General features: G+C 45.5%; 4 protein-coding genes and 1 long non-coding RNA gene across 5 annotated transcripts in view; 2 read left to right on the top strand and 3 right to left on the bottom strand.

Moving 5' to 3' along the window:
* Positions 1–3,151, top strand: part of ATMIN (ATM interactor) — a gene marked incomplete at its 5' end in the record, with an annotated part of 14,603 nt that extends 11,452 nt beyond the window's left edge. Inside the window, one exon of the mRNA XM_080828121.1 lies at positions 1–3,151. This exon is cut by the window's left edge and continues 558 nt beyond it. Coding sequence (XP_080684247.1) covers positions 1–1,255 — 1,255 coding nt within the window. The 3' untranslated portion in view covers positions 1,256–3,151.
* A 6,868-nt stretch (positions 3,152–10,019) lies between these two features.
* On the bottom strand, positions 10,020–15,660 carry LOC308357944 (uncharacterized protein C16orf46). The gene is made up of 2 exons (XM_080827839.1): positions 15,448–15,660; positions 10,020–11,470 (listed from the first exon to the last, which is right to left on the bottom strand). The coding sequence occupies exons 1-2, from the start codon at positions 15,655–15,657 to the stop codon at positions 10,466–10,468; spliced, it is 1,215 nt and encodes a 404-aa protein (XP_080683965.1). The 5' UTR covers positions 15,658–15,660; the 3' UTR covers positions 10,020–10,465.
* Positions 15,661–28,072: 12,412 nt separating this feature from the next.
* GCSH (glycine cleavage system protein H) lies at positions 28,073–41,053 on the bottom strand. The gene is made up of 5 exons (XM_080827838.1): positions 40,795–41,053; positions 36,760–36,839; positions 35,554–35,617; positions 30,383–30,514; positions 28,073–28,731 (listed from the first exon to the last, which is right to left on the bottom strand). The coding sequence occupies exons 1-5, from the start codon at positions 40,940–40,942 to the stop codon at positions 28,634–28,636; spliced, it is 522 nt and encodes a 173-aa protein (XP_080683964.1). The 5' UTR covers positions 40,943–41,053; the 3' UTR covers positions 28,073–28,633.
* A 3,567-nt stretch (positions 41,054–44,620) lies between these two features.
* LOC308357906 (polycystin-1-like protein 2) lies at positions 44,621–135,121 on the bottom strand (the record flags this gene model as incomplete). The annotated part of the gene is made up of 43 exons (XM_080827785.1): positions 44,621–44,907; positions 46,117–46,248; positions 46,785–46,886; positions 48,385–48,595; positions 52,134–52,294; positions 54,977–55,104; positions 56,677–56,810; positions 58,241–58,568; positions 59,489–59,674; positions 61,149–61,286; positions 64,235–64,331; positions 65,753–65,957; positions 66,389–66,617; positions 69,952–70,168; positions 70,900–71,117; positions 71,764–71,963; positions 74,241–74,387; positions 76,274–76,452; positions 78,822–78,923; positions 80,948–81,178; positions 84,647–84,840; positions 85,426–85,648; positions 88,306–88,437; positions 89,089–89,215; positions 90,234–90,358; positions 91,929–92,111; positions 93,871–94,002; positions 96,740–96,934; positions 98,169–98,314; positions 98,842–99,018; positions 100,438–100,579; positions 101,236–101,353; positions 103,538–103,745; positions 105,737–105,854; positions 107,503–107,552; positions 110,277–110,354; positions 112,519–112,923; positions 114,738–114,958; positions 123,482–123,629; positions 126,270–126,380; positions 129,691–129,870; positions 132,197–132,361; positions 134,821–135,121. 43 exons carry the CDS (start codon positions 135,119–135,121, stop codon positions 44,797–44,799), a joined length of 7,335 nt encoding a protein of 2,444 aa, XP_080683911.1. The 3' UTR covers positions 44,621–44,796.
* LOC308357943 lies at positions 104,006–105,586 on the top strand. The gene is made up of 3 exons (XR_013968267.1): positions 104,006–104,054; positions 104,510–104,559; positions 105,522–105,586. It is a non-coding gene; the product is annotated as an uncharacterized lncRNA (long non-coding RNA).
* Positions 135,122–143,393: the final 8,272 nt, after the last annotated feature.

Below are 143,393 nucleotides of genomic sequence, written 5' to 3'. Positions count from 1 at the left end.
CAGTATTTCTTCAACCAACGTACAGACAGACCTGTCTTACGCCACGCAGCACTTCGTACCTTCCACACCGTGGGCTGGGCCTGATTCCTCTGTATCTTCTTGTTCTCAAACAGATTTGACGTTTGGTTCTCAAGTCTCCCTTCCCATTAGTGTTCATACGCAGACGTTTTTGCCCAGTTCCAAGGTGACCTCGTCCATTGCTGCTCAGACTGATACGTTTATGGATGCCTGTTACCAGTCGGGTGGGATCTCCAGAGAAACCCAGACGAGTGGGATGCAAAGTCTGACAGATGACCGAGTACCGATGGACCAAGCTGTTATGGGTGGGGACATTTTTGAGAGCGTCCATTCGTCCTACGGTGTTTCTACAGACAGTATTATAAGCAGCAGCTTAGTAGCAGAGACCGTCGCTCATGATTTGTTACCTCAGACCCACCCTAAGACTTTAAATCAAGATCTTGAGAAATCAGCACCAATTATAACCTTCAGTGCACAGCACAGCATGCTTCCTTCACAGAACATGACAGATAATCAGACCCAAACTATAGATTTATTAAGCGATTTAGAAAACATCTTGTCAAGTAACCTCCCCGGTCAGACACTGGACAATCGTGGTCTTTTGTCTGACACAAGTACCGGACCTGACCCCCAGCTCCCATCTGGCCCGACCCAGAATCCCGCAATTGATTTTGATATTGAAGAGTTCTTGTCTGCCTCAAATATCCAGACTCAAACTGAAGAGAGTGAGCTTAACACCATGACCACCGAGCCTGTCTTGGAATCGCTGGACATAGAGACCCAGACGGACTTCTTCCTTGCAGACACATCTGCTCAGTCCTATAGTTGTAGGGGAAATTCTAACTTCTTGGGCCTTGAAATGTTTGACACGCAGACACAGACAGACTTAAACTTCTTTTTAGACAGTAGCCCCCACCTGCCTCTGGGAAGTATTCTGAAACACTCCAGCTTTTCCATGAGTACTGATTCATCTGACACAGAGACCCAGACTGAAGGAATCTCCGCTGCTAAAAACGTACCCGCTGTAGAGAGCAAAGTTCAGTTGAACAGTACGGAGACACAGACCATGAATTCTGGCTTTGAAACCCTGGGGAGCTTGTTCTTCACCAGCAACGAAACTCAGACAGCAATGGATGACTTTCTTCTGGCCGATTTGGCCTGGAACACAATGGAATCTCAGTTCAGCTCTGTAGAAACCCAGACGTGTGCAGAACTACACAGGGTCTCTGACTTCTAAAAGTGAAGTCCGAGCGTGCGACGGCATTGACGATTTCCTTCTGCGTTTGGAAAATGGAGAGCGGGACAACAGTGTTAACGCTATTGAATGTAGTTACTGATGCATTTACTTCAGTTCTTGGAGGGTCTTTGCCTTTTGTACTTGTAAACATGAAATTTGTGTATAAATGTGAGTGTATGATAAAGTGTAAGATGTTGGTCTAAATAATATTGTTTTTGTGTTGCCTACATTTGCCCTGTCACGGTTAGTCTTCCCATCTTCAAAACACAAGTGTATTTCACGCCTTTCAAACCCATCTAGCATTAGCTGAAGCCAAGCTTACCAGGTACTAGGGTACAGACTTTTCAGACCTTCAAAACATTTCAGTGGAAATGTGTCTTGCTTAACTTAAATTGCTCCTAAAATATTTGACAGTGCTTGTTAGAAATTCCTGTTTCCTGATAGTGAATCTAAAGAAATCAGATGCCACACATCAGATGTAGGCGCCAGCGCTCAGATGGCGTGGGACTCATGCTGCCTACGGCTTCATCTGCTTTGACATCTCGCTTTTTTCTGACTTGAAGACAAAGGAGAACTACAGCTGTCTTTAGCTTCTGAGACCACCTCCATGTAGTCAATGCCATTCTTCCTTTACATGAACTATTACTGAGACCAACCCACATGTACGTACTTCCTCACAAGACTTGTTGCTGTACAATTACTGCTTCGAGAAGTAGCGGCAAGCACTTAGTGTAAATAGCGATCCTTCTAGTCCAAGTCACCGTATGTCATCCCAGCCGTGGAAACGCATACTGGAGTGTGCCCTGGGAACATCCCTCCTGCTCTCCCCAGTAGGCGAGGGTGGCACTCCACAGCTGCTTCTCAAAATGTACCCATAGGCTGGATCTGAGTTTTGTCTCTCTAAATGTTTAAAAAAAATAAGGGAAAGAGAAAAAGGACATTCCCCCTGCTAAATTTCAGTGTAAGGTGATAGGGCAAGAGTGCAATCAACAGTTACTCTAAAGTGAATCTTCTCATCCACTTCTCATCTTTTTCTTAAATAAGGAAAGACATTGGGCTAGCAAGGATGTTATCTGTGCCTTGAGGATAGCAAGTATAGAACAGATCCACCTAAAATATGGTATTCTGCATTTTGTTACTTTGTTTAGATGGCCAATACCAGTCTTCAAAGAAAAGGAGGTGAAGACCAGTTATTTCAGTAATCGAGAACATCCGTGTTTTTAGATGGGAGCATGGTCATACATGCTTTGGAGATTAACCGTATTTAGGATTGTTGTCCAACTTTCAGCCAAGGAAAAAAAATCAGTGCAGCCTGTATGTTTTTGAAGTTTGTTAAGAAAAAGTTCCTTCTGTGGCACATGCTGCTGAAGGCTAAATCCTCAAAATAAAACTTAAGGAGTGGACTAATAACCCCAAGTAAATAGATGATGTTACTACTAATTCCTGTCCCATAGAAGAATAGTTGGTAGTGAATAAACATATCCTGGAGAGATGAACCCAACCTGGTAGATGAGAGTTTGCTTTGGTCACAGTGGCCTATGACTATGGGTTTCAAAACAAACATAAAGCCTTAACTAGAATTTCATTGTTTTAGAATTGTCACTGCCTTAATGTTCGAACATTGATTTCAGTTCTCCCAGCAAAGGAGAAGTGCATGTTTGTTTATGGCTTTTTTGTAAATATAAATGCAGTGATCTTTGGCTTTAAAAACTTTGTTCCTGTGAAAATGTTTGTTAATTAATCCAGCCAGTAGAGTTACTTACAGAACAATTGAGCATGTCATAGTTCTTCATGTACAAAAACTGTTTTCCCTCCCCAAAACCTTAGTTACCTGAATTGTCCTAAGATTATTCGTAATAACTGAAATTCAGTGATTAAAGAGAAGTGAGAATTCTACCTTTTTTTTTCTTGTGAATTCTTTGACATACTCATAATGTGACCTGTTTTGTTGCCTTGACTTTTCACAAACCCATCATCTTCTGATAGTCACAGGATGCAATGGTTGTGCCTAGTTATTTTCATAACTGTTTTACCTGTGTTCATGAAAATATACTAATAATTTTCCTAGTAGAAGAAAATGAAAAGACATGTCGTTACTAAACTTTCTATTTTGATGTAAAGTTTTTATCTGATAAAAGTTACACACCTTACGGTTTTAAGTTTTGGAAGGATTTCAAAGGAGATTCCTCCAATTCATGCATTTACTAAGGGCGACAATTTTATAACAGGATCCCGTTTATCTTTGTAAATAATATAATTCTAGCTTACGAGCAAAAATAAGAGGGTTAGAATATGAGTAGTTCCTTAGTCAGCGTGTTTCTGATTCCTTGATATAAAGGGGAAATAAAAACAAATGTTTTGTAGACTTACCTGAAAGATGCTGAGTAAGGTTTGAAGCTTCTTTTGATCAGAAGAAAATGTATCCATGTCAATCTAGTTGTGAAGTTGTAGTATTAGTAGTGGCAATTGACAGGGTGATACTTTCAAGTAATAGTTTATGGCCTCAGTTTTAGAAGGTTTACCTTAATTCCAGTCCAAACCTCACCAAAACTTGCCATCTAATACTGACTCTAAGCATTTACTCTGCTTTATTTTAAGCAATGCTTCTCACTCGGGTCCTCGGAAGCCTCTTAAAGAGGAGGGGAAACGTATACCTTTGGGGATTTAAGGACGAAGGCTTTGAAGTCTCAAGTATTCGTTCCCATTGGAAGAGCGTTCAAGTGTCGCTTGGTAAGATTTGGTTCTGGGAAAGAGCAGGTCGGTCTTCTGGCTTCATACTCCCAACATCTAAAAGACTGTCAAAAGACATGGAGTTTCATCAAGATGTTGGCTAGTATAATGTAGTTACGGCCAAGAAGGTAGTCCAGTAAATATGCTCGCTTTGCAGTGTTTCAACCCAAAGGGTTCTCTCAGTTGTGTCAACAGTGTTGATGAGCGGACACCCTGATGTTTTAGCTTACCTATCGGGAGAGGCAAGCTAAAGATGAAGGGGATTCCTAGGTTGTCAGTGTTCCCAGACTAACATCTGTGGCCCTACATTTGATAACCTGTGTGTGTGAAAGGAGCAAATATCCAAACTAGGTGAATAAATTCAAGCATTGTCTGTAACGCTTGAACTGGAAGAATACCAATATTCATTCAACAAACTGCAGGGAAAAAAACCTCTAAATTTTGTATTGCCTTACTAATAACAAAATACACACATTTGTAACTTTGTGCTAAGTCCACAAAGTCAAAATAGTGAGGGCCGGCAAAACAGAAACATTGCCGAGGCCCTGCCACTGACTTGGATCCTGACTATCAAGAAAGTTACTATTACGGGACAGAAGGCTACAAAAAAGAAACAAAATAATTGTAAAAAGTGATACTCATTTTTAGTTTATCAGTGAAGTGGTCAACTATTTGAGAAATATTTTTTGAAAAAATATATTTCCATGGTGACTTTGATATTCTCAAAAGTATATATGTCATTTCAATGTGAACAAAGTTGTTTTGTTGTTTTGGGGGTTTTTTTGTTTGTCTGTTTTTTGTCATAAAGGCATGAGCTTCTTCGCATGGCATGTGTCAGTAAGACCTTATTCCAAGGGTGGCATCTTTTACTGCTTTTGCTTGAAGCTTTTTTACTCTCTGCTTTCTGGTGATCCATTGCTTTTTCCATCCCTTGTTTGGTTTTATGATCGCCTCTCAACATGTTTGTGTTTAGGATTGAATTTGAAAGTCATCCCCCTCTTTATCTTCTTTATCCTGTGCTGTAACGAGAAATTTAGTGACTTCAGAAAATGTAGAGCTTGTACTGTATTAAAAACGTGGCAGAAGTCAAAACACCTTAAGTAATCACAAAGGGTATTTAACCTTCCAGTGCACTGCAGTAACATCTCCCGATTTAAAGTGAGCCTTCAGGAGCACCTGGGTGGCCCAGTGGGTTTAGCCTCTGCCTTCGGCTCGGGTTATGATCTCAGGGTCCTGGGATCAAGCCCGGCATCAGGCTCTCTGCTCAGCGGGGAGCCTACTTCCCCTTCTTTCTCTGCCTACTTGTGATCTCTCTCTGTTAAATAAATAAATAAAATCTTAAAAAAGTAAATAAAGTGAGCCTTCAGAAATTAAGATTTTATGGTACACTTAAAAAAAAACAACTTACTTTAGAGAGAGAGCGCACTAGCGTGAGGAGGGGGAGGACACAGAGGGAGAGGGCGAGAAGACTGCTGGGCCCTACACGGCTTGATCTCTAGCCAAAATCAAGAGAGACATTTAACTGACTGAGTCACCCAGGCACCCCTTAAAGTACACTTTTTAGAAACCATCCAAACTTAACCCAGCCATGCTTTGGGATTAATATGGGATTATTTACGTTGCCTTATTTCAGTTCATAGGAACAATATTTGTTTTGCTAAATTTGAGAGTGCAGTGCTATTAATTGTAAGCTGCTGTTTGTCCTTTTTACCTTTTTGGTAAGATGTGTTCTATTTTAAAACCATTTAAATCACTGTTCTCTAACGAGATACGTGCCTAAGTCGTAAGTCTTCAGATTTAATGTTCTCTAGCTATCATAATAAGGATCTGACTTTCCATTTTCTTGGAATTACATGAGAGAAATCAGTCATGAGGAGTGAAACTAAGCTTTCATAGAGTCATGAACAGTGTCAGAACTGATGGTATTTATCCTGAATAAATGTTTGATTTCTGGTTTTCTTTAGAATACATGCAGCCTAAAATAAAATTGGTAAACAGTCCTATGGTATTAAAAATATGACTAGTTCATGGTATGTTTTCAAGTTAACAGTCAAAGTTTTCATAAGCAGAGAGATTGTTTCATTTTAAAAAATACACAGGGAAGAAAGCTTTCTAGTTTGAGCTAAATCGAGAACAAGGACTATTTTCATATATATGTGTGATGTATCAGTTTGCCAGTGGCAAAGGAGTGGTATATGCGCTATTAGCATATACATATATAAATCTCACGCTGGTTGAGCATAAGCAGTGAATGTTGAGAGTATTGCTTAAACAGTAGGGAATTCTGAATAATAGCATGTGTAAATACATCAGCTTATCATCATAGAATTCCCTTGAAAACCTTGCCAAAGCAATAATGCACATTCTCAAAAGACAGAATATGGGAATATTGACAACTTTTCTGGGCACTAAGTGGGCCCACTGTCATTATGAGATCGTCTCGGAGAAAAAGCTTGTGGTTGCTTCCTTTTACGGGGAACCTAGGCAGGCATCACCAGAAGACCTTGAAGAACCAAGACGACACTGAGAGCACCAGAGGGCTTTAGATTCAGAGCACCTGTGCTTTCTAGGAGGCGGCAACCCAGGCATCGCCCACTTTTCCTTTGTCCCTGTGCCAAGGCTTGTGCTCGGTAAGTAAAACTGTCAGAGAAGCTGCAAACACAGATTGAATTCCCTAGAACGTTGGTTCTCAACTGGGCTGATTTTGCCCTTGTGGCACTTGGTAATGTATGGAGGCATTCTTGATTGTCGCGACTAAGAGATGCTACTGGCAGCTAGCGGATAGAGGCCAGAGATGCTGCTAAGTATCCTACCCTGTACAAAACAGTCCCTACGAAGAATTATCCAGTCCTGTTACAAAGGAAGGAGAAAAAGATCCTTGACACTCGTGCATTTGCCCAGGATAAAGAGAATAATTAATTCCCAGAAGAGGCTTAGCACTCTTAGTGTCTTGTAAGTTTAAAGGCATTGTTGTATTGTGTGGCTGGTAGTAGAGCTTGGGGCAGAGCTGAGTCTGGACATCAGGAGCCCGGCACTGGGTCTCCTGGCACCAGCGTCCAGTAAGTTTGGCAGACTGGTAGAGTATTCCCTGGGGTACCAGCAACTGCCCTGATACACCCTTGGTCATAGCCACAGGAGCCCCTCTGTTTATTCCCCACCTTGCTTCTCAGTAGCCCCTAAACTGCAGCACCAAGGTTGCAACTGACCCAAACCCAGACACCCCAAAAATCCCTAGATGTGAGACCTTCTCCAGTCGTGCATCTTGGCCTTGGCCAGCTGGGGATTCCCAGAGAGATGGGCTGGGCTTCTGTGATCTCTCTGGGTCCTAAAGCTCTTAAACTTGGAGGCAGGAAGAGAAAGCCCATTTGATTCTGGGTTCCAATCATTTTATAGCACGGTCCTTCAAGTACAGGTAAATTTCATGAAAGGGGACCACGTCCGGAATAAAAAGAGTACAGCTAAAAATTAGGGAATGCCCCCCTGAATAGCCAGAGTCTTACGTACTTGTCCAAAATAGCCCGACCTTATTTCCGATTTGAAGTCATCCTCTTGCCCTTCAGAAGTGCCACCCCCGCATCTCTGTCAGGAAACATTCTGTCTCTCCAGGTTTCCTGCCCCTTCAGGCCCTCCCTGCCATCACCCAAACCCCAGCAGCACCCCCAGGCCTCAACCCGACCTCACCCAGAAGGTGACCTCAGGCCCTGCAGGAGCCCTGTGTCAGGTGCTGCCACAGTTCCACTTGGTGATTTTTAAAGTTTTGAGAAAAATAGGGGCTTGGAAAATTTGATTAATGAGACATCCAAAATGAATAGAATGAGAGATGAAAGATAGCTCTCCGTGCTTGGTTTAGAGAGCACTAAAGGATCCAAAACCTAACTAAGACCATTACCCTGAGGTAGGAAGAGGGCTGTTGCCATCGTTATAACATGCTTGCCGCCCTTCAGTGGCAGAATTTCCCCTGAAAGTTTTGTTGGTGACCTAGAATCCTAACGAGGACTGCATTCTATTATACACTTTTCCTTTATCTAGACTTGGAGTCTGGACATCCTGATTTAATCTGAATGGAAATCGGCAAAACCTAGAGTGATTTTATCCACAGAAAACAAGCTAAACCCAGGCTGATGGAAATAAGATCCCAGCGGGGCTTAATCAGGGTAACTGAAAAACTAACTGAAGAGATGCCCAAGGCAAAACCCTCATATCTATCTATTCATAGAGGAATCTTAGTCAATATTTTGCGAGCCAAACTAATTATTTGCTCAAAAAAAAGAATACTACACATCTTGAAATTTGGGCCCTTCCTTTGTTCAGACCAGCCCTCCTCTAAATTCTAAATCATTATGTTTACCCCAAAATCTATAGGACTTATAGCCCTTATCTCAACAAAAAAGATTTTCTTAAGAAAGAAATATTTTGGGGGTGTCTGGGTGGCTCAGTTGGTTAAGTATCTGCCTTTGGCTCAAGTCATGATCCCAGGGTCCTGAGATCGAGTGCCTCGTAGGGGTCCTTGCTCAGTGGAGGGTCTGCTTCTCCCCTTCCCTCTCCCTCTGGCTCCCTCTCCTTACTTGTGCTATCTCTCTCTCTCATTCTCTGTGAAATAACTAAATCTTAAAATAAAAAAAAAAGAAAAAAATGTTTTAACTTAGTGTTTTCAGACTGCCTCAAGATCTCGAAATGTAAGCCCCTCTGGGCTGAGTTGATGGCCTCTGTCCCTCACTCATGCTGGTCGACACGCTTCCCCCAGTCGACACTCTTGCTTGTTTTACATGTTGAGCTTAGTCATGATCCTGCTATTCGTAAGAGGGGGCACGAAGAACCACTGACTTAGGTGGGCAGGCCGCCAGAGCTGGAGCGTCCTCACACAGCGCGGGATCCAACACCTCATGGCCCAGAGATGGTGGGAAATCAGAGCTTCTTTTTTTTTCTTTTTAAGATTTTATTTATTTATTTGACAGACAGAGGTCACAAGTAGGCAGAGAGGCAGGCAGAGAGAGAGAGAGAGGAGGAAGCAGGCTCCCCACCGAGCAGAGAGCCAGGACCCCGGGATCATGACCTGAGCCGAAGGCAGAGGCTTTAACCCACTGAGCCACCCAGGCGCCTTGAAGTCAGAGTTTCTTGTGGGCAAAATCCAGATGGTTTCTTCACTCGGAGAAGAAGAGGTGGGTAGAGCCTAAAAATTGCTTCTAGACTATGAAAAAGTATCCAACCTCAGCAGGCAAAACACACCTTTTAATGACCATTGTACTATAATCATTTCTGCATTTCTGGTGTTTTGTAGATAAATCACAAAACAATAAAGAAATCTAAAACTAAGAGAAAAGGCATTACAAAGACCAACTGTGGAAAGCAGGTGTTTAGAAATACAGTCATATATTCTGTCTACCCATCATTTAGAGGACAGGAAGTCCAGAGTTCAAGTACAACCTACGTAAGCAAATGCAAACTATGTAATTACAGAGCGGCTAAATGGTTATTCATATTACAAAATGGTTTTTCAGAGCATTTCTCTACATAGCATTGTTACTTGGCACTTAAAATATAACTCATTTACAAATGTTTATATACAACTTCAGGACATAGGCATTGAGTAGGTAAAATGAGAGAAGAAGGGCAGAAGGAGAAAGTAACACCCCTATTCCACAAGGGTCTGTGTGGGGTTGTAAGTTCCCAGAAATTAGATGCAAAGTAAGGCTGGAGGAAGCTTGTGGGGTGACAGTTATAACTACACTGACTTTTCTTTTCAAATAATTATTCTTAACCTGCTTCCCAGGATGGACCTTATAGAGCTGTAGCTAAAACTTTTGCAGACCTGGAGACTAGCACGAGGCTATCACGTAAGCATATGAAACCCTGGGATGTGCAACAAGTAGTGGATATGATATATCCGTGGATATCAGCATATGACACCTCGGACACAAGGATTTAGACACAGGTTGGAGTTTTCTATTAAAGCAATGTTTCAGATCTTTGTTGCAAGAGAAAAGAAATCAACAGACAGATATTTGCCTGGTTCAAAAGATCAGGAAACAATTTGGTTGAAATAAGCGCTTACACTTAGCTTAAGGCACCAGGGTGGGGCAGAGCGAGCCCCTGCCAGTTGGCTCGGGGCTGCCAAGGGCATCACTGAGGGAGGCCCTTCAGAGTCCCCACCATGCACTTGGCTTCTAGGGGGAGTAGAGAGATAAGGTAGGTAGAGGCTGACACTGGCTTTACAGTTTGCATTTTGTAAATGGCTCAGCGACAGAAGCAGGGCACATAAATATGAGGGTTTTGAGAATAAACCAAAACCCATACCATGAAGTTCCATTTCTCCTGGTTCTACTGGAAAAAAAAAAAAAAGGCAAGGGGAGGGTAGGTGGGTGGTAAGAGTATGGAAGAAGAGAAGAAAAGAAGAAAGGATGGGATGGGGCAGGAGAGAGACAGGGAGAGGATAAATGAATTCAAACAGTGCTTATTCCCAGGGAATTCTATTGTGGCGACTCAGAGCAGTCTGTGAGTGGAGACGGGAATGACAACTCTGCTCACGGTGAGGGACGGCAAGAGAGTTCTCGGGAACACTTTGGTCTCCAACGTTCGGGGCCTGTGTTCCTGCTTGGCCTCCGTGAGACTGCACTTTTGGGAGTTGACGGGAGGTCTTGGCTCCCTGGCTTTGAATTTGGCTTTGTAGTTCTGTACTCCGTGTTTCTGCAAAAGCCGCACGGTGGCGAGATAGCGCACGTTGCTGGGGTCGGGAGGGCACACCAGGTTTTTCTCAGGCAGGAGGGACCAGTGCAGGCAGCACCGCTCCTGATCGGCCAGCAGGGATGTCGGGGCCACCCGGGGAGGAAAAGGCAGTGTGTCATTGACCTTGGGGTGATTGGCCAGCTCAATGGGTCTCTTTTCACCTTTCCCATCAACTGTTTTCAATCCATATGCACAAGCCACACACTCATCCTTTTCCACACTCAGCACCTTCTCCTCCGGCTGCAAGAAGTTCTTACTCTTCTTACCCAGAACATCCAAGCCATTTGGGAGTGAAGCCTTCAGGGGAGGCAGAACTAAAAGGGCCCTGGAAGTCAAGGAGTCTGAGATGGAGGGACCTCTACTGGGGCTTCTGGGGTCCTTGCCCCTAAGAGCCTCAGGGGTGGCCCAGTCTTCCTTGCACCACATAAACTCCTTTATTTGTAGACTCTTTTTCTCTCCCTGACCGCAGCGGGGAAAGCAGATCTTGCTAACCTCCCTGGAGGCGGCGGCGGCGGCGGCGGCGGAGCTCAGAGAGGTTCCCCGAGTCTGGGAGGGGCTGCCTTGATCCTTCTCCAGACCCACCTCAGCAGGAGCCCCTGACCCCAACTTCTCCGCCTCCGCCTGAGGCCTGGCCTCAGCACTCCCTTGGGAGAGGCTGCCACAGAGTAAGCAGCTACTGGCACCTTCTCCCACCCTCGCCTTTTTAAGCTTCTTCCTGGGCCAGATGCAGGCAGTTGGAGAAGTCCTTCCCCAGCCTTGGACCTGCAAATAAAGCAGCATGTTACTCCCGGCAGAACTGCTCAAACTCGAGCTGTCCCAGCTGTGGCCACAGCCCCATTTTGGCCACTCGAACTGAACTGGTATTTTTCTTAAAATTGACTCACCTTTTTTCTTTTTTTAATACTATTTTAGCCTCATAGTAATAGCATTTTTAACAGTATCTGTTAATCTAAAATACTAGCAATTGGATTTAATACTAAAATACTAAGCAAAAATATCTATAAATGGCCATCTCGATGTGCTGACTCTATATGTTTTCAGATGCACATTAAAATAAAGTCAGGGGGCGCCTGGGTGGCTCGGTGGGTTGGGGCCTCTGCCTTCGGCTCGGGTCGTGGTCCCGGGGTCCTGGGATCGAGCCCCGCGTCGGGCTCTCTGCTTGGCGGGGAGCCTGCTTCCCTTCCTCTCTCTCTGCCTGCCTCTCTGTCTACCTGTGATCTCTGTCTGTCAAATAAATAAATAAAAATAAAAATAAAAATCTTAAAATAAAGTCAGGATGGGGCGCCTGGGTGGCTCAGTGGGTTAAAGCCTCTGCCTTCGGCTCAGGTCATGATCCCAGGGTCCTGGAATCGAGCCCCGCATTGGGCTCTGCTCAGCGGGGAGCCTGCTTCCTCCTCTCTCTCTGCCTGCCTCTCTGCCTACTTGTGATCTCTATCTGTCAAATAAGTAAATAAAATCTTTTAAAAAATAAAAAATAAAAAATAAATGAAGTCAGGACTCTTAAAATAAAATCAGAGCTGTTTGTACTTATCTCCCTACCAAGCTCTCTCAGACCACCAGGCTCTGTTACCACACCTTAGGAGACTGCTGTGTGGGGGCGCTGGAGGGAGAGACAAGGAACAGAGGCAGGTCCTGCCGCCAGGGTACCCCCAGCACCCCTGTGCAACCTGCCCCCCCCCATCCGTCCACACCTAGAGTGCCCTGGCTGAGCTTGCCACAAATGTCACAGTTAAACAGAGTTGCCAGGTAAAAATCAGGATCACATTTGAGGCACACTTAATAGTAAACATATTAGGTACTGTTTACAGAAATTCAAATTTAACCAGGCATCCTGTGTCTTCATTTGCTAAATCTGGCAACCTTATATGTAAAAAAGAACAAAAAACAAACAAACAAAAAAACATATTTCCCGTGCTTCTACCATGTTTCAGGCAACAAGCTAAGGACCCACTGGTATTGGCATTCGTTCATTTAACCCACACCACAGCACTGTAGTTTAGGTACTCCGATGTCCAGGATACAGAGTTGGAAACTGCCCTTCAAAATGTTACTATAGTCAATGGCAAGTTCTGGCACATTCAGAAGGTCTGTGCATTCCCATGCAGGGGACAGTGAGAGGCTGTGAGGAGCACAACGTCTCCTGGGCCCAACCGTGGGGCCAGCCTCTCCAGTCATCTTGCATGAAAACATCCCTCCACCATCATTCACTTGGGACCTCTGCACCCTCTTGCTGCACGTGCCCAGCCCCCCAAATTCCGAAATGGGAAGCATCGCTTTTTCAAAAAGGCTAGTAAGTGCCTGACACTGAATCGGGCATTCCTGTCCTCCTCGTACACCCCTCTGGCCAGAATTTACAGATGAGGAAGTTGGGCGCTAGGGGACAGGAGCCCTCCCCGAGGTTAGCTGTCTGTAAGTGGTGAATCTGAAACTGATCTTTCTTATTCCAAAGTCCTAGCCCTTATCAAAGCCACAGGGATACCTCAAATATATGACAACCAAAAACAAACAAACAAACGAACAAACAAACAAATAAAAACCCCACCTATTTTCTTTTGCATAGTTAAGTCCTAATTCTTAGATGGCAATTATGCTTGGGGGCTGTGAGGTGGCTGCTCAGTGCTGCACTCTTGGGACACCTAAGGACACCTCTCCCAGCCTACTCTTCTGGCTTCTGTTCTGGAACTCTGTCCCTTCATGTGCTGTCGAGTTGGTGCTGGGTCTTCAAGAGGACCATGTTGCTTGCTTCAGACCTCGCTGCTCTTGATCCCGACTTCCCAGGTGGTTTTCCAGCTTTTGCAGAGAAGGGTCCCAGCACATTAACTGACAGATCCTCAGGCTAACCGGCCTCTCATTCGAAGGTGGCTTCGAATGAGACAAGTCCCACGCTCCCCAGCGCCCCCCCTGCACTCTATTGAGGGAAATCTAAATTCTGGAACTTTAATCTTTCTACGATGTTTACAGATGTTCTATTTAATCTGTTAAACAGGTGGACCAGAGGAGCCAGCAAATGTTCTCTACTTGTTTGACCTTGAGCTGCTGCCTAAAAATCCAGACTCCTGAGCCCCACCATGGCCTACTAAGCCCATACTCACAAGACGGACCTGGGCACGTGGATTTAAAAACAGCCCAGGTGAGCCTCTACAGAGGATCTATGTCTCCAGGGTGTTGTGGTGGTCTGGCAGGGGATCGGAGTCCAGAGATGGGGGTCAATGACCCCTGACTCTTTTGGTTCTCACAGCTGGGCTGTCACAGGTAAGCTAAATGTTGGTTGGGTTGCTCTGGGTCAAAAACGTACAGTCCTGAGGCACCCCATCCTGAGAGGCCCCTGGGCTCTGCAAACATAGGAAACTCACTAACTGCTCCCAGCAAAATGTTCTCTGTCTTCATTTAAATGCTGGCCCATGGGTCCTTGGCACCAGCTCAGGAAATATCAAAGCGCCATAAGCCCGGGCAGGAAGCTGGCTTTTGTGGGACAGGCCCCTGACACCTGGGACAAGGTGGCCTGAGAAGCCAGGGAGGACGGGTGTGCAGAGAGTGAAGAGCAAGAGGCAGCAGGCGGGAACCGGTGGCGTGGCACGATCGTCCCCAACACACTGAGCAGCAAACATATCTCAGCATGGGGCACATGTGGCCTTTCTTCCAGATAATAGAAAACTCTTTTCCAACAGTCCTTGGATAGATTCATTTCAAAGTCATTCCTTTTGATAGTAAACCGAACCTTCTAAACTTGGGAAGTTTTAAATCCTCAAATAGAACTGTCTGTAACCCTGCCTTAGCTGGCATGAGCCTGTGGGGATACCGGGTGCCGGCGGGGCAGTGCCAGAGACAGCACAAGAGGAGGGGCCTGCAGAAGACCCCTCCTTCCACTGTCAAGTGGACTTGGGGGAATTGCTCTGCCATGTCTTGGCCTCAGTTTCCGTATTTGTAAAATACACCAATTAGATCAGGGTTCCTCAAACCTCACCACCACTGACATTTAGGGCACATTATGGATTGCATGACTGTCTCCCCCCAAATTCCTATTTTGAAGCCCGAATCCCCAAAGTGATGGTATTTGGAGGTGGGGCCTTTGGAGGTTATTAGGGTTAATGAAGTCAAGAGGGCAGGGCCCTCAAAATGGGATTAGTGCCCTTATAAGAGGAGGTGGAGATAAAGGGTCTACTAGCACCACCAAGGAGGGCCACGTGAGCACAAAACAGGAAGAGGATCCCCCACCAGGACTCAACCATGCTGGCATCCCGATCTCGGATGTCCACCTTCTGGACTGTGAGAAATAAATGTCTGTTGCGTATGTCCCCAGTCTATGGTATTGTTAGAGAAACCCCGAACTAAGACAGAGCTGAGTCATTCCTTGTGGTGTCCTGGCATCATGGGCACTGTGGGATGTGGAGCAGCACCCCCAGCCTCTGTCCGGTAGATGCCGTAGCACCCCTTCCCCTCACCCCCCCATTGTGTGACATCATGGCTGCTCATAACACCTGCCTCCTAGGGCTGTTGAGAGGCTGAATGAAATGGTGTTTGGGAAGCATTTGGTCCTGCGCTTGCCAACACTAACTGGCCACAAATACCCAATCAAAGGTACTGCTATTACCATTCTGTGTATTTTACCTCTATTCCTAGGGTTTCTATGTTTCATTGCTTATACATTTTTTGGTAGTAACTAGTTTTGGCAAAAGTAAAAGGAAAGGCTGGCATCCAAACACAGATGCCTGAGGCACGTCGGTCAAGGAGATACTCACAGCTTCTTCCCACCCAGTTCCGATGACAAATTCAATGGCTTTTTCATCTTGTTCAAGCGTAATGTCACTGATACTGAGAAGACAACAAACATGATTCTTTTCACTTCTTTCATCCGGGCAAGTATAGGTTAATTCTGTTTCTTCTGGGCTGTGAATTTCATTATTTTCACTATTTTCTAATTCCGTCTCATTTTTCTGACAGGGATCCATTACTGTGATTGCGGCTGAAGGTTTTTAACATCTTCTTCCTGTAGCATGAAATGCGGGCTGAACTTAGTTTGTAATATGCATTTCTTAAAAACTGAAAAAAAAAACTGAATCTATAACTCATGCAAAATAACAACAAGGCACATTCCAGAATAGACTGGAAGAAATATTACAAAACCAGCCATTGCCAGATATTGATACTATAAAAGATACAGCTATTTGGAAAGACTAATGGATTTAATTAAAGACCAAAGTTGGGATTGAAGAAAAGAGGATAGGAAGATGTTAGCAGAGACTTTATCCCTCGTGATGGGGTAGAGCAAGGCAAGGAATATAGGTTTAAGCACCCCTGTCCTCCATTCAAAAAAAAGTCCAGACGCTTCTGTGCAAACGCCATGGGAAATGTGGTGGGCATGTGTAACCTAGCCACTTTCTCTTCTTTCCCTTCCTGGCAACTCTGGACACTGGTCGAGGCTGGGGAGCATGTGGTCACTAGGCTAGGTCAGTGTGTTCATCCTAATCCAGCCTGGATGATGGGTCCTTATGAAAATGGAGATCTGGACCCAGACATGCAGAGAGGGAGGCCATGGGAAGAGGCTCAGGGAGAAGACTGTAAGCCACAGAGAGGGCCTAGAGCAGATCCTTCCCTCACAGCCCTTGGAAGAAACCAAGCCTGCTGACACCTTGATTTCAGACTTCCAGCTTCCAGAACTGTGAAACAATCCATTTCTGCTGGTTAAACTGCCCTATGGTCTTTGGTCTGTGGTCCTATGTCAAGGCAGCCCCAGCACACTGGTACCATTCGTGGTGGTAATGGTCTCAGCAGGAATGATGATGAGTGTGATATTGTCTATCCTTCACTGATGTTTTTCCAGGTTGAAAAATGCAGCTTGGCATTTATAATCAGTCAAAGAGTTAGGAAAGTTGTCATCCTTTTTATTTTTGTTTTTTATTATAGTAGGCTCCACACCCAGCATGGAGCCTAATGCAGGGCTTGAACTCACAACCCTGAGATCAAGAGCTGAACTGAAATCAAGAGTCAGATGCTTAAACAACTGAACCATCCATGGAAAGTTATCATCCTGATCAGGAGCACAGACTTGGATGCCCAAAAGCCAGGGTTCCAATCCTATCAGTAGCTCTACGACCTCGGGCAAGTTACTTTTCCGGGTCTGTTTGCTCATCTCTAAGATGGGCATGATTTTAGTACCCTCCTACAGACAGAGGCTCCTCCTGAGCACCCCACAAGCCGCAGAGATGAATCCCAGGGCCCAGGCAGTGACCTCCAGTGGTCCGGCTCCTTGCTGATGGGCAGCCAGGGCCTTCTGGAGGATTCCTTGCCCGTAATGACACAGAGGCCACTGGGGACCACACACTTGGCTTTCTCTCACCCTAGTGAGCCCTGCCAGAAACCCACTTATTAAGTTTTCTGTTGAGGTAGAGATCAGTAACTTCTTAAAACATTATCTGTTTAATTACCATTTTGGCTTTTTCACATAGGCTTAAAGTAGCATTTTGAAGCAAATAAAGTTCCATTTACCTATGGAAGGTCAAATATCTTTGGACATCCTAATCTTTTCCAATATGACATCAGAGGAAATGAAAGAAATCTGAAAGGAAAAAAATGATATCAGAAGTGGCTAAACCCACAGAAGTGGTATTCTGTTTACCAAGAATAGCATAATTAAGGACCAGACTGCAAACCAGCCTGATCCTTTCATCTTGTGAAATTTCACTTCAGTCACTACTCAGGCCCAAGAAGCTCCTAACTCAGTCGTGTTCTCTTCTGGATTACCCATACGCTTGTACCACAAAAGCCCAAAGCCTTAATAAGTATAGAGTTAAAAAGGAAAAAAAAGTAGAGAATCAAAAGCAAAGCCATTTATCTAAATAAGAAAATAAATGTGCACTTGAGGTTAATGTAGCAAAGAAACAGATAATATTTAGGAGAGATTAAGTATAGCTAGAATGTTCAAGTCAGTAAGAAAAAAGTTCTGTGCTTGAAGCGTCTCTGCTGGCAGGGTGCTCACTACTTAGCCTGTTCTAGTGGCTCTAATTTACTGGGTCTCAAACTTGGCTGCCCCTTAGAATCATGACGCCACACACCCTACCCACAGAGATTCTGATTCTTACTGGTCTGGGCAAAGTCTGGCCATCACGACCTTCAAAACCGCCCTACGTGACTGTATAATCCAGCAGTGCTGTTAGGACGATCTTCCTTATACTGATCCCAATACCGGTTTTCCTGCCCTCTCAATATCCTCCACCCTTGTGTCCTCACTTTGCCCTAGAGAGCAAGGCTCTATGATGGGAAGCCTTCCCATCCATGCATGGACTTGAGGAGATCTAGGACACTTTGAAAAATGCTCAAGCATTTTTCTCAGGAAAAGGGCTTGCATCAGAGGTACAAAGCTGTCTGTCACTGCAAAGGGTTGAAGAGTCATTGATCTGAAGATGGCCTGTTGCCTCAGCTCCCAGCCAGCCCTATGAAAAGGATGAAAAGTTTCCGCATACGCTTATGTCTGTCAGGTTAACCATCTCCAGCAACTTCAACTATTTGTCATGTGTCATGAGAATATGTGAAATGTGAGAGGAAGACAATATAATCTCTATATCAAGACAGACAAACGGCAGAGGCCAAAGATGTGGTATTGGGGGAGCCCCTGTTTTGGAGTCAATAGAAAGAAGTTGGATCCTGTGAGGTACCAGAAGAGGTTCCAGTCACATTATACTCCAAAATGCCAAAAGAAACCCAGGTAACGATAATATTAAATAATAAAAGTGAGAGTGCCAGGCATTGTTATAAGCACTTTACTTATTTGTTATAAATACTGCATTTTGTAAGTACTTTATTCATTTAAGGGAGGATCATGGGAACAATATTGATGCCTTATGACCAAACACTAAAAATCATCTGGGAAGTCAGTAAACAGACAATTCTTAGTCAAATGGCCAGATTACTGCATACCAGATTGCTAGGTGCTCCTCGGTAACACTGGTGTTCAAACTGGATTAAGATGCTCCACTACTAAAATAGAATGTTGGCGGTCTTTTCCTAATCAGAGAAAAGAAAAGAAAAGAAAAGAAAAGAAAAGAAAAGAAAAGAAAAGAAAAGAATTGAGTTAGTGGAAAGAACAATCTTCATTTCAAATTTTTCTCCAATAACCATGCCTTCAAGTTGTATTGCCCATTCCTAACTTCCGGCTCATGTAAGAGATGACAAACAGAAGTATACACGAAGCAATCAAAGATCAACTAAATGAGTGGATATGTGATTTCTTACAAATTCTATGCATTCTTACTTTTGTGTTGAAAGGCAGAAATCTGTACGGATGTAATAGTCATATTCTCTGATGGTAAAATTATGCCTAGTTTACAGATTTGGAGTTAATCAATAGGTCATCCTAGTCTACTTCTCGACTTCTGTGGAGCTTTACAATCATATAACTGACAGCTTATTACTTTACAAGCATCTTGTTTCATTCCACCAGTAGCTCTAAAGATTAGAATGACATGTGCAACCCCGAAACTCATGATCCTCAGTTCCTGGTGTCCCCCCAAAAGTGACATCATAATCCTGAAAATAACTGAAGACAGCTATTATATCTTCAGAAGCGAATCTCAAATTCCCTCATCTTAAGAATGTATAATTACCTATAATGTATAATTATAAAGATAATTTAATTATCTTTAAAATAGAGTACCTGGAAATGAGGATAATATTTCAAATGTGGTCTGGCTAGAAATGCCTTTTTTGAAAGCTGACTCCCTTTGATCTGAAATCTACACCTATTAATTGAACAAAGATTGCTACATTTTGTTTTATTTTATTTTGAAGATTTTATTTATTTATTTGAAGACAGAGATCACAAGTAGGCAGAGAAGCAGGCAGAGAGAGAGAAGGAAGCAGGCTCCCTGCTGAGCAGAAAGCCCGATGCGGGGCTCAATCCCAGGACCCTGGGATCATAACCTGAGCCGAAGGCAGAGGTTTTAACCCTCTGAGCCACCCAGGAGCCCCAGATTGCTACATTTAAAAAAAACCAATACCCCAATCCTGATTAACACTGAGCTAGAGGTCATCTATAACGTCTACATTTTTTTCCCACACGAATTGTTGACAATCCTTGCCTTTTTCACTCCATATCCATGCTGTTAATTTTCTTTAAAAATTTTTTTTTCTTTTTGGGGTACCTGGGTGGCTCAGATGGTTAAGCATCTGCCTTCAGCTCAGGTCATGATCCCAGAGTCCTGGAATCAAGCCCCACACTGGGCTTCCTCCTCAGCGCGAAGCCTGTTTCTCCCTCTCCTACTCCCCCTGCTTGTGTTCCCTCTCTCACTATCTCTGTCAAATAAATAAATAAAATCTTTTAAAAATAGCAACAAATTTATCCCTCCCCCACTTTTTTTCACTAGATATATAGCCCTCTGGATGGATCAGATCTTTCCAAAATTTCCTCTTGTTGGTTTTGGACATCATTCCAACCTGCTTAGATACCTGTCAGTCTGACTGTGACACCCCACAGTTTGGTCATTCCTTCCCACTTTAAGACTTGCAATTTGATAGGCATACCTCCTGTAACTTCTCCTAAGTCCCTGATAAAATATTGGCAAGGAGAGGGTAAAGGATAATTCCATGTGTTTATCCCTTGTACTGGGGCGTTTACTAATTACCAACTGGCTACAAATTCACCTCAGTATAGAATTATCTGGCCTATGCATATAAATCTCATCTATAGGATTCGTGATCCATCAATTTAGGTAAACTTCATTTTTTTTTTAAAGGACTACCAAGAGTTTAGAAATTCACATTTATGTTGATGTCTATTAATTTTTAAAACATTTACTCTCTGTCTTAGGCTTGAAGAAGAGGTTCCAAATTGTTGGTTCCAAACAGTCCCAACACAACTACAGCGGTGCGTTGAGAAGGATGTTAAAACTCGGCCACTGCAGGAAAGAGTTCTGTGGTTGATTAGTGATGTCTGCTAGAGAATAAAGAGTGGTAACACACATGCTACCTATTTGCCATTGCTTATATAAAAAGTCAGATTCCAAATGCCTTATTCTAGATTCCTACACTGGGTTGACACATTCTCAGGTAATTAAGGGGTGTGTGTGTTGATGGGTCAGGAGAGGTGAAAAACCCAGGACATTTAAGTCAAAAGCAAGCTATGATCCCTTAAAACTCCTTGCCATCTCCTTGGTCTCTACACCACGCCCTACACCCTCCCCACTTCTTTCTGGAAGTTTCAGGTTTAAAGGAATCTTGAATCTATGTCAAAATTTCAGCCTGGGAAAGATAGGCTTCTCATAGTCTCAACTAGAATACCGAATGGACGGTCCTGTGGATCCTTAACAACGTGTGTTGGGTGAAGAAATCAATGAATAGAAACACGGTTAGCTATGGTGGAAGCGAAGTTTCTTAATACAGAGCTAAGCTTCAGGCATATGAAGTGGTTAAGTAAGCCTTGAAGATTGTCTTGGGCATGCTGATCACTGGTAATACAGTTTCTAAAGGAGAATGGTATGAAGCCTTCAATCTAATTTACAGTTTTGGAACACAGTTCGGCAGGGAGTTGAATCTTTGCCTCAAAGTTAAGCACATGCACCACTCAATTCGCACAGTTTGTTCACATTTTCAGGAGTATAAATCTTATCTCTCCATGTTAATTATCTTGTGCCTTATGCTTCTTACGTGCCCACAGAGCACAGCAGCTTTGATGACCCATAGAAGGAATCCCAAGGGCATGATTCGTACGACCATCCCTCCAGATCAGCCGTTTTTTGTTTGTTTGCTTGTTTGTTTGTTGTTTTACCGCAGTCCCAGTCTCCAACCCTTCTGCTCTTTCCACTCACACCCGTTCGCTCGCTAAGAGCCTATCAGATGCCTAGCTCTGGTAATAAAATAGTAAAGCAATGCCTGTCTTCTCAGCTGTCACACAGTTTACAAGCCTACACGAAAGCACAAGTCATCAAGCACACACAGTCCACCTGTTGCTCCACCTGTTGCGCTGCGCACCTGGCTCTTCCCTTGCTCAAAATAGCCCCTCCCCTTCCCCCAGGCTCCTTCCCTTCTTTCAAGATCCTTCCTCCTCGTCATCCAGCAGCTCCTGCCGTGCCACAAAAGATGCCTACCCTTCTTTCAAGAGCCGTCCTCTCCCGCAAAACGTAACCCCTTGCCCGCGAGACCTTCCCGTTCCTCCCTTGGCTCCTCCCTCACCGGGCCCCGCCCTTCCAAAAGCCCCGCCCACTGCCACACCCATTCCTCGCCGCTCCTCCCCGGGGCCCGCCCACTCTTATTCCAGCGCCCCGCCCACACTACCTCCAGCTTTTGCCTTCCCGCCTCAGAGGGCAGCCTCCTTTCCGACCCGGCGGGGCCTGTCGCTCTGCCGCCTGTGGAGTGGTCTGGGGCCTCGCCTCGGAGGCGGGGAAGCGGCCGCGGCCGCTCACACCCTTCTGTGGGCCCCACGGGATGCGAGGCCCCGGGAGCTAAGTCTCCGCCGGGAGGCGAGGGCGACAGTTGCCCTGGGTTACGGACGCGCTGGGGGCGGGGCCGGCGGGGGGTTGTCGCAGAAGTGATGCAGAGCCCGCCTGGCGTCACAAAGCCTGAGCGCGGGAGGCGACGCCGGCCGACGGCTGTGGGCACGTGCTCCCGGCAGGCTCTGCGCAGCTGCGCACCTGCCCACGGCGCCTGAAGAATCGCCGCTCCTGTGCGCGCCTGAAGACGCGTCTGAGGTAAGTGTAAGACCCAGCTTCGAGGCAGACGCCGCGGCCGGATGCCGCGCGGACCGTGGAGCTAGAGAGGGCCCTTGGACCGTCTTCCTCTCAGAGACCCGGGGCGTCACGCCCCGCACTGTTGCCGTCGAGCCGGAGGGTGCTTGGGGCGGGGGGAGGGGGGCTGCCCCGCGCGTTGTAGGGTGCTCGGCAGCGGCCGTGGCCTCCACCCTCTGGATGCCCGGCAGCCACAAAGGTGTCCAGCTTTGCCAGCTGTTCCCAAACCGCGCCTACTCTGGAGAGCGGCTGTGGGCCCAAACCTCCTAGTGGAGCCCACTGCCGGCTTGTTCGACGGGGCAGCAGTTTGAATCCGCCGACGGCACCACGGCGCGCTGCTTAGACTTGTCCTGTTGCGGTACAGCCCTGAAGGGAAGTAGCCTCAGGCCCTTAAGCCAGAGGACGAACTGGTCGAAGACAAAGCAGAGCTCCCCACTCCTCCCCTCCGTTTGTCCCCGCACTTTGGAAGGCCTCGGCAGTGCAGCTGGGAGTGGGAACCTATGGCCCAAGCCAGTTACCAGTGTTGGAGCCTGGACCCAACTCACGTCTGATTCCGAAGCCGGTCTGCTTTCTAGCTGTTGTTCTTCCCTCAGTCTGAGTATTTCTGTTGTATAAAAGCATTTTTTAAAAGATTTTATTTATTTATTTGACAGAGATCACAAGCAGACAGAGAGAGGAAGGGAAGCAGGTTCCCCGCTGAGCAGAGAGCCCGATGCGGGGCTCGATCCCAGGAGTCTGGGATCATGACCTGAGCAGAAGGCAGAGGCTTTAACCCACTGAGCCACCCAGGCGCCCCTGTATAAAACCATTTGAATGTCTTTTATAGCACTATGATTAAGAGGCGTTTGGAAAGATAGCTATGTATTACCTTTTTTTTTTTTTTTTTTTTTTTAAACAAGCCCTCCCCCGGTAAATTACCCTGGAAAGTCTACGGAAAAACTACTGTTAAAACTCTGGGATGTTAGAACAGAGTACTTTTCTGGATATGACTTTTTTGGGTGTCATTTCTTTACCTAAAATATGCACATTTGGATCTTGTATCTCACAACCTGAAAGAAATGGTATGCCTGCATACTTCTAAAAACAATTGTACAAAACTGCACTACTTCACTGCACATTTTTTTTTCAAGATTTTATTTATTTATTTGACAGGCAGAGATCAAAGCAGGCAGAGGCAGAGAGGCAGGAAGAGAGAGGAGGAAGCAGGCTCCCCGCCGAGCAGAGAGCCCGACGCGGGGCTCGATCCCAAGACCCGGAGATCGTGACCCCAGCCGAAGGCAGAGGCCTTAACCCACTGAGCCACCCACTGCACGTTTTTAAAACATAAAACGTTCATAAATTTAAGTGGTAGCAGAGTATCATAGATGTTGGCATTTAGAAGTGTCACATCCCAGGGCGCTTGGGTGGCTTAGGCAGTTAAGCGTCCCACTCTGGGGTTGGTCCTGATCTCATGGGTTGTGAGAGGGAGATCTGCACTGGGCTCTGCGCTCAGTGGGGAGTCTGGTTGGTTATTCTCTACCTCTGCCCCTTCCGCTGCTCCTGCTCTCTCTCCAATAAGTAAAATCTTAAAAATAAAATGTTACATCCCTCTTTGAAAAGTACTGAAATAAATCTAATGACAGTTTTGATACCCATCAACATGTATTTAAAAATATAAACTAATTAAAACAAATTTTCTTTTTAAATTCATAATTGTATTCAGATTCTACTGCCTGCACAGAACTTTATTCTAACATATTTATGATCAAATGGTCAAGACTTACTAAGTAGTCGTGTCAATTTGATGTGCAAAAGAAAACAGTAACTTGAAACTTCAAGACCCTAAGGCTAAAACATAAAACAGTGCCTTGTTTTTCCAGATGGAGAAATGTCCTTATTCCTACTAAGCTGACAAACAGTAGGAATGTATTACATGTGTTGATAGTTATTAATGTTGCTGGAAGTTACCACAGTGAAATGGGTGGCACTGTTCTCCCCTCCACAATTCTTGTATCTGAGGATACGTATCACATGTTGCTAGAATGAGACAGATTCGGCCCCAATTTTATTCTTTTTAAACATATATAATCTGATAACTTGTTCATATGAAGATGCATATGAAAGAGGTTTTGTTATAGCAGTCTCTCAAGTTTTTAAAAACTTTCCACACAGAAATCAGTTAAAAAAAAATTTAATGATAGTTCAGCTAGGTCCTCCTTCACTTCTGAAAACAAAATTTGAAATCACCTGACTAGCCGGCGGCTTTGTTACCGACTCACTAAAGCTATTTTCTGTTTCTGGAAAGTATACAAAAAATTTTAACCAACTATTTTACTAAATGACTCTTAAATTTGACTGTAACCATGGTTTTCATTAAGCACGTGGGAAAGTTGGAAGATGGTACCTGATTTCCTTAACAATAACTGTGCCTACACACCTTTTTTTTTTTTTAAATTAACATATAATGTATTATTAGCCCCAGGGATACAGGTCTGTGAATTGCCGGGTTTACACACTTCACAGCACTCACCACAGCACATACCCTCCCCAATGTCCATAACCCCACCATCCTCTCCATACCCGCCCCCACTGCAACCCTTGCTTTTAAATGGGCTAGTGGTAATCACTGTTGGAAGTTCAGCAGGGAAAAACCTGATAGCATGACTGAGCAGAAACATTCAGGGACAACTGTTCAGTTATTATTACAAAAAGCCATTATAGACTGAATCAAGATATGAGAAGCCCTAGTAGAATAAGATTCTAAAGTTGGCCAAGGAATGTTTCAAAAGCAGAAAGATGGAGGCAAGAGATATATGAAAACTGTATTTTCTATTAATTTTGCTGTGAACCTAAATCTGGCCTAGAAAGGGAAAATACTGATGGCGATATGTAGTGAGTAATAAAACCGTTTGCAGGGAAGAAAGAATTTAATCACCTTGTAAAGTGAGGGCCCTTTCTGAGGAAAGCATGTGTGATTGGGTCTGAAAGAAGAGTGATTGTTTCGTTTTTGCTTTTAGTTTTATTTGTCAGAGAGTGAGTGAGCGAGCACCAGTGGGGGAGCAGCAGGTAGGAGAAGCAGGCTCCCTGCAGAGCAAAGAGCCCAGTGCGGGACTCCATTCCAGGACCCTAGGATCATAACCTGAGCCAAAGGCAGATGCTTAAGCGACTGAGCCACCCAGGGATCCCGAATACCATGATTGTTAAGCAGTAACGAAGACAGCTACAGTTAGCATAATTTTAGAAAAATATTTATTTAGGGGTGCCTGGGTCCTGCTCTGCAGGGAGACTGCTGCTCCTTCTCCCTCTGCCTCTCTCCCCCACTCATGCTCTCTCTCAAATAAATAAAATCTTTTTTTTTTTAAGATTTTATTTATTTATTTGACAGAGATCACAAGTAGGCAGAGAGGAAGGCACAGAGAGTAATAAAACCATTTGCAGGGGCGCCCGGGTGGCTCGGTGGGTTAAGGCCTCTGCCTTCGGCTCGGGTCATGATCCCAGGGTCCTGGGATCGAGCCCCACATCGGGCTCTCTGCTCAGCAGGGAGACTGCTTCCTCCTCTCTCTCTGCCTGCCTCTCTGACTACTTGTGATCTCTGTCTGTCAAATAAATAAATAAAATCTTTAAAAAGAAAAATTAAAAAAAAAACCATTTGCAGGGAAGAAGAGGGGAAAGCAGGCTCCCCACTGAGCAGAGAGCCTGATGTGGGGCTCGATCCCAGGACCAAGACCATGACCTGAGCCGAAGGCAGAAGCTTAACCCACTGAGCCACCTAGGCGCCCCTCAAATAAATAAAATCTTAAAAAAAATATCTAGCGAGAACAGAGAAGCAGGGGGAGGGGCAGAGTGAGAATCTCAAGCAGATTCTCTGATGAGGGCAGAGCCCCATGCAGGCTGATGCCAGAACCCTGAGATCATGACCCCAGCTGAAACCAAGAATCAGAAGAAGCTCAACCAACTGAGCCACCCAGGTGCCCCAAGTAGTTTCTTTCTTAAAACTTAATGTGATTTACTTCTTTAAACTCTGGGAGGTGATAAAATTTTTAAGGTGATAAAAATTTGCAATACCTCTAGGGTAACCTGTCCTATTTCTTGAATTTTAATTATTAGCAAATGTTATCGAAAACCTTTTTAAACTGTTAGGACCAAAACCATTCAAAAGGAATATGAGGTCAGAAAAATTAAATTCTCTGCTGATTTACCATTTGGAAGGCCGTTCAACGCCTGTTATTTTTGACAGCACTATAGTAGAAATGAGGGTTGAAATGGTTCTGTATTCTAAATAGCAAAAGGCCAACTTGCCATACCGACTGGCTCTTTGAAAAAGCTCAGAGGGATCCTAACAAAGCAAATGTGTGTCTTTGGGAAAGGATGAGAGAATAAAAAACTGCCCATCTCTTTCAGATGATAATCACTGATGTCCTTTCACACTGGAATTACCACTTTTGCTTGCATTGATCCTCCCTCCCTACCACCCCTATTCGAACTTCAGTATTTTTATAGTAACATTAGCGAAGGAACTGATAAAGAATGGAACAGGAAATGTGAAAATCCTAACCATGGATTTTTAAGTGTCCAGCTATTTAAGTGTCTTATCCTCTCCACTACCTTTCTTTTCTGTGAAATGATGGTAGTTATGGATCTGTCCTACCTAGCTCTGGATATTGCTGTAACCATCAAAGAAGGTAATGTGTGAGAGTACTTCAAAACAAAAGAGTAAATCTATATAATTGTTACCCATTCTTTTTTATTTCCAAAGAAGAGTAAATTAATTTTTAATAATTAGAAGTTGATGAATAATTATACAAATAAGGAAAACAGTCATCCAAAATGTTTTGGATACTTTCTTGATAAGGGTGTAAAGATATAGCTCAGCAGTGACATGGCCATTAAAAGATGGCTTCTTTCTCCTGAGGAGCAGGAAAAATTTATTTACCTACCTATTTCCTCTAGGTTTTCACATTTGCAGTTTATTCACCATCAGAAGGTGGTAGTATCTGAACACATCCCTCTTCCTGCACTAACTGGGAAAAACGATGGAGGTATGTCTGCTCTTACTATGTGTATGTGTGTATTTATATATATTTATAATTATGTGTGTATATATAATATCCCCTTCAAAATATCAGTGGAGTATACTTGGCTTAGAAAATATGCTATTTAGCTACTTAAAAACACCACTAGGCACTGTAAATTTGCTTAAGCTGTGAAGAATATTCACTAAGTGCATGTATGAGCTCGTAAGTTCCACTATGTCCATTTCTGTTCCCATTACTTAAAACAGAAACCTAAATGTGGTTTATTTTCTTAAGGATGCCATGTGTTGTGCTTAGCAAACTTTTACCTTTCCTTGTTTTCCTCTTCTGTCTTCTAACTTAGCAGTATTAAAAAAACAAAACAAAACAAAACAAAAACCACCAAAGTCAGTGTATTTTTTGATTATATTAAAGATGACCAAATGGTACTTAATGCTATCAGGCAATTAGGTCTTTAAGAAAAACCAGATTTGTGACTAAAAGGAAACATTTTCTTGGAAACTTTGTTATGGCTTAAATTTCCTTTAAAAAAAAGTAACTTTCTGTAAGTTAAAATCAGCATTTGTTAAAATGAGCATTTTCATAAATACTAGCAGAGTCACTAAATGAAATATTAAGTGCAAAACAGAAAAACATGATTAACGAAGAAGTTGAATGTTTTATTATTAAACGATTTATCTTCCTGCAAAGCTGTTGCTTCACTGTATAAAAATAGCACCAGCAAGTGCAGTATACTGCAAAATTAAGGTAGTATTGTTTTTATCTGACACTAAACAACTAACAAACCTTTCTCTACTGCCAGTTATTTCCAATGGAAACATTTTTTAAGTATTTTGATCTCCATCCAGGGATAGATGTAAGGAAGTTAAACAGTATTCCCTAAGGCTTAAGGTAACAATGTCATCCTTCAATTACATGATTTTTATAACTAGTTTTTAACCACAGATAATTTCAGGATTCTGAATATCATAACTGGAACATAAAAATCATACGGTGTTGCAAAACAGAGGCATACTGTCTTTTTCTGCAGTCATTATAAAGTTAAGGGGCATTTTCTTCCATTAGCATTGTTGCAAGTAGTTTCTTTTTCTACTGTTACTACTAATAGTTGCTATTTTAAAATCCTCTGTGTACCACTAATTTAAGACAACTATGCTAGATTAAGTTGTTTCATACTAGTTTATTTAGGGGTTCCATTTTCACTCCTCAATAGATTTTATGTATTTCTCATATGCTTCTTCACTCATTAATTCATCCAGTTCTGAAGGATTACTGAGTGCTATCTTGATCAGCCAACCTGCAACCAAAAAAAAGTATCACATTCCAAATTACCTTTTTAAAGAGTAAAAGTTCATTCAAAATGTGAAATTTTTGAGCCTCATCATTGATCTAGTATTCTTTAAGTAAATCATTGTTCAAAGAGCTTCATATTTTAGCCTTAAGAATTCAGCTGATATCCTTGCATATCACAATTGAAAAGAATGAAAGTGCAGAATAGATTCTACTCTAATAGATTAAGAACTCAACCTCACACCTGTCAGAATGGCTAAAATAAAACAAAAAAACAAGTGTTGACTAGAATGTAGAGAAAAAGGAACCTTTGTGCATTGTTGGTGGGAATGCAAACTGATGCAGCCACTGGAAGACAGTATGGAGGGGCCTCAAAAAGTTACAAGTAGAGCTACCCTATGATCCAGTAACTGCACTACTGAGTATTTACCCAAAGAATACAAAAGCTAATTCAAAAGGCTATATGCACCCTTATGTTTACTGCAGCATTATTTACAACAGCCACATTATGGAAGCAGCCCAAGTGTCCATCGACAGATGAATGGATGAAGATGTGGTGTATGTATATATGTGTGTCAATGTGTACAGAATGGATTACTCAGCCATAAGGAAAAATATGAAATTTTGCCATTTTCAACAACAAGGATGGAGCTAGAGAGTATAATGTTAAGCAAAATAAGACAGAAAAAGACAAATACTATAGGATTTTAATCATATGTGGAATTTTTTAAGTAAGCTCCACAACCAGCATGGAGCCCAACATGGTCCTTGAACTCAGGACCCGGATCAAGACCTGAGGTGAGGTCAAGAGTTGGATACTTAACCGACTAAGCCACCCAGGCACCCATATGTGGAATTTATGAAACAAAACAAACAAAGGAAAAAAAATAAGAGACTCTTCAGTTTAGAGAACAAACTGATGATTATCAGGGCAAGGTGGGTGGAGGGATGGGTGAAATGTGGCATTGGGATTAAAGAGTATATTTATCATGATAAGCTGTGAGTAAAGTGCAGAATTGCTGGATCACTGTACTGTATACCTGAAACTAATATAAATACTATATGTAAACAATGCTAGAATTAACTTTTTAAAAATTAAAAAAACAAAAAACAAAAAACAAAACCTCAAGTTGTCATAACTATCGGCAACACTGAGGGATCCAAATACACAAGACCAGGGATATCTTTCTTTAACAGAGGAACACCGACACTGTAACTGCTGAGGTAAAGAGGAGCCGGGAGCAGAAAGCACTACTAGAGTTAGAAGGGCTAAGTGACAGGCAACAGAGAACTACAAACTAATCTTAATTTGGCAATTCGTGTACAAAATGGTGAAGTTTTATTCTATTACCACCTACACCACACAATATGATTGGACACCTTTATGTGTGAAGACGTGAATACTTTGGAAGTGTTCATAAAAAGTCTACACCTGAAACACTAAGAACTCTATAAAATAAGGCAATGCTTTCTTTGACAGAGATCTAAACCTAACCTTACATATTCAGCTTCTGAGTTTCCCCTTTTTAAAGCAAAACATCCCTATTTAGTATTAAAAAGTGAAAAAGATGGAGTTACTATCTGCTAAAGCTCACTTTAAACTCTTAAATGTTAACTGCAGCAATAATCCTATGAAAAAATTTCTAGCAACAACTTACCATCTTCATAACAAGATTTGTTGACAAGTCCTGGATTTTCTGCAAGAGCTTCATTAATTTCAGTTACTTCTCCTGACAGAGGAGAATAGAGTTCACTAGCAGCTTTCACGCTTTCCAAAGCACCAAACTCATCTAAATTGAGAAAATTAAAAAAATATCAAAAGTCAATGACCTGAAAATATAAAATAAGGAGAAGTGGTCACCCTTAATATAGGCACGATAGAACATTCTAAATATCTTTAAAGATTTTACTTATTTATTTGTGAGAGAGAGGAATAGCGAGAGAGCACGAGCAGGTTGCAGGAGAAGCAGAATCCTTGCTGAGCAGGGAGCCTGACACAGGGCTTGATCCCAGGAATCTGGGATCACGACCTGAGCCACCCAAGTGCCCCAAAACATTCCAAATATTTTTAAAAAATCACAGGCTTCATCATGCTTATATCACCTGCGATTAGAGTGTAAATAACCTCAATAAAGTGGACCTGTTTCAGACAGAGTCAACAACAAATGGTGATGTATCTCAATACCAGATGTACTGAAACCCAGTAAAACTCAATTTTCTTTCAATTTACCATGGCTCTGAGAAGGTAAATGAAAATTTTAGGAGATTCTAGTACTGGTGAAGTACCACATCAGACCACCCTTCTTGCAGATTATTATCTTGCAGATAATAATTATAAACTCTGAACAAAACAAAAAACAATATTAAGGCTCTGAAGAGTGACCAAAGGAGGAGTCAGTCCTTAAAAGGAGCCCCAAATGGGTGCGATCTTCATTTATGTAATTCGTACTGACAACATTGCCCATTCAAAGCACACAGTGTAACCAGAACACAGAGAAAACCAGTCTCATTTGCTTGAGAGGTCAGAGGATGGAACATGACCCTGCCAAGGTAACTGGAAATTGAGGGCTGAAATCCTATAAAGAAGGGAGCCATGGTTGAGAAAAAGTAGTCAACAGATCCCAAAATGACCACAGACCCACACAATGGAATAAGCAGAGAACCTAAAATAACTTTAAAAAGATCATCACATGTGAACACATGGGGGAATACCTGCAAAGAAATAGAAATTTTAAAAATGGACATCCTAGAACTGGAAAGTGTAATATCTAAAAGGAAATTCACTGGAAGGCAGGAACAACAGAAGGGTCAGTGAATGGCAACAAAGAGCACCTGAAATCAACCATATTTCAGTCTTTTGATTGAAATGAAAGACTGAAAAATTAAGAGACTTAGTCATCTGTGGGACAACACTGAGTGATCTGAACTGAATGATACTGAGAATACAATATACCCAAATTTGTGGGATATAGCTAAAATAGTGCTTGGAAGGAAATTATCTTTAGGCCTCATTTACAAAGAACATCTTAAAAATCAGTGACCTGAGTTCTAAAGACACTAGAAAATGAACAAAAGCAGTCAGTTCATGGGAAGGAGATAATACTTGAAAGGGACAACAGTGACTTTTTAAAAAAAATGGCCTCTGACCTGAAGACAGGCACCAACCTGTCATTTAGGGCAGCCAAAATTCTGAGAGAAAATCTCAGTCTTAGTTGGCATAAGGAACCAGAAGACAAGCTGAGGCCACTGTAACTACTGGAAAGTGAGGTGGGAAATTCCAAGGAGAGAGACTAAATAAGGGAGAGCCACAAATCCTGTGCATAAACTCTATCCAGGTCTCTCTGAATGATGCCTGAGCCATGCATGCGCACACCTGGTGTCCCACCTAAGGCTAAAAGAATTAAACTTAGATTTTAGTTGCTACCCACCGCAAGGGAGACAGCATTTTACAGTATGGGTAAAAAGCACTTACTAAATTTTCTACCTAAAGAAAAATTAGAGCACCTTCAGTCTAAGTTGAAGGAAGAAAACAAAGATATGGGCACAAAATAAATGGACTATTAAAAAAATTACCAGTAAAAATTTGCTTCTTTAAGATTAGTATGATTGATAAATAGCTAACAAGACTGATTTTTTAAAAAAAGAGAGAAAACACACAAATTACCACATCTTTACTACTGAATCTGACAACATATCATGGAAAAATTCCCCCCAAAACGTAACAAAACCAAAGATAGTATAGAAAATATGAATAGCCTAAAAGAAAAGAAAAGAAAAAATATGAATAGCCTTATTTGTATCAAAAACCTTCCCAGAAAGAAATCATCTGACTCAAGATTTAACTGTTAATTCTATGAAACATTTAAAGAAGAAATAATACCAATCTTGCACATTCTCTCAGAAAGCCTGATGCTCCCCGCTGCTTATGCAAGCATACTCCCTCTTTCTCTCTCACTCTAACAAATAAATAAAAATCTTAAAAAAAAAGTAAGTCAATATAACTAATTCCAAAATATGACAAAGCCATTATAAAAGATCAGTATCTCTCATGAATATTAATATAAAAATGATTAATTAGCAAATCAAATCCTGCAGTTTATTTTTAAAGATAATTTTTGCATCACAACTACCAGGAAGGCAAGTCTGATTAAACATTTTAAAATAACCTTATTCATTACATTAACAGAATAAAGGAGAAAACCCTTATGAGCATATCAATAAGATGGATAAAACAAATGTGACAAAATTCAACAATTTATCATCCATAAATGATTAAAAACAGTCAGCAAACTAGATGGAAAGGAACCTCCTCCTCTGATAATGAGTATCCAGTTAAATTATCATGCCTAAATGATGAAATCTTAATGAATTCTCAAGATCAGGAACAAGGCCAAGGCAATGATGTCTACCTCACTGCTTCTATACAACATCATACTGACTCAGGGCTGTGCAATAAGGCTAGAAAAAGAAAGAAAATGCATAAAGATTGAAAAGAAATAAAGCTCTTTATTTATTTATTTATTTACTTATTTTTTAAAGATTTTATTTATTTATTTGACAGACAGAGATCACAAGTAGGCAGAGAGGCAGGCAGATAGGAGGAAGCAGGCTCCCCACTGAGCAGAAAGCCCGATGCGGGGCTTGATCCCAGGACCCTGGGATCATGACCTGAGCTGAAGGCAGAGACTTTAACCCAGTGAGCCACCCAGGTGCCCCTAAAGCTCTTTATTTATGGATTACAATACTGTTTACACAGAAGATCCAAAGGAATTTAGAAAATGTTAAGAATCATTGAATTTAATAAGGCCCAAAATGAAAGCAAAAACTATGATAAGTTTCAAGAAGAAAACACGGAGAGTACCTTTGCAAACCTGGTATATGCCACAGCTGGTCAAACTTTCTCAGTTCATACTGCCCTAATTACCTTAGTAACATATTTTTCGTTTTAAACTACACCTATTTACTGATAATGTGTGTCTGATGCATACTATACAAGTTCTCCATCAGGGAATCAGACTGAACACCAACCACTGTCTTATGATCCTTGTTTACTTTCATGCAGTATTTGCTTCAAAGACACATTACCCAAGATAACATAGATCTAATATTGGAACTAACTCTACTGAGCTATCAGTGTGTGGTGTCCAAAAGAGGTTGAAAAGTTTAAACATCCCACAGCTCTAGGGTATATAGGATGGGAATCATGGAGACAAAGATTTCTTAGAAAAGATGCAATGTTCTATACATAAATAAAAACACTACTAACCTGGACTTGTTAAAAATTAAAGCTTATAAAAAAAAAGTTATGAAAACGATAAGGCAAAATAAAAAACTATGAAAAAATATACAGAATGCTTAAAAATCAATGGTAAAAAGACAACCCAAATAAATTTGGTAAAGCCTTGACTAGAGATTATAAACAAACAAAAAAAGATGAGTAGCAAAGCATGTGGATGGGTGCTCAAGAATAATTTGTCATTTCACAGTGGGATATGCAGTGCCTAGACCTCTCCCATGTTGCTGGTGAGAATGTAAAATAGTACAGCCACTTTGGGAAACTGTTTGGCAGTTTCTTATGAAGTTAAACATACAACTACTACACTACATGCCAGAAATTCCATACACATACACATATACATAAACACCCACCCAAGAGAAATGAAGACATTTACAAAAAACACTTCTACAAAAAAGTTTATAGCAGCTTTATTTCTAAACAGCTAAAAACTAAAAATAACACAGAAATCCATCAATAGGAGAAAAGATTAAAAGGTTACATAATGGTACAATATTCAGCAATAAAAAAATAAACTACTGATCACTGAACATAAACCTCAATGTCATAATATTGGACCAAAAAAGCCAGACATAATATAAAAACTGTGTGGTGCCTTTAATGAAGAAAAATAATACACAAAACTAACCTATAGTGACAGAAATCAGAGAATAGTTTGTCTCGAGAAGGGTTTTAATTGGCAAGGTTTACAGTGTTTGTCTAATTGCATTGGATTATATACTTCATGCATTCACTGTATGTAAATTTTACATCAATTTTATAAAAGCCTTTAGCAGAGAAGTCTAAAGAACTTCTTAGGGATATCTAGGTTAACGTAAGTTTTTTAACCACAGAAAGCAGGTTCATGCTGCTCATTTGCTCTAAAGAGATGTTCAAAACAGGATCTCTTGCTTGAGAGAAGCAGAGTGGGTACAAAATATTATGAGAAAGCAACAACTGTTCTCTGATGCCCAGAACACAGAAGAATGAACAGATAAAGATTATTAATCACAAAAAGGGTCTTATGACACTGGAAAAGGTTCCTAAGAAGACCTTCAAAAAGGAAGATATGACCTAATATTATATGAGAACCAGAAAGCAGAAAAAGTTCAAACAAGATAAATGACTGGGGAAAGTTTAAGCAGAAAAAAACATGGCCAATATTGTCCAAGATATTTAGAAAAAGATTCTTTACTGGCTCCAAAGAAAAACAGATTTTACCTTCTCATCCTACTTTTGGATACGGCCATATGACAAAGTCATACTTGAGGATTTTGCTGCCATTTTGTGACCTCTGACACAATGACGCAGAAAAAGCATGAAAAGAGGTCCTGTCCTTGATGACCCTTCACTGTGCCACTGAGCTAATCCCCTGTTTCCACCTATCTCCAGACTTCTTGAAGGAGATAAACCCCAACTGTTTAATCTTTTAGGTGAGTTTTCTGTTACTTGGATAAAAAGCACTCTAACTGGTCCTAGGTGCAAACAAGTTATTATTCAAGGTAAAGGAAACGTATGGCATGAATAATATACCAAGATGAGAAAAATACTCACCTTGTTTGTTCAGTTTTGTCCCGACCTCAGGCAGACTACAGTAAACAACATCTCCCAAAGCTTCCTAAAACAAACAAAACACAAACCTTTAAGAAATCAAACCTTCCAGTGAATAGAAACAAGTCAAACACTAACCTTCTATAATTCAGACAGTACATATTTTACACTCCAGGAGCCACACTCTTTAGTTTTTCTTACAACCCTTCAAAAAATGCAGAACAGCTAGCCTGGCCCACAAGCAGCAGTGTCACAAACCATATTCCCCTCACCCCATATACTAGCTCCTCTGAAAACAAACACACCTTGTGCTTTTCCACCTCCACAGTTTTGCTTAGGCCATTTCGCCTTCGGTATTTGCTGAAATCCTTCCCACTGATCTGTAAATCATAGTCCTTGCACTCCCTGAAGACTCTGACTCCAAGTTAAGAAGTAAGCTCTCCATCAGGTGAGTTACAACCCTTGTACTACTCAGGTCATCCATCATGTAATGTTTTGTGTGTCATTTTCCACGTAGGTGATTCCCCTCATAGATAAACTCCAGGAGGGGAAGACAACACTTGTACAGCACTGTACACAGTACCGTGTACTGGGCCTCAGTAGGTACACAGATAGGTCAGTGAAGATACAATTGTCAATGATGCTCAATACCTGAGATTCCAACACTTCTGAAGAATACTCTATATTCCTTTCAGTTACAGTTTCCCCTTCCTGCCCCAGTGGAAAATCACGGACTCATACTTGCTATCTGGCTTCTCGTTTCCTTCTGTATAATTTCTCAAAATGGGATCAGTGGGAATAGCGAAATTAAGAGAAAAATATTGGCTACGTAAATGGTTTGCCTTTGTCTAATCTGTGCCAGTCTAGGTTTTCCCTCTTCATCCCCAGGGTTGCGCACATATCACAGTGTCCACAAACGCCGTCAACACTCCCACGCCTTCTGCCTGCTCTTCTTTCTCCCTTAACTGCCCCAACACGAAATACATTTCTTTCCTGAATAAGGTATATTTACTTCTAAGTGTTAATCTTTTAAAAATCTGTTAAAACACTGTTTACTGCCCTAATTTATCTTTTGCTTGTTTACTTGATTGATGTTCTTTAAAGGGCCCAAAATAACAAGGGGCAGAATAAACAATTTTTTTTAAAAGGTAGAGCAATCCAATTTAGGCAAGAGGAGACCGTTTTAAGTATTTCAAGACAATCCAATACCTGTGCAAAATTGCTGATTCCCACTGTTCCAATACCATTTTCTGTTGTTATCCATTCATGCTTGTCTGTGAATTTACGCACTAAAACAGAAGACCAGTATTTCAGAAAAGCAGTGGTATCACTTCTTCAAAAGCACTTTTCATACCAATACTGTCAAAAGGCAAGACCTTCCCAGTATTTGTGTTTGATTTACTGACACTGCCTTTCAGTAACACACTGCCCAGGAAAAACCAGATCACATGAAAAGACGGAACATCTTCTTACGAGTACCATCATTTAGGCGAAGATGGCCTGATGTGAATGAACATCTTGTGTATCTTTTAGAGATTTGGTTATTCCAACATTAGTCTAAATCACTCATACAAACTATTTTGGAGCGTACGTCAAATGTATACTCATCTATTACTGGTCTGTCTTACAGAAGGTAGTCTATCCCTCTGTAGACTTGGGGTGAGGAGGCATAAATGCTCATAATGCTTGTAAGTGCTCATAAATGGACATAGATTACTTAACCTGAAGAAAAATAAATGTGCCTTTTTAGGTAGAGTTAACCTAAGAGGGTTTCATTGCAACTTGGTTATAAAGTGGAATCTTACATGAATGAAACTGACCAACAACTGTAATTTGATTAAGTTACTAAAATTCCATTTTCATTGAATTTAAGCCTGCCCTTGGAGAAAGTGGCTACTATCATTTAAAGAAGCAAACTATAAGATCAGAACTCAACAGTCACCTCAGAGCTAAGGCATTAACTGCTGGAAAGTCAAGCTCTGTTCAATATTCAATGGACAGGTTAGCCCTTGGCTTTATGAGCGTCTTCTCTTCAAAGACATGGCCGAACTATTCAAGGATTCCTGGAAAAAAAACTGATCAAAGTTCAAGACATGTGAAAAAAGCTATTTAGAATTTAATGTTAGTAGTACCTGCTTTAAAGAATAATTTTTTAAAAAGCACATACTACCTTCTTAAACATATGTATTACTTTCTGAGGCCAAATATTTTTCCAAAAACAGTGCCTCAGAAGTTAATGGGACAATGGTTCATCAATTCAAATGCTGTTTTAGAATAAGCCTTTCTGGTTCACTCATACACCTTACCCAAAAGATAGCTGTACTTAAAACAGCATTAAAATGCTTTGATTACACAGCTCTGATCCACAGCAGAATGTAACTTACTGCTTTCTTTTTCCACTAATCATTAAAAAACTTTAATTTCATATTCTTCACTGGAAGAAGTTGTAAAATCTCTCACAAAAGGAACTTGCTTTGCTTCATTCCACTTCAAATAGCTAAATGCTTCAGGTCAATCTGATCTTTCCATAAAGTTTAACTTTGTGTTCTAACTATAACTCTCTCCCCACACTGCCTTTTCTTGACTACTTCAAGTTTAGAAGCTCTTTCTTGCCAGAAGCCTTCTGGAGCCCTCCAAGATTCCCAGGCCATCCAGCTGGCTCCCATAGCACTCTGTACCACTCTCCCCAGATCCTGACCCTACAACACCCAGCACTTCAGGAGCTACTCATATAGCCCTTTTGTCCATTCTCCCCATCAAGGAGATGAAGTACAAAGCAAGCAAAAGCATGGGTTATCTCATTTTCATTTGTATTCCCAGTTCAAACATAGTGCTTACCAAACAGTAAGCACTCAGAGGTTTAAGGAGTGAAGTAATTCTTTAGTTTTAATTAAGTAGATTCTGAGCAAAATACCTGTATAGGTACTTGGCTACAGTCAGTTCTCCCTACCACTCTGTTACAACTCTAGAGCTGGCCGATTACAATACAAATTACAAAAACTTTAAATAAAGTTTTTTTAAACTTATTTTAGTAAGGGGCAGACAACAATAAATATGACTTCTCTGAGACTACTGTCTCAATTTTGGCCATGGCATCTTGCCTAATTGTAAAGATAATCCTAGGAGTAAAGCTGCTCACACACACTCAGTTTACTGATTCAGCAACCACAAATTTAGAGGAAAGACAGCAACATTATAAGGTAAATCCATGTTAAGTCCACTCAATTTCAAAGTCCGGGAGACTATTTACAAGGTCAAGCTGTTTAGGCCAAAGACAATGATTATTTTAATTCTCCTTTAACCCTCAAGCCCAAAAGGAAAAAAGTGGACAGATTAGGTAAATAATTACTTTCTGAGTCTTTAAGAACATTATTTTTTGCTTCAAAATGAAGCGTTTTCACTAATTTATGAAACGTATGCATTTTCCTCCTTTCAGAGTCATTAGTCAAGGGGCACCTGGCTGGCTCAGTAGGTGGAGCATGTGACTCTTTTTTTTTTTTTTTTAAGATTTTATTTATTTATTTGACAGACAGAGATCACAAGTAGGCAGAGAGGCAGGCAGAGAGAGAGAGAGGAGGAAGCAGGCTCCCCGCTGAGCAGAGAGCTGGATGCGGGGCTCGATCCCAGGACCCTGGGATCCTGACCTGAGCCGAAGGCAGAGGCTTTAACCCACTGAGCCATCCAGGTGCCCCAGAGCATGTGACTCTTGATCTCAGGTTCGTGAGTTCAAGCCGCACTTGAATGTGGTAAGCAAGCATGGAGCTTACTTTAAAAAAAAAAAAAACAAACCAACAACAAAACCAAAAACAAACAAAACCCTCCCCAAAACCACAACTATTCCAAAGTCACTAGTCAGATAACAAATATTGGCCAATTTTTACCTACTTGATTCTATAATATTTAATAACGAGTAACATTTACCAAGTACTTACTATGTGTCAGGCTATATGTACAGCGGTTACATTATTTCATTTCATCCTCCCAACAACTCTCTGTGGTAGAGGTTATTATCATTTCCATTTTTCTGATGAGGGAAACAGACTCAGAAGTTAAGTGACTCTGCCCAAGATCACATAGCTTATTAGAGGTAGGATCAAAATGGGAACTTGGGTCTCTCTCTGTTCTTAAAAACTTTGGTGTTCAACCAGATCATGGGTATTGATGTTCTGGACAATATTTAACTAGCTAACTGGAAACTGCAAAATGTCAGCAGTAGCGTCACAATGAATAACCAAAAGAAAAAAAAAAAAGACTTGGAATTCATTTCTTCTCTGAGGCATGCTTTCCCTTTTGTATTCAAATAGGTAATTATTGATACGTGTTACCAGCAGAACTAAAGGAATACATTAGCAACAGGAGAAAAGCATCTTTAGGTTTCAGGCTGTAACGAATCAATGTTATCAAGTCTTCCATTTCCAAACAGGTTTCTAAAAACAGTGAACTTAATGAGACAACAGCCATCACAGGCCTATGCACTGCTAAGTAAGAAGCCTGAGTTCTTGGAGGTGCAGTTAGCATCTCAAGCATTTGTGCCCGCAGTAAGAAAACTTTTCCTGCTGCATTAATTGTGCTAAAGTATAAAGTAGCACAGATGACCAAGACATTTGTGGGCAGGGCCCCCAGTTACTTCAATTGCATGTCCGTGTGAGGCCTCATTTCTGTCCCAACACATCCATAACTCAGTATAGACTTTAGCATAACGTAAGGGTCCAAAAGACTTTATCTCACTGTTTTTAAGAAACAGCCGAGTATTCAAAGTTATGCTCACTTTTGCTAGTAAAAATCTAGCTCCAGTGTTTTAATTTTATTAAATGCTCTTGCTTTTGTTTTACTTCAGAGTTCTCAGTGACAGTCCACGTAGCAAACTAAAGCCTACCATGTCTCCAATTTTAGGGCCCACGATACACACACACGCGCGAGATAATCTAAGGTTGCGAAGGAGCTTAGCGATGCTTGCACGGTTCTCCAGTAGCGAGCGGCCGGAGGTCCCGCTGGAACAAGCCCGCACTTGGCGGCCGCGCGTGTGCTCCAGGCTTCCTCCTCCTGGCTCCCCAACCCACAGGACAAAGGCTGCAGCGTCGGTCACGCGACTAGGGATCCCAGAAGAAGCGAGGGCAGGGGCACGTCGTTTGACCCAGGTGGTCAGCACCGGGGAATCGAGGTAAGCAGCGACCGGAGGAAGGAGGCGCCCAGCTCTGTCGCCCCAAGCAGCCCGGCTCTCCCCACGTGCCCGCCTGCGCTTACCGGAGAGCAGAGCGGAGCCTGTGCGCAGTGTCCGGACGGTACCCGCCCTCAGTCCCCAGGGCCGCAGCAGGCAGGGTGCGGTGGGCGCGGACGTGACGCGCAAGCTGCAGGCCGTGGCCAGCACGCTCCGCATGGCTCGCAGCGCCATGTTCACAGACGCGGGGGGGTCGTAGTGCAAGCCGTGCGGGAACCCCGGCCGGCAGGGGCGGGGCGGGGGCGGCCCCGGACCGGAGCGAGCCGGAGCGAGCTGGCTGGTGGGGGGGTGGTGCTTGGTAGGGACAGGGGTGGGGATTCCAGGCCAGACACGGGCCCAGATAGGTAGACAAGTGCGAGAGGGGCGGAGATATGCGGAAGAATTGTGGGCCCGGAAGGGGTGGGGTGAGGGGCGGGGCCTAAGCGCAGTAGCTGGTTGGAGAGGGCGGGGTGGGGCGGGGCTGGACCTTGTCCCGGGGAGTCGCTTTCCGGCAAGTGAAAGTGCAAGGTCAGCAGTTCCAGCTTCGCCTGGGTGAGAGACACTACGGGGCTCTGAGAAGGGTTCCCTATAGAGATGGCTTCTCGGGGTGCGCATTCCTGTGCCATCGCTTCCCAGAGGTCCCCGGGAAGGTAGAGTGTCCCCAGTCCTGTTAAAGGATACCCTCCCTTCCTTCTGTAGAGGATCAAGTTCACCCAGAGCAGGTGGCCAGGTCTAAACTGACTCATTCCAAAAGAAACCAGCCGTTGGGCATTGGCCAAAGGGGGGGTTGTTTAGAAGACCCATGCTGTTGCACTGAGCTTCTATCCCACTCATAAAGTAGGCACTGTCAGCGCATCTGTCATGCTCCATCTTCCTTTCCCTTGCTATGTACCAGGGACTGTGCAAACATTACCTTTTTAATTCTCTCCAAACCCCTTTCTGATAGGTATTACTTTTGTTTCACAGGTGAGGAACTGGAGGCTCAGAAAGGTTAAATGACTTGCCCAAGAGTGGAATGGGGAAAGCATTTATAGCTCAAGCTGCTATTAGATGGCAGTAACTGAACTTGACCTCTAGTTGGATTCAAGGTCAACTGCTCTTAAACTCTGTTACTATGTGCCTCCCTTTGGGAAGCTGACTGGCTCACAGTGGTCTTCTCTAAAGTCCAGATCTTGGCTAGCTTCTGTAATGTCAACATTCTGTTTTTATTGTTGTTTTCTTATAAGCCATCATAGCATACTGCAAACCATGCCCTAAAATATTTATTCCTTGCTTGACTAATGCATTTGGTGGAAAAAACAAGGTCACATACCAGTCTGTGGACAATATCACATGCCCTTCCACTAAGACAGTAGAAAATGTGTCAATTTTTTAAATAAGCATTAGGATAACCAAAAAAAAATTTGTTTTTCATAACTGATAGCCTTTGTAACATCCATGGCTTGAGATTTGAAAGGTCATCTCATAACATGTTTGGTACAGACACCTGAAAATTGCAAATACCTCACAAGGGACCCACTCATGTCTTAAAGCTTTTTTTTTCCTCTCATAACAATATAACTGAAGGAGTTGCCAGTTTGATATTTACAGTCAGTTAAGGACTGGAGAGTAGATGGGAAAGATGAGAGAGATGAAGAACTTAGAAATTCTCCAGATCTTAGAACTTTTCCTATTTATTTTTTCTATTTTCTATTTTCCTATTTATTTCCTATTTCCTATTTAACACAGACTGTATGGGGGCACCTGGGTGGCTCAGTTGATTACACATCTGCCTTCAGCTCAGGTCATGATACTGGGGTCCTGGGATGGAGCCCAAAGTTGGGCTCCCTGCTGAGCGAGGAGTCTGCTTCTCCCTCTATCTCTCCCCTGGCTCATGCTCTCTCTCTCCCACATCCCTCTCCCCTCTCCCTCATAAATAAAATCTTAAAAAAAAAAAATACAAAAACAGACTGTACCTATCTGGGTAGGTCTCTGTACCAGTCTATTGAGAATGTGTGTACACATTGCTATGGGTTATTTGATGAACATCTCTGCATATAAAGCTCATGCTCATACCTGACACAATAAAGAATGGATGATGGGCTTTTGGTAGAATAGAAGATTATGAAATCCCCAATGTCCATGTTGTATGGCTCTTTATAAAGGATCCAGGGTTTTTTTGTATTTTGTTTTGTTTTTATTGTCAGGGTAGGATCCTGATTCATCTGTCATAAAAAGACATTTAAGTTCTCATCCAGAAAGAAGACAGTAGTTCAACTCCAGGATTGATTAAGTCAGTCATCAGGCATTCATGTTCCTCTCATCTTTCTGCTCTGCTATGTTCGGATTGCTCCCCATGGTTTCAAGGTAGCTGCCAAAGTTCCAGGAGTCTTGATCAGACCAGACAATATCTAGCAGCATAAAACCCCACGTCTCTGTGTCTCTTTTTGTTAGCAACTAGACCTTTCCAGGCAGTATCCTGGAAACGTCAGATTTCATTGACTAAAACTGGTCATGTGACTACCCTAACTCCCTCACATCGAGGGAATGGATTATTAAGACAAATCAGGATTTACCTTGGGTTGCTACAGGGTCACCTTCCCATGAGTCATGTGGGAAAGGGGTAGAGGTCTACCAGAACAAAGTTGGGTTCTGACAGCGAGGAGGAAAGCATGAGATAGATTTGGGGCAGGTAGTCTGGAGGATCTGTTATCACAGGTATGTGAAGAGGAGGGCCCAGACCTGTGAGCTGGAGAGGATATGTGAGGTGTGTCCCCTGCGTGGGGGAGGGATAATGTGCCCTTAATTGCACAGACCAACCCTTTTATTGTCTAGATCTGTGGTTCTCAGAATTTAGAGCCTGGTTATGAAGTCTGACTGCACATTAGAATCACCTGGGGAGTCTTGAAAACTATTGTTGCCTGAGTCCTAGCCCAGAGGTTCTCATGTATTGGAATGAAGTCTGCAGATTCTAGCATGTGGCCAAGGTTGTAAACTACTGGTGTAGATCAACAATTCCTGTAGTGTCCTCTACGGAACACTAGCTCTGACTGAGGTGCTGCAGTACTGGATGCCTGGGTCAGAGAGGTTTGGGAGTCAAAATACACTTTCTCTCTTGTGCTCATCTCATCCCAGCAGTGCCCTTTTAGCATATTAAAAACTCTGACAATTCCCATCCTGGAGAACTTGTATAACCTTTTATACAAGTGTGTGTCTCACATTTCTTTGATTCAGAAACATTTCTGAGGGAATGACACCTGTTATGTTGAATTGTGTTCCCTACAGAGATATGTTGAAGTCCTAACCCCCAATACTCAAAATGAGATCAGAATTGGAAATGGGGTTGTTGAGGATATAATTAGTTAAGATGAAGTCCTAATGGAGTAGGATGGGCCCTCAATCCAGTATGACTAGAGAACTTATAAGAGGAAAAGAAACACAGGGACAGACACAAGGAAGAAGGCCATGTGACGACACAGAGATTAGAATGATTCATCCTCAGACCAAGGAACACCAAAGAACACCAGAAGCCGGAAGAGAACATGTCCCCATTGACACCTTGATTTGGGGCTTCTATCCTACAGAACAGAGACCATAAATATCTGTTATTTTAAGCCACCTAGTTTGTGCTACTTTGTTCTGGCAACTGTAGCCAATTTATATGACGGCTATTAACATCTCTTCCCGAACACAGTTTGGGAAACCCTGAACTAGAATCATTCAGAAGCAACCCCTGACCAACCAAGAAGATGAAATAGTCCACAGACATTATTTTTCCAAAACTCCAGACAATATTCGTTTTATTTCTAGAAGGAAATACATTTGAACAAACAGTCTATCACAGTAGTGGCAATTGCACGTATCTCTATATATATTTTTCTTATTTTTTCATTTGCCGGATGCGATGCCTTTTCTATGCACACAGGAAAACATCCAGAGAGAATGTAGAATCACCAGTAAACATAGGTCTGTAGCTTTGACCTTCCCCTTCTATAGCTGCTTATATTTGGATGAAGAGCTTAACCCTTGGGTGCAGCTGGTACAGGTGGAGGGGGCCAGGCCTCTGACCGCTACTTGGGCTGCTCACTGCTGTTTCCAGGCTCCTCTCTTTTACATTTAATACCCAAGAAACCGAGTATTTTCATCAGCAAAAAATCGGCAATCTCTCCTTCCTCCGATAGCTGAAGAGGGAAAAAGAACCATGTGACGTACATAGAACCATCCTCTTTGGAGGCTTCTCTTTCTTTCTAAGGGGAAACCATGGTATTATTGTCCAGTTCAGTCTCTGCCAAAGGCACTTCGGTATTTAGTCAACTTTGTGTTGGGAGTCCCCTTCTTCTGCAAATCCCAAGGGTGTGTGCTCCCACCTTTATCCCGAGGAGGTTCCTTCTTCCCTTGTGACGAGAATGATAAAATTCCCTCTATCACCCCCAACAGAGGCTCTTAGGAATGTATGTGCAAAGACCCTTGTGCATTGCTGCTGGGAACGTGAAACAGTGCAGCCGCTTTGGGAAATAGTTTGCTGGCTTCTCAAAATTTAAACCAGTTACCATATGACTGGTTGAAATACATTTCTAGGCCCAAGATGGAGCTGCTTCTGCCTGGTGTGCCATGACAGCAAACCGAAGCTTACAGAACTTTTGGTGTCCCTCTAAATGCTCCCCTGCCCAGAATATCAGATCAGCCAGTCTCCAAACACAAAGCCACCTCTGGGCTCTATACTTCTTTTCTGACTCACCCCAAACAAGGTTGACTGTGTGGCCCCAGCCAATCATATATATATATTTTTTTAATATATATATATATTTTAATATATATATATTTTAGTTTTTAGTTATTTTAGTTTTTCTCTTTCTTGTTCTTTATTATTTCTCCTGTAAAAGCTTCCTGCGTTCTGCTCGATTTGTACTTCTCTGAATGGAGACTGTCCACTTCATGAAGTGTTAAAGTTTGTATCGCTTAAGTTTTCTGCTTTAATCATTTTTTAACAGATTCTCAGCCTCTGCTGTATTTTAAAATCACATGGGAAGATTTCAAAAATACCAGTGTTTGACTCATTCATCCAGGGATTCTGTGTTTATTGGTCCCAGTGCAGCAGCGGCAGGTGTCCCAAAAGCCCCCATGTGATTCTAACGTACAATTAGAGCTGAGAATCACTGGGGTTGTGAATGGAGTGCCGCCTTGGGAATCAGGAGACCCAGTTCTAGTCTGCCCTTCATTTGCTTGTAATCTCAGGGAAGTAATTTCCTCCTTCTGGACCCATTTCCCCTCCCGTGAAACGGGGGTTTTGGGTGACAGTGGTCTCTCAAATACCCGTAATGTCTAATGCTGCTCGATCTCTTCCTAGTTCAAGGTCAGTGACTGCTGAAGAATAGACCAAAGGGACTCACCTGATCATATTTTTGCTCCTCATTGAAGGCTACCAGGATGACAGAGATAAATAGATTCAGCACCACAAAGGTCATGAAAATGATGCAAGACCCAATCAGGAAAGAGCCAAGCACTGGGCTATAGTCCAGGACCTGTGGGGAAGAAAGCAAGACTCATCCCCAGGAGTCCTGTGACCTAGTGGCCACTTACCCCAGGCACCCTCAGAGGAAAAACTGGTTCCCAGATGAGGCAGGGCCTGGAACCAGGAAGGTCTACTTCTGCCTGGCAGCTGAGAAAATGGGCAGTGTTCTCAAGAGCTGCTAGGAGAAAGGACAGCACCCCTTACTCCCTACTGCCACCATTTCCAAATATGGCTACCATTTCTGGCTAGGGCCAGGAACATTCTAGACACCAGCACAGCCCTCGCCTGAGTAGCCAGTGCCTGATGTTCTCCTGTAAGCAGGTGTCCCCAGGGTGAGCTATGGGCCCTAGTATGGGACTATCTGCCTAGAGAAAAGGGAACAATTTTATTTGTCCAAAGTTACCCTGTGCTTGTCTGACATGGACTCAAGGGGTAACATCCACCCAGGAGGAGGCATTTGAGGAGGGTGCTTTTTCTTTCTCATAAAGGCTTTGTGTAGATGGCAATGTCTGTGTCCCCCACCCCCAACCCACCACACCCCATTACCTCCTCATAGTTAAAGATTCCTAGCTGAAGGCTGACCATCGTTTCTGCTGCATCAAAGAGAGTTTTGTAGGAACGGAGTTTCCAACCAAATATTAAGTTTGACTGTTATGGAAAGAGTCCTCGTGAACACAGAAAGAAACCAAGTGACCTCCCCACTCCACCCCCAATGCCTGTTATTTGACAGTAAAGTCAGTGTTCTGGGTCAGCCATATCCTTGGCCTAGCTGTACCCCTACTGCCAGTTCCTACAAGGGCCTGCAAATGGGTGTGTGTACATACTCAGTTCTGTAAGGGATGAGTATGCATTTCTGGGACTCAGGCATCACCCACTAGGCCACTGTTATGTTCACTCAGATGGCTGCTCTAAGACTCCACAATGAAACTAGGCTCCTTTAGACCCCAACATTTTTGCTCTTGGGGAGTTGGGTTGCTTAACAAAACCGAACCCAGGTTTCTGCCTGGGCCTTACCCCCACACCATATTTCGTCCTCCCTTTCCCCCCAAAGATTTCCACTATTGTGTCAGAGAGACCCAGCACTCCCTTGGTTCTAAGTTGGTGACTTCTGGTCCCAGAGGACACTACAGTATCCCCAGCTCCTGCACTGCAGATGGAGGACTGAATAAATCCATGTGAACGGAAGGGTCAGGTGGAGTATTTTTGATAAAACCAGACTCCAGCTTTTTAGCGAATATCCTCCATCACTGACTGCATCAACACACCTCACCCATTTCTCAGGGTGAGAGAGGAAGATGGAGTAGGGTCAGAGACTAGGGAGTCAGGGTTGAGGTAATAGGGACAGAAAAAGGATGAGGAATGGGAGAGGGTTAGAGAGGCAGTGGAGAACACCACTGGGTGGTCAGGGATGATGGAATGTGAGACTGGATGGGGCCAAGGCAAGAACTGGGAGAAGAGTTGGGGTAGAGAGTGGGTCAGGATTGGGTGAAGGGTCAGAGAGGAGTGGGGGCCCTGGTATTATGGGGAATGTGGACTTGGAGAGGATGGGGGCATATTTAGGTGGAGATCAAAATGTGGCAGAGGGTCTTTGTTTCTCACATTAACTGAAAATGAAACATTTTTTTCATTCACAAAAGAGATTTGATTGCCAAAAACCTCTCACTGTCAAGGGACTGAATGAAATGATTTTTGGCACCATTAAGTTCATGCCTCATGTGTGAGGCATCAAGCAGTGACATAGTCTGCAGTTGTGTCTGTCCTTACTTCCCCATCTCTGTGCAAGTCATCTCCACATCCCCCAACACAGAGGGAACGTTCTGTGCATGTCTGAGCAGTTGGGATGTCAGGAGACCTGGCACATCCAGACTGGGTCTAGATACAGAAAGGAATTCTTTGTTGGTGGTAGTTAGCCATTTCAGTCTTAGAGACTATACCTCCTCACTCTTACCCATCTGAGGTCTCTAGCCTTTTTCATTTGGGGTGGCCAGTTTATGAGCTCCCAGCTGAAAAGCCCTGGACTCAGAAGCCCCACCATGTCCCTCAGGTACCGAAGTCTTCTCAGCCCTAACCCTCAACCCCCCACCCCTGAGAAGCCTTTGCTTCCAAGGAGACCAGCCCTGAAGGTTTTACTGAAGGAATCACTCACCGCAATAGAGTAAGCCAGAAGCATGATAAGGATGACAATGATGAAGCCTGAAATGTCCCCCCAAGCCCGGCGCAGGGCTGAAGTGATCATGTTCATTTTGGGGTTCAACCTGAGCAGATGCCAAAGCTTCACTGTGGACAGCAGTACCAGGAAGGCAATGATGTAGCCAAGGGCAGCATCAGCCGCTGCTGTCTCACCAAAACTCATCCCCCTGTGGGACCAAAAGGGGAGACTAGGTCTCAGAGACTATGAGAAGCTCAGCCTAGGAGGCAGGATTAGATTTAACATGATCTCAGAGGCCACCACTTCCCACAATAGGTCTGAGAGATAGAACTGGTCCAATTTCCCCAGCTAGGTAATGATGAGCTGGTGATGATGATGATGGGGGGGATGATGGTTATGATATGGGTATGATAGTGATGGTGGAGGTGATGATGGTGAAAATGATGGGGATGATGTTGAGGATGATGCCAATGATAGGGATGATGATGATGATGGTAGTCATGGGACCATTACCTAGCATTTTTGGTTAATGGCTGCAGAGCTATGGAAGAATAGCAAAGGAGGAATCCTCCCAGTGTCAAGAAGATGGAAGTGAGGGCATTCTGTGAGCCTCCCCTCCTGGTTTGGGGTCCATGGTTTAGATGCCGTGTCCTCCCTCACACTTTCTGAGTGTGTGCCTGCCCTGCCCTTGCATTTGAAGGAAGGATGGAAGTACCATTCAGTTTCTTTGCTAAGTTAGGGCCTGTTGAACCTCAACTGCATTGTCTCAATTGACCTTCAAGATCACTGGATGAGGTAAGTATTGCTGTCTCCGTTCTACAGATAAGGATGAAGGATTGGCTCAAGGTCACAGAGCTAGTGACATAACTAGTGGCGGAAGGATGAGAGTTGGAATCCACGCATGTCTGATTTCACCCTGCCCTTCATTCCCTTCTCTTCCTGTATTTGCACTTTTAATTCGGTCTTAATATGGGTGTATCGTTAGCATGACATAGAACCAAGGGTGCCTGAGCAGCTCAGTAAGCTAAGCATCCCACTCTTGATCTCAGCTCAGCTCTGATCTCAGGGCTGATCAGATCTGATCTCAAGATCAGCTCTGATCTCAAGCCCTGTGTTGGGCTCCACACTGAGCATGGAACCTACTTAAGGGAAAAAAAAAAAAAAAGTAAAATGGAGTAGACCTATATCTGGTGACAAGGAGGGAGAACAGGTTGTTGTTACAAGATTTCCTTTTCCTTTGGTGCCTATGGTTCTGGGTCACACCACTTTGAAGAATGAAGAGGTAGACCAGACAAAGAGTGGTGGGCAGCAAAGCAAAGTTTAATGAGCAATAGTAAAGTGAAAATACAAAGCTCCTGGAGAGGGAGGGAAACTCAGGGTTTGCCATGGGAGTTTCTAAATCTAAGGGTCTTTATGGGCTTGCTATGTTGTTTTAATCTGATAAACCCTCCATGCATTTGTCATTCAATCAGGTTTTTGTCATCCATCAGTGGGAAAGGGTGAAAGGCTCTTTCCAGGGTGGTGTAAAATGCTTTTAAGGCTGTTTTCCTCTTTGGTTGGGGGGTGGGGGACTTTGTTCCTGCCTGCCTTTCTTCCAACTATCCTTCATCATTATGGAACAAAATTATATGATCTCAAGTTTGTGAAAGCATTTAATATAAATTTATCATGACTGAATGAAAGCTACTCTTCTACCCAATCTCCCACTTTCTAGAATCTTCCTTCCCTTTGAGCAGACTGGGGCTGCTGGTGTGGATGGTTGATTCCTCCTCTGGCTCCTGCAGCACCTTTTTCCTGCCTCTTTTAACATGCCTAATCCTTTCTTGTGCCATTTAGAGCTCAGTGAAGGTTTGTGAGCTAAATGAGCCAGCCTAGGGTGTAAGTTAGGAATACAGAGTTCAAATTACAGGCCCTGCATTTCCATTTCCAAATTGTGACCTTGGACAGACCTCCTTTCTAAGCCTCAATCTCCTTACCTGAAAAAAAAAAAAAAAAAGGAATGTTCATAATTCTATCTTTTAGATGTTTTGGGAAGATTAAAGTGTATAAGATAATGCTTTTAAAGTGTTTTTATAACAGAGTACAGCATCCAACAATAAATAAATGTTTTCCATATCAATAAAATCAATGGATGAGTCAAGACACAAAATGGTATGAAGTAAGGATTGGGATCCTATAGACACACAAACTAGGTTTTGGGGTTTTTGTTTTGTTTTGTTTTCTCTTGTTTTAAGATTTTAAGAAATCTCTACACCCAACATAGGACTCAAACTCATGATCTTGAGATTAAGAGTCACATGTTCTACTGACTTAGCCAGCCAGGTACTCCTTAAGGATTTTATTTTTAAGTAATCTTAAAATTACTTTGTAAGCATGAGGCTCAAATTTACATCACCAAGATCAAGAACTGCATGGTCTACTGACTGAGCCCCTCTCATAAACTAGGTTTACATTATTCTCTGCCACCTTTTAGCTCTGCGGCTTGGAAGTTAGCTCTCTGAGCTTCAATTTCTTTCTCTCTCTCTCTCTTTTTAAGATTTTATTTATTTATTTATCAGAGAGAAACAGAGCACAATCCAGGGAGCAGCAGACAGAGGGAGAAGCAGGCTCCCTGCTGAGCAAGGAGCCGGATGCAGGACTCTATCCCAGGACCCTGGGATCATGACCTGAGCTGAAGGCAGATGCTTAAATGACTGAGCCACCCAGGCATCCCTTCAAATTCTTTATTTGTAAAATGGAGTAGTGTTAATGTAAGCAGAAAGAGTTAGGGGTCCCCAGAAACAGAGAGACCTAGCTTTCTTGACGATAGGAAGTCATTTTAGGCCCCCAGCCATCTTGTGAATGAATATAAGAATAAAACAGCCATTATCAGGCAAGGAGATAGTCTGATCATATCAGGGACAGTCAGTGCTGAAACAAAAGCAAGATTGACTTGATGTACATTCTTGAGTTCTCTTTGCAAGATCTTAACCTCCTTGAGTACTCAGATACCAGACCAGCTAAAGCCAGGGAATTGATAATGCTGACCTTTGCCAGCCCGAGTGACTTTGACCTGGACTCAATTACCCTAAGATGACTTCTGCCCCAATGCCGTGGTGTATTTCCCATTGTGCCTGCAAGCCCCTTCTGAATATACATTCACCCTTACCTCAAAACTCACCAGTTTTGTTGTTTTAGGAGACACTGCTTTGGAAAAGATCCTTGGTGTTCTCCTTCACTTGTTTCAAGTAAAATTCTCCCTTTTCCTACTCTTTTGGCTTGGTTGTGTGTTTTGGCTCAACACCCACCAAGAGGCAAACCCACGTTCAAGTAGTAACAACATGTACCATTGTGGGTTCTCCTGAGCATCTGGTGGGCTAGTGCCTCTTGCCTAGCAGAGTGGACACTTTGTAAATGGTAGCAGATGTAGGCAGATTGGTGTGCTGCTACATCTTCTGGGCAGGGACCTTCACAGGGTGTCACATGGTCTTATGTTTTGGTAAGGTTTTCAAAAGTAAGATACTGTTCTATTTTGTCTTAAAGAGCTTACTCAACTACAGATGTGTTAGGCCCCAAACCTGAATCTAAGTGGTAGCTATAGTTATGTTTTTCAAGAGTGACCCTGATCCTCTGAGGATCAACAAGATTTCAAAAGCCACACCACCACCCGCAGGCCACCCCCCCCCCACCCGCCGCAACCCTGGGGCCACAGAGCTGGAGGAAACAGGTCTAATGTGGGAGTTGGGCCCCGAGGCAGAGCCACTTACTCCTCCCCATGGTTCCGGTAGTGCTGGATGTCTCGTTCTGCCAGGATGGCCCTCTTCACGAACATCGCCAGGGCACTCCAGCTGGCCAGGATGATGGTTAGCTCCAGAAGATTCCACTTGCTATAGAAATAGCACCACCTCTGTTTCCTCATGAGCTTGCCCTGGGAGAGGAGCTGGAGGTTCTACCACATGCTGTAGCCAGAACTGTGCCTCCCCAACCCTTCCACCATGGCTCTCCAAAGCACCCAAGATGACCCTCCAGCAGGGGCCTACTGTATCCTGGAGAGGCTTCTCAATAAAGAAGCCCCAGAGTGCCTGGGGTCTCTCCCCAGCCTTGTGCACAGACCTCATCTGCTTTCAGCACCAGCTTGGGTTGTAGAATTTGGGGGCACATAAGAGTAACAGCATCTAACAAGAAAAATATTTAATTATCTCTGATGGAAAAAAAAACTGGGGAATGGGAAAGAGCCACCCACTCTTTCATAGAGCATTTACTTTAGAAAACTTGTAATTGTGAAATCTTTCTCTGCCCCTTTGAGATGTATGTAAATCTTCTTGAAAGTTAAACTAGCTTCAAGAATGTTTTTCTAAAGGACCTGGGAGCTTTCTCTTTGAAGGGTGAACATGAAGGAAGGTAGTACCCTTCATTTGCAGTTTCTCTGGGAGGGTAGGAACCGAGTGGTAGGCACCTGGTTCCAGGTTGCACAATTACCTCCTAGTGTGAACATGTACATTTATTTTTCCTTTCGATAAAGGCAGTTAGCAAACACAAGTGGCCATCCCAATTACTAGCTGAATTTAGGGTGGACTAGTGGGACAGATGATGCCATGAATACTCTTGAGGATTCATTACTATTTATCTTAAGGATGGATATGTAATGGATCCCATTTGCTCTGCAGTATGCAAAGGTGAGACTCCTTACTGTCTTTGGAATTTCTTATCGGATTGCCTGGGATGCACATCACAGTTTAGCGTCATGCTTATTCAATAAGAAAAGTTGTTTTCTTGGGAGAAGTTAGGAGTTATTGTTTAACAGGTACAATTTCAGTTCTGTAAGAGGAAAAAAATTCTGGAGATGGGTGGTAGTGATGGTTGCATGACAATGTGAATGTACGCAACGTCACTGAGCTGTACATTTAAAGATGTTGCGGGTGGTAACTTCTATGTTATATTTATTTATCTACCACAATTAAAAATGAGTAGTTTGGGGGCACCTGGGTGGCTTAGTGGGCTAAGCCTCTGCCTTCGGCCCAGGTGATGATCTCAGGGTCCGGGGATCGAGCCCGAGCCCCGCGTCGGGCTCTCTGCTCAACAGGGAGCCTGCTTCCTCCTTTCTCTCTGCCTGCCTCTCTGCCCACTTGTGATCTCTGTCTGTCAAATAAATAAATAAAAGTCTTTAAAAATTTTTTTAAAAATGGGTAATTTTGTTAAAGTAGTTTTTTTTTTTTCTACCTTTGTGGAGAGGTTTTCTAGATTGGTAGGAGACTTTGTTTTAATCATCTTTCCCCATCAGGTGTCACACGTCAAAGGTATTATGTTGTGCAAGTTCTAAGTCTCCTGCTTTTCCCTCCCACTAAAGAGAATCTTCCACGGTCTGTTACATTTCCCTCTTCCTCCCTACTCTTCAGGAGAACTGATTTGTGTTTGGCTGCTAAGAGGCTAAAGTTTACCTCCATTAAAAAGGGATGAAGGAGGGTAAGATTTTAAGAACTGCTTAGGTGGCGTTTTTTGAGAAAGATTTAAGGGCTTTGGAGATAAGTGTTGTGCTGCCCCTGCAGGCAGAGGGTGAGGGCAACCCAGAGAGGGAGGAGTGACCTGGGGGGTGTGGTGGGGTGGGAACTGGATGGGCCTCCTTTGATGTTCTTAGGTTGTTATTTGATGACTGTTCCCTGTTGGGTTTGCATTGGTGATGCCCAGAGGCCCGTGGGATTCAGGTTTATAAGTCTGGGTGCGACAGAGGTGTTGAGCGTCAAGTTCAGTGAGCAGACTCTCTGGATTCAATTTCGGCCTTGAGTAAATTCCTTAATGTCTGGACTTCAGCTTCCTACTCTGTGAAGTAGAGCCAATAGAACCTTTCTCCTGGTATTTTTTTTTTTAAGATTTTATTTATTTATTTGACAGAGAGAGAGAGATCACAAGTAGGCAGAGAGAGGGGGGAAGCAGGTTCCCCGCTGAGCAGAGAGCCCTATGCGGGCCTCCATCTGAGGACCCTGAGATCATGACCTGAACCAAAGACAGAGGCTTAACCCACTGAGCCATCCAGGCGCCCTCTCCTGGTATTAAAGGTTCTTCGCACAATGTCTTTCACATGGTAAACACTCAAAGTACCGTCCTTACTTTAAAGTGGTTGTTGTGACTGTAGAGCAGGGCATGGGGATGCCCTTTCAAGATGTCTGATTTGCATTTTTGGTGGGGCAGGGGCGTATATCGAGCTTGGAATGAGTTTCCAGCTTCCTCAAACCTCCATCATTATCAACATCTGCACCTTCATTTTTGCAACATGGTGATATTTAAAGGTAGCAAAGGAGATTTTTTTCCCTAATTCCCAGGGACCACAGGTGAACCACCGGCTACCTTTGATGTTTTTAAAAGGTCTTAGTTCTTCTCCCTTCCCCACCCAGGAAGGATCACCCTCTGAGTCTCAGTTCCTGAGAGGTCCTGAAAGCTGGTCCCTGAGCTGGGTCAGCCCTCAGGACTGCAGAAGGACCAAAAGGGTGCCATGGCAAACAGGTTAGCAGAATGCGCCCCTCTCCCTTCTTCAGGCCTCATTCCAGGGGAGGTCCATGAGAGGGGACAGGCATGCTGCTGCCTCCATCCAATGGAGCCGTCATCTACCCCTTACCTGTACAACCATGTAGTAGAGGAGGAACAGGAGGTAGATGGCTTCTGCTGCTACCACGAAGGGGTGCCAGCCATCAGTGAAGGGGTACAGGCGCAGGCTCTGCAGGTTCACATGTGTAAGGAAGGTTCCTGGGAAGCAAAACGTGTTCTGTTCACCCGGTCACCCGCCCGCTCAGAGCCACCACTTCTGACTGGAAGGCATCAGTGACATGATGCAAGCTCAGGCCCTTCCGAGGGCTGGCGAGGGCAGAAGAGAATATCCTTCAGACCCACAGACCCAAGGGACTGGACACCCGGTGGATGTCAAAGGCAATGAACATATTAGAGGGGATGCAGGAAGCTTGGCTGGAAGAGCCGCTCCCTATCCTCTGCCTCTGGTATCAGCCATTTGTGTCCTCGGTCACCTCCAGCCAAAGCACACCATCCAACTGAACATTCATTTACTCCAGGCTGGCTCACTTAAAGCTGGTTCACTTATAGAGAGTTCGCTGAAGATCAATTCGTCTATTGACCAGTATTCCTGAAATTCAGCCTTCTTTTGAATCATCTTTCATCCATTTGTGTGTCTTGTCTTTTGGGGGGAGTATTATAATGATATTTTGTAATGATTAAAAAAAAAAAACCAGTTTGGCTGATAAAGCTACTGCCTCTGAAGACAAAGCCAACCCTGAGAATGTCAGAATGGAGAGACACAAACAACCTGAGTCCTTGCCAATATCAGTGGACTGCTTGAACCAACCAGACCTGAAACCCATTCCTCATTTCTCATTTGTAGAAACACATAATTTAATCAGATGTATTTAGAGACAGGCTGTTTAATTGGTCCTTATGAGCCACAAAGGTGGCAAAAAGAAGTAGGAGAACATGAGGATATAAATACTACTCCCCCTAACAAAAGGATTTGAAATAAGCACTTCATAGTGGCCAGAGATCATGGAAGTTGAAGGCCTTTTACTTTTCACTTTACACGGTTCTGAAATTTTAAAAACTACAGGTATGTATTTGTTTTACTAAAAATGTAATTTGGTACTAAAAATGGCTTAGTTTTTAGAGGAAAGATGGCTGAATTTTAGGAAAATCGGTTATTAGCTGAGGAAGCTTTGGGTCAGTGTTTCCAATAGATTATGATAGCTTTAAAAGAGCTGGAAGGTGGGAAATGGAAAGAAAGAAATGGAACAGAATACAAAATATCAGAGTATACTGCATGTAGCGAAGGAAAATATTTTTGAAGCTTTTGTCTCAGTTATGTATATTTGTATGTGAGTGTATTGGAAAATAATGTAAAATGTACTTCGTCCTGTAGGTTGAGGTACAAGTTGTAAAATGTTGTTTTAGGTGAAATTATCTGTTACCAGGTCACCCCTTCTCCAGCCTTTCGCTTCCAGCCCCCCAGCCTGCCTTCCCCAGAGTAGGAAGCTGAAGACGATGAGCTGTCTTCAGACACCCAGCTTGGTTCCCTCAGGGTGTCTTGGGAGATGGGCCAGAGGAAGTGGAGGCAACTAGTAATAAGGCTGGAGCAGCGCCGACCTTTGGGTGCCCAGGAAGAACCAAGACCCATCCCCGAGTCTCCCAAACAAACACTGGCCCCAGAACTCTGGCCCTGGGGCAGCAAGGGCCAGCCTGGTCAGGTGCCCTGGCCCAGAGGGAGGGGTGTCTGTCTTCTAGAACACTATAGATGAGGTCACAGGTGAGGCTGCCCACCCAGGGCGCTTGTCTCCAGGGTCAGAGTGATGATGCAGAACAGGTTAACGTTGGCATTGTAGACGGTGAACTCCACAAAAACAGCTCTGGTCAGTCTGTCCAGCCAGGTGTTGTCAAAGAGGTACTGGAGAATTCTGTAGGAAAAGGACTGTTTAGGGGCATCTCCAATTACAGTGGCTCCCTGCTCCTCTGCCCAGGAAGGAGGCCAGGGTTTCCTGTAGAAATTTCTCCCTCTGGCTCTGCTCCATTCCCTGGGCCATAGGGCCTTGGGGCTCCTCCTGGGAGTGATCAGTTTCCCACTGATGGTTCAGTGTTTTGGCACCCATGGTCTCCTGGACGTTAGAGAAAAGGTCCTGTAAGTGTGGTCCCCATAGTGCCAGCATCCGCATCATCTGGAAACTCAGTAAAAATGCAGATTCTCAGTCCCCATCCCAGATCTTTGGAAACAAATTCCTCTGGGGGATCTGTGTTTTGCAGATCTGTGTTCTGATGAGCCTTCCAGGTGAGTGTGACACTTTTTAAAGTTTGAGGACCACCCATGTGAGAGGAACCATATAGAAAATCAGGGGCTTAGGCAAGCAGACTCAGCTTCCTTATCTACAGTGGTGTTAACGCCAGTGCTTCGGGAACTTTGTGAAGAGAAAATGCAATAGAGTGTCGTTTGTCTGTGGGTAATAGTGACAGCTGTTATTACTGGCATTAATAGTGATGGGCCTGTTTTAAAATATGCCCTGTGCCCATTGGGTCTGTGTCCTGCTTGGTGTTTAGAAGAGAGAACATCAGTTGTTGCAAGTGGCAGGGAAACACTTCTTACATGGAAACTGACAATTCCTGTCCTGTCCTGAATTCCAGGGGACCCCTACCAGTTGTTCTCTTTAGGATTTTGTTACCCGTGTTCCTCGAGAAGATTGAGGTGCACATGGGTTCACTGACTTGCCTGGGACCACATAGCTAACAGGAGCAGTGCCAGGGTTTCACACTTAGGTCTCTCTAACTCTGGAGTGTGCTGGGAGAAGCAGTCTGCATAGGCTCTGGATGTCCCTGCTCAACCATGTTGGGTATTCCAGGAATGCAAGGTCCTGGCTGGGCTTTTACCCAAGCCATTTCTTAAGGCTGTGTTTGTAGTGAGCTACCTCGAGGGATAAGGTAATGTCCTTCAGACAAAGAGCAGGCTTGCTTCTGTCACTATAGAAACAGTGAATGCTCCAAACTCAGTGTTCTTCCTTGCTACTGTAATTCACTGCACATAAAAGCATGGTTCTTGGCTAAGATTAAGAGCCTTAGCCACTTCCCACCTGCCTCGTGGTAGATGGCTTTGTGTGGCAGACCTCCACACCCCTACTGGCTCTAGCAGAGGCCACCAGACTCAGCCCACCAGGCTGAGAGTGCTGGAGAGGGACTCTCAGATTGCAGTTTCCAGGGACCCGGAAATACAATCTGAATACTTCTGAGTCCTCCAGTTCCTCCCTACAATGACATGAATGAGCTTTGCTGCACCCGTTAATAAGACCCAGACCCTAGGAAATGGCTTTCCTTGGGTATGCAGGAGTCAAGTGAGTCTTACCTTGATGCGCTTTTGCGATCAGTCCCCAAGGGGACCACATAACCTCCTCCACGGTACACAGTGAGTTTGCCCCAGATGGGATACCCTCGGCGTTGGCTCTGGGTCTGGTACTGCCAAGCCTGGGAAAAGCCACTGCTGTTATTGGGTATGGAGGCATTCCAGCCTTCCCCATAGTCTGACAGATCTTCAATATCCAGGGAATATGGTGCATGGCATCCATCGAGAGAAGCCTGCAGCTGTGGGGCAAGAGGGCAAGAGCTTTCCCGGACCCTCACTTGGCGAATCTGGGCACTGCCCACCAGCTTAGAGTTCCCATCCGTGATAAAGCCTGGAGATGAAAAACAGGTGGGTTAGCCTAGCCATCAAAATTGTTTTAGTGCATCCTGGTCTGGATGTTAACATGAACTTCACTGTACCCAATGTAAAAACAGTCAAGAGTAAGTAGTTCATGGCCAATCACAGGCTATATTCATCACCATCTTCCAAGCTTAGGTGTGGTCTACTTCTTGCATAACTTAACTCTTGAGGAATGGTACCCCCAGCACCTAGTCATCGACTTGGAGACGCTTCGTGCCCTTTCTCTCAATGCCCACATCCTAATGGTCAACAAGGCTCATCAACTCTTCTTCATTGTTGTCTGCACCCATGCTCATTTCTCCATTCACCCCTTCCTCTCATGCCTCCATCAGCCCCATTGTCTCTAGCATCCTAACTACTCTCTATCCAACTTCCACATCATTCTAGAATGATCCTTCTTAAGTGCAAATTTGATTATGTTACTCCCTCTTGGAGAAACTGTCAATGCCTTCTCATTTCCTTAAGCATAAAATAGAACTTCTGAGACCCTTGATGATCTGACCCCTATTTCTCTTTTGCTTTACATTTAACTTGTCCTCAACTCATACCTTACACTGCAGCCACACTCAGCGCTTTGTAATTCCAGGGACGTGCTGTGGTACTTCAGGCTTTCCTTTCCCCCTGTTGTCCCGTGCACCCGGTATACTGTTTCTGCCTAGCTGATTCATGCTCATGTATCTCTCACTTAGACTGTCCTCCACTCTGCATCAGGGAAGGTTTAGGGCCCCTCTCTTGTGCACACACAGCCTTCTGAGGGTCTCTCTTTCAAAGCATATGGCCCTGTGGTTATTGGCTCTCTGTGAGGCTGATGGTGACGGTGATCCACTCCTGTTCCTAGAAAGCAGTCTGCACAAGGGGGCTGACGTCTGTCCTCGGGTGAGGGGAAAGTACCTGGGTAATAACTGTATAGGTTGCTCAGGAGGGTGGTGTTGGCCCACACGAAGAACTCTCTGAAGCTTAACACAGCTGAAAAGCCTTGGGTGAAGCTGTGCTCGAGGTGTCTGTTGAAGTAGTAGGTGCTGGGGTCCCTCTGCCCGTAGGCGACCAGCAGCAGCATCCACAGGAAGCCCAGGTATGCTGAAAATGGAGGCATGGCCCCTGGTCAGGCAGGGTTCCCAAATCCCACCAAGCCCAAGGCAGGAGACAGAATGGCATACAGCTCAGAATAGTTGAGGTCTTGTAGACCAGCTTCTTGCCCCCTAGTGACGGTGGAACCAATCCTTAGGCAGTGGGAAGGAGTTAAATCCACAGATATGAGCTTGCCACCTGGGTTCAAATCCTGGCTCCACCACTTCCTGTCTATGTGCTTTACCAGTGACTTAACCCCTCTGCTTTACTCTCCTCATCTGTGAAATGGGGATAATAATTCTGTTTCACAGAGTTGTAATGAGGGAGTCAATGAATTAATATTTATTAAGCACTTAAAAATAGGGCCTGCCCAGAGTTCATGCTATATAAACATTTCTTAAAAAGAATCTTCTGAAAATGGGGCTCTGCCATGTTACAATGCTGAGGATAGAGCAATGAAAATGACAGTTGTGTTCTGTGCGCTCATGGAGCTCACCTGTGGACAGGTGAGTGTGATGTGAGGGCCCCTTACATACAAAGATTTAGTTTAGGAGGCCAGCCATCAGAATGTGGGGGGTGCAGAGCATTACCCAGAATCTCTGGGTTCAGGGCCTGGGAATATTGCATCCCAGCAACCCCTCCCTGGGATGAATTGGGGCTCTGCCCACACCTCTAGGCTCTCTTCATTCTGTAACATGCTGCTACTCCTATGCAAGCTCCCCTGCTCTCTGCATTTGTCCAGCTGTATGTGCTCAACCATTGGGAAGGCAGGGCGGGAGTGCTGCAGGGTCCATGTCCTCCCCGAGAGCAGCCCTCACCAGTGACCTGTGTGACAACCCGGAGATGTGTACTTTATACCCCCACAGAGGTCCCCAGCAGGACTGAGCTCCAGTTCTCACACGGAACCCATTCATTACCAAACCTTCTTTCACCACCCTTCTCTTCTATACTTTCCTTTTCTCTACCAGTGTTTCCCAGGATCACCTCCCAAAGCAACTACTTGTACTCCAATCTGCTTATGGGAGAACCCAGACTAAGATACACAGTGATGTTTGAAAGCTCGTGGTCAGCGGGCTTGGGGAGTCTTTCCGAAGACATAGTCTTTGGGCTGAGAATTAAAGAATAAGGAATTAGCTGAAAGAGAAGATGGGGAGGAGAGGAGACACATTCCAAGCAGATTAGATTAGCCTGGGCAAAGGCCTGGGGTCCAGAGAGTGAAGGAGTCCCAGGAGCAGCAGAACATGGTGTATCCAGAGCTCAGAGCACAAGGGGCTGCAAGAGGTGACCCAGGGTGGGCAGAGCCACAGTAGGGAGTTTGGATTTTATCCTAAGGGCCATGTGGGGCCACCAAGGGATTTTAAATATAGGGGAGAAGCTGGGGCGAGACAGTGTGGGTCTGTCAAAGATTATATCGTTGTCTGTTGAAGTCTGTGCTGACAACCATTGAGTGAGGAGACTGCTGTGGGTGACCTTGGTTGCCTACCCAAGATTTCTCTGATGAAGGCAAATGCCTTCTGTTCCTTGAGATGGGTGCTTTTCATCTTCTCGATGTCAGTGGCCAAAGGCGGCTGGTAAATGTCCTTTCTGCTGCATCGTCGTGCTCGGAACAAGGCAGAGGGGTCTGTGAAAGCAAGGACATGAGAACCGTCCCCCAAAAGGCAGTGGAACCAGCCTCAACTTTTTTAACCAGGAGCCTCCTGTCTTCACCAGGAACAGGATCCACCATTCCTACTTCTCGGGAGCCATTTCCCGATGCTGCCCTCCATGCCTCTGCCCCTGCCATCCCTACGCTCAAAATTCTGTCCCTACTCCAGCTGGAGGATTCTCCTCATACCGAAAGCACAACACCCTCCCCTCCCTGTGCTCCTAAACCCTAAGACAGATCCCAGTGTTCCCGAAACTGTAATGGATGGAAGAAGGAGGGTCACTAATATTTCAAAGTCCTGTCATGTCTAAGTACCTTCTTTTTTAAGCCACTTTATTGAACTATAATTTTCATAAATTTTCCCACTGGACGTCTACAATACAATGATTTTAGTACATTTATAGAGTTGTGCAACCATCACCATAACCCAGTTTTAGAACATTTTCATCAACCCAGAAAGTTCCCTCACGTCCCCATGAAGTCAGTCCCCACTCCCAGTCTGTCCTACCCTTAGCCTCATTAATCTGCTTTCTGTCTCTATAGATTTTTTTTCTGGATATTACATATAAATGGAATCCTACAGTGCATCATTTCTTGTGTCTGGCTTCTTTCACTTAGCATAACGGTTTGGAGTCCATCCATGTTGTTGTGTAATTAGTATTTAGTTCCTTTTTTGGTATGGGTACACTCCTGTCCATGCATTCACATCTAGATTGTTACTAGTGTTGGCTATTAGGAATAATGCTGCTACGAACGTTCACATACAGGTGTCTGTAGAGACGTATATGTTCATTTCTCTCGGGTAAATTCCTAGGAGCAGCAGTTGGCTATTTTAGATGAACCTGCTCTGAACATGTATATACAAGTTTTTGCATGCAAATAAGTCTTCATGTGTCTGGGATAAGTGCCCAAGAATGCAATTGCTGCAGCATATGGTGGGTCCATTTTTACTTTTGAAAGAAACTGCCAAACTTTTCCAGAGTGACGGATCCATTCCCACAAGCGGTGCGTGAATGCTCCAGTTTCTCTGCATCCTTGTCAGCATTTTTTACTTCACGTTTTACTTTTAGCCGTTCTGATAGGGGCATATTGCCCCAAATGTCTTTTGAATCCATGCCTTTCGTTCCACCCCCAGTGCCAGGACACGTCACCTCTTGTCTGGACCATTCCAGTAGTCTTTTCCCCACAGGTACTTTTGACCCAGTACTTTTGGTTTCCTAAGAGCAGCCACAATGATCTTTCTCAAATCACAAAATAGATCATGCCTCTCTCCTCTGCAGCACTCCAGAATCCCAGCACCCACCCGGGGGCTACAAGGCTCTGCTCCCCACCCACCTCTCAGTCGTCATTTTGAACCATTCTCCCCCTAATTCCCCTTGCTTGGTCCACACGTAATCACTGTAAAATGACAAGCTCTGTCGCACCTCAGGGCCTTTGCAAGGGCTCAATGTGCGTTCCCTCCCTTCGCCAGGCTCCAGGAGCCAACATAGATACTACTTCAGCAGAAAGGCCTGCGTTCTCCTATGTGCTCCCTGAGTTCTCACATTTTGCGCTTGTCTTGTTTACTTGTCTAATGTGTGTCTCCCTGTGGGCTGTGCTTTCCAAGGGCGACTTGCTCCATCCCGAGCTGCGTTGCCAGGGATGAGAGCAGGGATTGGCTTCAAATGGTCAAGAGGGAACCTTTGAGGATGACGAATTAGGAGGATGGTTGCACAACTCTAGAAATTTACTAAAATCAATGAGTTACACACTCACAGTGAGTGGGTTTTATGTAAATCATGGTCCTAAGCCATTGAACTGACTGGCACACAGCAAGTACTCCCTGAGTGGCTGCCAAATCTCTTGGGACAAAAATCACTCTTTTGTCTTGGGAAGATTTTAATGGACCTTTTGGATCCTCAAAGCCAAAACAAAACAAGCTCAAACCCTATCCTAGAGTGGAAGAATACCAGCCCATGAGGAAACCACACTATGTAATAATATCAGTACAATAATGTAGGTATGCCTTTTGTTTATTCCCGTTGTATTTTCCCCGAATGTCAGAATCTCTGCCTACACTGTTGGAGTGTTGACTCTGTTCTGTTTGCTTATTTGTTTTGTGATTATCTTATTGTAGGCTCTTATTGTAAACTCTCAGGAGTTTAGGCTGTGAAATGAGAAACCAGGCTGCGGGACAGGAGGCTGCTCAGTGGCCTCCTCCAGCAGGGGTCAGCATGGCTCTGTTCTTTTTTTATTTTTATTTTTACTTTTTAAAAGATTTTGTTATTTTTATTTATTATTTATTTATTTATTTATTTATTTATTTGACAGACAAGAGATCACAAGTAGGCAGAGAGGCAGGCAGAGAGAGAGGAGGAAGCAGGCTCCCTGCTGAGCAGAGAGCCCGATGCGGGGCTCGATCCTAGGACCCTGGGATCAAGACCTGAGCCGAAGGCAGAGGTTTTAAGCCACTGAGCCACCCAGGTGCCCCAGCATGGCTCTGTTCTAATAAAACTTCATTTATGGACATTTCCTTTATGGAGAGTGGGCTAGATTTGGCCTCAAGGCTGTGGTTTGCAGACCCTTATCCTGGAACTCTGTAACCCACCTGCAAGCATCTTTGGTTTTGGTTTTCATTCTAAAGACCAGGGCCCTGAGCTTAGGAGGAGAAAGCTGCTTGTTTGGGATTACACAGAAAATGACGCCCATGTAAAGTGCAGTCCCCAAGGAGCCTCTTCTGGCCAAGGGGTCATGCTTTGGTGCCAGAGATAAAGGCTGGGGTAGAGAAGGAACAAGGTTGCTCTAGAGAGTTTTGGATGGTTTGGGGGTGCTTCCCCAATCAGAGGTGAAGGAATGATGGGGCAAAAAAGTCAGCAGCTGGGCTTTGTAGGGCCGTCTCATCTTCATCGGGTTCTAGGCCCCTGCCTCCACCTATGCACCATTACCTGGGCCAGACAGACGTCCTGGGAGGGAGGCCACCGGCTCTTCCTCATCTTCTACTCTCTTCAAGACCAGTGCAAAGAAGGCAGCAAAGCCCAGCACCTGAAAAACACCCACTGTGAACCCCAGGCCTGGGTTGGACACTGTCAACTCCTTATCAGAGAGGGGTCAGGATCAAGGCCACATCTGTGTCCTGGGCACAGAAGCCATGCTCTGAGGAAGTAAGGTGGGAACCAGGCCATCCTGTGCCAAGAGGGGATGTGGCTGTGAAGGGAAAGGGCCAGAGCATCTGGCCACCAAGCAGAGACTGTGAATCCTGAGCTCCCCCTGCTTCTCATACCGGAGCTTTCCCACCTGCACTTTCGCCCCTGCACTCCCCTGCTGATAGAGGGAGCACTATCTCTAGCGCTGAATTACATCTCCCTCCCTCCCTCCCTCCGCCCCTCCCCCTTTCTTCATTCCATCGGTGCCTTCACCTCCGCACCTACAGTGCACAAGCTTAGTAGGATTCTGGGCTTTGGTTGGGAACAAAACGGCTCATGACTCCGTTCTTATTATTCTCAGACTAGATTGGAGGAGATGTCGGGAGTTGTTTAAATCTTCTGATAAAGGCTATTCAGGTAAAATGGGGACTATTAGGACTATTAGGTAAAATGGGGGTTAGGGATTTGGAGAGTCTCATAGGTGTAAAGATTCACTGTAAATGTCCTATTAGGACTATTAGGTAAAATGGGGGTTAGGGATTTGGAGAGTCTCATAGGTGTAAAGATTCACTGTAAATGTCCCTTCCTTTCTGCAGTCCCCGCCCCCTCACCCCAACACACGGTATATTCCTACCACCTGACTCCTTCCAAGGGGAGCTGTGGCTCCAAGCTCCAGTCTAGGGCTCAGTATTTCTCCAACTCTAACAATAACTTTACATTTCAGAAATAGGAGTGTGTCTTCCAAATGACACACAGGTTTAATGATTCAGTGTTTTTTTGTTGTTTTTGTTTTTCTGAAGGTAAAGTTCCTCTAAATTGCTGGCCTATCTCACAATTAAAAGGATCTTTAGAACTGAGGAAATACGGTATTATTTGAGGAATTATGGAATATATATATATATATTATAATTATATATTATAGAATATAACATAGAATTGAGGAAATGTGGTATTAACTGAGGAAATATGGTATATACACGTAACCTAGGGCAAGATATTTGTGATCTTGCCTTCCTAACCTCAGGTTGTCATTTATAGAACCAGAGGCAAGGACCCTCCTGAGGGTGATTCTGATGCTTACCTGCCACATCTTGATAAGCCACTAGGCCAGGCCTAGAGTCTCTGTCCCAGAGCCCCTGTCCCAGAACTTGGATTATCATAGTGATTAAGTTCATTATAATTCCGCACGTGCTACCAGCACCACCTCTCCAGCAAGGTGTTGTGTAGATTTGTAATGAATAGGCAAAGAACAGCTGAGCTTAAGGACAGGGCAGCTGGCAGGAGGGAAAGTGTGGGCAGAGGGGTCCAGGGCAGCCTGACCTTCAGGGGCTGGGTGACAAACACGCTCTCCACGAAGGAGACGGCCATGGAGATGAGCCACTTCAGGGAGCTGGCCCGCCCATAGTGCAGGCCGTAGAGCATGGTGAAGAAGGCTGCCACGCCGCTGGTGGCTGCCACCAGGAGCCAGCCCACCACGACGAACCACCAGGGCAGGCCTCGAGGACGCTTGCTCGCCATCGGGAAGCTGAAATGCAGGGTGGGTATGATCAGAGTAGCACCTGCCAGGCTCAAGTTCAAATCCCACTTTACCCTCACCAGCTGTGTGACTGTGGCCAAGCTCCTTGACCTCTCAGATTCGGTACCTCGTACCCACCTCAAAGGGCTATTCTATATTCTATCTGGCATCCCATACCCACCTCCGTAACTGGTACCCACCTCAAAGGGCAGATTTAATAACTTGGTGTTTTGGGTTTTTTTTTTTTCTGAGGGGAAATTTCCTGTAAATTGCTGGCCTATCTCACAATTAAAAGGATCTTTAGAATTGAGGAAATGTATTATTCATATTATACATGTTATCTGGGTGAACATCCTTCCAAGGTGGCCTGGGGTATGGTCTCTCTGCAGGCCCCCCACTAGGGGGCAGGTGCCCACTCAGCACCCAGGGGAGAGGATTACCTGGTGTATGCTGGGGGTGGGGTGCCCAGCTGTCCCCCCAGATAGCCCTTCAGCATCTGCAGCTGGCTGAGGGCCCGGGCGCGGCTCTGGCTCTGGGGGAAGGCACAGGGCCCCACCAGCTGAAGCTCTTGCTCCATGTGCTCCAGCTGAAGGTAGAGACACTGCTTGTAGGCATTGTCCTTCTGAGGGTCACTTGGGCCCACCTCTGGCATCAGGCATCGCATTTGTTCTGGAGGACAGGGGACAGAGAGCATTAGCTGGTGCTGAATGCCAGAGCAGACTGCCTGCCATAAAAACGTTAGTAACAGCTTTCGGTATTGAGCACTTACTATGCACCATGGCATGAGAGAGCTAGAAAGATGGGGAAAGGTACCAGGCTCCCATGGCCAGTTAGGATTCATATGTTCCTCTTTCACCTTTTATCAAGGGCGTTCTCAAAATTTCCTTACACATCGACAGAAGAGAACAGAGTAAGTGTCTATCGCCTGCTGCCGCAAGCACAATCCTTTTCCCAATGTTGTTTTGTCCTTGCCCCCTCCCCCGACTTTCTTCTTTTTCTGGAATACCTTAAAGCAAATCCTAGATATGATATTAGCTCATCAGCAAATATTATTTTAAAGATTTTTATTATTGTCAGAGAGCACGCACAAATAGGAAGAATGGCAAGCAGAGGGAGAAGCGGGCTCCCCTCTGAGCAAGGAGCCCAATGTAGGACTCGATCCCAGGGATCATGACCTGAGCTGAAGGCAGACACTTAACCTTCTGAGCCACCCAGGCATCCCAACAAATATATTATTATTTTAATATACACAAGATTTGCTTGGTGCCAAAGATAGTGTTTGTCTTAATCTTTTGCTTTCAACATTTTATTATGAAAACTGTTAAACTTAAAAAAGTAGAGTAATGAGATGAGCCTGCACACATACTCACTACTCAAAGTTATCAACTCACGGCCAGTTGTGTTTCCCTGGCACCCAGCCTACTCTCTCCATGTGGATGATTTCGAAGCAAATTCCAAGGCCCAGGTCATGTCACTAAATATTTTAATTTTAATATGCTTCTGGAGAATATAGGGGCTCTTTTTAAAATGATGTCATTATCAACATTTAAAATGAGTAACGATAATCGCTTAATAGTGTGAAATACCCAGTGAGAGGTCAAGTTTCCCCCAGAATATCTCATGAGTGTTTTCATACAGTTGGTTTGTTCAAATTTCAGCTTCCTAAAAAGTTTTAAAACAAACAAAGGTGTTTTTTGTTTTAAATTATTCATTGCAAGAAAAAAAAAACTGAACATTTCCACTATTCCTGATGCCTTCTAGGGGAAGCTTGGGCCTGGCTTCTCCAGACAGAACCAGGCCTGGGAGTCTGGCCCTGAGCTGGGAGGCTGGAGCCCCGGGGCATCTTCTCCCAGAGCAGTCAGTGTCCAGGCTGATTGGACCGGTGTTTACAAGAGGTATGTGAAACCAGATATGGGAGGTGGCGGGAGAGAGCACTCTCACCCCACAGCCCCTCTGCAGTCACCAGTGAGATGTGAATGAGTGGGAAAGTAACCAGCACTGTGGAGAAGCGTGCGACTGGGCTTGGGTTAGATGACAGTGAAGGTCTGGGACAACATCAACTCTGCCTCCCACTGACTCAGGCCTCCTCCCTTACCCTCCTCGCTGAAGCCACAGCTGCAGGTTCTGACATCAACAGCCTTCATGCTGCAAGCCCTCTGGCAATGTTTCTGGAAGATACCATCACTCCCAATCAATTGTAACACTGCTTACTGAATACCTGCTTTGTACCAGGCTGGGTCCAAGTTTTCCTGTGTCTTATGACCTCATTCGGTCCTCAGAATGAGCCAAGAGGCAAAGTGGATCAATACTCCCATTTTACAGGGAAGGAAGCTGAGTCATAGGCTGAGCAACTTGTCCAAAGTTGCACAGCTACTGTTGCAGCAGAGAGAGCCCTAGGGCCTGGCTGACTCAAGAGTCACTGTTCTAAGGCCTCTGCTATGAACACCAAAGTCCCCAAACTCAAGGCCAGGAGTCCAGTGCAGGCATCAGCAGAGCTCCTGCAAGACAGCCTTCGTGGGCAGCCCAAGTCCAACTGTCTGGGACAAATCCTCCAGGGTGGCTGGATCATGGAGATCAAGATGGGGCTGACCATGGGGTTAGCATGAGCCTGGCCAATAAAGATGTGGGATCTTGTTTGGGGGCACTGACTCTCAACATTAAGTGTGCTTGAAAGTCACCTGAGTGACTGGTTAAAACTGCAGATCCCAGCCTTGGCCCCAGAAATGTAATTCACTGCATCAGAGGTGTGGCCAAGGGTTTATGAATTCAAACTCCCCATTCTGTAGACCCCATGTCTGTGTTCTAAACAAGGTTTAGACAGTGATCAGCCTGGTGTATTAAAAAATGGCAGCATTCTTAACCCACACCAGCCATTATGGCAGCCACTGGACCCATTAATTGATTGAAATTAAGATGAGAACTTCAGTTTTTCAGTCACACCAGCCACATTTCAAGTGCTCATGAGCTACATGGGGCCTGTGTGTGTCATACTGCTGTGCAGAGATGCAGAACATTTCCAGCACTGTAGGCAGTTCTGTTGGACAGCCTGGTCTGAACACTGGTGGCATTGATGTGGGTGGAAGATGGACAGGAAAGAAATAATGGTACTAAATTCTAGCTGAATACTGTTTCAAAAAGCTCCAAGTTTGAGACCTGCTATCTCTCTGCCAAACAGAACGAGTGTTAAAAGGGTGTTAAAGACACACTTGTACCAAACTGAGGTTTGCTCCTAGAAAGTCTGGAACAGAATGGAGGAGTGACTTTTTCACTCTACAACTCAGTGTTCTTTAATGTTTTTTACTGTCCTGTCCATCATCTTGTGTCCTGCCCCTCACATTTGGAAGTGGATCTGGTTTGACGTTGCATCCCCCAGTGCTTTACAGAAAAGGAAGCTGAGGCACAGAGAACTGAAGTAACCTGTCCAAAGTCACACAGCCCATTAATGGCAGAGCCAGTACCCAGAGTTACCAGGCTGACCAGTGCTGTTCTAACCACATATGAAAGACCAGCCTGCCTTTTTGCTTTGTGCTTTCCATAATGATCTCCTATGCTGACATCACCCCATGCATGTTTGTTGCATGCTTTCTATGTGTTGTACAGGGCTAGGCACTAGGGAAACGATGGAGACAGGACAGTCAGATGGCTCTGACCTCACAGAGCTCACAGTCCTGCAAAGTTGGCTGCAGACTTTAAAGAGCTCTTCCCACAAGTCATGATTTAGCAGGGCGGCATAAAAGCAATGCAGGAGATGCTAAGAACATTCCAGATGGAAGGACAAGATGTGGGATGGTCCTTAGTGGAAAGGCAGGTTGGTGTTGTGAAGAGAGCGGGTTGCCTGTGTGCAGAAAGAGGGAAGTGATGGCAGGTGGTTGCAGTGGAGGTCGGTGAGGGAGGAGACCCTGTAGGACATCTTCACTCCTAGTGATACAGAGCCGGCCCTAAGTCCTGTATCCACCTGGTCCAGACGTGCCCCCTTTCTCAGCTCAGAAACATCATGACTTACGTTTTGCTTGTAGAGACTCAAGAGGGAGCATTAAAGGGTCCTCTCTCTGTTTGGCTTCCTCCCAGAGCTCCGGTCCTGCCATGTTCTGCAGACAGACGACTTCCTGCACCAAGGCCAGCAGGTGATTGATGTCCATCAGTGCTGCTGAGTCCCAGCCAGAGGCAGGTGATGGCACCTTCAGAGCTTTAAACAGCGAGCTGACGAGTCTCCACATATCCTGCAAGTCAGCCCAGGTAGGGTAAGGGGAACGTGAGCAAAGGTGAGGGAGGCAGTATCGTGGTTAAGAGCGTTCACTCCGGGGCTTGGCAGTCTGGGTTTGAATCCCAGCTTTGCCCACAGAGATATGATGTTGGATCACCCTGAGCCATTTCTCTTCTAGGATTCGAACTGACGCATTCCAGGTTGTATTTCTCAAAGTGTGTCATGTAGTAGGTGCTTAGTAAATGTTTATTGAGTGCATGAATGCAGAGGGAGTCCCTTCTCTGGGTTTCCAGCTGTGATCTATGATAACGGTATAATATTGTGTACACACTATGTACCCAAAAAGTGTGTGTATATATGTAGGTGTGTGTATGTATGTGTTCACGTGTGTGTATGTATGTGTAGGTGTGTGTGCATATGTATGTGTGTACATATACAGGTGTGCAAAGGCATATATATGTGTGTTTGTGTATGCCTTTGTATATGTATGTGCACGTGCATGTATAACCATCTATAAGTGTGTGCATGTATACGCATGCACCTGCACAGTGTGCATACATGTGTGCACACATGTGCCCAACTGAACATGCATGCGTGTGTGTGCACACACATGTGTGTGTCATTGATGAATCTTGGAGGCTGATGCTGTCATCCATCATGGGGTTGCCAGATCTCAAGCCGCAGTACTCCCCCCACCATTTCTGCCCAGACCAGAGCACCCCCACACCGTCAAGTTTGAAGACATGCCTTGGTCACCACTTCAAGTGTCAGAAGGCCATTCTCCATGGGCTGTAGTGAGGAGGCCAGGCTAGGGGAGCCCCTATCCCATTTCTCAGTTTTCTGCTCCTTAGTGACCCGAGGACAGGTGTTTCGAAAGATCTGAACGATTAGGAGATTGATGGGGAACATGAGGAGAGAGCTCTCCAGTCCAATCATCACTTCCTGCCAAGTGAATTCAATTTTACCTAGGACAGAGGAAGAAAAAGGATAATGGGAAAGTTTTCTCCACCACTTCCAGAAGGTGGGTGTGCAGTAAAGACTAACCTTGCCCAAAGAGAGGCCTGGCCCTTGAGTGGCTCCTGGGAGGTGACCTCTAAGCTCTTCGGATGTTCTGTCTGGTAGATACACCTTGATTACCTGAGGTCTTGGGCCACACTGTATCGTCTATGTTAACAGTGATTATGGCGTGGGCCTTCACCACACAGTGTCACCTCAGCCTCTGGAGGGGCTACAGACTAAGGTCAGCCTGCAGGGGTCAGCTATGTGAGCAAGCCCCAGTAAAAAACTCTGGACACCAGGGCTTAGGGAGTGTCCGTGTTGGCAATACACCATGTGTGTTGTCACACATCGTCGTTGGGACTACTGACCATTGTCACTGCTTCCCTGGAAGAACACAACTGGAAGTTCTGCCCTGGTCTCCCCTGGACCCTGCCCCATGTGCCTCATTCTTTTCCTGATTTTAATTGTATCCTTTCTCTGTAATGAGCATAATGGTGTTTCTGACTTCTGTGAGTAGTTCTAGAGAATTCTTGAACCTGAAGGTGGTCTTGGGACCTCTGGAATTGTGTGACACCCACTGACCACTAGCTCCGTCATGACATTGGGACTTACCCAAGTCCATCTTTTGTTCAGCTGGGTCCTTGGGAACACCCCAGAACATGATGCTGGTCAGCATGGTACAGAGGAGCAGGGAGAAGCAGCAGGACACTCTCTGGACACGGGTGAAGTTGCTCCGAGCTGCGCAGCTGAAGATGGAATACCAGATGTGTCCATCCTGGAAACCTGTGGAGGTCTTCATGAAAAATAGGTGCCTGTGAAAAGGCAGGGAGAGGGGGTGGAGATGGGAGAAGACTGGTCTCTTCGGAGCAATCTTGGGATAAGAGGGAGGTGTTTGCTTCTAAGATTTATCCTCTGTTTTCTCTCATGTGGAAGACATACAACATCTTAACATCACTTAGTTAGTGTTGGGGGTTCTGAACAGAGGAGGTTGGAATCCTAGGTGGCCCTCCTACCTGCTGTGTGTCCTCGGGCAAGTTACTTTACTCTTTCTCTGCATGTCAGTTTACTTATCTGTAAAATGGGGGTTATAATAGAACCTGCCTCATGGAATTACTGAAAGGATTAAGTGATGATTTTTGTACAGCATTTGGCAAAGTAGCCGACATCTATGTGAGTGCTCATCAGTATTAGCCATCATCATTTTTGTTGTAATTTTAATATAATCCTATAACTATAGTATTATTAGGTTTATTATAACTAGTGCATTAGATGATATTGGTTAAAAATCCCAGGCTTTAGCTTCGGACTCAGTTTAAGAGAATCAAAATTGCAAGACAGGATTTCTGAAAATGGCACCACATTCTCCTTAGGCATCTGTGTTAGTTTAGGATTTGGTCTAGAATTTAGTCTAACCGCAGGACTTACACAGGGGCACCAATTCACCTTGAGAGTGTGTGGAACTGATACTCCCGGCTGGTGCCCATTCTGGTGGCTAATGCCAGCACCCCTCAGGCTTGCATGGTACTTTGACCATCTATCTGTGCCATGGGAGTGGCCTGGACTCAGAGTAAAGGTGCATAAGGAGAGAGGTCAGTTGCCAACTACAGTGATTTCCACGTGATTGTTCTACTCAATGTTCTACGGACAGTTCCACAAATATTTGGTGAGCCTGGTGTTGTGTGCCAGGTGTCCTGCTGGACACCAAGGTTCATGAGGGAATGACACAGCCCTGCCTTTAAGCAGCTCTTTGTCTGGTTTTCAGGTATCACAAGTCTGATGCATTGGGCGGATCATATCTGCTCAGGTAATGGAGCACTTACTCTGAGCCGCTCACTGTGCTAAGTATGCTACCCACATCACCTCACAGGACCGGCACAGGTCCCCTTGGGGGAGGCACATTGAACAGCTCATTTTTCAGATGTGGAAGCCGAGACCTGGAGAGGTGAACTGACTTTTGCAAGGGCATGTAGCAAGTCAGAAGCATGCGTGTGAAACTGGGAGCCCTGTGCCCACATCAGTGTTCTGCCTGTCCTTGGGTCCAAGTCTCTCTGACTCAGACTTTTTCCCTTTGCAGGCTGAGCTGTTCCCCGTGGCAGCTAGGAGGGAAAGACACCTTTCAGTAAATACACTGGAAACAGACTTTGTTTTGAACCTAACTCAGAAGCCATTTAAAGTAGAGGTCACAAACTCAAATGCCTGGATAGATATAAATAAGTCAAGTTAAATGAAGTGGGGTGGGAGTGAGGTACTAGGGGTGGGTAAGGACTGTGGTAAAATGGAGAGCACATGGCCCCTCAAAGAAAAAAGTTGGTACTCTGCTCCAGCAGACTGGTACCAGGCAGGACACTGGCCCAGCACCTTCACACTTGCCAGATTCTTTGTGGAGTCTCTTGATTTTTTTAAATATTGGTTGGGAACAGACTAAATGTCCATTGATAGAAAAACGGTTGAATTAGTTGTGAGACATCCAGTCTGTGGATATTTTGCAGCCAGCAAGGACACATTTGACCCAAGCATACTGTCCTGGAAGGATGTTCATGGTCTGTCATCAAAGAAATAAGATGACATATTTAGAGTAACACCATTTTAAAAGATACAAAATAAGCAACATTCTGTGGTATTGTGTGTGTGCACATGAGCATGTGTGTGTACATTTTTATCTGCTTTGATGTGTTTGACCAGATGTAGGAGGAAAGAGGGAAAGCCCAGGGACACACATGCTGAAGCACCTATTTAGAGTAAAATTGTTTGAAGAAGGAGGCTCAGGTGGGCAGACATGAAATCACCATTCAAACCACTCTGTTCACTCATATGAAACATATTGTTCTATGTCCTGTGTAAGGAAATATGGATAACTGTTCAACCATTTTACCACCTCAGAGATAATTCTGTGTCAGAGGGTCCATGTCCCTCCAGAGCCCCTCAGTCCCAACAAGAAAAACTGATTGGTCATTAATGTCACACACTCAAAGCTACCCAGGCACGATAGCCGAAACATGCTTTTATTCTGCTTCAGCTGGATTGTGATACATCTTCCCTAGGGATGAAAGAACAAGGTAAATGGCATTTGCTTACGAAAAAAAAGTTACCTGAATTGTTTCCTGTCCTGCTCTGTGGCCACTGGAAATACTTTGTCAAGAACACAGTCTCCAACATCAATGGACAGCCACGAGTTGCAGAGGAAATGCCACTTCCGGTCCCTAGCCAGGTCATGCACCAGCACCCGGCTCACATACCTAGAGAAGGGACCCATACTTCTGAGGACAGGGTTGGGGGGCGGGTGAGGCTTCTTTGGATACAATGAAGGTTAACACCCTTGCAAACCTGAGTTTAAGAATAAGAACTCCTGAAAAGACAGATTTTGTATTTTTCTTCCTTGTTCTTGGTGCCTTGACCAAAATGCCGCAATCAGGGGGTGAAGTGGCCTCATGTGGAAGCTCAGCTAGTGTGGAGAGCCAGCTCTTGGAGGCTGCCACGTTTTCACAGATGTATACTGCAAGAGAGCGCCTCCTGAAATTTTTAATCCTGCTGCAGGCCTGCAAGTCCAGGACCAGCGTCCAGAGGCATGGGAAAAAAGCCAAGTTGTCTACATTGTGGGAATTCAGGGAGGCACAGACACAGGCACACAAATGCTGGTCTTCCTTCAGGCATATACCCAGGGAGTGAGCCATCTAGTTTAGACTCAGGACCTCATGGGTGTCATCTAACCTAATTTAGGTCTTTGAGACCTGGGAAAGAAATGGAATGATCTCGCCTCTGCTGGGATGTCAGATGCAGGAGCCTCCATTTCCCCTGTTGCCTTATGGCTGATAAGAATAGTGACTAAAGGGGTGCCTGGGTGGCTCAGTGGGTTAAAGCCTCTACCTTCAACTCAGGTCATGATCCCGGGGTCTCTCTGCTCAGCAGGGAGCCTGCTTCCTCCTCTCTCTCTCTCTGCCTGCCTCTCTGCCTGCTTGTGATCTGTCTGTCAAATAAATAAATAAAAAATCTTAAAAAAAAAAAAAAAGAATAGTGACTAAAAAAAAAAAAAAAAGAATAGCGATATCAAGGGCCCCTCTTTACTGAGCATTTACTGTGTAATAGGGACTATGCTTGAAAGCTCCAGACATGCATTTTCTCATTTCCAGGAAGACACCTCTGTCGAATCTTGCACTCTCCTGGGGAGGCCAACATCCAATGACTGATGGGTGCAGTGCCTGGGTGTGATCAAGACCTGGGCATCCCAACCCAACTCGGGACACTCCAGAGCTCCCCGTGGAGGTCAGCCAAGCTGTTGTGCTGCATCAAAGCTCTTCTCCCTCTGCTCATCCTGCTTCCTTCTCTCCCTTCCCAGGAGCTGGTCCTAGGCACCCTGTACCCTGAACTCTATCTCAGGGTCTGCTTCCCAGGAACCAACATATAGCACTTAAAGTAGTAATGTTTAATCCCTTAGGTAAATTGAAGATATCAATAGAAGTGCTCTGTTTTTCTAAAGTTGCAAGCCACTGATGGGTGGTCAGGCTGGAAATGACTCATTTAGGTCACTAGTTTTGGCCTCACAAGCCAAATAATCCTCGGGTGGATTCTCATCTCTGAGCTTGCTGGCTCTGTGACCTTGGGCAAGTCACTTATCTTGCCTGAGTTTAAATTTTCCCACCTGTAAAACAAGAATGAGAATACTTGTCCTTGAGGAGCCAATGAGAAAAAGGCACAGGAACGGGAAGAGTTAGCTTAATGCTCAGAGTGGCAGTTGTTCTCACCTCTTCTCCTAAATAACCAGCCCAATGTCTCATTTAGTCTCCTCTTATTGGGCAAGGTTTATCTTCAAAATGGACATCTATCCCCATTTTACAGATGGGGAACTGGGGCCTGAATGAAGGTTGATGCTGCAGATGTGCCAAGAGTGGAGCTAGCACTGGACCCCAGGCTTGCAACCTCCAGTCCTTGTCCTAGCTACTGATCCAGTCTGTGAGGCTCATGGGTGGTTGGGTCTCTCTAACTCTCCGTGTCTCTTTCTGTGAAATGGGGATCCATTCTGTGTGTTTGAGGAGGCTTGTGAGGATCAGCCTAGCAGCAAATGCACAATGCCCAGCCCTGGTGTGGCACTTCGTGGGTTCTCATGGTGTGCCCACCCCTGACTTACCAGGATGGCCGGTCCCCTGAGTTGTCATGCCACAGCCGCAGGCTCCTCAGTTCCCCCAGGGGGAACATGGTGGAGAGTAAGAAGACATCCACTCCTCCTCGCTCAAAAACTGGGATGTCAGGGTCTGACAGGTGGTGGGGTTCACTCTCTCCATCCAGGCCATATAGGGTGACAGTCACCTGAAATCCAGAGACGAGGAATGGCCAATTCCACATGGTAACCAAGCCCTGGTGGCTGTGTTTCATTGGAAGGATCCAAAACCCAATGAAAACCAACCTTGCAAGGCCCTTTCATTCTCTCCTCTCTTTCCATCTTGGGCCTGCCTGAGCTATTTTTCAGGTATGTGAAGATTTAGGATAACACTGCCTGCATTTTTGTCTTCAGCATGAGTTATAAAACACTTCTCGACAACCTTTTTAAACTTTCCATGTATTTGTTTATAAGGGCTCTAGAGTAAGAACTGGTTCCCCCCGCCCCAACAATTCTATTCCCAGGGTCTCCCAATGTGCCTGGCACTGAGACATGAATGCATGAGAGCCCATTATTTCATAGATACATATTCCTAGGCCCCACTCCAGACCTACCAACTAAAAATGCTGGGAACAGGGCCCAGGAATCTGCTTTTCTGCAATTATCCAGGTAATGCTGATGAGCATGCCTGATTTCCTGAGCCGAGAGCTGCAGTTCTGCCACTTGTGTTTGGCCCACATCCCTCAGCCTCATTGCTGCAGCGATCCCTGCACCCATGTCCAGCTGCCAGCAGCTGTATCGCTTTCCTGGAGGTTCTTGGGCTCTGAGAGTGGAGACTGGAAGTGCCAGAGAATTAATGGTGCTGTGAGCTGTCCTCCATCAACAACTCATGGGATTGGTGGGTAAATAAGCCAGTTCCCTCAGCCATCAGTGGAGATGACTTTGAGGCCCATGCTGTTTACTCTATTCCAAAGTCCCATTGTGGGATTAGCTGCAGCTGCCCAGATAAGTAATGGGTCGGTACCCTTTACCGGTTCCGTCCCTTCCTTGTCACCTCAGTCCTCTACTGGGGTGTCTAGGATCCAGCACCACCCCCCGCCCCCCGCCAAATCAACTACTCAAACTCAAATCCTTGTTTTCACTCTGTTTCCACCACAGGGTTTCTCCACAATAGACATTCTGGACCCAATAATCCCTTGCTCTGGGGGCTTTCCTGTGCATCATAGGATGTTTTGCAGCATCCCTGGCCTCTGGCAGATACCCATACTAAAACAATATTAGATTGAAATGTGACTGCAACTCTCCAGAAAAAGAATTGGCTTATGGGTTGCAAGTTTTCACTCCTTTCCTATTAAGACGGACTCTTGAATGTTTAAAGGAAATGAGAAGAATGTTTCATTAGATGGATGAAATTAATTCCTATGTTTATTTCACAAGTAGTTACTGAGCACTTACTTTATGTTAGACAGCTGGTTGGGGCCCTAGACACAGCAATAAATCAAAATAAAACAATTTTTAAAATAAAAATAAGACAAATACATAAATAAAAATAGGATTTAAAAAGTAAAAAGACAAATGCTCCACTCTAATGAATCTTACTGTTATTAAAAAAAAAATAGAGCTTTCTCCAGGTTAGTATACCTGTGCCAGTGGTTCTCCAACTATGTTCCACGAGGCCCTCAGTTTTAGTAAAGGAAACTTGAAAGCTGCTGCAGAGGACAGTATATTCTGATGAGTGATGTGTCACAGGCCAGACTTAACTAAGGATGGTGAGACGTTACAGAGACAACCTGCTATATGTTCCACAGGTAAATGCTCAAGAACCTCAGAGAATTTATAAGCGAGTGAAATAGTTTCTTCACTACTTCTAGTCAGCCTGCTGAAGGACAGGTGGCTTAACGTGACCTCTTAGCTAGATGCCTGCTAATCAGTTTACCTAGAAAAATGTAACTCAAGACTCATTGCTTTCAAATGGTATGCATATTTTCTTTCTTTCCTTTCTCCCTTCTCTCTTAAAAATTCTGTTTCCTCTTTATTCATTGATAGCAGTTTACTGACTTCTTCATATGTGAGCAAATTTGCATGCAGGTTACCAACTAACTGAGTTATTCTTTGGTAGGGATGAGGGAGATGACCAGTGGCACGGTGCTAGGCCCCAACTATTCCTTAACCTATTCTCCTTTATCTTTTTAAATATTGGGACTTGGGGGGCGCCTGGGTGGCTCAGCGGGTTAAAGCCTCTGCCTTCGGCTCGGGTCATGGTCCCAGGGTCCTGGGATCGAGCCCCGCATCGGGCTCTCTGCTCAGCGGGGAGCCTGCTTCCTCCTCCTCTGCCTGCCTCTCTTCCTACTTGTGATCTCTCTCTCTCTCTCTCTGTCAAATAAATGGATAAAATCTTTAAAAAAAAAAAATATTGGGACTTGGGGGGGATGTTTTGTTTGGCAAAAGATTCTTTCCTTTAAAAAAAAAAAAAAACAACACTTTACAACACTAAATCCACTGTGCTAAGGCAACTCAACAGTGGACCAGCAAGTACTTTGTATGTGGGACATACTGATCAACTTGCATGGTCACGTACCTTGGAGGAAGTAGCTGCCCCTCTCCGATGTCCAGTGTAGACTGTCACCAGGTAGTGGTACTGGGCAAAGGGATCATTGTCCTCCAGCACTGTGACCTTCACCTGGACAGAAGGATGGCATTAGGAGGGTCCTGTTCAGTGGGTTCATCCACTGCACAACAGTTAAGAGGGAACGGGTCATTTGTGACAAAGGGAGAGAGCAAAATTATGTACATTATTTATTCATTCCATTAGGTGAGAACAAGTAAAATAAAAAACTTTTTGAAAAAGTACAAAATGCATCTAATATTAAATAAAACTCAAAATAGTCAAACTGGAAATGAACTTGGCATTAAGCTGAGACTTCATTCAATGTTTGATCTGGTAAATGATACAAATTCTGTTTATGGAGAATTTCTAATGCTGGTGACCAGATTGGGACTCCAAGGGAATCTAAAGGGAGTGAACGTAAGGGTGGTTTAGCAGAAAAACAAAACAAAGCCAGATTCTCTAGGCTGTAGTGGGCTCTGTGATGAGCCACCCAGATCTCCTGCCAATGGATGGGTTGTTCCCCCAGATGTCAGGCATGCAAGAGCCACCTCTATGCTCTCCTGGAAAGGTTGACACACAATGGCAGATTGATGTGGTGTCTGGGTGGTATCAAGATGTGGGCATCTTAACCCAACTCAGGGCATCTCTGGAGTTCCCAGTTCAGATTCTCTCTCTGCTCATCTTGTGTCCTTCCCTTCCTTTCCAGGGGCTGATCCCAAGCACTTTGTGCAACACTGAATGCTCAACTCCATGGCAGAGTCTGCTTTTTGGGAACCAGCCTACAGGTGAGGCACTTAAAGTATGAATGTTCAATCCCTTGAGTGGATCAAAGACAGCAGTATAAATGTTGCAACTACTACTAAGGTTCATGCCACCATAACATCCTGGGAGGTGTTGCTGTGTCGGGGGAGGGTAGGAAGTGGAGAATGTTTCAGAGCTTTGGGACAGTGCATCCTTGCAGTTATTGATAAGCCCAAGGTACACTGTTACTCAAGACACACAACATTTTATTGAAGGCTTACTAAATGTCAGACATGGTGCCTATATTGGAAAAATAATCAGAATTTTGTTGTTGGCAATTTGTTGTTTGAACTCACTTCTATCCTGAGACCTGTCTTATCATCAGGTAGGTCTGGGTTTGAATTCTGGCTTCAAGGAGGTGGCTTTGGACCAGTTACTTGCCCTCTCTGGTCTTTGGTCTCTTTTACTCTGTAGGAAGATTTTTGGTCTCTTTTATTCTGCAGTAAATGGAGGTGGGGGTCTCAGAAGGCCTGGGCTGTCCAAACTCTCCACGTTTCAAAGAAAGCCCTGGCTCTTGGGCAGCTCCTGAAAGATAATCCCTATGTCCTCAGAATATCCTGCATGATAAGTGTGTCTTTGAATACCTTGGCCCACACCACGTAGTCTCTGCTAACAACGTGAGGGCTTTGGGCCATGCTGAAACAGTCTGACATCTGAGTGGTGGTGGTGATGGTCGGTGGTTTGCTGGAGACTGAGTAACCAAACTGACTCATATGAGCAGTCCAAATGTATGTGACTGACCCCCACTTAAACCCTGGGCACCAGGGCTCAGGTGAGCTTCCCCTCTTGGCAGCTCATCTGTCCTGTCACACGCCATTGCTAGGAGAATGAAGTCTGTCCATACAATTCCACTGGGAGAGTACAGCTGGAAGCTCTGGCCGGATCTCTCCTGGACCCTTCCCTTTGCTGAGTGTAACCTGCATTGTTCACTGTAATAAACTATAATCACGAGTCTAACAGCTTTTCTGAATTCTGTGAGTCCTTCCAGCAAATCATTGAACTTGAGGGTGGTCTTGGGGACTCTCAACACAGTACCTTCTTCTTAGAGCTGTGGGGGAGCATTAAATGGGATAATCCCTGGCATATAGTAAAACCTCAATGAATGGTCAGTAACAGAATCCTCTGGACAGTTTCATAAGAAAGGCCATTTTACATTTGAGGCTGGCAAACTGGCTTGCATGGGACAACATGGGTTTGCTGCTAGCCCTTTGGCTCCCCACCTGGGCTCCATCCCCAGAGATTCTGAAGGGAACACCCTGCTTCTTCCTCCCCTTCCTAAGCTCATGCAGCCTCACCTTGGCCTGATCCTGAGCGTCCTTCCTCCTTGCCCAGATCACCACCAGCACGTAGGCCACACAGAGGCAGCCCACAGTGGTTACAACCACGGGATTGTCCTCGAAGGTGGCAAAGAGCTCGGCGGTCTGGCAGATGTCAATGGCATTGGGCATCACCAGGAACGTGCTTCCAAAGAAGGTGAGGTGGTTGCAGAGGCAGTGTGTCTGGGAGTGGGTAGTCCGTGGCCCGACCTGCAACCCCAAAGAGACCCTGGTGGGAATGCCAGCATATCTTTGGCATGCTCCAGCCCAGGGGAGGAGGACACTGCTGTGAGGGGGCACTTGGGAGACCAGCTGTAGGATTCCCTTGAGCTTTTTTATTTAACTAAAAATTTTAAAATAGTGAGAATATTATCTGTAGCAATTTATACCCATCATTCTCAGTGGGCCAGTCTTCTCTACCCTTTTAAAGAATTAATATGGGTGAAGTTGAAGTTCCCTCTGCCCCCCACCCTCCATGAGCAGCCATTATCACAACTTTGATACGTATCATTCCAGTACATTCTCTGCCTGATGCTTACTCACTGGACAGATAGACATGTTGAGTGCTAATTCTAGGCCAGGCAACAGGCTGGATGCTGAGAGGAAATCTGGGGTAATCAGATCATCTCAGTTCCCCAGGAACTTTCCTTCTTCTAAACATGAAAGTCCTGTGTCCTAAGAGGCCCCCAGTGTCAGCCACACTAGGATGATTGGTCATCTCACAAAAAAACACAAAAAACTAAGGCTGGGGGAATCATGTAAAGAAATGGGAAGGACAGATGTCTAAATCCTAAGTTGGTGTCTCAGCACCAAGAAAGCATTCTCTAAATTTCACCCCTTAGATCTACACACCAGGGGCCCCTATCCTAGGCTCATTCTTTGAGCAGTACCACTCTAGCTGTCCTCAGCCTCACCCATCTGCACAAGATGGGGAGTCAGGAGGCCCTGGGGATGTGCCCGTCACAGCACATACCACCCAGCTGTGTCTAGGGCAAGGCCCTAGGTGACCCCAAGAATGAAACCCTCTTTAAATTTTGCACTACAGATGCCCAACTGTTCATTGACAGATTTTAGTTCCTCATTTGCTTCATTGTTTTTCCATTTCCCATTCCTGGTCAGCATTTGCCATGCAGCTATGGGGCTTATCGGAACACCTGGCACACCTGGAGGGGTGGAGCTGGTTTCAGAGAAGAAACCCAAGTCAGTGCTGTGAACCCAGGGACCAGGCATTTTATGCCCACATGTTTGCCTCTTTGGGCTTTCCCAACCCTTCCAGCATGAGAGTCTCTAACACTGGGAATTAATCTGCTCATTCTCTTGTGACAGTAACGGTACCTTTAGTATCTTTGAGAAAATATACAAGCAGTAATTCTGCCTTTATCCTCTGAGAAGGTCCTATAGACAATAGGTTAGGAGCTTCCTTCAGCTGTTGAGAGAATTTGGTGCTGCTTTTCCACCCAAACTTGATGATCCCATTTACTTATTTATGGTTCCTCAGTGATCTTTATATATCTATATCTATACCTGTATCCATATCTTCGTCTGTATAATGAGCATCAAGTACACATTGTTGGATTCATATAACTTTTGGTCTATGACACGCTCCCACATTCATGTATGCTAGTATTAGTAGGTGTATATTTCAATAACATAATAAGGACCTGAAAACCCCCTATCTACTCAAAAGCTAGAAACGTACAATAACTTACACCTAGCTAAATGGTCCTCCCTCAGTCTGTCCTCATGCTTCCTCCTCCTAGCCACCACCCAAATTCCATGTTCATTATTTCCTTGATTTCCATTTTATATGTAGTTTTGTCTTCTCTATGTTCAGATTGTTCAACATAGCAATCACTTTATGCTGAGCACTCACTGTGGGCCGGGCACCACACTAACTACTTTCTCTGCCTGTCTTGTCTAGCCCCTGCCCCAACTGTAAGTGGTAGCCACCCTTTATCCCCATTTTCACATGGGAATGCTGAGAGACGTGCAGTGACTTGTCCAAGGTCATCTGGCTAGTATTGATGAAACAGGATGAGACCCAGTCTGTCTGATGTCAGAGCCCATGCCCCAAGCTGCTGCACCATCCCCCTTTCTGAACATCGGGTCTCCAAGGACAGCCTTGTAGGACATCCCAGGCCAGCAGCATGGGCATCAGACAGCTGCTGGGAGTGAAGGCTCTGGAAGGTTGCAGCACACCCAGTGTCTTGTTAATGAGGTACAAAGGCCTCTATTGCAAGCGTGGGGAACATGCTGTCTCTTGGACATGTCAACCCACCCATTTCTAATAGGCACTTGGAGAACTCTCTCTGTGTGATGGACAGAAGCCAGGGCAAGAGTTGACAAGGAAGCTGAAGTTGTGGCAGAAACAAACCCCAAAGGAGCTTAGTTCTGAGTCCCCTTTTGTAGCTCTCCTGGGGCCTGGCTTCTTACACAACTTGTGATCATTGTCATTTGATCATGTGTGCCATTTGCTTCTTGGCTCTGCTCCCTGCCAGACTGGAAGCTCACTGGTTTTTCTAACCATTATATTGCCACTGCCTCACACATGTGAATATTTTTTGAATAAATGGAAGAAGGTATTTATGATCTAGTAGATGGAGACAGGTGTGTGATAAATTTCAGCTAGATGCAGAGGTTACTGTTCTTGGGGAGAGTGTGAAGTGCTGTGGAAGTCCAGCAGAGGGAGACCCCCGATATCTAGAGGCTCTGAGTAGGTGGCATTAGAGTGGGAGATCAAAGAGTGAACAGGAGTTTTCTGGGCAGGGTAAGTTTTCCCCAGGGATAGAACAGTATTTGAAGGGCATGGAAGGGGGAAGAGGAACACTAATGCCCCAGAGATGGACTCCAATGGCCTCTAAGTCAACATCTGGACATGTCATGGGTAGAGCTGAGCTGACCTGAGATAGGAATCTCATCGCAATTAATAGAGCCATATGCTGTCCCAGGACTTGGCAAGACAGTGCCTGGAGCTTCGGAGACAGACAGACTGGGGTTTGAGTCCCAACTCTCCCACCTGCTAGGCGAGGGATTTGGGGTAAATATGTTGACTTTCCTGAGCCTTTGTTTTACCACCTGTAGAATGGGAATACCTATACCATCTTAGAGAGTATTGTGGAGATCTCATGAGGTAATGCAAGTAAAGCATGGAACACAGCGCCTGGCATAGAATAAAGGGCTCAGCTCTGAGTTCGGTTCCCTGGAGAGGACACCCTGGCTCCCCAGAAGCCCAGAGTCAGCAGGGATTCCCAGTTATTTTTCCATTTGTTTAATGGCCATTTGTTCCCAATGGTGAGCACACCGTTCCTGAGCTGTGGGTCTCCCGGTGCACTGAGGGAACAGACATGGTCTCAGTGGCCTCCTGAGTAGATATGAAATGGCTTAGTGCTGTGTTTAGTGCTATGGAGGAGTGGATGTTTGTACCAGGAGAGCTTGTAGTGGGAAATCTGACTTAGCCAGGGTAACACTTTCCTCAAGGAAGTGACACTTGCGGCAGGATCTGAAGGCGCAGTTAACTAAATTGGGGAGGAGGGGCATTCCGGGCACAGGGGATAGCATAGGCAAAGACACTGCTGGAGGGGTGCAAAATGGCCACCAGAGGCAGTGAAAGGGGACCCTAAATGAGCTGGACATACCCAACAAAGCTGCTCTATCTTCTGCTTTGTGTCCTGTCCTTACCTGGCACCCAGAATTGTCCCAAGTCCCCTGGACCTCATCCCAGAACACACAGTGGGACAGGAAGGTGGTAATGCCAACTGTGAGGTCCCTGCCAGTAGTTAGCTCCAGATCAGACGCGGGGACCACGGTCAAATAGTAGACACCTTCTCCAAAATGCAGGTCCTCTAGGTTCAGGATCCACGTGGACTGCCCATCTGCAAAAAAGAGGGATCCAGGTCAACCTGAAGCCTCACGGCAACTGGGGCTAATGGCATGGAAGAGAGGAACAAAGGTGACCTGGCAGGGAAGCTGATCTTGACGGTCTCTCTGATGTCCTAGGAAATCCCTCTCCCCACCAAGACTTGGGAGCAGAGGAGCGGAGGCACTCGCAGGTCAGTGTGCAGAGCACACCTGTCAAGTCAGATAGATGAGGGCTCCAATTCTCACTCTGCCCCTTCTTGGCTGTGGGAGTTTGTATCAGTTACTTAACCTCTCTGTTCTTATCTGGCAAGAGGAAATGTCCATAGTGCCCATCCCAAGGATTGTAATGAGGATTATGAGGTTGGTTCTATAAGTGCTTGTCAGTTTCTTCAGGGCATGTAGTATGTGCTCACTTAACGTTGCCCAAAAAATCATAATGACAACAAAAGTAGCAGTAATAATAACACCAAAAATATCAGCACTGAATGTAACAAATCGTTTTTCTTTTTCTCTACGGTTTCTGATTCTCACCTTTTAAGTTGGTCACCCTCTTCCCATCCCCCAGGAAGCTCAAGAAGCTGGCCCAGTTGTTGGAATACCTGCAGTAGCCACTGGCGGAAGTTGAGCTCTGGCGTCATAGCTGGTCTCATTGGGGTGGTAGCCGTAGCCCAGGCTGAGTATGAGTGGGATATCAGGTCTCCAGTGCAGCTGGATCCCCAAAGCTGCCCCATCTGAAGTCAGGTTCACCCACAAAGCTTCAGGACTGGTCAGGTTTAACACAGTTGGCTCACCGTGTCCTTCCGAAAGCCTGGGCAGCAGGATCTGTTATCAAAAACTATCAAATCAGGGGTGTGTGGGGCTGAGAATGCCAGTGAGCTTCAGGGCTGCTGGACAGAGCAGGGCAGGGCGAGCACCTGGGGAACTGAGATCCACTCTGTGCTGTGCTCATTCTGTCAGTTTCCTGGGGCTGCTTAAGTAATGACCACAAACTCGGTGGCTTACAACACCACCGATTTGCTATCTTATAGTTCTGGAGGCTGGAAGTCCAAAATCAGTTTCACAGGGCTGATGTTGGTAGGGTTATGCTGTCTGGACGTTCTAGGAAAGAATCCCTTCCTTGCCTTTTCCAGCCTCTGGAGGCGCCCATGTCCTTTGGCTCATGGCTCCTCCTCACATCACCCCACCTCTTGCTTTTGTCATGAAATCAGCCTTTTCTCATCTGTAGTTAACTCTCCCTCTTTCTGTCTCTTGTAAGCACCCATGATGACATTGGGCCTGCCTAGATCATCCAGGATCATCTATCTCAAGATCCTTAATCACACCTGCAAAGTCCTTTTGGCCATGTCAGGTGGTAAATCCATGGGCTCAGGGATGAGAATATGGACATCCTTGGAGGTGCTGTTATTCACCTCCCATGCTCCTCAAACTATGTACCATGGCTTGGGGCTGCATCTGCACAGAAAGAGGGAAGACTTCCAGTTTGCTCAAAGGTACTTTGTGAACTAGCGGTCATGTTGATGACAGTGTCAAGCAAGTAAATGTTAGAAGCACAGGCCCCAGAGGCAGAGAGCTCCGTTGGGATCTCAGCTCTGTCCTATGTGGGCCCTGGGACATCTGGCCAATTAACAAGCCCCTGCGAGCCTCAGTTTCCTTGTCATGAATAGAACACATACACTCATTGACGGTATTAAAAATGATATCACATACAAAATACTTACCCAAGTGCCAGATACACAGTAAGACTAAAAAATTAGCAGTTGTTACTATTCTGCTTTTACTCGTACATTAGAAGTTCTCCTAACCATTCTCTATTTAATTAGCTTTCCAGATTAACTGATGCTCTGTGTTGCCTTTTTAAAATAGACTGATTGATGCCTACTGTGCACTGTTTACTCCTGGTGGTCTTCTGTGTTAGACATGGGCATGGTCGACCCTGCTTCCCCTTCCAGGAAGGACCTGCTACATAGTCACAGGGAATGTGGTCAACAGACAGGCTCCAGGTGGCGGTTCCTTAAGGGTCAGCCCCAGCAGCAGAGACCTGCTTGTCTGAGGCACACCCTCTCTGGGGCCACCTGTATCCAGTGGTCAAGAAGAAGGTACAAGGCCCTGACATACTGGCCTGCTTTGGGACACTTTTCTCATTTGTACCTGTGGGATTTAAATTTATGGAGATGTCTGAGTGACGACATGGAGGGGCCAATGCCATTGGAAGAAGAATTTATTACTTACATTTCCTGAGAGGAGGAGACCACAATGCCACGCAGGGCCAGAGGAGAAGTACCTGGTTAGGGGGCAGGAGCAGGCCCAGGGGAACGCTCAGGTCAGGGCTGTTATTGGGTTCTCCGAGGGAAAGGCAAGGCAAGGCAGAGTAAACCCATTTGAATAATTTTGGCAGTGTTGGGACTATAGGGATGGTCTCTGGTCACTTGGAACATGGCCTCAGGATGGTTTAGGATGGGAAATGTTGCCTTGGTGTGTGAGAGTCAGATAAAGGGGCTGGTTGAGGGTATGGATTTGGGATTGGTTAGTCTGCATATGAAAGGCGTGCCCTGGCAAAGCCCTTTGCTATCTGAAAGGATGGCTGGCCACGGTAGGGGCCAGTTTCTTTGTTAGCAGCAAGATTTTTAAGATATCAAAAAAAAAAAAAATAAAAAGGCTGATTAATACAGGCCTGATAGCTAATACTTACTACAGCGCTCCCCTCTGGGTTGACCGGGTCTTTGTGAGGTCTGGATTACAATCTGACCTCCTCTTCTGCCCAGTCCTGCTGTCTTTCCCCTCTCTTCACAGCCAGTGTTGTTTACTGTTTCTAGCAAACATCTAGCACCCCAAGCTCTTCCTCAGAACCTGCTTCCAGAGAACCCAGCCCATGGCAGCTCTCTCCTGCCAGCCAAGGTGTGCGCTCACCAGCAAGCCCTTGTGTTTGATCCCAAAGCTACTTATGTCCATTGTACTTGTGCTTGTAAAGGTCAATTTTAGATACATTTCACAGAGTGACAGAGAGTGGCAGATTAGTAGTGTGAAAAGAATTATTTGCATAAGAACTTAAGTCGAATGCTTTGAGAAGACATAGGAAAGATGAATCCCTAAACATTGTTAGTGGTCATTGGTGAGGAAACTGGAAGATTAAAAAAACTCACTAAAATCTCAAAAGAATCTGAACTCTTGTCGCACCATGGTGTGCTTTATGTTTTTGCTTCATTTTAAAGAAAATCTGGCATTTTAGAGGCTGCCTTTTAAGGGTGGTTTATATAATGAAGATGATTAAAATTCCAATCAACAGATTTAAAGAAACGTTTCGATCGTAAACCAAAGATTGACAATGATATACATTTATAGTTTTAAATTAAAATACAGTGTGTCACATAGAGTAATGACCATTCTTAATGATTCTCCTCTTTAATCAACTTCTGGTCCCAACCAGGTTGAAGAAGAAAACAGAAGTGACATGGACTTCTGACAGCACCCCCAACTTCTACCTCGATATTCTCCGACAGATTCTTCATGGGTATGAGATGTCCACTAGGGCTGGTCAGGCAGAGGCCACCAACAGTTCCACTGACATCAAAGGGACTCTGGGCCAGGAAGGGGCTCTTTGGGAAACTCATCACCTGAAACCAAGAACAAGGAGTGCTGGCCAAGGCCCCCAAGGGCTGGAAAGTGAATGCGTCCTTATGTGAATGATAAGGTTTCCTAAGATAGGACAGACAAGTGACCCAATGGGGTGAGTGAGGGACACTGCTGTTAGCTGTGTCTGGCCTTCCTGGTGTGTGTCTGCCCTCCAGGGCTGAGGACCCACTCAGACTTATAGAGCTGTGCAGACAATGGACCATGAAGCTCTCCAACCCTTTCTTCTTGGCAAAGGCAATGATTTCCTAGGAGAGTGACACTTGTCTGCCTTCTCTGTGGCTCAAGGATCACAGTCAGATGTGCCCTCACTTGGGAGCAAAAGAGCACCATTTCCTGCTTATGGAATGAAGTCTGAGGAGCTTTATTTCCAGTAACTAATTGAACCAAGGCTGCTGGAGAAATTCCACAGTGCAGTGGAAGAAGAATGGACTTGGGTATCAGAAGGCCCGAATCTGCATCCCAGCTCTGTCACTTCGCTTGTGGCCTTGGGTGAGTCACTGAACCTCATCTGCAAAATGGGTATAGTAAGACTGTGGAACGGACAGGGTTGTTAACAAAACTGAGCAAACTCATGTGAAAGTGCCATATTAGCTGTAGAGGGCTGCTCTCAAAGAGGTTATTACTGTTGTTACCCTGATGTCCACAGGCTCTGGGCTGTCCTCCATGGAGCCAAGGTAGGAGGCAGCAGGCAGGATAAAGGTTGCAGAGCTGGCAGCTGCGGTGTGCACAGAGGAACCTCGCCAACTCCTGGGCTGTATTCTGGCCACAGGGTGAGAACAGAGGTGCCGAGAGAGAGAAGAAAGCCAGTTTCAGAGGAAAATCTCCTACACTGCAGGGAACCCTGGCATTGCTATCAGAGTGGGTGGCTCTGTTTCAGTCCCCTTAAATGGTTCTGCATGTTTGCGTCAGTAGGAGCGACGGGAGAGGCAGCTGACGCCCCCAGCACCGGGTTGGAGGCTCTATGAGGACAGGGTGTTAGCCAACTTTGTTTACTGCTGCGCCCCCAATGCCCAGAAGAGCACCTGGCGTGTAGTGGTGGTCAGCACATACTTTGTTGGATGAATAAATGAGCTTTGATGTGGACATTTCTCCAGGCTTATCTGCTCTACCTACTTGATTCTGATGTCATGGGCTTCTAGACCCATCTTCTCTGGCCTTTGCTGTTGTACATCTGGTTAGATTGGGGACCTATCTCAGACCCTAGCTCTGATCAGAATGCTGCTTTGGGAAACTGTCCCTGGCCCCCAAGAAGGTAATCCTGGCACAAGGAATCATAGAAGGATGCTCACTGCAGGGGTCCCAGGAGTGCCTGCCCCTGCTTATCAGGTGGAGGCATGCAGGCTGGGGACATCCTCAGGTTCTGGAGGGCATAGTGAGAGACAGGCACTCCGTAAAGGATTGCCAAGGCCAGAGCATCTTGAATCCCCACAGCTCTGTGGAACAATGGGCTTGGCCAGGCGTACCGGGAACGTAGTTAAAAGTGGGCAGGCCCCCTTCATTCGGCCTCCCTCCCTGCATGGCTCCAACATGACCCATCTTTCAGGATTCGTGGGTGGCTCCAAGATGGGACTTGGCACTCACCAGCTCCATTCCTACGCTGTGCAAACACCCAGACCTTCTCTCAGTGAAAAGCCCTCCCACTTCCAGCTCCCCTCACATCTCCCACTTCCAAGGCTGGTCTTCTGGGCTCTGCTCGTCACAAGGTCTTGGGATGTAGGTGTGGACCGAGCCAGGTCAGGGGACAAGCTTTCTTGGGGACCTCAGTGCAGCTGGTTACCTCTTTGTGTATATGGAGATGGAGGGGTTGGCCAGAGTGATTGGGAGGCCCCCAGGCAGTGTCCCCAGAAGGAGGGCATCCTGCACATGCTCCACAACTCTGAGCAGCTGGGGCACGGAGGCCATCTGGAAAAGAAAGCAGGGGATACTGCTGGAGATCTGTCTCTGTATGCCACCTTTGTTTACTGTCACCATGTTAGTGTGGGACCTTCAGCAGAGACAGGGACAGGGCAGAGGAGAGAGGAAGAGACAGCACTGCTGTTTACTAAGTGCCAGGCTCTGTGGGGAGTGAAAAATAAGCATTTCTGAAGGTTCCAAACCCTTTTGGAATATGAATCCCTTTTCATCCTCAGAACAACTCTGGGAGGTGAGTGCTATCACTATACCCTTTTGGCAGATGGGAAATCAAAGGCACATAAAAGTTAAGTGACTTGCGGAGGTCACATGTTGATAAAGGCAAGTTCCAGGACTCACAGGCAACCAGGCCTCTGGCTCCGGAGTCTGTGCTGAGCTATCCCACTGTGTGCCTCTGTGCTGCTCTCTTTGGCCCTGACAGCCACCCACAACCCAGGTCTTATTTGTGACAGATAGAAAACCACAGGCAGAGCTATTTCAAGGGTCACCCGGGCTTGGACTGCTCCTCACTACACCCAAACCCCCAGATGAGGCTGCAGCCTTGCCAAAGCCAAGGCTGGTATGAGTGTCTGAGAAGGGCTGGATGTCCGCATAGATTGTGTGTGTGTGATTGAGTGAATGTGAGTATGTGTGTGTTTGAGGGTGACCTGTGAAAATAAGGAATCTTGTGTAGGTGAGTATCTGTGTGTTTTAAGTGTGTGATTGTGTGTCTGAATGTGAATATGGATTTGAGGGTGGTGTGTGAATGTAAGTGTTCGAATATAAATGAGTGTATGTGCTTTTGTATGTGACTCACATATGTGAGTCTGTTCGTGTGAGTGTGTGTGGCTGTGTGGCCATTGTGAAGATATGAGTATAAACGTGCATCTCTGTGAGTGTGTGCAAGACTGTGTGCTTCAGGACATGTGTGGGTGTATAAGTGAAAGCTTGTAAGGGTATGTGAGTGTGAGTGAATGTGTTAGTGTCTGTGGATATGTGTGAGTCATGGGTTTAAGTGTGTGAGTGTGACTGTGTGTGTGTGTTCCCCACATGCTAAAGGACTCCGGAGCAGCAAGAAAAAGTTGTCCTGCTCCATCATGATGCTGTCCTAGGAGGCCCTCCCCCCTGCACCCCGTGAGGAGCGCTGGGGCTGCACGAGACTGTGCCTCATCTGTTCTCACTCTACGGGCTGCCTCTCTTCTAAAAACATTCTCTGTGGGCTACGCATGTGATCTCTCCAGTTGGCAGCTTATCTGGGATGAGGTGGAATGCCTCAGTTTACAGATAAGGGGTGAGACTGAGGGAAGTTATGTACCCTGCCCAAGTCTCAAGGCTTGAAAGCGATGGAGGCAGGATGAGAAGTCAGGCTGCCTCACTCCAGAGCCTTTGCTCTGCCTCCCAGAAGCTCTGGTCTCTGTAAATTTTCTTCCAGCTCCCCAGAGAGGACTTTAACCTCTGAGCCTCAGTTTCTTTATGTGCAAGATGAGGAGAAAGATCCATCTAGAAAGGCTGGTGTGAGCTGGGCATATGGTAACTGGGTAGCATGTGGGCATGTTGTCCGCCTCTGGGCTGAGACACCTACCTGGCTGCCCTTGGCCTCTGCAGGCTCTTCTGGTCCCTCCCTCAGGGAGGCTTCCAGCACACTACCCACAGCCTGAAACAGGTCGTTGGTGGCCGCCTGGCGCCTCTGGTCTTCAGGCTGGACCTTGGAACTCACTGCCAACAGGGCTTCACTGGCATGCTGCAGAGCCCAGATGGCCTCCCGCTGGGTTCACCCAAAGGAGAAGAAAAGGCAGCATGAGCCCCTGCTTGATAGACCATCCCCTGCACCATTCAGAGGACAAGGGCTGCAAGAGAGGGGAGCAAGGTGGGGAGACAAACGAGGGGAAATCTGGGCCCATTGCACAGGCTGCCTGTTTCACTGACTTGAGGTCAGGTTCTCCTTCCCTACAATGTGCTAAGTTCCTTCAGGAGAGTAGCCTCGTCCATCTCGGAGGCTTTCCAGAGTGTCCTGCACAATGCCTAGCTCGTAGCAGTAAACATTCACTAACTGAGGAGATGGGTGGAAGGATGGATGGATGGATGGTTGGGTGGGTGGATGGGGGGGTGGTAGATGGATAGATGGAAGGATGGCTGGACAGGACACTTATTCCAGTTTTGTAATTCTGTCTGTATTTGTGAAACTGTAAAGTCTTGCTGCCCCAGTACCCTGAAAGTGCCATGAGGGCAGAGACTATGTCTGCATTACTTGCTGAGTTTTTTTTTTTTTAAACTAGAAGAAATATTTTCATTGGGATCTGCTTTACAGGCATTCCTTTTTTTTTTTTTAAGATTTTATTTATTTATTTGACAGACAGAGATCACAAGCAGGCAGAGAGGCAGACAGAGAGAGAGGAGGAAGCATGCTCCCCGTGGAGCAGAGAGCCCAATGTGGGGCTCGATCCCAGGACCCTGGGATCATGACCTGACCCAGAAGCAGAGGCTTTAACCCATGGAGGCACCCAGGCACCCCCAGGCATTCTTTTTTATAATGTGACTTTTTAAAACTTTTTTTTATTAATTATTTTTATTAACATATAATGTATTATTTGCCCCAGGGGTACAGGTCTGTGAATTGTCAGGCTTACACACTTCACAGCACTCAGCATATACTTGCTGAATTCTTGATGCACAGTTTGTGCCCGGTACCTGGTATATACTAGGCATTCAGGAAGCATTTGTTGAGCAAATGAGTAAATTCATGCACGGACAAGTAAATGGAAGGGTGGAGGAATGGGTGTACACAGGCACTGAATAGATGTATGCACGTGGAATGGATGGATGAGCAAATGGGTGTGTCAGTGGCAAGTGTGTCGTTAACAGCATCATGGCCCCAGAAATAAAGGTCAGCCTTGCTGGCCTCAGGATGGAGAATCTGAGAGGAACAACCTCCTGACAGTAGGTGAAACAGAGCCAGGGTAAGGTCTCCCCTATTACTGACTTAGGGCTTTTTTTTAACCTTTAGCTACAAGAACACTGGGAGCATGGTGATTTAATTTGAGTCCTCCCAAGAAGCTGAGCCTGAGCCACGAATTTAAGATGTGGGCTGGCAGAGTGACTGGTGAGTCAGGGTCGTAGAAGAAAGAAAGGCAGGACCTGGCAGCTGGACATCAGTCTGATATGTACTGGGGAACATGGGTACGTATGAAACGGGGAACATGGGCAGGTTAGCAGCAGCATCTGGGCACACACTTAAATGTCACTCAGTGATTAAAGTCAGCTACTCCCTTGAGGTGCCACTGGCAGGTGAGGGAGTGGGGCGTATGAGTACACAGGCTATGACGTCCAGAATAAGATACAGGGGCTGCAGGAGGACATCATCCCTCCCTTGGCACCACCCATGCAGGACCCTTAGAAACAAGAAGGTGGAAGCCTCGCTGACCCTGTGATTGAGGGACCTTCGACCTGGGATGAGTTGTCATTTACCCGCTGAGGAGGAGTGTGTTGCATGACTTGGCCTGAGACAGCAGATGGGCCTCACTTACCTGGGCCTTGGGCGTGAGCTCCTCAGTGGGGTGGGTCACCTCTCTTAGCACCTGGGCCAAGCTTTGTATCCTCTGTATGTCCCCCAGGGTGGCAGTGACCGCAGACAGTGACCCCAGCACATGCTCTCTGACCTTGATGCAGAGGGAAGTTGGGGAGAGGAAATGTAATTCCAGTGGCTTGATGAAACCATTTCAGAAAGATCTGGAGTCAGGGCAAAGGACCAGGCTCATCTGGGGTTTTCCAAAAGCTTCTCCAAAGCCAAAAGACCTCTGTTTGCTTTGTAGGATGTGTGGTGTGCAGAGTAATGCCCTCCCAAAGATGTCCACATCCTAATCCCTGAAACACACCAGTATGTCACCTCATAGGGCAAAAGACACTTTATCAAATTGTTTTGGAGTTTTCTGTTTTGTTTTGTTTTGTTTTTTATGTACTCTCTACCCTGAAACGTAGGGCTTGAACTCATGACCCTGAGATCAAGAGTCGCATCCTCCTCCTCCTGAGCTAGCTAAGTGCCCCTGTTTTGGAACTTATAATTAAGTTAAGGGTTCTGAGATGGGAGTGGATCTGGATGAACCAGGTGAGACCAATGTAACCACAGGGGTCTTTGTAAGAGGGAGGTAGGATGATCAGAGTCCGAGAAGATGTGTGAATGGAGGCAGAGGTGAAGAGGCTGGAGGAGGAAGGGAAAGAAAGTGAGGAGGGTAAGTTGGGGGAGGGGAGGGAGGAGGCAGTGGAGAGAGGAGGGAATGGGGGAAGGGTCTGAAGATGCTGAGCTGCTGGCTTTGAAAATGAGAGGAGTATAGAGGCTTCTGGGGACCGTGCTTTCTAAGCCACAGAGTCCTAAGAGGGGCTGGCTGGGGGTTGCCCTTGGCAGCCACAGAGAAAAACTAAGAATATAATTTCAGCACTGCCAGGGAGGACTTTCCCCAGCGATGAAAGGGTCCTATCTCTGCACTGCCCACTCACCACATGTGAGTGGACCAGTGCAGCTGGAGAACTGAATTTTAAACTTTATTTCAGTTTAATGTTTAATGTTTAATTCAGATGTAAGTTCCTAGATGTGGCGAGTGGCAACCATTTAGCACAGCACAGATCTGAGTGAACCGTCCCCCGCTCCCGGCCTGCTCCTCACAGCTCACTCAGCCTACCTGTCTGACCGCCCTTCCTGGCATCTGCAGAGTTTGGGTGTGTCTGCTGTTAGCTCAGGGTGCAAACAGGCTCTGGCTTGGATGGAGGAGAGAATAGGCCAGTATATGAGGGGACTCTGGTCAGAATGTTCTGGTAGGAGAAACTGTGTTTGCCTCTGCAGTTCTTCCTTCCCTCCTTCATCACTGTCCTGGAGGCAGCTTCCGTGGAGATGCTACTGGCTCCTGCCTCTCTGGCCAATGCGCTCATTCAGTGGGAGATGAGAGGGCAGGAAGAGAGAGAGCTAGACGCTATTCTCCTGGTGCCTGGGCCACTGGTGGGTCAACTGCCTCATTCTTCAGAAGCCATTGCTTCCACCAGGGAACGCCTACCATGCAGTTGCCCCCTCCAGATTCTGGTCACTTCAGGCTGAACTCCAGTTTTTATCAACAGAGCCCTTCTTAAATTCTTCTTAGTCCTTCCATTAGAATTTTATACCTGCCTCCTGCCAGGACCCCAGTATTTCATGAGGAGACCTTGGGTCAGGCTGCATGATCCGTGGGCTCAGGGACTGCAGGACATCCAAATGGAAGTCTGCCGTAGGTAGTGTTCAGAGTGAATGCAACCCAGACTGAGAACCAGGAATGTGGGGGGGGGTGTACAGAGGGGCTAATGTAAAACAAGGGTAGGCGTGAGAGGTGTAGGAGGGCAGGAGGTGGACAGGGGAAGAGCCAATCTGGGTCGGAACCTCATCTTCACCACCCTCTTAGAAATGTTGGCCTGGGCAGACTTCTAAAATTCTCTTGCCCTGTTTCCTCTTCTGTAACATAGATGGGGATCTCACCATTTACCTTGTAGGGTTTTAGTGAGAATTATATACCCCTGAAGCTCTTGGGGCTGGCGGGATATAGTAGGTGCTCAGTAAATGTCAGTTATTTATCTCTAAAAATTACTATGACAGCCACCACTTCTTTGTATTAAGTACTTCCCACATGTCCTGCACCATGCTAAGTACTTTCATGCTAACCCTTCAGGGGACCAGAGAAGTCTTTCTTTTCTTCTCCATGCCCAGCAGGTATATGTGATGCTGTGTGTGTGTGTGTGTGTGTGTGCACGTGTGTACACTTGCACCCACACATATTCACACAGCAGACACCAGGAGTGGAAGTCATCATCTGCTCTGCAATAGCTGTTTGTCCTGTCAGCTTGTAACACATGAGATGGCCACTCTGTGGATTAAAACTGGTTGAGTGTCAGTAATTTCAAATGGCTTGACCTAACCTTATGAGGAAAAATACTATTTATTATCCCCATTTTCCAGATAGGGAAATTAAGGCTTAGAGAAGTTCATTCACCAGCCCGTGACATTACAGATGGCAAGTGGCAGAGGTGAGATGACCTTCAGGGTCTAACTCCAGACCATTAACTATATGGGTGAGGCCAGGCCACATTTCTCCTCTAGCCTCGGATTTGTCGTCTTTGACAGGAAAGCATGGAGCAATACTCTTAAATTCTCCCCTGCCATAGAAGCCTTTGACTCCATGAGGCAGAGCAAGGCAAGCAGGTTTCCATCATTTTAGGTTACTTACTGAGAAAGGACCAGAGAGGGAGCTGATGTCAACAGGCATCAACTCAGCAGATACTGAGGCTTCCCAGCTCTGTGAATTCCACTCCTCACCCTGAATGGCTGTGTACAGACCCCAGGGCCCAGTGGACAGCATGAAAGAGGCCCATCTTGAGCACCTTCTGTCTGATGTCCATGTTCAGCAGCCGCCTGCAGCCCTGCCCCTGGCACTCCTGGTCTAGCACGGATGACACGGCTCTGGCCAGCTGGAAGAGCCGCTCAGGGTCCCGCTCGCTTTGCAGAGTGGCGGTGATGTTCTCCAGCACTGCAGCCTGGAATGCCACATTCTCAACATGGGTGTCTCCAACTCCCACCTAACAGGGAAACCAGAAGCACACTCAGTGCACAGAAGACTTCAATTCTTGTTCCAAAACCTGGCACCTCAAGGCAAACCAGAGCAAGGCTGGAAGGCTTTGTACCTGGTGCGGAGTCTCTCCTGAGGCTGAGGGCAGCTGGGCCCACCGGAGGCAGGCAGCCAACAGCCCCTGAAAGCAAGCCTTGGGCAAGTCACTGCTCTACCCTCGCCACGCACCTCATCGTGCCCCCCAATCCCTTCCTGTTCCACCTGGCCCCTCACCCTTCAAATTTACCCTGATTTTATCCAGCCTCAGCCTTGTACCCTGCCGCTTCCGGTCGGCGAACAGGAGAAGAATTAGGCACAAACAAGTCAGCTGCAAGAGACTGGGAGCAGGGGACAACGGTCGAAAAGACGGCTGCCACGAGCAACTCCAGAGTCTCACTTTTATTAGATAGAAACAGTAGCCAACAGAAGAACCGATGAAGGTCAAACATTAGTCACATGTCTCGTGGACAAGCAAGGAGGAGGATAAAGTTTATAGTTAATCAAGCACATTCAAAGGACTCATCTAACTAACAACGGGCGCTTCTGGGAAGAGAAAGGAGCGATAACGGAAAAGGGCAGCAGGCAGTATTTCGTTCCACCCTGAGCTGACCCCGCGTTCCCAGGTGTTGGCTTCCCTGAAGCAGGCGGCGTTCCGCCCTGGGCGGGCCCGGGCGTTTCTGGGTGCCCGGCTTCTGTGAAGGGGTGGCCTTCCGCCCTGAGTGAGCCAGGCATCCCCAGCTGCCCAGCTTCACGGTCGTATATCGTCCTTCTCCCCAAAGACCTGTTGCCAGTATTATGTTTTTCTTAAGGCCATATCTAAATGTGCTTGGTAACTAGTAAAATCCTCCAGGGGCTATAGTTTAAGTAACACATTGTTCCAAGGGGCAGTAGCAGTACCCCTTATGGCTGATTCGGGTCCTCGTTCCTCTAGACTCTGATGGCACTGGCCTATCTCCTCCAGGCCCTACCCCTGTTCTGGCCACTGAGATGTAGGATCTGCAAAGGTAGAGACCACATCTGTTTTGTTCACAGCTGTGGGCCTGGTACATAGCAGGTGCTCTGAAAATACTAGCTGAAGGAAGGAATGAATCAGTGGCTCATCTGGTCATGCCCTTGGCTCTCTTCAATCCGGTCACCAACTTGGTGAGGTTAAGTTGGGTCAACAAGTTTTCTCAGTGAAGAAACAAAAGGCTGCCACCACCCACCTTCACCACTGCGTGGGCCTGCTCTTTGTCCCCTGCGAGACTGGAGACAGAAATGACCACTGTCAGCATGAAGTCATTGTTTACTTTCCCAAGTGGCAAATAAACTGACGGGAGGGCAGGCTCAGGGCCGCAGTGTAGACAGGAACCTGGTGAATGGAAACTGAACAGTTAGGGAGCCATTCCCAGGCCCCAGGGAGACTGGAAACCCACCAAAGTAGAGCCTGATGACAAGGACACAAAACCCACAGCTCATGAAGGCATGGCAGGCACTCAGGGACTCCATGCTTCCAGAGAGAAGACAGCCACCTATACTGATCCACTGGCCTCCCTAGGTAATCATATGCTGCTAGGACTTTGGAATAAGCTTACTGGAATCCATAAAAAATTTCAAAAAATGTTTCCCTCTTTACAGGCTTAAAAAAAAATTAAAGGTAACAAACCAAATTACAAAAAGGAGGAGGAAGAGGAAGAGGGGAGGAGGAGACCTTGAAAATAGCATCCCCTCCCTGCAGGCGTGTGGCTGGGTCAGTGTGCCTGGGGCTGGGGTTAAGGTGTGGGGGCTTCTTTATTCTACAAACCTCCCTCACACATGGAACATGCTTTTTGCAGCTCCCTGTTCTAGGAGAAGTGGAGCCTAGCAGCTGAAGGGAGAGCAAGAGCCCTGGGCTGGTACCTGACTCCAGGCAGAAGCAGTACTCCAGGGGGCCCAGGGCCGAGGATGTATTGCAGAAGATGGTGAAGCTCGTCAGAATGGTACCCTCCTCCGGGGTGATGGTGCACGTGGGCACCGCAGTGGGAGGCAGAGAGCTGATCACATGGGTGTCCTCTCCATGGGCATGCCCGGTTACTGCTAGGGAGTGAAGACGGAGGGTGCTTGAGGGGTTCTGTGGGTCACACAGACCACCAGGCTTCAGGATTGCCCTGGGAGCTTGTTAAGCATGCAGAGTCCCAGGCCTGTGTCCGGACCCTGAGCCTCAGACCTCTCCGGAGGTTCTGGGCTGAGGCCCAGAAATCTACACATCTCACAGCTCTCCCTGATGCAGGGTATCCTGGGGCCTCACATTTTGAGAGTCAGTCCTTCATCTGTAAAACAGGGCTGATATATATATATATATCAGTCCTGTTTATATATATATATATATTTAAAGATTTTATGTATTTATTTGACAGAGAGAGACATAGCAAGGGAAGAAATATAAGCAAGGGAAGTGGGAGAGGGAGAAGCAGGCTTCCTGCTGAGCAGGGATCCGGATGTGAGGTTCGATCCCAGGATCCTGGGATCATGACCTTAGCCGAAGGCAGACTCTTAACGACCGAGCCATCCAGGCACCCAAAAATGGCTAATATTAGTAGCTTTCTCACAGCTTTGGTGAGGAGGAAGTCTTTGGGAAACAAAATGACTTGCTCAAGGTCACTGAGCTCAGAAGGGCCATGCCCAGAATCTAGAAACAGGCTGATCCTGCCCAAAGCCTTGCTTTTTCCAGGCCTTCACCTGCACCAGCATCCTACATCACTGGTATTTCAAAAAGAGTATATATCTGGAAGATCTGGGCATAAAGAGAATTTTAACCAATAAAAATGATTAGTGTAGGGACACTTGGGTGGCTCAGTCATTAAGCATCCGCCTTTGGCTTGTGCCATGATCCTCGAGCCTTGCATACCCACATCAGGCTCCCTGCTCAGCGGGAAGCCTGCTTCTCCCTCTCTGACTACGCCCTGCTTGTGTTCCCTCTCTCCATGTGTCTCTCTCTCTGTCAAACAAATAAAAAAATCTTTAAAAAAATGATTAGTGTAGACCTAATCCGAAAGGTTCGGGGCACACCTCAGAGTGTTCATTTTGAACTAGTACCTCAGGTTGTTCCAATGTGGGAGGTCTGTGGGCCACTTTGAGAAAAACTGAGTCAAATGATTCCATCCCAAAAAGAATAATCACCCATCATTTGTTGTTTTGAGAATCTACATTTCCTACCGCACTGGGCTTGTTTAAAGTGAGAATCTTCTGGCAGGACAAGCGGACTGCACCACCCCAGAACAATCTGTCTCCTCCACCCTGCATAATGCAATTCAGAGGCAGAAAACGGAGGTGCAGAGAGTTTAAGTGCCTCGCCTCCCAGCTAGAAAGTGGTGACAATGGGATGAACACCAGAGCCTGCGTCTGGCCCCTGACCCCGCACCGAAGTCCCACATTTCAGGGCTTCTGGGTTTGTCTCAGTTCACTTTCTGTGGCAGACAGGACCCATGACAAGAGACTGAGCGGGGGCCTGCACACCTGTGGCTCCGATCCGGGTGGCCTGGCCCCAGGTCTGCAAGAAGGAGCTGTTCCGCCGCAGTGTGGAGGTGTTGCTCTGAGGGAGAGTTAAAGCACTCAGCCAAAATCCCCGGAATCTGCAGGCAGCCGGGAGAGGCTCAGCCTGAAAGAGAGCAGCACCCAGAGCCCCTGAGGCTTCAGCCAGGCTCCCAGACTCAGCAGGGCAGTGGCTTCTCACCCCAGGGGCCTTCGAGCAAAGACACCACCCGCTTCCCCAAGTCAGCCCAAATACCCAATTTCCAGCCCGGTATAGGTGTTTGTCTGAGATCAGGTTCCCTTGAAGGACACCCCCAGACTGGGATTCATGGGCAGGTCATTTACTGAGGGAGGCTCTTGGGAAAACCAGAGCGGAGAGGGAAGCAGAGGAGGGCAGAGAAGTGGTTTCAGGAAGTGTCCAGCCAGCCTCAGCCTGATCCCACAGGGAGCGTGAGCTGTACCACAGAAGTTCTCTTACTCAGAGGCAGGGGGCTGGGCCATTAGACCCCCGCCTCCATTGGTTACCAGCCAGCAGTCCCTCCACAGCAGCTGGGATGGGTGTGTCAGCCTGGGCAGAGGGACTGGGCTGGGGGCCCCGCAGCATCTGCTGTGATGTTTCCCCATTGCTTCTGTTCCCTTGTGTCTATTCTCCCTTCTGACCAATGCCCTGGTTTTCCTCTGGGGAACACCACCACCCCGTCCTCCCACCCCCAGCTCAGTCCTGGGCATGTGACACAGGGTCTGACAGTCAGCCAAAGCAGGAGTGGCTGCCAGTGTCCTCACCTTCCCCAGAGAGGTGTCCTCTAAGTCCCAGTTGAACATGGCCACTGAGGAGTTGTCCCCCGCGGTGACTCTGAGCACGGCGTCTGCACTGGCATTTGCTGGTCCACAGTTCTCACAGCTAAGAGAGAGATAGAACTGAGTGTGGAAGTTCACTCCAGCCTTGTGGCCTCGTCGTCTTTTGTCTGGTTCTTTTCAGATCATTTGTGAAGGTGGCAGAGGGCTTTTTTTCAAATGAAAGAGGGAATAAAAGCAGCCCATGCCCCAACCAAAACCAGGACATAGCGCTGGTCACGGAGATGGAATGATTTATGCCTGACTGAATTCCCACTTCATTCCCAATGAAAGACAATGGTATGGAAAGTGCATGAAGCCTAGGGTCCTCAGATCCTGTCCCTGCCTTGTAAGAATGGTTACCTTGCATGAGTCACTTTAACTCCCTGAGCCTCAGTTTCCTCACCTGCAAAGTGGGCGGGGGGGATAAGAGGAGACAATATTTCCATGATTCCTTCTAGTTCTAACAATAATAAAGGAATGCTGTGGTTTTATTGCATGCATGCCACAGGTTATAAATGATTTGCTTCATTGTTCGCTTATCCAGGGCTTACCATGACCCTAGGAGCAATGTATTAGAACCCCCTATCACAGACAAGCAAAGCAAGCTCAGGGAGCCAATGTGATTTGTCCCAGGTCACATAACTCCTTAGTGGGGAAAGGGAACACACACCAACATGTCTATATTCAGACACTGGGCCTTCTCTCTAGCATCCCACTCTCTCCCTAGTGCCAATAAAAGGTCACTCTGGCACCTGCCATGTGTCCAGTCCATGTGTAAGACCTTTCAGTTTTAACTTCTTAGCAACTCTCGATCTCCCTACTTCTGTCTTCATGTCTATCCTAGCACAGGTGTACCAGACATTCTCCTACAAATCTTTGTGCCTCTGGGCACTAGGAGACTAATCTCCATGGACTCTAATCTCCACGGACTGCGTCACCTGAGTTTCCGTGCCTCTGGCTTCTGGTTGGGTCTTGCAATGGGAGGCATTGGCTGGGGATCAGATGGTGAAGGAGGGGGAGGTGGGTATTTATTCACCAATGGCCCTACGCCTTAACAGGTGGGCAGGAGTTGGCAATGGCTGTTCCTCTAACCAAGACCCCAGCTGCCGGGGGTCCTAGCAATGCCTTCCCCCCTCCTTACCTATGCAATCCTGAGAAGGAAAGTGGCTTCCTCCTGTTGTAGTCCTGCACTGCCAGCCCTAGTTTGTTCCCTTATCCCTGCCCACATCTGTACATAGACCCTTTGTCCAGCTCTCATCAACTCCCAGTTTGAGGGAGACAGCTACTTCTTTTTCTTTTTTAAACATATAATGTATTATTTGCTTCCGGAGCACAGGTCTGTGAATCATCAGTCTTACACAGTTCACAACACTCACCACAGCACATACGCTCCCCAGTGTCCATCACCTAGCCACCCTCTCCCTTCCCCCACACCCCACTGACCCTCAGTTTGTTTCCTGAGATTAAGAGTCTCTTATTGGTTTGTCTCCCTCCCTGGTCCCAACTTGTTTCATTCCCCCCCCCCCCGACCCCCTGCCCTGCCTATCAAATTCCTCATATCAGAGAGACCATATGGTAATTGAGACATTTACTTCTTGCTGGGACCCAGTTGATAGACCAGGCTACCTTGAGCTCTCACCCTGACTCCTGCAAGAACTCAAGCGATCTCCCAGAGCCCTCTCTTGCCCTCCTCCAACCCTCTCTCCACCCTGCTACCACAGAATTGCGAAGTAAGGCACGATCACGTCCCTGGCCTGCTTGCAACTCTTGGGTGACTTTTCCAGAACTCTACAAGATGATGTCCGTGATATAACCCCCAAGGTTCCACCAGAACCAGGCCCTGCCTTTTCTCCCAGTGTCTTTTTGCCCCTCCTTCTCCCTCCATACTTGAGCCACACCTGTCTCCTTCACTTCCAACTATTCTGTGCTCCTTACCTTTGCCATCCAGTTTCCTCTCCTGCCCCCTTTTCCTGCCATGCTAGTTCCTCTTCCTTCACATCTCTGCTAAGGGAAACCTTCCCTGGTCCCAAGTCCGGGAAGTTGTCGTCGGGATGCACTACCTCCCTGCATTTGTTGGGGCCAATCATTGCTGAGCACCAGGGAGCACTCCATGTGAGAGCTGTGACCAGGTCTACTGAGCCACTCCTGTAAGACTTGTCCCTGCGTCTATGCCAACCCGAGCTGGCTCTTCAGTAAATGGTGACTGAAGGGATGTCAATGCCACAGGAGTTTGCTCTCTTGCCCCCACCTGACTTGAGGCCCGAGTTCCAGGGGGGCGGACTCATAGAGGCACTGCTCCTCCTGGTTCTGCAGCTCCCCGCCTCTCCAGGTGGCCAGGCGCAGGGTGATGGCGGAGTTGGGCGTTGGCAGGCAGGACGGAGGAAGCACCAGCTCCCTTTGGTCTGTGCGGAGCAGCTGCCTCTCAACACAGTAGCTCCACTGGGCCCAGCAGCGTCCTGAGGGAAAGGGGGCAAATGCTGTTACCAATCCAAGGACTCTTCCGGTTTGGGGGTTTTGGGAAGAAAAGAGTCATAGATAAGAAAAGCAGCTCCAAAGAGAGAATTTGATGAACACTCTCACTTGCAGGGTGTGGCGACAGTGCTGCGGAAGGATGCTTCTGGGGCAATGAGTGGTGCTTCTCCCTGACTCTGAGCACACCTGCAGAGGATGTCAGCTTCTTTTACTTGCACCAGCCACTGGCACTGAAGAATGAACGGCCAGGCATACAGTAGGAGAGAGGCCAGGAGGATAGACGCTCTGCCTGGGTGAGTACCCAGGCAGTTTCTTGTCCCTGGTGTAACTTCACTCCACCTTGAAGACTGACCTCAGCTGTATGTCCCTGTGAGTACACTGGGGACCTGGGGACCTGGGGGATGTATCCCACCCGAGAGGCCGCATGTCCCCTCTGGCTTTATGATACAGGCTCACTAAGTCCCTGTATCCTTTGCCCTTCATCTCTGTTGATGGATGTTTATCCATCAGTCACCTCGCTTCCCCCGTCCCCCTCATTATTGGATTTAGGGCCAACCCAGGTAATCCACGATGACCTCATCTGCAGAGTCTTAACTTAATTACATCCGCAGAGACTCATTTTCCAAATAAGGTCATTGTTCTGGAGATGAGGACATGAACATATCCTTTTAGATTCAGTATTTAACTCCCTGTAGGTACCAAATGCACAGAGTGGAGGTGATTGCCTTCCCATCTTTGTCTTGCACAGAGTTCTGGCGTGTCCTTCCAGAGCCGGTCTCTCCCTGTGTCGGAATATAGGTATGTATGTTTGTGTGTGTGTCATTGTTCCACACACAGCATTCTCTATGCCCTTCTGGACTTGGCCTTTCTTAATGCAGCTTAGTAAGCATCCCGTAGCCATACAGCTGCCTTATTTTTGTTAACAGCTATATAGTCCTCCCTGTCTGGAGGTACCCATTTTATTGAAGCAGTCCCCTCTTGATAAAGATTCAGGGTGCTTGCAATCATCTGCTGTTTCCACCAGTGCCATTCACGAGACATGATCTAGGGTCAGGCCATCAGCTCAACCACCCAAACTCTATACGTGCATCCTCTATGAATTCTGATAATGAGAATTAACATTCAAAAGGGTATCCTGAGCACTTACCAATGGATATCGAAAGGCTCAAGTTTTCCATGACTTTTGTCCCAGCTATTCCATTTCTTAAAATTTATTATTTTCTAAAGACTTATTTATGAAAGTCACCAGAGAGGCAAATAAAGATAGAACTACAGGGATGTTCATGACAATGTTGTTTGTAAGGGCAAATAATTCAAAACAACCTAAATGTCCAAAAAATAAGGTACCAGTAAATAAATGATCATACACTAACTAGACAGTCTATTATACACTTATTGTGAAATCAAGATGGAGAAGATATCATGACATTAAAATATGCAGGATACATTGTTCAAAGAAAAAACAGCTAACAAAAATAATATGTACAAGAGGGATGACATTAATTTCCAAAAGAATGTCTGCCTAGCTAGGCCATATCCTTATAGAGAGGAGGACAACCATTTCTAAGTAATGGGCACTGGTGCTACTCTCTTGGTTTGTCTGAAAATGCCTCCTCACTTCTAGACTCTTCCTGGCAATGTATCAAGGGCAAGGAAGTGAAAAGAGGGCAGTTGTTGTTTTTATTTTATCACTGACTCTTGCAGTGAAAATAAAGCAGATTGACTTTTAGGATTAATTGCTGTTCTCACATATTTTACAGATTGTGCATCTCCTTGTTGCCTGCCTTCAAGGCTACCTCTGCCTTGGTTTCGCACTGCTTCCCCCCACCCTGCCATTTCCATGGAATTCTTAATCTGGCACATGCAAGGGGCAGGCAAAAGTGATACCTGTGTGAAGGTTAAAAAATGGCAAAGCTGACCTCTGTCCATTACTTTGTGGCGAGTAGGATAGTTCGAGAGCTCTGCAGACACCTACCACATGACCACTGGTAACGTAAATCCTTGTCACTGTCTGGCCAGCCCGGAGTCACAGTCGTGAAAGGATCCACATACTGACCAGGTTCCACGTACACCTGCACATTCCCTTTCTCTCTCTGCAGAAAAAGCAGCTGGCTGGTGAGATGCCCTTCCACAGTTGGCACCCCACCTCCCACCCCACCTGGCTCACCTCCAGGGATGAATCACAGGGTAAGTAACTTTAGTCTGAATGTGGGCTCAGTGCTAAGCATCCACCATGCATCCACCTGTTAACAGAGCCTGCTCTGGACCAGACCCCATGCTTGATGCCCAGAGATACAGGAATAGAGACCTGGGCCTTGCCCTTAAGTTTGGGAGGGAAGACAGACAAGGAAACAGACAAAATACGGAGTGCTAACTGCTACAGAGAGAGGGGGTCCAGAGGATTATGAGAATGTGTAAGAGGGAGGTAGTAGGTTGAGAACATTTGCTCCTGTGAAGATTTGATAGCATTCAATTCCTGGGCTGCTGTGGATTAAATGAGGGAAGGTTGTGACATGCTTTCCACTGTGTCTGGTGCAGAGGAAGGCACAGAGCTATGACCTCTGCAAAGTGGATAGCTGGTGTCAGGGCAAGTTCCTCCAGAGGACAGGATCACAGAGCTGTTGTGAAGGAGGAGGAGTGAGTGAGTCTGTGGGTTCTAGGAGGAGAGATCAGCAGGTATAAGGTATGCTCCTTGAGTAAGTTCTAGTAGGACCTATTAAATGGCCAGCCTGAGAGGACTTAGCCTGTATAGCAGGAAGCTACATGGCAGAACTCAACCCCTAGTGGTCTCCCAGGGCCTAAGAATAAAGTCCCTAAGTCCCTGTCTTGCTACCTAAGACCTCATGGGATCTGGCCTCTGTCCATCTCTCTGTAATCTCCTACATGCTCTTCCTACCCAGCCCCCTAGGCCTCAGGCCAAATTCCAGCCCCAGGGCCTTCATATCTGTGCACCCCAAAAACTCTTATTCTGTTTTCCAGCATGACTGACTGTCTTATCTTCAAGTTCCAATTTGAATGTCTCCTTCTTACAGGCCTGATCACATTTGCTAGGCCACCTTGTGTTGGTTGCTGTCACTGCACCCCTTTGCTTCTAGTTAGACACTTATCACAACTCCTAACCAGATGCTAATTTATTCGGCAGTTTCACCCACTAGGCTCCAAGAAGGCAGGGACCATGGTTGTTTATTCACCTTTGTAGCTGTAGTCCCTAACACCAGGCCTTGGATATATTAGATGCACAGTTTTTGTTATTGACATGCACAGGCAATGTCAACAGCAAGGAGCTGAGGACTTCGTCTTGCTGTAAAAACTAAGGAACCCAGGCCTGTTTTCTAAGCATGAACAGCTATAAATTTTCCTCTGAGCCCTGCTTTAGTTTCATCCCACAAATTTGGATAGGTTGTACTATCATCACTCAAAAATATCTTAAAATTTTCCTTGTGAATGATTCCTTTGACCTCTTGATGTTTTTCAAGTATGCTCTTGAATATCCAAGATGTCTAAAAGGTATGTACCTATCCCAGATATCTTAGTACTGATTTGTAATGTGATGCTGTAGTGGTTGGAGAACATGCTTGGTTTGATTTCATTCCTTCTGGATCTCTTTTCAAGTGGAAGAAACCTTTATGCTTCCTAGTTTTCTGGCTATTAGCACCAATAAGCCCAAACTCAAAACTAAAGCAGAGTGCTTAGACATCTTTTTCTGGTGAGGTGTTAAGTGTTTAAAAAACAAATACTCACATTCTTTTCCTTGGCATTTGTTCCAGATGGTTCTTGCAGACTGGAAGGAGCTATAAACACAGTGGGAATAAGCATCACACTTTGGTAGTGTTGATAAGATTGCCAAAGGGCAGAGTCAGGGGTATGCTCAGAAATTTAGCATATATTTAGGCCATAGAAATGGGTAAAAACTCAAACTATCTTGTCCACCTTTGGACTAAAGACACCTCTTTGGTTGTTAGGAACGAGGCAGGCAGTTGCCAGTGCAGTTAACACAAGATTTGGAGACAGGCCTGTTAATGTTTAACTGTTAATGTTTAACTACCAGTTAAGGGAGGGAGTGGGGAACTCTGATTTGTAGTGTTTGCTGCTTTCTTTGGTATCTGTATTGCCACTAAGGCAGATTTCAAGCTGCCAAGCTGATCGTAGTGATTGTAGAGCAACCAGCTCTAACAGGCTGCTGGAAGCCAGCCTCAGCACACCATGGTGCATTTCTGTGTTCTTCTATTGGCCTCTTACCGGCTGTGTGAACCTCAGAAGGTTAGTTATTCTTTCTGAGTCTTAGGTTTCTCACCCCTTACAGAAAGGCAATTCCCATTTCTCAAGGGCTGAATGATGTGTTTAATTGCTTTGTCATCTGCATATATCTGTAAAGAGTATTAGCATATCAAGTCTAAAAAACGGAAAATGTACATGCAGTTGGTATGCTCTGAAAATACTAAACTGTGAATATGTTAAAGTGTAGTGATTAAGATAGGAATGTGTTTTATCTGCACTGGCAGATCCTTGTGCGTCTCTAGACCCCAGTGACCTGGTTATTTTAAGATCTGAGCACCACTGATCTGTAAAAAATTCTCTCCCAGTGAATTCCCATTCAGAGAACTCCAACTTTGAAGGTCTGTAAAAATTATACAAAGCAAAGCTAAGATGCTAGTCACAGAAGCCATTCTTAATCTTTTTTTTTTTTAAGATTTCATTCATCTATTTAATTGACAAAGAGAGAGAGAGAAAGAGAGATCACAAGTAGGCAGAGAGGCAGGCAGAGAGAGAGAGGGAAGCAGGCTCCCCACCTAGCAGAGAGCCAGACGTGGGGCTCTATCCCAGGACTCTGAGATCATGACCCGAGCCTAAGGCAGAGGCTTAACCCACTGAGCCACCCAGGCGCCCCACCATTCTTAATCTTAAGAAGGAAGATGGTCCAGTAACCCTGAATGAAGAAATCAGGAAAAGTAGTTGCTACCTCTGATCCTGGCATGAATTAGCTGAGTGACTTCTGGAAAGTCATTTAACCTCTCTCAGCCTCAAATTCCGTATGTGGAAAATGAGGGCCATGGACAGTAGCAAGGACAGCTGTGGTTTTCCCCCCAGCCAGGTTTTCAGGCCCCTCTTCCCTTGGTAAGAGCACTTACAGGTGACATTTTCCCTGAGGAACCCTCCTTCCCCCACTCTCAGTCCTTGGTTTGGGTGAAGCTGACCCTTCATCATGTTCTGGGTGAACATGTGATTCTGGTCTGCCCAATACCACTTTCCCCTGGCCTCAGCACTGGGTCCTGGAGGGAACATGAACCAAGCTTGGACCAGTAGAGGCAATCTCAGGACTTCTGGAAATATCCACAAAGAGGCACTCCTTCTCTAGGGTTAAAGATTGAAGCCTGGGGCCATCCTGCTACTGCTTGGGAAGAGGGAATCACAATGAAGCCTGAGTAAGAACGAAGAGATGGGAAGAGACAGATTTCTGATGACTGATGATTGAGTGATGGGATCCAGCTGTGACTAAACCCTGGCCTTTTCTGAGTTGATAAAACTTCCCTCTGACTTGAGCTAGTTTGAACTGTTTTTCTGTCCATTGCTGCTCAAAGAGTCCTGGCAAACACATTTGAAATGAACTTTCAGCTCTGTGACTGCCACTGTTGGTTGCCTACCCAGCAGCCAGTTCCCTACTCTTCCCAGTTGCCAGAATCTATCTTTTCCCCCAAAGCTGGAGGTGAGGGATACCGGCTTCCCAGCATCCCTTACAACTGGGGTGCATGACCCTGGCCGATGGTATCTGACAGAAAGATTGCTAGGGATGAGGGGGGGAAATGCTCCCTCCCCACCCCAGTAACAAGAGCTACAGAAAGGGAAAAAAACTTGAGCAGCTGCTGGATAATGCTGGGCTGACTTGTGATGTCTGGAACTGCAGCAGCCACGTTGATGGCATGCAAGCCTAAGAACAAAGCAGAAGCTCTCAGGATGGCAGAACCGGACAACAGGGGCGCCAGGATGGCTCAGTCTGTTAAGTGTCTGCCTTCAGCTCAGGTCATGATCCCAGAACCCTGGGATCAAGCCCTAAATCCAGCTCCCTGCTCTGCCTGCTCTCCCCCTGCCTGCTTATGCTCTCTCTCTGTCAAATAAATACATAAAATTGTTTAAAAAAAAAAAAAAAGAAGAAGAACACGACAATAGAATGAGCCTGGGTCCTTGCTGGTGACACTAAGCCACTGAACCAACCCTGCAATTACTTACCTCCTAAATTCTTAGTAGGTGGAACAATAAAACCTTGAGCGGAAAGCCTCCTTTGTTGGGCTTTCTGTTGCTTGGAGCCTAAAGCAACATAATGAATACAAACTCGGATGTTTCAGAATTCTTAACAATGGTTGAATGTTTTACTGCATATTTCACTGCCCCTTAACATCTATAGAGCAAGGTAAGCATTTCAGAGCTTTGTTTTGAAGAGTTCCTCACTGGATCCCAAGCAAGTGCAATGCCCCAGACTCTGGTCACGAGTTCTGTACCCACTTCCAGAAATTCCTTGCCTGTGACAGTGATGCTTCCGACTTCCAAACTTAGGTTTGAGAAGGCATTCCTCACCATCACAGTGACCAGAAAGGTACCTGCAATGCAAAGGGTAGAGAATTATGGGTGTTGTAATAACTTGTTTGACTTCTGCTAAGACAGCTCTCCTAGCATGTACTTCTCAGTTCCACTGATGGCAGAATTTGAATCTTTCATCATCTGAGCATTTAATGAACCCCTCTTGTATACCAGACATGGTGCAAGGCTCTGGGGACGCAGAGATGAATGAAATGTGGTCTTTGTCTTCAGGTCCTTATAGTCTAGTAGATATGCAGGAGACCAAGTGCCAACCCTTGGCAGAAATTGGTATGGGGGCATTGTGGGCACAGAGCAGGGGATCACTTCATGGATCATGGTTCATGGCGGGGCTAAAACTAAAGTTCAAAGGACCAATAGTACTCATCCTTTGAGGGGAGATTCCAGCAGAAGGAAAGACATGGCAGAACTTTTAAAAGATTGAGGGGTAGAAAACGGAAAAGAATTTGTAAGACTTATTTGGGGTTCATATGTATCCCACCCCTCTTCCGTCATGGGGAAGGGCAGTGGGTGCTCCCTTCTCAAGTCTAGAGGGAAACTCATGAGAGGGGACCCTTGGAAAGGTGAATGGGTGCTCTTTGAGGTTGAGGACCCCCATGGAAGTGTTCCTTACTCATGCCCTGGGAGGATGGTCTATGACAGAGGATGGAGTGAGAGGGAGAGAGGGAGGGAGGAAAGTTCTGCATTCCTGCCTTTGGAAAAAACTACAGTCACTACCGGTAGCTGGCCAAGGAAAAGGTGAGAATTTTCTGCAGACCAGATGTTTGTCTAGGGGAGAGGGAGTGCTGGAAAGGGCAGCAAGAATGAGAAGAGAGAGTGACCTTGTTGGTGATCCAGAAGCAGCAGCAGCTGGATAGCTGTGGCCAGCTGAGGGAGAGGCATCACCCCCATCCCGGGAGCTGAGGGACACAGCAGGGGCCTCAGAAGCCCAGAGAAGCTCCCATAAGAGACAGCTGCAAACATCTGCTGGGCCCTGACAGCAAGGCCAGCTAGGACTGAGCCAATGCCCCCAAGTGAGGATTTCTGTCCTACCTGGTTCCCTCTCCTTCCTCCTCACCCCCTTCATCCCTAGAGCCATCCAAATCTGTTTTTCTTGTGGGGAGAAGACTACTTATCATCTAAGAGTAAGCCAAAACCTCATAGGGCCTGCAAAGATTTTATCTATTATCCCCTGCCAAGCAACTTTTATAGAAGACAAAAATTAATTTGCATTTGAATTATAGCCTATATATTGTACGTATTTTCCATTGTCATTTCATTTCATTCTGGATTCTCCCTGTTTCAAGCTAGACCTCTGATACCTGGCAAAGTTCCAGTGTTTTTCTTCTCAAATCTGTCATTTAACCTGCTATGTCTTTTGCCAGCTCTGCTGCTGAGGGCATGATAACCCCACACCTGCATAATGTTCCCTCTTTCTGACATACCTCTGAGACCCAGGGCCAGGGACCCCGGGGGCAAGGTTCTGGGTGGGCTGGAGGCTCTGTGACCCTCATCACATTCCTGCCTGCTGACCTCACCGTACTGCCCTGAAGGACTCTCTGTTCTCTCCAGATTAAATGCAAATGTCTGCTGTGGTCTCCTCCCCTGGTGGTGCCAGCCAGTCTGTCACTCTATCTCTGTTCCAGCCAGCATCGTGACACTTCCTCTCTTCTCCCTCCCTCTCCCACCCTTGTTTTTACCTCTGTCTCTCCCCCAAGGGCATGGACTAGCTTCCTGAACCACACACTCCTCTAGAAATGATGGAAAAATTGGACTACTCCAGCCCTCCTCTGGTGGTTCTCAGTGGGGGAGATTTTGCTGTCCAGGGGACAGTTGGCAATGTTTGGAGGCATTTCTGTGTGTGGGACTTTGGGGCCTGGAGCTGCTGGCATCTAGTGGATAGAAGCCAGGGATGCTGCTGAACATCCTACAATGTGCAGGACAGCCCCACAACAAAGTATGGCCCAGTCCCAAATGTCAGAAGGGCCAGAATTGAGAACTCCCGTGACTCTGAACTCTATGAGGGCAGATAATAAGTCTCTTCCTTATTTTTGTGACACAGGCTGGATGCTATGAACCAGGTTTGTGACCAGGACACACTGAAACTGGCTGGCAGGATGCTGGACACCCAAGTCTGGAAGGGAAGAGGAAGGAAGTTTGGAAAGGGGGTCCACCAACCCCAAGTACCTTCAAGAGGAACTGCCACATGGTAAATCCCAAATGGCCCCTTGAGGCTTTCTTCTTGGTGGGTGAAGGTTGCATTGAGTCCTGCCACTTCAAAGGTCAGCCCCTCTGGGATACCATGAGCCACCGAGACGTTGACCAGTAGGTCTTGTCCAAGCTCCAAGTGGTCAGAACCCCAGGAGGCCTGTAGCCCTGACAGAGGCTCCACGAAGTGGACTGTGATGTTTCTAGAGGGTGCAGAGGTGGTGGTGTTGCTGGTGGCTCGGATCTCCAGGTGGTGCATCCCGGGGCCAATCCTTTGCTGGGCTGCTTGGTCCAGGGTCAGATTGTAGGGTAGAAGGCCCCTCAGTGTGGTGAACTCAGCCAGGCTTGTGTTGCCTGACAACACAGTGTAAGTCACCCCTGTTCCTATGTGGGATAAGAAATATTTAAGAATGTTGACAACAACCATGCTGTAGACTGTACCAAGGTAATCAAGACTAGCTCTGAGGTCAAGTTCTGGATATAGCTAGGGGCATGGTATAGCCATAAAGACATGTGGAAGGGTGAGTCCCAACCCCAAGTATTAACTGTGGTTATCTCTGAGTAATGGGTACATGAAGGATTTTTCTTTTTGGGTCCTCTCTGCTCATCTGCACATTCTAATTTATACTATGCATGTGTTACCCATAAACTTAAGGGTCTGTAATAAAGATTTGAGAACATTTTGTTGACAGGTTTGGCCTTGGAGGGAAGAAGGCTAAGAAGGAAGCATCTCCCGAGGCATGGCTGATTTTTATGCATGACAGTTAGCCTCCAGTCTTGTTCTGGGCAGGAGCAGCTGAAGCCGTTTCCTTCCACCTCTGTAGCAGACTGTCTGGAACCCTGCTCCTCAGGAACACGCAGCCTGTCCCCATTAAGATGGGGCTCCCTTACAGGTTGGCACTGGCTGTCCAGCGGAATATTGTGGTTGACTCTGAAAATCTGATTTAAACCACCAAATTATGATTCTCTCCAATAGAAACCAAGCGGGTATATTTTCTTGTTTGAGCAAGGATGATGCAGCTGACGCTGCCAAGTAACGTTAGCCCTCTGACTCGCCCATTTACTGCTCCCTCTCCCCACACTCGGCAAAGAGCAGGCACTCAGTTATATTTGTAGAATGAAAAATAAATGAAGGATTATTTTAGGTTTCCCAGGTGCACAGAGCAGCCACCTTCGGCCGACAAGGACACCAGAACAGAGAGGAGCCCCAAGTACCGCGTTTAAGGACCCGCAATGGCTCTGTGAAGTCCCTGCTGAGTGAGGCTCTGGGAGCTGCGAGGTGGGACTGAGTCACGTCCTCACCTCTGCAGCTCCATGTCAACGCAGTTTACCTCAACAGGCTTCTGTCCAGGTCGCAAATTGGGCCTGTGCCTGCAGGAAAGATGCTGCCTCCAGTGAGGGTGGGTCTTAGCTGGTAGGGTCTCTACTGAGAAAAGGGATGACATTCAGGAGTATTCAACAAGTGAAATTGCATGGGTCCCTCCTGACAAAATAGGATGAATATTTTGATAAATCAGAATGGACACTGTGACCAATCGGAATAGATGCTGTGGTGGAGCAGAAGGGACACCTTGCCTAATCAAAATGGACACAATGACCAATTAGAATGGCCTCTGTGACCAATCAGAAAAGAAACTGGCCAATCAGAGCAGACACCAGCCATAAGAGCTGCTGTGGCTGGAGCAGTGCTTGTCACTGACTAGCAGTCCTGACTGGGGGCAGCATCACTGTGCCAAGCTGGGCAGTGCTGGCTGCACTGGGATGGCCTCAGTCCCAGCTGATAGCTCTCCCAGTCCTAGTCAAGTTCCCCCAACAAGGAGTGACTTAGAAATTCAGTTCTTCTTATGGGACTGTGGGCATGCAAAAATGGCATTCAGAAGGCTGAGAGATTCACTAGCTTACTGGGCTTAAGACTTTGAGCCAATTTCTGAACCTTCCCTCTGTTTCTTCATCTGTAAAATAGAGATAATAGTAGTAACATGTAATAGTACATGGAGGTAAAACTAGTACATGTAAAGCACTTAGACCAGTTGCAGGCACGTACTAGGTGCTAAGTAAATGAGCTAAAAAATGAGCTAAGTAAATGAGCTAAAAAATGAGCTAAAAAAACTGACCTGAGTGCCTAAGCCTGGGAGTTGGATGGATAGATTTGGGGAAAATCAAGGTTGCCTTGACCTTGACCATTTCTGTAGACTCACCTCCATCAAGCACCACCTGAATCCACAATGGGTCCCCGAAGACAGTGCAGCAAAGAGGGCTGGCTCCTGACTTGGACAGGCCGGAGCACCCAGTCACATTGAGCTTCTCTATCTTGTCTCGGATTGTCACATGCTTCTGAGCCATCACATGCCACTCAGTGGTTGTGCATTCAGCAAACACAGTGAATTCCCCAGGGGCTGTGAACTGGTGGATGATGTTGCTGGATGATCTGCTGGCAATAGTCGGTGTTACCAGTGTTAGGAACACACACACACATACATTCACACATGTGTGCACCCATGCACTCACCTGCCTCACACTCCCCTGCTATGCAAAGAAACAAATGAAGAAAGAGATGCCACTCAGCCAAGCTGTTGGTGTTCATAAAGATTAAGTGGAAATGTCTGGAGCAGGTAGAAGTGAAAGAAAGAGCAATAACCAGCCAGGGAGTTGAATATTTGGTTACAAGTCCTTTTTCTGCTATTTATTTCTTCTGTGGCTCACATAAATCCCCTTTCTGGGTCTTCCTTGCTTCATCTGTAAAATACTATGCCCCAGTCTACCTTTCTGAGCCATATTTTCCCATGTGTAAAATGGGACCCTAGCCCAAATATATCAGAATTATGGGTATGTTTTGCTTCTCATTTTCCCAATAAAACTAATTAAAAATCTCTAACAGGGCCTGTGAAGACCCACATGACCTGCCTTCCTGACCTCATCCCCATCTCCTGCCACAGCCCCCTAGCTCAATGCCCAGTCCGACCTCTTTTCAGTTCCTGGAATGTGCCACCTCCTGTCTGCCTCAAAGCCTGCAAGTGTGCTATTCTTTGCTGGGAAGGCTCTTGCCCATGTCTGCTCACACTCACGCTGTTCCTTCTGTTCTCAGCTTAAACATCGCCTCCTCGAGGAGACCTTCCTTTGGTTCCCTATGAAGGAAATGCTGTAGCTTCGTTGCTTTTCCTGGGTGGCACTCATCCCTTGTGTGCTTGCTCAATCACTCTCATTCTTCTCTGCAAGGTTGTCCACACAGTGTCTGTCTAATTCTCCATTATAAATCTGACACCAACACAGTGCCCAGCACAGAGTGGATGCTGAGAAATATTTGACAAATGAGCATATTTGTGAAAAAGCATGGAAAACAGTAACCTGACTTTTGGTGCTGGCCACCACAGTGTAAGCCCACCACAGCCTATTTCTTCCACTGATTACCATGAAAACCCTGGGCAGATTTCAAAAAGAAACTTCCTAAAGATCCTGAAAAGTAAACAACAGCAGACAGGTGGGGAAGAAAGTAAAAACTTTAAGAATTATCCATAAAGATGGGATTTTCCTGTTTTGTGTCCTTTTTAACCTCCTTTATCTCTTGGCTTTGTCCATAGGGTAGCCTGAGTCATGAAACTGCACAATGGATGAAGAAAACATAAACCCCAAGAGAAAAACCCTCTGTTTAGCCAGAGAACCAGGGAAAGGGACCCAATGAGCTTGAAAGCACAGGGAAAATATCTGTTTGTTTTGTGTTCTCTTGTTTCTCTCTCGGCCCTGACCTAGGCTGTCCTCCCTCAGAGCTTCATTGACTGCTTAAGGGGATGCAAACACAAAATCCCCAAGAGAAAACCCATCTTTCTAGCCGGAGGCGCAATGGAGACTGTGGGAGCTGGAGACTGTGGGGGAAACCCTGAAAAGGAGAGATCTGGAGAGAAGGATCCCCCACTTCCGTGAACAACCCAGCACAAGCCATGACCTCACCCAGAAATTATGCAGGTGCAAAACAGCCCCAAAGACACACAGCCAAGGCTTTGTTGAAGTCAGACTACAACATAAACACCACCCGGAGTGCCACATGTGTGGGGCAGACCCAAACAGCTTTGGAAACTGAATGGACGTGGGAAACACGGCTCACAGAAGGCAAGTCGTGAAGTGTGGTCTGAGTCTAACCGGGGGTGCTGCCAGCTAAAACAAAACAAACAACAAGCCATTTTCCAGAGGATTTTAACAGGATCCATAGTCTCAGAACCTACTCTCAAAATGTCCAGAATACAATCCAAAATTGCCTGATATACAAAGAATGAGGAAAATTTGATCCAGTCTCAAGGGAAAACATAATAGATGTCAGCCTGTAGATGACTCAGGGGTGGAAATTATCAGACAGACTTGAAATCCACCATCATAACCAAGCTCCATGACATTAAAGTAAATCCTCTTTAAATGAATGGAAAGCTAGACATTCTGAGCAGAGAAACAGAAATTATTTTTTAAAAAATGAAATTTTAGGAAAAAACCACAATACCTGAAATAAAAAAATTTTACTAGATGCCTGCAATAGCTGAATAGTGACAACAGAGGAAAGTTGGTGAACTTGAACGTAGAGCAAGAGAAAGCATCCAAGTTGAAGAACAGATGTTAAATACATTTAAATATTAATAAAATATTGAGTTGTTTAAAATGAGAAGAGCATCACCAATCTATGTGACAGTATGAAAAGATAAAATATTTGTGTCATTGGGGTACCAATGAGAAGAGAAAGATTGGTGTAGAAAAATATACTGAGGAAATAATGGTGAAAACCTCCTCAATTTGGGAAAACCCTACATTTAAAGATTCAAGAAGCTCCACAGACCCCCCCCCCCAAGGGAAAAAAAGGTAAAGAAAACCATCCCCACACGTATAGTTATCAAACTGCCAAAAATCAAAGATTAATGAGATAAATCAAAAAATCAAACTGCTGGAAAAAATGGCAAATTACATGTAGACAGGTGAATGAGTGTAGATCTCCCCTCAGAAATCCATGGTGGTCAGAAGACAGTGGCAACATCTTTAAGTGTTGAAACAAAAGAACTTTCAAAACTTAATTCTATATCAAGCAGAAAAATCTTCCAGGGAGTGAAGCAAAATGAAGACATTCTCAGGAATAAAGAAATCCTCTAAGAGGGTTTGTTGTCAGAAAAGCTGCTATAAAAAAAAAAAATGGTTAAGGGAGTTTTTCCAGCTGATGGGAAATATCAGAGGGGAACTTGGAATTTCAGGAATGAAGGGAGAGTACAAGTAATGGCTAATTATTTTGGTAAATGAATAGGCTACTTTTCTCCCTTAAGTTCTTTAAATGTGTATGACTGTTGAAAAGGGTTTTCAATGTATGTAAGTGTCCTACATAGGACAATTATAAAGGAGGGTGGGCAAAGGGACCTATATGCCAGTAAGGCTTCAACATTTTACTGAAGTCAATATTAACTCCATTTGGACAATGAAAGATTAGATATATATATAGTAATCCCTGAAACAATTACTAGAAAGGTAATAAAGAGAACCAAATAATAGATATGTTAAAATGGAATACTAAAAATATGCAAATACTCCAAAAGAAGACAAGAAAGGAGAGGAACAGAGGGAAAAATAAACAGAAGGGCGAAGAGAAAACAAGTAACAAAATATAGTAGACCTAAACCTAACTATATCAATAATTACATACAAATAGTCTAAACACAACAATTATTGTGCCAAATGGGATTTTAAAAAACCAAGACACAACCAAAGACCGTCTACAAGAAGCCCACTTTAAATACGATGATAAAGATACGTTAAAAGTACAAGTATAGAAGCTACACCAGCAAACACTAATGAAAAAATGATGGAGAAGGCTTTATTAATATCAGACTATGTAGATTTCAGAACAAGAAAACACTGACTCTTTAGAGAAATGTGAAGGATGGTTTTGAATAGCAAAATCTGGCCTGTTTTTCAGGGATCTGCCTGGAAGAAGCAACTCATTCCATTTTCTGAACTCTGCTGCCAACTGAAATTGCCCAGGACTAAAAGGCAGAGAAACGGATTTTTCCTGATTTGTCTCCCAGTGAGCTCACCCAAGGGAAAAGACAACAAAGTGGTTTTAGAAACTGCTGCCAACAAAGAGAAGATATGCTCAGAGTACAAAGCAACAGAGGCAACAACTAAACATTTCTGTTATGATGCTATGAGCCAGCAATTCCACTCCTGGGTACAAACCCAACAGAAACATGTACATGTGTGCACCAGAAGACACGTGCTCAAATGTTCACAACTGTGCAATTTGTAATTGCCAAATGGGAAACCACCCAAAAGGACTGTCAACACTAGAATGGATAAGTAAACTGAAGAATGTCCATACAATGGAATGCTATATAAGAATGAGAAAAAAACCCAAATCATGGTTGTGCACAACAATATGGACAAATCTCAAAAATGTACTGTTGAACAGATGTCAGACACAAAAATGAGTACACTTTATGATTCCATTTATAGAAATTTCAAACAGGTTGCACTGATTCGTAGTGGTAAGATTCAGTACTACTGGGGGCCTGAGGAGGATTCCTGGGAGGCAGGTCTTGTTTTGTTTCTTGATATGAGTGCTAGTTACATGGGTGTTCACTGTGTAAAAATTAACTGAGCTGTGTCTTTTTGTGCATTTTTTTGCATGTATCTATGCTTTAATAAAAAGTTTAAAAATTACTTTAAGATACTGCCACTCACTGATTTGTACATGCTGCTTAGTAGTTGACATTAATGGGATGTGGCTTTTAGAAAGAAAATGGAGAAGATAGCTCACATTTTTTATCTTTGCTCATAATGTCCAATTGTTATGAGTACCAAGGTCTGTTATGAGTACCAAGGTGTTATTTTGTTAATGTCACTCACAAGTTGCTAGCCAGCTTCGTGGACAGATCGGGCAGTGTGGTGGAGTGGAGAGGGTCAGAAGCTGGAAGTGAGTTCTCCAGAGCTCCATCGGTCACCTGCATAACCTAATGTCTCAGTGCCCTTGTCCATATAACAAGGTGAGAGCCATTCCCGGCTGGGTCATTCTAGGGTTTACATGAGACCATGGCTGAGTAAGTACCTGGCATGTAATGGACTCAAATATTGTATTTTTTTTAAATAATAGGATGACATTTATGCCACTTAGCCTCTTAGAAATAAAGGTAGTGTCTACTTCTATGTAATATGAATATAATGGCCACAGTTGTTCATTTCTGAGAATCAACTCTGTGCCAGTTCTTTTCTTCTTTTTAGTCCCATTTAGTCCTTAAATTACCAAGTGATAGTAGCAATATTTGCAATAATATTAACAATCACAGATCATGTACCTGAATGCCTAAAGATTCTTATATATCCTCTGAGTGGATGCACATCACCGAGAGTCTGTCCTCTGAGACCGAGGTCTGCATCCCCCCAGCACTTTGGCCTGTTAGTGCTGGAGGGCTCACAGCTGAATCCATCTCCAGGAATTTCCCTTAGCTAAAGGGAGCTGCCTCCCCCGAAATCCCACCTTGCCTCAAATGGCTGCCCAGGACCAGAGTACAAAGGTTCCACTCTCTTGCCTTGAATCAAGACAGGTCCTAGCTCTAGAGTTCTCTATGGGTATTGGAGGGGCCTGTGTTGCTAGTGTATCCCAGTCCAACTTCTGCCCCTTCTCCATCCAGGTACCCCCCAGGAAACCTGTGCCACAAATCAGTTTCCCGGTACCCAACCTACATATTCTCCGAAAACAATTTCTCTAAACTAGCTGGCAGCAAGGCTGTTCATCAGCAGACCCCTTTTGAGTTTTCCAGCATTGTCTTTCATTTTTCCCCACACACCTCTGAAATCCTGTTGTACTACGGGGCTCTAAGTTCCGTGAGGGGACCTCAACCCCTTCATATCCATGACCTCCCTTGCTGTACCTCCTCTGGTCCTGCCTGGTTCCCCCAAACGACTTCAGTCCTTTGTGACCTTCACTTCACCTTCCACACGATTCCTCTGAGCCTCCCAACATTCTGTGTACATCTAGGTCACTCTAAGTTTTGTGTTGTCTTGAGAATTACCGATTTCCGGGAAGTCTCCCCTGCAGACTCAGCTGTGTGCAGAGGCAGCTCGGAATAGACCCCAAAATGACGACAATCTCCGAATATGTCAGTAGGTGGCGCTAAGTTACCCAGCACTGGACAAGGACAAATTTCACCTTAGCAAATTGTTCCATAAGGTGCATAATAAATTTCAGAAACAAAGACATTTTTCCACAACAAACAGTAAAGCAAAACAGCCTTAGGTTCAAATGAACACAAGACATGGGGAATGCAAGGTGAAAAGGAGCTTCTAAAAGAGAAATTCTTTGACTTTTATTATGCTGTTTCTATTTGAGATTGGATTCTCCCCAATCAGCTCATGCTATCTGTCTACAACAGAGCTGAAGTGTCTGATTTAGGTTTTAGCTTAACAAGGAGTTAAGCAGAAGCAGGGTTCTGTACAAACACCTGAGAGAAAACCAAAGTGATGTTCACACAAGTTATGTGACTTCTGTGTGCTTAAACCTCATGCCATTCCTAAAATTCTAGCTGAGGCTGCTCGTGCTAAGAAAGCATCAGAAATACATCTCCCCAATTTAACAAAAATTATAGAAGGTGGTGGCCAGGTAGTTTCAAAGTCCAACAAGTTTTTAAAATAGATGAAATTGGATTATTTGAGAGGAGTGATGGCAGATGGTGTCACCATCTATTTCTTTCGGAAAGAAAAGAAATTCCAGTGGCTTTGGCTTCGAGCTAATGCCGAGAGGGACTGCAAATGTAAAACACTGATTATTGTTTCTCTTCAATTATCAAAAAATCACAGAGAATCCGGAGAGCAAGATAACACCCTTCGCCTCACCATCCAGAGTTGACAAATTCTAGCATTTTGTTCCATTTTCTCCAATTTTTAGCTACTGTTTGTTCATTACTGGAATGTGCTTGTTTAACTAAAGGTCTTAGAGAGCTACTGACAGTGAATTTTGACTAATGCCAAATGCAAGTTGTTTAAAATTTGGGGGCTGGAAGATTGTGTAGCTGAGCATTTGTTGTTTTACCAATGAAATGGTAGCAAGGAGGAAGAAACCTGCAGAACAGGGTCATGGGCATTTATGTCACTTAAACATTTTCTTCCCCAGAGCATCTTCACATGTAATTTCTCATTTTACTCCAGGAAACAAACAAGGCAGTCATCAATATAAATGCAACAGGGAAGGAAATGGAAACCCAAGACCAGGGATTGTCTTGCTGGGATTAGAACCTTAGCTTCCGGACAAGGCATTTTATTTTGATGGCACAGAAGGATACCTGAGACCACAGAGGACTGTTGAGTTTGAAACCGGCACTCAGTGGGACAGATTTGGGCCACGGATAGAGCTGGCCCCTCTTGGACCCACCCCACCCAGGGCTTCCTGCAAGCAGAGTATGCACAGGGCTGGATTCAGAACCTCTAGCTCCCACAAGGTAGAGTTGCAGATGTTGTGGAGTTAGGGCCTTCAGGATTTCCCCGGGGATTCATGTTGAACTGAGGACCCCTGGAAGGAGCCGCCAAACCCAATGAGCATCTGAAAATTCTGGAACATTCTCGGGCACCCAGCAGAGCAGAAAAGAGCTTACCCCAGGCCCAGGTAAGACTTTGAAATGTTATGAACTGGGTTCAGTCTCTTATCAGGCTGGGGAGGCTCTGCTCCCCTAGAGGATTCAGAGCACAGCCCCTTCAGGCCCTGGTGCCCCATGCTGTGTAATCCAGCATGGGGGCTTTAGGGCCTCAGCTTTGATGCCAGACAGTCCTGTCTTGCACTACCATGCTGCCACTCACTAGCTGCATGGCTTGGGCAATGCTGCTCTACCCCTCTGAGCCTCAGTGGCTTTGTCCATAAAAACAAGATAATGATTACTAGCTCAGCGCTATCCAATAAAAACACAGTGTGAGCCGCATGTTTGTATGTTCTGACAGCCACATTGAAAAAGTAAGAATAGGTCAAATTAAGTTTAATAATTTATTTTCTTTAACCCAATATATCTAAAATACTTTCATTCCAACATGCAACCAATGTAAAAATTAGATATTTTACATTTTTTATGGGAGGTTAGATGGAGGGCACTAAATCTCCAAAATCCTGCATGTATTTCACAGTTACAGCGTATCTTAAGACCTGCCACATTTCAACTATTCAATAGCGTGTGTGGCAGGTTGGCTATTCTATCAGATAGGGTTGCAGTGAGGGTGAAATGAGATTATATGTGAGATTATACATGAAAGTTGCTTGGCTGGACTGTTTTTAATGTTGCTACTATCATTTTTTTTATCATTCTTGCCAACAGAAAACATTCGCACACCCAGATGAGCATCTTCACCTCATTACCGATTCTTTGGACGGTCACTCAGGAGAGATTCTACCCAGAACCAAGCCAAAAGGACCCAGCTCTTTGTGACTGCGCATGTGGCCTCCATCATGAGAAAACCTGTGAGTGCCACTTCCTCCCCTTCTTGAATGTATGCTCCTTGGTGTTGTGGCTGTGCCATTCCTTCCATCAACAGGTGGAGGCTGTTTCTCCCATCTGTTGAACCTGGGCTTGGCTATGGAACTTGCTTTGGCCAATGAGACATTAGAAAATGTGACACAAGTAGAGATTTGAAAGATGCTTGCACATTAGGCCTTGTTCTTACTTGCTGCTAGAAACCCTCATACACCATGCCAGTGAGGCTAAGCTAGCCTGTTGTGTGATGAGCAACACACACCCATAACCAACATTCAGCTAACCACCAGACATGCAAGTGAGGACTTTTGAGGCCATCCACCCCCAGGGTGAACTGGCCCAGATAAGCAAAGCCACTTAGCTGATCCAAAGAAGCCAGAGAAATAATACTGTAAGCTACTAAGTTTGGGATGTTTTGTTATGCAGCAGAAACTGACTGATACAGCCCTACTTAAGTCTCAGATTCCTCTTACCTGGGGGGGTAGTAGGGATCAAAAGTGTGGCCATCTCCTGTACTGATTATACATGACAGGTTTCCAATGAAGGGAGAGAGAAGCCATGTCAGGGAAATGGTGACATTGTCAAAGATGAAATTCTCATTGGACACCATCAGCTGGAGGCCTGCAGATCAAAAAGGGAAATGCTGTGTGCCATCAGAAATCAAAATTGCATGCTTCTGTTTAAAACCTACTCTCTTCTATCCACTTGTCCTTCATCATTAGGGGGGGCTTTCAAAGGTTTCTTAATTTTATTTTTACTTTTTAAGGTTCTTTTGAATTTTGTTTTTAATTCATAGGTAATAGGTGACCAAGTTACAAAATTTGAAATGTATAAAGGGTTCAGAATGAAAAGAAACCCTCCCTTCCCTTCTTCAGCACATCCCCACACACACAGAGGCAATCACTGTTACCAGTATCCAGGGTCGCCTTCCAGGGATATCTACACATTCCCGAGCACATCCATGCTTTCCTATGTATGCAGATGGTGCATGATGTATATTCACTATTTGACACCCTCCATTTTTTTTCACTTAGTATATCTTGGAGATTGTTTTGAATGAATTCAGTTAGAGCTGCCTTGTTCTTTGTAATGGCTGCACAATATACCCTAATTTATTTAACCAGGATTCTATTGATTGTCTAAATGTATTTTATCATGTTTAAAAAGACAAAAAGCCAAGCACCTTTAGGAAAATTGACTGGGCTAAGGTGGCTGATGATTCATTGTAAGCCATTTAGTGCACATTAAATTTTATAACTGAGCTTTCAAAGTTAGCATGGAGGATGGGGAGTGGGGTAGAGTTTGCCAGGGTTTCATACAGCCCTGGGCTATTTTGTGCAGCATAATCTTTCAGTTTCCAAGCACTAATGTTGAAGGAAGAGATAGAAGGAGCTGAATGTAAACAAAAAGAACTTTCCTGAGCTGCTCCGAAAGTTGTTGCTGTCCTGATTCACAGCTATCTGAGGAAACTTGGATTGTTGCTCGGCCCTCCTGGGCACTGTGGTGGGGGCACGGGATGGGGGAATGCTGGATAAAGTCTCTCCTTATACAAATCAGAAACACTGTGATCAGAACTCACTGGTTCACAAGGGGGCAGGATATTTGAAATCAAAGTTGGGGCAGGAAATCTGGTCCGGGGTCTCTAGACCTAGTATACCCACTGGCCGAAGCAACACATTGGTCCAATGACAGTCACACTGCGACTGGCGGACCTCCAAAGGGCACCTTTTGTCCATTAGCAAAACCACCGAATGGAAACCACTGCCAAACCGCATGGCCTCTTCTTCCCAGAAAACAGAATGAAGACATCCTGCTCTTACTCCACCCAAGCGTGCCTAGCAAACCGATGTTGCTGGTGAAACCTGGCCTCTCCTCATCTCTGTGCGGTCCTCCCTCCTATACCCACAGACCCTGCTCTCTTGGATGGCCCTTGGGGACCCCAGCATTCCCTGAGTCACTTCTTCCCTTCAGAGCTCGCTGCACCATCACTCACGCTCTCTCCTTCCTGTTGGTGCTGTTGTGACTAATTCCCTGGACGATGGCGTAGGGGAAAGTGGCACTCATGTACACGGTTAGTGGGAATGTAAATCAGTGCAGCCGTTTTGGAGTGTAATTTGCAATCTCTATTAGCATTTAAAAAGCATATACCCTAGGACCCAGCATTCCCTCTACTAGGGATTTGCCTCTAAAAATGATCAGGCACATGTCAAGATATATGCACAAAAGTGAGCGCTACAGAGTGACACTTAACAGCAAAAATCAGAAGCAACCTAAATGTCCATCAGCAGGGGACCAGTCCAATAAATTCTGACACAGTCTTATGATGGGATACTGCACAGCCATTAAAAGAATAAGGTTGTGACTGGAAAAGACATCCAGGATATATTATTAAGTAAAAAAAAAAAAATATTGAGCTATAAACTAATATATTTAACATGAGTACATTTTATGTCCCATTCATACACAGTCATGTCTATGAAAACAGTTTAAAAGGCAGACATCCAGGATATATTATTAAGTAAAAAAAAATATTGAGCTATAAACTAATATATTTAACATGAGTACATTTTATGTCCCATTCATACACAGTCATGTCTATGAAAACAGTTTAAAAGGCAGAGAAGAACTTACTCTAAGCTAAACATTTAACAGTGGTTTCCTTAAGGAGAGTAGGACTATAGAATTGAAGGGAGGAATTCTTCCTTCTTGATTTATATATATTTATATATATTTATAAAGTGTAGTAATATATATTACTACATATATATATTTATATATATTATTTAAAAATATATTTATATATTTATAAAGTGTAGTAATATGGACTATTTTTATGGCTTTCGAAATTTGTAGTGTTTAAAAGTCCCTGTGTGTTCTAAAATGCACACAGGGACTTGTGTGCAGGGTGGTGGTTGGGTGGGCATGGGGTGTGGAAAAGCGAGACATCTTTTAACTTCTTTCAGTCATGCAATACTGGTTTTGTCTGACGTGTTTATTGGGTCACCCATGATATTTCATTGGAAGGGTCCTGGGAGTTAAAAAATACACATTTTTTATTTCTGGCTTGACAGCTCATTTCTGCAACAGTAGCCTCAAACTCTTTACCCCATGAGACTCGGCCACTTCAGGGGGTTCAGGCTGCAGGGAATCAGCTATGAGTCAGGAAGTCTCTTCGCACACAGATCGGCTCCCATGGGAGGCTCCTCCCTCTGGACCTGGTGTAGAAACAAGGGAATTCCTTGTTTCTTGCTGAGGACTCACCTTCCTGGCACTGGTACCGCACCCACAGGTAGCTTCCCTGGGCGGGGCACAGGTCTCCAAAGTAGGTCCCATCTGCTGCCACCTGGCATACTTGCAGCCCCTGGCACTGGCCTGGGAAGTGCCCGAATCCCAGCAGGAGCAGAAACAGTGTGAAAGATGAAAAGGGACAGGTTCAGACAGAGATAAATGACCTCTCATTCATTCATTCATTCATTCACCCACCATCCGCCCAAGAAATATCTGCAAGTATCCACTGAAGACCAGACAGTGACCTAGGTACTAGGTGGAGAGAGAGGTAGGATTCTTGCCCTCAAGCAGCTCAGGGTCTAGCACAGGGGTTCTCAAATCTTACGATACACCAGAATCTCCTGGAGGGCTCTGGAAGACACAGATTTCCAGAATCTACCACCAGTGCTTCTGAGTCAGTTGACATGGTCGGGGGGAGGCCGTGTAAGAATTTACTTTTCTAATAAGCTCTCAGGTGATGCTGATGCTTCTGGCCCAGGCACCCCACTTTCAGAACCACTGGTCCAGTAGCATTCAGTCAGATGGCCTAACATGGCCCAACGTGCCAGTTTTGAGAACTGGCAAAGAGGGCAAAGATCAGGAATCCTGTCCAGGTGCCCACAAAAAGGAGAAGCGTGGGGAGCCCAGGCCAGAAACTTCAGGTCATCTCAACACCTCTCCCTCCTGCCCAGGCAGATGAGTTACACGCCTACAGAGAAGCCTAGGAGGAGGACAGGCAGGTGCTGCCTGGTTGAAGGACTGAGCTCCCACTTCTGTGCTGGGTGTCAGCTGGGACCCCCCCCCCTTAGCTCCTAGAGGCCATTCTCTAGTCCTTGTGCGTGGCCCTCTGTTATCTCCCAGCCAGCAATGTACTATTGGCTCTGTCTCACACTTGAACTCCGATTTCTCCATCAGCCCCATCTCTGGCTTCTAGCCAGAGAAATTTCTTTGCTTTTAAGGGATCATAAGGTTAAATTGTGCCCACGTGGATAATCCAGATTAGGAATCATAAATGCATCTGTAAAGTCCCTTTGCCATGATATCTCATCATACCTAGAGTTCCAGGGATTAGGGTAGCAAATCTTGGGGGCCATACCTCTGCCTATCCCAGACGGGAATACATAAGAGGGCAGAGTGTTTTTCTTTTCTTTTCCTTTCCTTTCCCTTTCCCTTTTTCTTTTCTTTTCTTTTCTTTTCTTTTCTTTTCTTTTCTTTTCTTTTCTTTTCTTTTCTTTCTTCTCTTTCTCTTTCTTTCTTTCTTTCTTTCTTTCTTTCTTTCTTTCTTTCTTTCTTTCTTTCTCTTTTCTTGCAGAATGCTTTTCATCCTGTCTTTTCATCCTCTCTCTGACCGCAGCTGTCTCTGGACAGGTCCTCCCGCGTGGTCCTCGCTTCCACCTTGTGGTCCTCAGCCTCCACCATGATTCTAGCAGTGGCTGGAGGGCCCTGACTTCCAGTTTTGGTAAGTCCATCCCCTCCAGCTGTCCCTCTGGCCCGTAGGAGTGGCAGTGGCTATCCATTGCTGCTAATCTTGGGGTGATATCATTATCCCCTGTTTGATTTCTCAGCACTTCCATGCTGGGTAATATGTTCCCTGCATTGAATTTCCTCTGCTGAAAGGCCTGGCATGGTTTCTGCTTTCCTAATGGGACCTAGCTTGATACACTCCTTAGTCAGAGTTCTGTGCCCTTACTATGTGCATCCGCAGCCCTAGACTATAGTCTCCAAGAGAGAGGGAATGTTTTGTTTTGTTTTTGTACACTCCTATATCTCCACTCCAGTACACAGAACAGTACCCAGCACATAGCAGATGCAAAATAAGTTTTGCATGAGTAAATACATAGCACCTTTGCTCCCTTCTTTGTGGCATTGAGCACAGTGTTAGGTCATTGCTTGTATCCATATCCGTCTCCCCATTAGATTGCGAGCTCTTTGAAAAACAGACTGTTTGATTCATCCCTTTATCCACAGCACGCAGGAAAGAGCCTGGCACAATGTTGGGCTCAACGAATGTTTATTGGCCAACTGACAATGAATGAGTGAGCATGGCACTTAGATACGAACAGATTCCCTTGGGATCCTGCCCAGCTCTGTTCCTCTGACCCTTCCCAGAAGGATGCAGGGCTCCTCTCCAAGGTGCTCTTTGGGGTATGGCTGCAAGGTTTGGGAACTTGCAAATAGCTCACTGAGTCCCCTCAAGGCCTGCATGAGGGAGGCACACCTTTCAGCCCGTTCAGCCCAGGCCTTTCCCTCTCAGAGGGGCCACAGCCTCAGGAATGTGAGAGCAAGGAGAGTGGGTGGGAGCCAGGTGGCAGATTTCAGCATTTCCTTCCCCTGCTACGTGCTCTAGGGGGACTAGGGATGATGTGGACCAGACGTGGAGAGGGAGACGCGGGTGCTTCCCCAAACCGAGGACGAGGCTACTTGCCAGGTTCTGGGAGTACAGGGCATGCCACCCCGAAGATTCACAGGGCCTTTGGGTAGAGGCAGAGCCCTTCGGCAAACTGCTGAGAAGCCCATGTGTTGAGATCCAGCCTGAGGCCCCAGAGCTTTCAGCTTGGGCATAGACTGCTGTGTCCTTACTTGGCCCAGAAGCAACAGACCACCTGCCTTCCTATCACCTTGTAGGTCCGACACTACTAACCACAGCAGAGAGTAGGCAGACCCCTGTGTCTGGACAGTAGAGGTTTCTGAGAACTTTGCACTACCCCCGAGGAGGGTGCAGGGAACCCCCATCATCTCTGAAACTGAGCCCTTATCACCAGGCAAGTGTAGCTCAGAGGAAGATTTAATCTAATTCAGAAAAACAAGGCCGTGCAGAGCCCTTCCCATATGAACAAGAAATACCCCCAGGAATGTGTGTTTCAGCATTACTCATAATAGCAAGGATTAAGACACAACCATTCAACTCTCAACAGAGAAAGAGACACATTATGGTATACAGCAGACTAAACGAATAAACTGGTACATGTATCAACGTGGATAAGAGCAAATTTAAAGCCATACTTAACTACCGTAGCGAGGGGACGTTAAGCAAATATGGCATAATGTTAAGATTTAACAACGATGGGTAGTGAATCTGTGCGAGTTCACTGAACTATTTGTATATAATACATATAATATATGTTTGGAGTATTTAGAAATTTTTAAAAATTTATAAAAGCAATGTTTCTTGCATGCAAGTGGAGTGGGGAGCAAAATGCCCCCTTCGCCCATCCAGGTGGGTTTGCTGTCCGGTGAGGAGGTGAGCCATGGCCTCCTTGCTTCCCTGTATGGTGCTGCGGACACAGACTGGCCCATTTTCCTAATGTTGGAGGCCCAGATACGAAGCTTGTTCAAGCCTCCCAGACCCCTTTGCTGAGGATGGGACATCAGGAACTGCCCTTCCCCCACAGCCAGAGATGTCCTTGGGTCCTACCTGCCACTTCGTCCTTGACACTGGCCCAGCTGCATTCCTCCTCCGAGGGGCCTGCAGCACCCTGGGTGCAATAATGGGGGGTGTGGCGCCCGTAGAAGGCGTCCTGGATCTGGATGACCTCCCCTGAGCCGCAGTGCATGGTGGCATTGAGGCCATCACAAGCTAGACTCTGGCCAGCACCTGCGACAAAGAAAAGGGGACACCTTAGGAGGGATCGTGGTCATGCCTGGGCAAGTGCCTGGTTGATGGGAAGTGGAAGGGTGTCGGGTCGGGGCTGAGATGAAGGGACACAGCAGGAGCTGGGTCCACAGGGGTGAGAAATAGAACGTGGTGGGCATGAACACGGCTCTGGAGCCAGACTGCCCAGGCGCAGATGCCGCCAGCCATGCACTGGCTGTGTGACCCTCTGCAAATTATTTCGCTTCTCTGTGCCCCCTCAGCACAGGGGAGTGTCGGCACCACAGCACATAGGGCCTGTAGGAGGATTAAATGAGTTTATAGTTGCAGAGTAAGGGCTATACAACTGGCAACTATATTCTCCTATTTTTTTCAACATTTTATTTATGTATTTGACATGGGGCAGGGGGAGAAAGAAAGCACAAGCAGGGGGAACAGCAGGCAGAGGGAGAAGCAGGCTCCCTACTGAGTAGGGACCTCCCTCCCATGTGGGGCTTGATTCCAGGACCCTGGGATCACGACCTAGGCCCAAGACAGCTACTTAACTGACTGAGCCACCCAGGTGCCCTATATTCTCCTATTTTGAGTACCTTCCTTGAGCCTTTTCTGAAAGCAATGCCTGGCATATGATAGATGCTAAACAAGCATTTGCTGAATGAATGAGTCTTCATACCAGTCCTAGAAACTGGGCTACTGGCCTCCCCACTAGGAACATCAGGGTCATGGGGGTCACTGTGTTGAGACCTCACTCCAGGCTAGCTCCTGCATGTGGTCCATGTTCAGCAAACATTTTTTGGAAAAGAACAATCTGGCTCAGACCAGCAGAGCCAGAAAGTAGGAAACTGGATCCATACTCAGTCCTGTCTGCCTGGTGGGAACATCACAGGGTAGGGGATAAGACCAAAATCTGTGTTTGTTTCCTCCGGCTGCTGTGCAAATTCCCACCGAACTAATGGCTGAAGCCAGTACAAATTGATCATCGTCTAGTTATGAAGGTCAGAAGTCCAAAGTGGGTCTTCCTAGGCTAGTATCAAGGGTGGTTCCTTCTGGAGCCTCTAGGAGAGGGTGTGCTCGCTGGTCTTTTCCAGCTTCCAGAGGGATCCACGTTGGATTATGACCCCTCCTCCATCCCCTAAGCCAGCGACCCTGCATCTGCCAGTCTCTCTGACCATAGGCAGACCCAGGTTGTCACTTCCCAGCTGTGTGGCCTTGGGCAAGAAGCTTATCCTTTCTGAGCCTCACTGTTCTTAGCTTTAGAATGGGCCTACAACCGAAGAGCAGAGGTACTTCTGAGTACCTCTGGTGAATACACACAGAGTGCACAGCTCTGTGCCTGGAGGTCCTGCTGGATACGTGTTAGCTGTTCATGGTGTGACCTCGGAGATGGCTCCCAGATCCTGGGGGCTGGCAGATTCTGAGACAGGTTTCAGGTTGGGTGCAGAAGGGGACAAGGCTTTGGGAGGGCTGTGATAAATAGGGAAGTTTTATGACCCATATGTCCCCGAAGCTACAAGTTTTCAGAATTAGCCAGGCTAGGGGCCTACATGACACCTATTTGAACCCAGACATAGGGGAAATGAGGCAGGGGGCTCTGTAAATACCCAAACCCAGAATGGGCCCTGGGAGCTAGGATTCTTCACTGAGGGGCTTGGAAGAGGGGGCTTAGCCCAGGAAGCCTGAAAGCTTCTGTCAAGTCTGGCTTGAAAGTCAGGAGTCCATGGGACAACTTAGCTCTAAGACCCGGCCCCTACACCAGGACCCCACATGGCAGGCAGCACACAGGCTGGGACTATAGGCCTCTAATGCCGGCTCTTAGACAGAGTCCCCAGGGAAGGGGCCCAGGGTGCAAAGGGGTTCAACCATGGACAGCAGCTAGAAAGGACACAAGAGCGGAGTGTGGGAGAATTCAGGAGTCCAGGATGGTGGATGGTAGGGACTCAGACCCAGGCTGGCCAGGGCAGCAGGAATCAAGGGTGAGTGAGAACAGCCTCCTGGGACCACATCTCCTTCATTGGAAGAGTGGAAAAAAAGAGTAAATAGGGCTGGGCACTTGCCCCTAGATGCAGGTATCTGAGAGGAAAAGAGGGAGAGGAATGAAATCAGTTAAGCAGGTAGGCAGGTAACTGGACAATGAGAGGTGGGGTGTGAGCTGGAAAGACGATATGAGACAAGCACAGAGCACCACACAGACAGAGATGGGTGGGAATTTAGGGAAACACAGAGACAGACACACAAAGTCAAAGAGACAGAGACAGAATTAGTGACAGAGACACACAGAGAACACAGAGAGAAAGAAGGAGGGAGACCCCCACAACAGAGACCAGCTCACCGAACTCGCAGATGAAGGCGAACGGCTGTGTGCAGTTGTCTGAGGCTGCCCACCCAAAGGAAGCGTCTCTCTGGATGTAACCACAGGTGTTTGGAGCAGGAGAGGCCTGTCCTCCGTGCCAGTGGCTGTAGCTCACATTTGAGGTGTCCAGCCAGCTTCCTGACCCTGGCACGGGAACACAACCACCAAGACTTAGAAATGTTTCTCTGACACTTTTTTATGGACAGGGCTGGCCTCGGCTCAGCTCTGGCAAGCAGGAGGTGCTCAGTCAAGGCCGACAGGCCGAGCTCCTCTCTTTCCCATGCCAATGAAGGGACTTTGCTAGCCGTTACCTTCCAACATCCAGGCAGAAGAACTCAACCTACAAACTGGGGTACCACATCAGGGAGCGCAAACAAATTGGTTTGATTCAGTATATGATACATCCAGCTCTGTCTTACCATAATCTAAAAAAGAGCACAGAAGTATGCCTTGGGATGTTCAAAGGTGTTCTGTAGAGAGGCAGGGGCCCTTGTCAAATATATTTGGGCCATGCTGAGTTAAAATGGAAGCAGTTTTCCTTATTTCGAGACTCTTCAGCCCCTGGAACACCTTGGTGTGCTCTGGAAGAATTGCCCTGTGCATGTGTGTGGAGTACAAAGGCATTTCGAGGACACTAGAAATCTAGAAAACACTAAATATAAAATATTTACTAGGGGATGCCTGGGTGGCTCAGTCGGTTAAGTGTCTGCCTTCGGCTCAGGTCATGATCCCAGGGTCCTGGGATTGAGTCCCACGTTGGGCTTCTTGCTCAGTGGGGAGCATGCTTCCCCTTCTGCCTGCCACGCCCCCTGCTTGTTGTGCACTCTTTCCCCCTCCCTCTCTCTCTCTGACAAATAAAATCTTTAAAAACAAACAAAATATTTACTCTGAAGACTCAAACGTGTATTTATTCATTTTTAAAAATCCATACAAATGGATTTTTTAAAAATTCAGAGTGAAAAAGGATATAAAATGAAAACATCTCCCTTCTCCCAACCTCCAAGGTACTCCCATTACTGGTGTGTTTCTTGTGAATTGATCCAGACTGACTTATATCCACCTATCAGCATCTATGAGTGACTGAAATCAATTTACACAAATGCCATCATATTGTACATGGCACCCTGTCCTCTTAAATAACATTAAATATTAGGGGTGGTTTCATGTCAGCCCACACAGATCTACCTCATGTTCTGTAACAGCCATGTGGTAACTCTTGGTGATTTTTAAACAGACACAACTCTAACTGCACATGAATGGACGTTCAATATACAGAAATCCCACAACTGCTACATCTACAAATCAAGAAACCATTCAATAGATCTTGCCTGAAGATGCATTTTAGAATTCAAATCCCGACACTATGCATTTCCTAAAACAAGCTTCTCCAACTGCTCCCTAATTAAGCCTTTCCATCCACTCTGGTATAGAAGTGCTTAGCCCAGACCAAGTGAATCATTTCTAAAACCCAGTAGCTTTGACACTGGCTGAGTCCTCACTGCCCTTCACCAGCAGCATCATCTTGAGCAAACTATTTCCTCCCCTTGGACTTGAAGTTCCTCATCCATAAAATAAAAGTAGCAATGTGTACCTCGTGGGGCGGGTGCAAGGATTAAATATGAATGTTCATTTGTCCATTCTCTGCTATGTACAGACACTGGGAAAACAAAATGGCCAGAATGTGTTTCCTTGCCTTGAAGAACTCATTGTCTAGGAAGGAAGATGACACGTAAAAAGTTGCAGTCATGCTGGAAGTACCCTCACAGGATGTGGACAAGGCCCTACAGATGCAGAGAGAAGGACTCAACTGTACTGGGGTTGGAGAAGGGAGACCTCACAAAGTAAAATGTACGGAAGAGTTTCTGAGAGAGCCATTAAAATGAAACTGTCTAATGTGAAGGGAGTGGTGCCAAGCTCTAAACCTGCTTTAATCCTTAAGAAATGGGGAAAGGCATGTAGAAGTGCCTTTTTCTTTAAAAAAAAAAAAAAAGATTTATTTATTTGAGAGAGAGAGAGGGTGGCAGGAGGGGCAGAGGGAGAAAGAGAAACTTAAGCAGACTCTATGCTGAGTGCAGAGCCTGACGTGGGGCTCAATCTCATGACTCTGAGATCACAACCCCAAGATCACAACCTGAGCCAAAACCAAGAGTCAGATGCTCTACTGACTGTGCCACCCAGGGGCCCCCTGGAAGTGCTTTGAAAATAGCTTCGTAATTATTTCCTAAGATGTTTTCTCATCTGTAAAATAGAAGCAACAATGTTATCTCACTGGTTATCTTAGAGATTGAAGGTGATAATGGATGAGAAGGACTAAGGATAGTGCCTGGGACTATTCCCAGCAAGAACTGGAGGAGTCATAGTTAGTCTTAGTTTCAGGAACATTCAAACAATGAAAGTTTGCAGAGTGTCAGCAAAGTGCCAGATTCTGCACTAGGTACTGTGCATGAGCTGTTCCATTTGATCCACAAAACAACCAAAGAGGAGGGTATCCTCACCATAAGAATTAGGATATATTAATTTGTTCCATGAGGTTCTGTGTAAGAAGCAATAGTTAGAATCACAGCCACAAGCTTCCCATGAAATACAGCTTTCACAGAACCTACCTTCCGTGGTTCCATTCTGAGCCGAGTTCCCTATGAGTCCAATCCACCATTCCCTGTCCTGGGAGATGTGCTTCTGCAGAAACTGCTGGGTGTCTTCGTCATGAATAAAGACCAAATGGCCCCCTTGCTCCTCACACCAGCTCTGGGCACCATAGAAGGTGCGACCGAGAGGCACAAATTCATAGCAAGAGTCTCTGAAGGCCACTTGACTTTTCGAGCAAAAGCTGCCCTCCTCTGGCTTAGAGATTGTGGCCCTAAACCTCAGAGCAAGCCCCAAAAGCACTAAGCCCACTGCACTCATCCTTGAGCCACCGCTGGAGCATCTGGATGGAGTTGGCACTCACCTCCTTCTTATGCTGCTGCCTCACAGCCACCTGCCATCCATCTTTCCTTCTCTCTTGTCATCGAATAATAGTACTGCCTCTTGTTTAAGAAACAAAAGGCGCACGATGGATGTGTCTGCATTTTTGCTTTGCCCAGCTCTTTGTTCAATTCCTGTTCCAAGTCCAAATAGTTTGCAAAACAGTCTTCGAGAGAAACGTATAGCTGCTGTCTCACCTGTCTGTCTGTCATTCGATCAACTGTTAGCTTCTGATAAGAATTCCTTGCTATGGGCTTCTTTTTGCAAGAAGCCATCAGCATGTGGGAAGTATGTGATAAAGGAAAAATGGCAGGAAAGAGAGAGTGATGTGATGGTTAAAAAAAAAAAAAAAAAAAGCAAGATGCACTCATCTTCAGTGCTATTGTCTAGAGTGGTGGCTGTGCCCAAATGATAATCACATTCTGCCCAGCACGGTTTAAATCCCTCTCTGACTCATCACATTACTACTCATGCCTATTGGAGAAAACAGATTTTCTACAAAACTGTTTTGACATCATCATGAAAACAAGTTCTTAGAACTTCAAACCTGTCCATCCTCACCCACTTCCTAAACCCTCCAGTGGGTGTGATGACCTCTGGATCAAGTTCAAGCTTCTCAGTTTTATATACAATGCTCGGTATGAACTTGCCACTGACAATATTTTCAAACACATTCCCCAAGTGTGGGGGAATAGACTCACCCATTGCTGATGGGAGTGTAAATTGGTACAATCTCCATCATGGGCAATTGGACCATATCAATTTTGACAATATTTTAAAAGCATGAGCTCTGTAATGTAGGAGTTCACTTCTAAAAGTTTTACCTACAGATAAGTTCATACATTTGCAAAATGTCATATGTTAAAGGTTATTTATTACAGAATTTAGAAAAAGGAAGGATTGGAAATAACCTAAATGTCTATTGATTAGAAAGTGGTCATTAAAATATGGTACATTCTCCAAATGCACAAAAAAATGAGCAGCTTCTTTCTATATAAATTTGGAGGGATATCTAAGATTTTTGCTAATTTTAAAAGCAAAGTATGAGACATTGTTGATGGTTCGATCCCATGTATACAAAAATATCTTTGAACATTTATTTGTATTTGTGGAATATATCTCCCAAAGGACTTAAAAGAGACTGGCAATAGTGATTGCCTGGGTCAGGGGTGGAGGGAGCTAGGTGAGTGGGAGACAAAGGAAGGAACAAGACTTTTTTTTGTTTCATTGGCCACATTTTTGAAAATTTCTGTCTTGTACCATGTGAATCTCTTACCTATTCAAAATAGTAAATCCTTTTTAAAAAACATCTCCATGAGTCCATCATCGCCCTAACAGCTCAAAGTGCCAGCTCTTTCTATCATAGTTCACTGCTGGTGACCCTCCTTGATGCCTCTCTGTACCCATGCTGTTCCCTCTGCCAGGAACCATTTTTTCTCTAGTCCTGCCCTGTTCACCTAAACGACTTATCTCAAACATCAGTTCCTTCGTGGATTTTGTAGAACTTGCCTCATATAATATGACTCTCTCCCTTGAGTTTCCTTTTTCTTTCTTTCAATAAAAAATTAAGGTAGAGGGGCGCCTGGGTGGCTCAGTGGTTTGAGCCTCTGCCTTCGGCTCGGGTTGTGATCTCAGGGTCCTGGGATCGAGCCCCACATCGGGCTCTCTGCTCAGCGGGGAACCTGCTTCCCCCACCTCCTCTGTCTGCCTCTCTGCCTGCTTGTGATCTCTGTCTGTCAAGTGAATAAATAAAATCTTAAAAAAAAAATTAAGGTAGAGTTCACATATGATACAACCCACTGATTTGAAATATACAAGTCAGTGGTTTTTAGTATACTCACAGAGTTGTGCAACCTTCACCATGATTAATTTTAGAACATTTTCATGACCCGGAAAGGAAAACCTTCACCCATTGGCATTCACTTCCACACCTCCCTCCTGTAGCTCCTGACAGCCACTAATCTCCTTTATGGGTCTGTAGGTTTGCCTGCTGTGCACATGTCATATAAACAGAATCACATAACATACAGTCTTTGTGACCAGCTCCTCTCATGGTAGCGTTGGGTCTTCAAGTCTCCTCCATCTTGTAGCTTGGACCATTACTTCACTACTTTACTCTTTTTTTTTTTTTTTTGCACGCAATAAAAGTTTATAGGATAAAACTAAATGAGGAGTTTTCCAGAACCAATATATTCTTCACCTCAGCTCCTTATTTGCTGAGTAATATTTGTTGTTCGTGATAACTTTCTAAATTAACTGAGTTTGACACAATAAGTTGCTTCGGTGGTGGGAAAATTGTTTTAACTACTAACACCAGAGTTCCTCTTGGTGACATTTTCTTTAGGAAAATATCTTGATATGCCATTTGGGTTAGGATGGGGAGACACCAAGGGTATGGTTTGCACTATTACAACAAAGCACAGTGCTGGATGACTGGTCTGCATAAGACGTTAATGATTCAAGTTTGGAGAACCGACTATACAATGTGGTAGGACTCTAGAACCTTCAAAAAATGTATTAAGTGGGGCAGCTGGGTGGCTCAGTTGGTTGGGTATCTGCCTTTGGCTCACATCATTCTCAGGTTATGATCCTAGCGTCCCTACTCAGTAGGGAGCTGGCTTCTCCCTCTCCCTCTGCCTTTCTTCCCTGCTTGTGTGCTCTTTCTCTGTCTTGATTTCTCTCTTAAATAAATAAATAACATCTTAAAAAGAAAAGGCATTAGGCAAATAGTTTCTTACAGCAGTGTGGCCAAAGGCTTTAGAGAACACGGTTGTTTAATACCTGGCTTTAAATTATTCCCTTGCTCTGACATAATTCAACCTTTTTTTCCTCCCCAGTCTCTGGCAACCACTACTTTCTGTCTTTATGAATTTACGGATCCTGGACATTTCATGAAAATGGAATTGTACAAAAGTGTGACCTTTTGTGTCTAGCTTCTTTCACAAAGCATAATTATTTTGCAGGGTCATCTACATTGGAGGGTATATTAGTAATGCATTCCCTTCTATAGCTGAATAATGTCTTGTGTAAGGATATACTACATTTCCCTTACCCATTCATCCGCTGATGGACATTTTATTTTATTCTTGCAGGGAAGGGATAGTCTCTTAATCTCTACCCATCCCATGACTGGCACACAGTAGGACTCAATGAACCTTTGCCAGCCTGGCCCCTTCTCCCAGGAACTTGAGTATTGGGAGAGGTCAAGAGGATGTGACTGCTAGTTGACCTATGAATGGGACCCAGGCAATTAGAAATTCCTCACGCCCTCCCTGTCCTTGGAACATGCATTCTGCTTGCCTTCCCCACTTCTAGAAGCTGTCCCAAGGACACAGCCTTAAGATAGTGATATGGTGTTGAAACCATCTGGACAATATACATGATTGAACCCAGTTAAAGCCTCCATATAAACTTTTAAGATTTGGCCAGCAAGTACAGAGATGAACTCGTCTTGCAGCACCCAGGACAAGCATTTTGTGTTAAGTCCCCCTGCTTATTAGATGCTGCCTACCAGTCTGGAGTGATTTGCTTCTTTCTTTGGTCTCTCCCTGCCCTACATGTAAAGATGCCAGTTTTCAAACCAACACCAGGACTGACCCTTGGCCCCCATTGCTTTCCCAGAAACCCTTCCATGCCCTCTGGAGTAGCCCTGCCAGTAGCCCAGGGCAGGACTCGATGTCATTGCTGAGTCATAGCCTGCAACCCAGAGAACACTGCTCTCTTATCTCCGAGGGCCAAGGTTCTAATGAATTCTATTAGAAAACTATGTGGAAGGCCTCATGCAGTGATAATGTATCTCCTGGGTAAAGGCTTAATTTATGACCCTCATGCAACATGCTTGGAGACGTTTGATAACAAACGCAAATCTGCAGGCTAAATTCCACCTTTTCATTCTTTACATTCTGATAAACTCCAGACTCCTGGGCACGGAATTCATCTTGGTGATGTCAGCTCCCAGTGCGCCTTAACATCTGCGTACATGAAGAAAGGAAACAGGACGTGGCTGGGCCCATGTGAGTCTGTTTCCAGTGTCTGATCTGGCTGCCTGGGCCTCCAAACCCTGATTTTTGAGACCAGCAAATGAAAACAGAGAGAGTGGATTTGGTTTAAATGGGGACTTAAGGCCATGGAAAGAACCATAAAGTTGTTCATGCCCTATGGCCCAGCCACCCCAGTCCTGGGAACAGACCCATTTTAGTTTGGGTTCTCCTAGAAGTTACCTGAGACAAGAAATTTAGAGAAAGCAATTTATTTGGGAAGGATTACAGGAGACAGTGGCAGGAGGGGTGGGGAGTACATGGCTTTATGTGAATTGGCGTTTTTATTGGTCATAAACTGAATCGAATCTTCGCCCTCCATTCAGCTAAAAGACATCATAACAAAAGAATCCCCATGGTCCCCTCACCCCAATACAGTTTCGTTTCTTTGTGGTTCCTTCAAGTGCTTCTTGCCTAGGAGATGGGTGTTTGGCCGGGCACGACTGTAGTGTGCACATAATGAGTTCATAGGACACTTCCCCCTTAGCTTTAGATGGCAGGCCTTTCCCATGCTGCTGAAGGATTTGGAATTGGCAGGGTGGGAGCTGCGCTTCCTTTCCCTGAATAGATATTTACTACACCATTCCCACAGTGCCAGATACTTTGTGTGGTTTCCCTCATCTGTTTATTATGTGTTCAGTATTACAATACTAGTCAACGCTGCTATGAACATCTTCTTGCTCTTGGCATTTAGCCTGAGCTGAGTTATCTCCTGAGGGCTGTGGCAGGCATTATCAAGGACTCACCTTGACCCCTTGCACTTACCATGTTAGGCTTCTAAATGCCAGCCCCTGACTTCTTTGCCTCCCTCTGCTCACAATGGACAGGATGAAGGTGCCTGGAAGTTTGCACCTCTTGGGAGAGTTTCTCTAGGAAACTCCAAGAGCTTTTCTTGGGAGAAACTCTCACCCTTGATTATCCAGTGTTGGTGGATCCCAGATCCCTCAAGAGAACTCTAAAGCATGCTCACACCCCATTTCACAGCCCAACAGCCAGGCCGAGCTTCAGTTGCTCACAATGGGAACAGCCTTGATGATGCACCGCTGACATCTTCCCTCCCTGTCTCACTTCCCCATGCCCTTGCTGGCATTTCCTGGCTTCAGCTCCCAAATAAGCCACTTGAACTTGAATCCTTGCCTAGCCCACAGCACATGAACATCTTCATGATTCTTGCTATGGACTTGGTGCTTATTTAAACCAGATCCGTTATCTTTGGGTTTTTCACGTTGTTGATCCCACTTGAAGACTTAGACTTCCAGGTCAGATCCCATGAACATGTTTCACACAGCTGAGTTGTATCTTGCACACTTTCCTGATTGTTTCAATTTTATACTTGGGGACCATCTCATAATGACCTCAGGCAATGGGATGGTGGGTGGTATTTTCTCGTTTTTTTCGATGTGTATGTAGGTGAGTCCATGTTTTCACCTATGCTAAGTTGTTTGCTTCTATAAGGTGGCTAGTAACCTGGGTCTTAAGGGACTAGCAAGGAAGAAAGCTGTGGGGTTGGAGATAGGGGTGGGGGGAGAACTAGTAGAAAGTGTGTCTCGGGGAGAAGCCCTATAACACCAAATCCTTATTTCTTGGCAGTATCCCAGAACCAACATAAACTAAAGCCCCCTTCACTATCCCCCAAGGGGTATTTTGCTGTTTTGGACATGCACTTTCTTTCAAAGAATGCCTCTTCTTGGGGCACCTGGCTGGATCAGTCCAACTTGAATGTCCAGCTCTTGGTTTTGGTGCATGTTGTGATCTTGGGGTCCTGGGATCAAGCCCCACATTGGGCTCCGTGCTCAGTGGGGAGTCTGCTTGACGATTTCTCTCCCTGTCCCAGTGTCCATGCATACATGCACATGTGCTCTCTCTCTAAATAAATTCCTAAAAAAAAAAAGTCCCTTCTTATACACTTGTCTGTATACCTGCATCCTTTTCTCAAGAATAGCTCAACTATAAATCTCCTCTCTGAAGCCTTCTACAGAGATCTACAGGAGTTAACTGCCATGGCTTCCATGTCCTCAGAGCGGTTTAATCTACTTCTGTGTTAGCACAGTTTAAAAGTATTTGGCCCTAGGTTGTTTTTCAGAGTCCATAGTCTCTCATGGTTCACTTCCCCTTCCAATTTCCCTCAACTCCCTTCTCTTCTCCAACAACCTGAGGGTTTTGAAGGGGCGGGGTGGGAGGGTGGGGGAACCAGGTGGTGGGTATTAGAGAGGGCACAGATTGCATGGAGCACTGGGTGTGGTGAAAAAACAATGAATACTGTTACGCTGAAAATAAATAAAAAATTTAATTAAAAAAAAAAAAGTATTTGGCCCTAAAAAAAAGAGAGCAAGCGACAATGAGAGAGGAACTGTGAGAACTTGGCTGTAAAAATAAGTCCATGCATAACCTTTTAAATTTCTACTTCTAAATTGTTTTATTCAATGACTATTGTGGGTTCAATTGTGTCTTCCAAAAAGACACGTTGGGAGTCCGAACCGTTGGTACCGGTGCATGTGCCTTCTTTGGAATTAGGGCCTTTGCAGATGTAATCAAGATGAGGTTGTGCTGGGGTAAGGTGGGTCCAAACCCAGTGACAGGGGTCTTTATAAGGAAGAGGGGAATCTGAGCACAGAGACAAACAGACACAGAAGGAGAAGGCCACGTAGTGAGAGAGGCAGAGACTGGATGCAGGTGCCATCCAGGATTGCTGGCAAGCACACCAGAAGTTAGAAGGAGTAGGGAGGGATTCTTCCCTAGAAACTTCAGAAGGATCATGGCTCCGCTGATGCTTTAATTTTGGACTTCTGACCTCCAGAACTGTGACAGAATAAATTTCTCTTTAAGCCACCATGTTTGTGGTATTTTTGTCATGACAGCCCTAGCAGACCAGTATGATGGTGACAGCACAGTGCAGTCACGGGACATTTATTCATTCTATAAATATTTGTTGAGCACCTACTGCATGCCAGACACTGTGCTAAACTCTGGATTTTAAATAGGACAGTGACATGATCAGGCTGGCATTTTAGCCAGGTCACCTGGTGGCAGCAAGAAGGATAGATTGGAGTGGGTGGGACTGGAGGCAGGAAGGCCAGGAGGCGTCTGCTCCCAAGAGGTGAGCAATAGGGAGGATGGTGGCTAGGGGCTGGAGGAAAAAGGAACTATGAGAAAGATTAGTTAGGAGGCTGAAACATGAGGACTACAGCAGTTATTTAAGTTGAATTTTTTTTTTTTATTTGACAGATTACAAGCAGGCAAGAGAGGCAGGCAGGGAGAGAGAGGAGGAAGCAGGCTCTCCACGGAGCAGAGAGCCCGATGTGGGGCTCGATCCCAGGACCCCGGGATCATGACCTGAGCCGAAAGCAGAGGCTTCAACCCACTGAGCCACCCAGGCGCCCCTATTTAAGTTGAATTTTTATGAAGCTTCACTGACTGGGCCTGAGCACAATACAGTGGAAATTAAAGAGTTTCAGCTCAGGCATTAGAAGGCATTTCCTTCTCTACCAATAATGCCCTCCACATTTCAGTCTTGTCCCTTCTACCTCTTAGGCGTGGCATGTTGTTGTTATAATAATTATTATTTGCCTTCTTTTCTCCCATGTTAGGCTGTGAGTTCTTTGGGTCCAGTAGTTATGATTTCCCATCTTTCTATCTCTTATACCCAATAGACACTAGTCTCTGCATCTAGTAGTCCTTTGTGGAATTGATGAACCCTCCTAAGTTTTAATAGGGTACATTATGGTCTTTCATTTTAGTGGTGAAGCATGCACTCCAGGAGTCCTAGGGCAGCCCTCCCACCACTCCCTACATCCTGCCTCTGCCCTGGCAGGCAGGCCTGTGGAGAGTATGGCATTCTGGAGCTCACCACTGTCACTCTCCCTTGGGGAGGCAGCTGCCCCCTCTCCTGGGACTTTGCCTGTCACCTTGAACCCTGCTAACCAAATTTCCACATGATCTGCTCAGTTTATCACCCTGGCTAATTAAAGGCACCATTTAGAAGCTAACTTAATTGGAAAACTGCAAAGCAATTTAGATATGATAACCTTATCTCCACAAAGGGAAATATTAACGCTTTTTTGGCAATGACTTTGTAATAGGAGATACAGAATTGCAAAACAACGCTGTTTTGTGCTGTTTTGTTTTGTTTTGTTTTTTATAGCACAAAAACTTTTCAAATTCAGTTTTTACTTCTA

The sequence above is a fragment of the Martes martes genome (genome assembly GCF_963455335.1).
Source record: "Martes martes genome assembly, chromosome: 17".
Classification (NCBI taxonomy): domain Eukaryota; kingdom Metazoa; phylum Chordata; class Mammalia; order Carnivora; family Mustelidae; genus Martes; species Martes martes.
This window is presented reverse-complemented; position numbering and strand designations above follow the sequence as displayed.

Coding starts and splice junctions, on each gene's coding strand:
- GCSH (XM_080827838.1), bottom strand. CDS start 40,942: ATGGCGCTGCGAGCCATGCGGAGCGTGCTGGCCACGGCCTGCAGCTTG. Junction 36,840..40,794: donor AGGCTCCGCTCTGCTCTCCG/GTAAGCGCAGGC, acceptor CTTCTGTTTTAG/TGCGTAAATTCACAGACAAG. Junction 35,618..36,759: donor GAATCAGCAATTTTGCACAG/GTATTGGATTGT, acceptor TGTTTGTTTTAG/GAAGCTTTGGGAGATGTTGT.
- LOC308357944 (XM_080827839.1), bottom strand. CDS start 15,657: ATGGATCCCTGTCAGAAAAATGAGACGGAATTAGAAAATAGTGAAAAT. Junction 11,471..15,447: donor GAACTGGGTGGGAAGAAGCT/GTGAGTATCTCC, acceptor CTTTATTTGCAG/GTCCAAGGCTGGGGAAGGAC.